Below are 116,544 nucleotides of genomic sequence, written 5' to 3'. Positions count from 1 at the left end.
CCGCCCCGCCCCGCCCCGCCCCGCCCCTCGGGTCGCAGCAAATGTCACTCTTCCGAAATCAGGGTTGAGGATCCTGCGGCCCGCCAGATGTGTTAGCCCAACAACAGCTCTCATCACCCCTGACCGTTGGCCAGTCTGGCTGGGAATGAGGACAGCTGAAGTTCAACATCGGAGGGGCCGGAAGACCACAGGTCGTCCCCCCACCCCGACCTAAATGGTTCCTTTACAGCTAAACTCCAGTAGAGGGGGAGGAGGGAATGGCTTCGGAAGGAACCCGCTGGTCTGCCTGCCTGTGTAACTCTATCAATTCGTGTCTCTACTCGCAAATAGGTCCGTTCCCTTCCCGGCCTCTGAAGCTCTCCTCCAAACTGCCTGCAAGATTTACGAAGTTTCCTTCACGCCCTTCACAGCCAGTTCTCGCTGCCCCTCCTTATACCGTCTTCCAAAGGAAGGGACTCGAACAGTCTGTGTGGAAGGGGGTCGGGTTCGAGGCGATGTGCTGTTCTTGAGAGACAGGCACACCACTGGGCATCGAAGTGGAAGGACCCACGTTCTGAGAGCTAAATGGGCTAGGCGGAAAACCACATGAGAATGAGAAGAGCGCAATGCTCTGCGCGTTTAGACAGAAAGAGGCGCTGCACCGCCCAGCCAGCGTGGTTGGCTGGGGAATGCTGGGAGTTATAGGACTTTTTCCCGTCTAAATGTGCATAGGACTGCACCTTTATTCTGGCATAAGCTTTTGTGGACAATAGCTCATATTGCATCTGATGAAGTCCACCGAAGCTTGCGTCAGAATAAATGTGTTAGTGTTTAAGGTGCCACAAGACTCTTCGTTATCAGCATATATATTTCTCTTATTTACCCCATTGTGTTTTTTCTCCACTTCAGGTGAATAGACTGCTTCTGTACTAGGCTCCAGCCTCACCAGAAACCACTGGCTCTGTGCCCAAAATGCTCCAGCTCAACTTAAGGCTCTGCCTCTCTCCGGTGCCTAAAGAGTGGGGAAACTGTCCTAGCTGATCCACAGGGGCATGTAAATTTAAAATCACAAAATTGTGCTAGAACATACACATACACACACACACACACACACCCCCTTGGATTGCCTCTTGGCCCTACTGCTAATGCTATCCAGGATCTTGGGTGTTTGTCTGGGTGTTCTTCAACGGTATTGCATTGGCTCAAGTTTATGTGTAATCCTGTAGTCTCCAGGCAGAAAAGGTGAAGAGTGAAAATTACATCATTTGGAGATGAGAGGTTGTGCAAGAAATTCCATGTTAGGTATAATTAGGAAAGGAATTGAAAATAAAACTCCAAGATTATGCTCCCCTTATACAAACCTACAGTGCAAACACACTTAGAATACTGTGTACAGTTCTAGTCACTGTGCCTAAAAAAGGATATTACAGAGCTGGAAAAGCGGAGCCAACAAAAATGATATAGGAGCTGGAAGAATTGCCCTATGAGTAAAGGTTACAACCTCTGGGATTGTTTAGTTTAGAAAAATGGCAAGTGCGGGGAGACATGATAGAGGTGTACAAAATTATGCATGGTGTGGAGAAAGTGCACAGGGATACATTTTTCTCCCTCATAATACTACAACACGGGGTCATCCGATGAAGCAGATTGGTGGCAAATTCAGGACAGATAAAAGGAAGCATTTCTTCACTCAGTGCACAGTTAAAACTATGGAACTCACTTCCACAAGATGTAGGGAGGCCACCAATTTGGACTGAACAAATTCAGGGAGGATAAGGCTATCTATGGCTACTAACTCTGATGGCTATGTGCTTCCTCCAGTACCAGACACAGTGAGCCTTTGTACACCTTTGTACAGTTGCTGGGGAACATGGGCTGGAGGGTGCTGTTGCACTAAGGTCCTGCTTGTGGGTTTCCCGTGGGCAGCTGGTTGGCCACTGTGTGAACAGAATGCTGGACTAGATGGATCCTTGTTCTGATCCAGCATGGCTCTCCTTATGTTCTTAAGAAGGAATTGGAAGCAACTAAAATATTGAGAAAGATGAGGATGGATATAAATCTGTTTCTTAATTTGGAAGAGTTTAATTATATTTAGACCATGAGCATGCAGATGTAAATATAGAGGCCCACTGAAATAATTCTAATAAATCACCTACTGATTTGACTGATCCTGTGATGTAACAGGAATTAATAAAGTCTATAATTTCTGCATTTTGAGGTCCCCATAGTGTTTGGGGGATGGAAAGACGACAGAGGGACCTGTTCCCCTTGGCAGAGGGGGCACACATTGTGACAGTCATATATAAACTCTGGGTGAAATCCAACATCACATGAGCAGACTTCTCCCTGCAGCCCCCCCCCCATGTCCCCCAAATCTGCTCCAGAGCAGATATTGAGGGCATGCAGGGGGAATTACCTCCCTGCCTGGTCTGCAGATGGAATTGGTTACCCTTCAATATGCATGTCTTACCCATTTCTCAAATATATGACAGGTAGAAACAGTTTTTAACATGCCCTTGTGTCTCTGCTAAAATGTTCTCGTGTAGGCACTAACTAAATAAGGGCGCAGTCCTATAGGGGTAGGCAGCCACCTATCCAATCCAGAGCAGGAGAAGCATGGAGGGGATCGTCCCCTCCGCACTTCAGCTGCCCTGCATTTGTGGCTAGACAGACGATTTCGGCTGTCTAGCCATGGGAAGGCAGCATGGGGGAAGCAGGTGCCAGACAACACATAGGATGTGTTGTACCAGCATTTCCACCTTCCCTGCCCCAGAAAGCCCCGTTTTCGCTGCTCTGCACTCCTCTTCCGAGCGCAGAGCACAGGACCATTCCGAGCTGCCTGTGAAGCAGCGCAGGAGGGGGGTAAGGTCGGTTCCCGGAAACCACGTATCCTATGGCCGTCTAGTCGCTGACTAGCAGCCATAGGATTGTTCCCTAAGTTATCTTGTAACCCATTCATCAACACTGAACCCGTCCATGTATATTTTATCAAGAGCAGTATAATTCCTATAAAATGAACAAATATTTAACTTGAGAAAAACATAAACATGCAATTTGCACGGACTAATGCCACATCCTCCAAAACTCTGTCAGCCATATTTGACATGAATATGGAAAGAGCGTCAAGAATGAATTTATTCTACATTGACTATCATAGCAGGAACAGATGACACAACTTTAGCTCATTTCAGTTCTTTTCCCCTCTCTCCAATTAGTGAGGAACAGAAAGAATAAATGACATTATATACATCTGTGTTACTTCGAATACTCTGTTCAGTTCTGGTTACCCCGTCTCAAATAGGATATTTGTTTCGATGGGACTTAATTTTTGGAGTACACATGCATACGATTGCAGCCTAACATGATCAAAGGCCTGGAGCACTTTTGTACAAGGAAAGGAAAGCATCTGAGGCCTTTTGGTTTAAAAGAAAAGATGACTGGGGTGGGCAGACATGATAAAGCTTTATAAAATTATCAAAATGGCTATGCAGCATAGTTATTTATTACATTTCTATACTGTCCAATGGCTGAATCTCTCTGGATGGTTCATTTTCCTCATTCATCATATTGAAACACCTACCAAAGTTGATTGGCAGTACATCCACACCTGACCAAAGAAATTACTTTTTTCACACTGTGCGTAATTAATTTATGGAACCCTGTGAAGATAGCCAGTACTTTAGATGACTTTTAAAAACAGGATTCAACATATTTATGGAGGATAGGGCTACCAGTGGCTATCAACCATGGAAGCTAAACGGAGCCTCCAAATTCAGATATAGTATACCTCTGGATACCAGAGGCTGGAGACAAGTTTCAGGTGATGTCTAGCACAGGGAATGTCTTGTTTGTGAGCTCCCAAAGGCATTTGACTTGCAGTTGATGAAAACAGAAAACTGAACTTGACACACTGTGGTCTTATCTAGCAATGCAGTTCTTAATTTTGTTACATTCACTTTTATTGAGTCGAGGCTCATTGATTAAAGAATCCAGGTACCAATTTTTTGTGGGATTTTCTTTGATCAAGTGTCTCTTGCTTCCCAAGGTCATTATCTGACTAAACAGACATTTCTCACTGAAAAATGAGTCACATTCCAGTCATAATCTGAAATACATCTCTAGAAATTTCAAGCAAGCCTACTGTTTAGTTCGATTAGCTTTTCCTTTGTCTTCAGCTGACAGAAGAAGTTTGTTCTTGGGGTCAAAGTAAAGGCAGGAGAAGTGCCAGTCCCCAAAACCTTTTCTTCTGCTCCTGTCAGTCTTTTTTTCTCCAGTGGTTATCTGGGAAATATAGTCTCTACTGCCTGCCCCTTTCAGTTGAAGAAAAGCAAGTGAATGAGGAAGAGGCCCTGTTTCACCACACTCGAAAGAACCTCCTGAGTGTCTTCTTATTAAACCACTTCTTTTAAACCAGTTATCCATTTTCTGCATTTAGGGGCCCAGTTCGGTTCAGGTTCAATGAAAAAAACAAACCCTCTAAATTGGTGCTTGATTTCAGGCTTGGTTTAACACACTGCTTCCAGAAAGCAAGTCCAGGTAAGCATTGGACCCCTGGAACCTTTCACCACTTCAACAAGTGGCAGTTGGGGGTGGGGAGGTGTAATACTGTTATCAGGAGATGGACGTGTGTTTCCTTGGAGAGGAACTGTCAGCTGGTGTGACTAAGCTGGAGCAGGAGGTGTAACAGCAATGCTTCTAGTCCAAATGATGTTCCAGTAGCAAAGGTAGGCCTTGTAGCAGGACAACCAGCAGTTTTATGAAGACTTAGAACAAAGGTGCAGAACCTCTGACCCACTGGGTTCCCCAGTCCAGCCTGCAGAGCCTCTGGAGGTTCCTCTAGGGGGTAGGGCCAAGCTCCACCCCCTAGAGAAATCCCCCACCCCTTCTGTTATCTATGCTGCTATCTCCAATCTGTTATCAGACATAACAGCACTGATGCAGGTGGCGAGGACTCTGCCTGTGCTGGGAAGAGTGGCCAGTCTTCCTGGCTTGGGCAGTGTGGCTTTGCATGGCACGGAGTGTCCACATGGGCCCTGGGTGCTGTGTGAAGCCAGGGACTCAGCTAATGCCGGGAGGAGCCTATGCTCCTCCTGATGCCAGCGAAGTCCCTTTCTCCATGCTGGGAGGAGGCACAGAACTCCGTGTCTCTCCCATCACAGAGAGAGAATGGTGGGGAGGCAGCTATGACATCAGTGAGAAGGGGAACCCCGCCCCCCCATGGACTTCTTTGCTCCATGGGTGCTACATAAAGACTGTAGTGGGTGGGATCAAGCCCCTGCGGTCCTCCAGAGGCAAGCCCCAGCAGTGGGACTAAGCTAAAGTTACTGGGGCAAAAGAGAGCTTCATGAAGCTCCTGGACAGAGAGAGCATGCCCCAAAATACGTGGTTTGTGGGTCGTACTTTTGGTATTGTAGGAATTATTATTTTTTTTAGAGTTGTTCTGGTAGCTTTTCATTATTAGGCATTTTGGGTGTTTAAGATGCACTAGAAATGTAACTTTACAAAGAACTGTAACTACTGAGGTTTTGTAGGTGCTTTGGGATGGCAAAGAAAAATGGCTTATGACTGATTGTGTTGCACTAACATAGGCAGTATAGTCAAAACAGGAATTCTGACAGTAATGGACCTTGTTTTTGTGCTGCTTATATGAAGGTTTTAATAGAACCCACAAGGGTTTCGTTTTTGACTTAGAGGAATTTCTCAGAGGAATTGGGGAACTAATTCCGTACCAGTAAAGGGAAATGTCTATGTGTGCTTTAATTTCACTAATCATATATTGGTTTTTAAAATGTCTTTATTAAGCTGTTCATTTATGTGTGTGTTTTTTACAGGGAAATCTGTTGTTATTCTCTTGAGACTGATCTTATGGAACAAACCATTTTTCTAAGGAGGGAATAGGGGTTGGACTAGATGACCTCCAAAGTTCCTTCCAACTCTACGATGCTAAGATTGGGGTCAGGACTAGTGTAAGAGGCTAAAGTGGTCAAACTGGCTGGCCAGGTCTAGTCTTGCATATTCCTTTATTAGGTAAATTCTGGGAGATATGTTGTCATGGGAACTAAATAGTTATCTGATTTCTCTCAATAGCTGGCCTTCTGAATGGACAGCAAATATCTGAAAGGGGGATGCCTCTTCTCCCCACTCCCTGCTGCAGATGATGTAATCAACTGCACTTTGGAGTGAGAGACAGCTGAATTTTGGATTTTGAAAAGGGAGGTTTGCTGCCTCTCTGGAGATCTGATGTGGAAGCAGTGGATTTTGGCTAACTGTTGGAGTGTTTAAGCAGTAACTCATCCTGTGTATTTGTAAATAAATCAAATATTACAAAACACCAATAAGCCTCCAATGACCTCCTTCCAAATAGCACCAACACAGATAAGCACTGCACTCCTGGAACTTCTCACCACTTGGAGGAAATTATTAGTACCTGCTATTTGGCAGGCACTATGAAGAAGTTACTCTTGGCTGATCATATGGATCAGAAAGGGGGAGTGACCCTAGATACATATTTTCAGAGACTCTTTCTTTCTCTAAGTCACATTTTATTTTTTTACCTTTCCTTACTGATTCTTATTGAAATTGAGGGCTTTTATGGCACCTGTTTAATAATAGATTTATGGTAGCTTGCTGAGCTGTTGTAGTGTATCAGGTAGTACTGTGAAGCTTATAAAATAGCTACTACTTCACTAGTGATTTCCAATTGGCTTTGGAGAGGTGAGGAACTGAGTGGTACCGGTGAGAGCAATATTGATCAGTAGTGCAGTACCAGTTTAGTGTAATTGATGAGGACACTGATGTATAAGAATGGGAGTAGAAGGTAATAGAAATGAGAATCAATATCAATACTAGTATCAGAATATTACTAAGATCTAAAAGGGAATGGGTTTCAGAGCAAAATCTATGCAGACCTAACATCAGAAAATTCCAAGTGGTGAATGTTTTGCTGGTGATTCTTGTCAAGGTTCCACTTATGACCTGGACCCCCTGAGCAACCCCTTAAGGATCTCTTGCCTCCTTAAGAGTCGCACCTTCCTTCTTTCAAATTTCCCCTTCCCAGTAACATGGGGTTTAAGTTGTAGATGTGGGGTGACTGACACTCTAGACATAGGGTTTAACCCCGACAGTTTACCAGTAGATTTCAAGCCAACAAATTACAACTAAAGGTATTTACACAACAGAGCTGAATGTTACAAAAGGCATTAAAAGAAAAGAAAATTTGCAAAACACAAGTTCCTTTGCCCTAGCTGTCCTTAGACTTTTCTAGGCTGCTTCTTGCAGCTCACCCTTCAGACTCTGCTCTCACTTCAAGCTCTGCTGTCTCTGCTCCCACTGGCTCTCTCATTCTCTTTATATTGTTGTTGTTGTTATTATTATTATTATTATTATATCCCACCTTTTCCCCAATACTGGGACTCAAGGCAGCTTTACAACATTAAAACTTATACAATTAAACCTATAAATAGAAATAGAAATACAAGAGTACAAAAGTTAAAAATATAATTAAATCATCAGTATTAAAACTGTAAAAAATATCAAAACATTAAAAGACAACAAGAAAAATAGTATCCATCTGTCATATTTTCACAGGTCCAGACTAGTTATCCCCAAAGCCCTGCTGGAACAAAAAAGTTTTTACACACCTACAGAAGCATATCAAGGAGAATGCCACTCTCGCCTCCCTGGGAAGGGAGTTCCAGAGCCTTGGGGCAGCCACCGAGAAGGCCCTCTCCCGCATTCCCACCAGGCGTGCCTGTGATGGTGGCGGGACGGCAAGAAGGGCTTCCCCTAAAGGTCTCAGGGCACGAGTAGGCTCATAGGGGACAATACGGTCTTTCAGATAACCTGGACCCAAGCTGTATAGGGCTTTATAGGACATGACCAGCACTTTGAATTGTGTCAGGAAACAGACTGGGAGCCAGGGAAGCTGTTTTAAACAGGGGAGTTATATGCTCCCTGTAACCAGCCCCAGTCAGCAGTCTGGCAGCAGCTCTTTGAACCAGCTGAAGTTTCCGAACACTCTTTTGAGGCAGCCCCACGTAGAGTGCGTTACAGTAATCCAAATGGGATGTAACTAAGGCATGTGTTACTGTGGCCAAGTCAGACATCTCAAGGAATGGATGCAGCTGGCGCACTAGCTTTAACTGTGCAAATGCACTCCTGGCCACTGCTGAAACCTGGGCATCCAGGCTCAGGGCTGAATCCAGAAGTACACCCAAGCTGCGAACCTGTGTCTTCAGGGGGAGTGTAACCCCATCTAGGACAAGCTGTATCCCTATTCCCTGATCTATCTTTTGACTGACCAGGAGCACCTCTGTCTTGTCTGAATTAAGCTTCAATTTGTTTGCCCCCATCCAGTCCATTACTGCGGACAGACACCAGTTCAGCACCCCAACAGCTTCCTTGGAAGTAGATGGAAAGGAAAAGTGGAGTTGGGTGTCATCAGCGTACTAGTGACACTGAACCCCAAAACTCCGGACAACCTCTCCCAGTGGTTTCATGTATATGTTAAATAGCACGGCAGACAAAACAGAACACTGACGGACTCCACAAGCCAATGGCCAGGGAGTCGAACAGAAGTCGCCCAGCACCACCTCCTGGGTCCGCCCCCCCAAGAAGGAATGGAGCCACTACAAAACAGTGCCTCCAAGTCCCATCCCAGTGAGGCAGCCCAGGAGGATATCATGGTCGATGGTATCGAAAGCCACTGAGAGGTCCAGAAGAACCAACAGGGACACACTCCCCCTGTCTAGTTCCTGGGGTAGGTCATCCACCAAGGCAACCAAAGCTGTTTCTGTCCCATAACCGGGTCTGAAGCCAGATTGAAATGGATCTAGGTAATCTGTCTCATCCAGGAATCCCTGGAGTTGGGAGGCCACCACACACTCCAATATCTTGCCCAGAAATAGAATATTGGAGACTAGCCGATAATTATCCAATATGGTGGGGTTCAGGGAGGGCTTTTTTAACAAAGGTCTCACCACCGCCTCCTTCAAGCAGGCTGGAACTCTGCCTTAACTAAGGGAGGCATTAACCACTCCCCTTACCCACTCAGCCAGTCTACCTCTGGCTGCTTTTATGAGCCAGGAAGGGCAAGGATCTAGAACACACGTGGTGGCTCTCACTTCTCCCAGGATCATGTCCACATCTTCAGGCTGTACATATTGAAAAGTATCCAACAACACTGGACAAGCAGGGGCCAAAGTTACATCCACTGGGTCTGTATCAACTATAGCATCCAAGTCAGAGCAGATCCGAGCAATTTTGTCTGTAATGTGCTGAGCAGATTGTTCACAGCGGGCTGTCCAGAGGTTTAAATTATTCTTTTGCGAGCTGGTGTGTAAAAGACTCCTGACCACTTGAAACAGCTCTGCTGGACGGCTCTTTGCAGATGCATAATGGCAGAAAAAAATATTTTCTTTGCTGCCCATATTGCCTCAGAGTAGGCCTTCAAATAGGCTCTAGCCCGTGTTCGGTCAGATTCACTCCAAGTTTTCTGCCAACATTCTCTAGTCATATTTATTTATTTATTTATTTATTTAATCAATCAATCAATCAATCAATCACCCATCTGGCTGGTCACCCAGCCACTCTGGGCGATGTACAATAATAGAAACAGTTTAAAACAATAACATTCTACATTAAAACATCGTATTTCTAAAAATACCCTAACCCACCCCAGATGCCTGCCTGAACAACCATGTTTTTAATGTGTGGCGGAAGCTCATTAAAGAGGGGGCACGGCGGTGTTCCCTAGGGAGGGAGTTCCACAGAGTGGGGGCCACCACAGAGAAGGCCCTCTCCCTCGTCCTCACCAGCCTAGCTGTCCTGGCTGATGGGACAGAGAGAAGGCCGTCCGAGGCTGATCTTGTTGAGCAGTCTGTCTGGTGTTGCTGGAGGCGCTCCTTAAGATAGGCCGGGCCGGAACCATATAGGGTTTTAAAGGTCAAAACCAACACTTTGAATTTGGCCCGGAAAACAACTGGTAGCCGGTGCAACTCCTTCAGCACTGCCGTGAGGTGATCTCGCTGGCGGCTGCCTTTAATCAGGCAAGCTGCCGCGTTCTGTACCAGCTGCAGCTTCCGAACTGTCTTCAAGGGTAACCCCACGTAGAGCGCATTACAGTAGTCTAGATGAGAGGAGACCAGGGCATGTACTACTGATGGGAGCAGATGGTCGGGAAGGTAGGGGCGCAGCCATCGTATCAGATGGAGTTGGTACCGTCAGTGCTCACAGCTGACATCTGAGCCTCCATGGACAGTTGGAGTCCAAAATGACCCCCAGGCTGCAGACCTGGTCTTTCAAGGGTAGCCATACCCCATTCAGCACCAGGTCAACATCCCCCAACCTACTCTTGTCTCCCACCAAAAGTACCTCGGTCTTGTCAGGGTTCAGCTTCAGCTTATTCCTCCCCATCCAGCCACTCACCATCTCCAGACATTTGGACAGGGATTCTACGGCCAATCTTGGTGAAGATTTGAATGAGAGGTAGAGCTGCGTGTCATCCGCATACTGATGACACCGCACCCCAAACCTCCCGATGATAGCCCCCAGCAGCTTCACATAGATGTTAAATAGCATCGGGGAGAGGACGGAACCCTGTGGCACCCCACACGTGAGCGGCCACGGGTCTGAAACCTCCTCTCCCAGTGCTACCCTCTGGTACCTGCCAGAGAGGAAGGACCAGAACCACCGTAATACGGTGTCTCCAATGCCCAACCCCTCCAGGCAGTCCAGGAGGATACTGTGGTCAACGGTATCCAAAGCCGCTGAGAGGTCGAGGAGAACAAGTAAGGAGTATTTGCCCCTATCCAGAGCCCTCCTCATATCATCGACCAAGGCCATTTCTGTCCCATGCCCAGGCCTGAAGCCCGACTGAAATGGATCTAGATAACTGGCTTCTTCCAAGTGTGCCTTCAATTGCATTGCCGCCACCCGCTCAATCACCTTGCCCCAAAATGGCAGATTCGAGACTGGGCGAAAGTTGTTCAGAACTTGGGGATCTAAGGAGGGCTTTTTAAGAGCGGTCCTATCACTGCCTCCTTGAGAGCTGATGGCATCACTCCCTCCTCAAGGGAGGCGTTTACCACCACCCTGATCCCCTCACCCAGCCTCTCTCTGCAGCTCAGAATGAGCCAGGAAGGGCAAGGATCAAGTAAGCAGGTGGTCGGCCTTACAGATGAAAGCACCTTGTCCACTTCATCAGAAGGAAGAAACTGTAACCAATCCCACAAAACCGGTTTGCCACAGGCCACCTCTCGCATGCTAACTGTATTCACAGCGCATGGAATAACACTCCTAATCTGATCAATTTTATCCTCAAAGTGCCTTGCCAAGGCCTCATAGGAGACCTTAGAATGCTCCAGCGGTTCCAGAGCAACTGGACCGACCAGGCTCTGGACCACTTGGAACAGCCTCCTGGGACAGCACTCTGCAGACGCGATAGAGGCAGCATAATATTCCTTTTTTGCTGCCTTCACCGCCACGTGATGGGCTGAAGATACAGCTCTAGCCTGTGTCTGATAGTCTTTGGAGTGAGACTTCCGCCACTGGTGCTCTAGCCGTTTCACCTCCTATTGCAGAGCTCGTAACTGCGGATTGAACCATGGTACAGTCTGAGCCCTGTTCAGGGGGAGAGGACGTTTCGGAGCCACCCAATCTAATGCCCCAGTGACTGCCGCATTCCAGACACCCACCAGGGTCTCGACCGAGTGGCCGTTGGCGTGCTCCAGAGAATCCCCAAGCGCATTCAGAAATCCATTCAGATCCATAAGACGCCTGGATCGGACCATTTTAATGGGTCCTCCACCCCTGCGGAGGGGTTGTGGAACCGAGAAGTCCAACGTCACCAGATAGTGATTTGACCATGACAAGGGGGTGGTGGATATACCCCTGACTTCCAGATCACTCCCCGCTTCTCTAGAAACAAACACAAGGTCTAGCGCATGGGTGGGCCCAGTTGGAATAGGGTGCTGCTCCCAGGAAGCCATGGTCTCCATGAAGTCCCGAGGTGCCCCCGTGAGGACGGTCTCTGAATGTACATTGAAGTCCCCCAACACCAATAAGTTAGGGGACTGCACACGCACATCAGAAACCATCTCAAGCACCTCGGCCAGGGAGTCAGTCATGCAGCGGGGTGGACGGTACACGAGCAGAATCCCCAGACTTCCCTTCGGGCACAACCTCCAGTACATGCACTCAGCAATCTTGGTCTCCCAGAGAGGGGGTCTGGAGAAGACCAAGGACTCCTGGTAGATAACAGCCACTCCCCCTCCCCGATCCCCAGCCCTCGGCTGCTGTGCATATGAAAACCCGGCTGGGCTCATGGCCGCCAGAGTTGGAGCAGCGGCCTCAGCCAGCCAGGTCTCCGTAATACATGCCAGGTCTGCACCCTCATCCAGGATCATGTCATGGATGAGGGATGTTTTCTGGGTAACAGACCTGGCATTGCAGAGCAGCAAACGAAGGCCAGAAGATGGAGTCACGCCTCCCCCACCCATCCTTTGGCTCTGGACAGGCCCAGAACAGGGGACAGATATTAGACTTCTCTCCCTTGTTCCCTTATGCAGCATGCCGCCCAGCCTCAGTATAGTCTGGCCCTCAACACTCCCCCCACTGCCTCCGTCAGGTGGGCACACGCCCCCTTGCTTCCGCCTATCAGGCAGGCTACCCACCCCTAAAAACACAACAGAATCCCCAAAAAACCCATCTCCCACCAACAATTAAAAATCAAAATAAAAAAAATACGTCCCCTTTAAAAATACTGCCAGGCAAGAGTCCACGGTGGTGGTGGTGGTGGTGGTGGTGGTGGCAGCAAGAAGCAGCAGCAGGCCCTCTTCCCCAGGTGGTGGTGGCAGCTTCTCCTGCAGGCCCTGGCTCTCCCAGGCCACCTCAGCCAGCCAGCTTATGTAGCCCCTCCAGGAAGGGGCAGGTGGAAGCAGTCAGCACAGCTGGCTCAGTACCTGGAGGCCTGGTCCTGCAGGGACTGGCAGTCTGCCAGGCAGAAGTCCACAGGGAAGCACTGGTGTTGGTGGTGGCAGCAGGCACAGCAGCACCGGGCATGCCCTCTTCCCCAGGTGGGGGTGGTGGCTTCTCCCGCAGATCCTGGCTCTTCTCACTCATTTCATCACTGCCAGCTCCCTAGAAAACCAGGGCACTGATGCTGCTCCACTTCGTGACAGAGGACGCTCAGGAGCGATTGTGTCCACGGCCCTGGTCATTTCTCCATTCCAGAGATCAGCCAGGGCTTCGACAGAATCGCCTGCCGAGGCAACGGGAAAATCCCCAAGAGCTGTCAGGAAACCATTCAGATCCATCGGCCTCCTGGGGCGGACCATCTTAATCGGCCCTCCACCCCTGCAGAGGTTCTGAGTGCCAGCAAGTCTAAACGCCACCAGGTAGTGATCTGTCCAAGGCAACAGAACTATAGAGAGTTCCTCCAGTCTCAGATCACCATCACCCCATCTAGCACAGAAAACAAGGTCCAGGGTGTGCCCTCCTCCCTCAAAACTGAAAGTACTGCTTCAAACCTGGGGAAATGAAACTTAAGAGGAGAAATGAAACTACTCCTCTTGGGATTACTCCCTCTGAACAGAAAACTCCAGGCCTCTAAGCCCAACCTTTTTCCCCTTTGCCTCTGTAGGCCTCAACCCTTCACAATTCTATTGCCTGGTACACATGTACACACCTTCATCATTTGATGACAACAGTGTGAACACTGCTATAAGGAGGCACAGCAGTATAGGCTCACTTTGTCACTTACAGTGGGGACGGGCTGGCTCAGTGATAGAGCACATGCATTCCCCGGCCTCTCTAGGAAAGAATCCTGCCTGAAACCTGAAGAGCCGCTGCCAGCCAGTGTTGACAATACTGGGCTAGATGAATCAGCGGTCTGACTCGGTGTAAGACCCGCTTCCTATGTTCCTATGAGTTGTAGTATTCACAGGTATTTAGCTAGCATCCTTCAATATATATACTGGCCATAACCAGATATTTAGTTCCTTTAGACACAGCTGCAATCTTACTAAAGTGCCATTTTTCTTGGTTGAAAGGGTGCAAATCAAAATCAATAAATACTAGGCTCATTAAACTGCGATCTCAATCCAAATATACAGAGGAAGTTGATTTCACTTTTGTTATTTTGGGAGAGCTCCAAAGTTTCATGTTAGCAAAAGGTAAAGCTACCCCCTCCTCGCATTAGTGGGTGATTTCATAAGGGAAAGGCCATAGCTCAGTGGCAGAGCACCTGCTTTGCATACAGAAAGTCCCAGATTCAGTCTCTGGCATCTCCAGCAGGGCTGGTTAAAACTCCTGCCTGAAACCCTGGGGAGCCATTGCTGCCAGCCAGTGTCAACAATACTGGGCTTGATGAGCCAACAGTCTGACTCAGTAGAAGGCCGCTTCTTATGTTCCTAAGCTGACATATAATGACAGTGGAAAAGATCTCACAAATTAACCCTTCATATTCCAATGTTTCTGGGGAAAATGACTTCAATCTTTGTAGACTACCAAAAACTGTAAAAACATTTGAGACTGAGCTATTTTTGCTTTGTATGGAATATTTATTAAGGAGTAAATCCAGACGGAAGGGGATAATATTCTTGGTGTCACTCTCATTGAATATGCTTCATTGTTATATGTGGCTCATTCACTAGCCTCTTCAAGTATTTCCTGTTTGTTTTTGGCCGTTCTTTTGTCCCATCCAGTAAACAAGAGACATTATTATTATTATTTTGTCATATTTTTTAAAAAAAACTCTGAAAAAATCCTATAAGGAAGAGTGTGGGTGCAGTCCTATGATTACACATATGCTGGATGAAGGGCTATAGGGTATGACTGAAGTCCCACTATGCTGGCATAACTTGAGATATGCCTCCTCCACCAGTGGGACACGCACAACTTTGCATCTGTGTATATATACCACTGGTGCAATTCCACCAGCATTGTGGCCAAAGCAGGGTGAGGACATCGGTGGGACTGGGAGGAGTAGACACATGCCAAATTCTATACCTCCTCAGACCTCAATCTTGCCGAGGTACCTTTGCACTGACTGCAGTAGTAACAGACGATTAGTTAAAGTCAGCCATTCAAGTCAATGGAGAACATCAAAACAGTGATCCTCCTGCTGCTGATGCCACCATGATGGAGCATAAGATTCAGATTAACTCTGCACCCAATCACAGCACACCGCAGCAATATATAAACCCCAGACAGGGAGACTATAACTCAGATGATAATTCTTACACACAAGAGAGACCTTTGCACAAATAGCCTGGCCTCAGAACAAATATAAGATAAACATATTGTGAATACTTCTCTTCCAAGAACTCTTCCTGGTACTCCATCTCAGGACTCCAGACTGATACCAAATGTGCTCCGTAGGCCATGTTTCCAGACCCATTTTTGTTAAGGGACCTTTTAACCTTTGCAATAGTGACCCTAAGACACACAGGCTTCTTTGAAAACTGGGGGTGGGTGGGATTTTATTAAACACAGAAGAATTTAAAATGTAAAATTACTTTGGGGACTTTAGCTGGTAAAAGGATAGTTACAAAATTCTAAAATATTGGTGATTAATTAACAGAACTACAAACAAAAACATAAAAACCATTGAGCACAGTTGCAAAATGGAGGGAATGATGTTCCATGCACTGGATTTAAATGATGGGGAAATTAGTTTAAGAATACTCTCAGCAGCTAAACTGAGGGTGCAGTACATGGAGGACTAGGCTATGAACATCCATGGATTGAACAGGGTGGGTTTATGGTTCAGAGGGGAATTGTAGAGGTCAGTGTTAGGCAAACTGGGGCCCTACTGCTACTGGGAGAGAGAATGAGAGGAGAAAGATTCAAGGATGAACTTGTGAGAGCAGGAAGAAGAGAAAGATCATATGGGGGCAGAGGGAGTTGGCTATGCGTCAAGACTAATGCTGGAACACAGTCACTGTGATGGAGGGGGAGCTCAGGACTGGAGTAGCCTATGGTAATTTCACACACTTGCTCCAATTTCCAACAACATTGTGCAGTCCCTTGTATCTCTTTATATTATTTAGAAAAGGCTGCATACCAAGGCAAACTATCATGAGTTTGGCTTGCCCACAAGTCAGCTGGACAACAAAGGGATAGGAAGGGTTCCCAAAGAAAGGTGGCCCAGCTGCAACCCACTAGTTGACCAGGGGAAGGCTGAACTCCTAACCAAATACTGTTTAAATTAAAATACTATTTAAAAGATAGGCCACATGGAAACATACCCACACAAGCACACAACAGGAGAGAGGGTACAGTGTAGGAGACTACAATTTCTTGGTGGAAACCCCTCAAAAAGATAGAATAAGGCTTTCCTGGAGTCATAATAGACTCTTTCCTAAAGCTGAAGATTGAAACTCGTTGAAACTTCTGAGATTTAGCAGGTCTCTGCTTTGGCAAGGCAGGCACCTAGGTGGCCAAACTCAGGGGGGCTGGGCAAAAGGGGTAGTGAAATGGAGCGGAGAACAATAGCGTTCCTTGGCTTAGTGATTTCATCTAGGCAAGTGAAGGCCAACAGAAGTAACCGGACTAACTGGGATATCAGGCCCTTGGGAAGCTGTGGAACTCCAGAGTTTTCCACGCACCAGGGAGCAAGTGTGGAATCCTGCCAAGAGTAGGGCAGTCAGGAAAACCAAGTGATTTCAGCAGTGTGGGATGACTAGGAACCAGGATGATTTTGGAAGCTTAGCACTGGCTGGATACACCATAACACTGAGGGGTTGGAGGCTGAGATTCTGATACCATTTTCACAAAGGCTTCAAAGAGACTAAAGGTGCCAAGTCTAAACCTGACAGTAACACAAAGGGCAAGAGGAAGACTCTACAGGAAGAGTCAATAAGTTTGGGCTGCCAGCAAAAGGTGGGGATGACTCATTGCAGGAGCCATCACAAATGTCAAAAGGGTGATTAAGGATGGGCAAAACTATTCAAGGAGTCTTGTGCCTAAAGTTAATCAAAGCTGTGATCTTTTCCAAAAAGTTGGGAAATTCCCAATCTGCAACTAGACCTGTGATTAGATCATACTTGGGAAAGATCACTCCAAGGCTGGAATATGCTCCGGTAATCCAATGTTTGCCCACTCAGTCTGCGGCTCTTAATTACATGCAGTTCTGATCTGAGTGGTTTTGCTAAATTTAACTTTGCATACTTGACCTTTTAGAAATGCTAGGTTTGGGGCAGAATTATTTGGCTAATTGCCCTGTCATGTTTTCCCACCCTTGCCTGGCTTGGTTCTGGCTGAGTTTCTTCAAGTGGCACATCAAAGGTTGCCAATAAGACACAAACACCTAACAGCGACCCCTGCTCCAACCCTATACTTGGGGATACAAGGACAGCACACCCTACACAAGTAAGCAGGGGGGGGGATCCAGATTATGAGGTATAACTTCTGTAAATGTCTCCCATGTTTCTCTCCTACCTCCTTGCTAAACTTGATAACTCTGTCTTGGCTAAAGTATCAATCTTTCCTCCTCAACACCTGGAAGCTGTTTCTCCCACATAGGAGACACAAGGGTAAGCATTCACCCTGCATGCATGTAAGCTCTCCATTAGTGAATACCAGGCACTCTAACTATTGCTACCACTGGTTAAACACTCATGAGCACTTTCGACTTGTAGGATCATACCCTGGACACATAAGCAGAACTTATGCACACACTGAGTTCCACAGCAACTGTCCTGTTGCTGTGGATCAGGTAGATATTGCACTCCTGGAATGGTAACAACCTTTTGACAAAGTCTCTCACCAAAGGCTCCTGAGTAAATTTAGCAGTCAAGGGTAAGGGTCCTCTTATGGATCAGTAATGGATTAAAGAACAGGAAGCAGAGAGCAGGAATAAATTAACAGTACCCACAATGGAAGGATGTAAGAAATGGGATCCCCCAAGGATATGTAGTGGGACTGGTGCTTTTTAACTTGTTAATAAATTATCTGGAGTTAGGGGTGAACAGTGAGGTGACCAAATTTGCTGGGGACACCAAATCATTCAGGATGGTAAAAACAAAAAGAGAATGCATAGAGTTCCAAAAAGATTTTTCCAAACTGCTGGAAGAGCAATAAAATGACAAATGTGGCTCAATGTAAGTAAGTGTGCATTGAGGTAAAAACAACAACTTCGTATATATATTGTTGCTCATGGTGGGGCATGAACCTACATCTCCTGTTTCTTAATCCCAAGTCCTTCACAGTGAGCTAATGGATATTGCTCCTGTGAGTGTGCAGTCGTGGCTTCCATTCAGAGCCAGCCCAAAACATTTTGCTACCTGAGGTGAAAGACAAGATGGCATTCCCCTATTCCACATACAAAGCCAACCAGGCTGACAGTTAAATCTTACCTCAACACAGTGAGGGGACAGCAGCCTCAACTGCACTGACAGTAGCAGGCTAGCCTAGGGGAAACATGGCACACCATGATGCACACACAGCTCTGGCCTCCAACACTCGCCACAATTTGCTGCCTAAAGCGGCCGCCTCAATCTCCCTAATGCTTTCCTTGTTCCTCTATTTCCATGCCTAACAAAAGGCTCCTCTCCTTCCTCCCCCGTTGTCTTAAACTCTTGTCCCTGGGAAGTCTGTTTTTTCAATATACAGGTTTCCACCCAAAGGAGCTATCTTTGTGCAGTCAAGAGTTCTTATGAACACTATGCGCATGTGAGCGGTGTAAGGGAATTCAAACCCGTGTGTGTGGAAATTCTTTGGGACTCCAAAGCACTGGCTATCTGTGACCTAGGTATGACTACCTGTGTCATAGTAGTTCAAGCAACAGAAGGTAGTGTGGTGCTATTGTTCCAGGCACCACACTATCTTGTTTTGTGTGTTGCATACCAGTTGCTGTGAGTGGATTGCCTCCTTCTGTGGCTGGTTTATATAGGGGAATTATGCTGGCTTATGATTGGTAGGAGTCAGCAATATTGCCATGGATCTGGGGCTGGAATTGTTACCATTAACTCATTTTGTGCTCCCACTCCACCCCACCCCTCCTGTGCTGTGCTGGGGTAGTGTAGGATATGAATGAAGTTACACCAACATTGCAGCACTGTAAGAGGCCTTTCAGTGTAGCTGGACTATAGGACTGCTAAAAAAAAATACAATAGATGGCCAGTCATTGTTTGTATCTTTATGCCTCTTCTCTGCCATTTTTATTTTGGCTAACACATGTTCCTGTGCTCACCTGGTGTAGCAAAACTAGGCATGGAACAATTAAATGGGAACAGTTAGGTGACAGCATTGTCTGTACTATTGAGGCTTGCAGTATCGTAGATGCTATGTGCCCCTGCAAACAGTATTGTGTATTCAGCACTATCCTATATATTCAGAATCAAAGTATATGCAAGCATAGATCCTCATAAATTAGATTTTTTAAATATATATATATATATATATATACACGTTCACATCACTCACACACATATTTGTAATATACCATTCATAATAACACTCATACACATACAATATTCTCAAGAGTTGTTCGATCAACACTAATAGGCTTCCCTCCTCTTTTTCTGTTGCATTCTTTTCCACTGAGCAGTCAGCCCCATCTACTCTCCCTGACAATTTTTATTGCCAAACATGGCCATCAAGGTTGTCTGGCCCACAGAGGGCCCGGTGGGAGGCATTTTGCCCCCCCCCCAATCGTCCAGCACCCTAGATGTGTTACAAATTTAGTGGGGTATAAAGAGACGCATTGGAGTTGGTGCAAGGAAACTTTAGGCTATGTAAATAAGTAACCCTAAATGCTACCTGGTAAAGTAGGAAGCCAAGTTCTGTGGTATCAGATGGGGATACATTAGTGAAAAAATGGTTATGTACAGAAATCCAACAAGAATAAACATGCCGAATCCATTAACCAACTCAACATGAAAAATTAAAAGGCAAAGAGATACACTGCGCAGTAAACCCATGTAATTTATACATTAACACTAGGTTATTTGAAAGGGCAAACTGGCTAGGTGGAGACCCCTGCAGTCTGAAAGGCCCGGCGGCCATTTTGAAAAGACAATACCCTCTTCACGAGCAAGAGCAAAGCTCGCTGCGCCCAGCGGGGTGCGCGCACGTTAGACAGGGACGCGGACGACGCCCCTGGGTGCGCGCACGCACGTATACTTTCCCCTCCTTCCGCCATTCTCCTCCGAGTTATGTAACGGCGCTGCGCGCTCTCGCAGGCTGAGGCCCAATGGGGATGCGACTGAGGGGGGAGGGGAAGGCAGTGCGTGCGCGCTCTCGTAAGCTGAGGCGCGGCCCCGCGGCAGTACGTGCGCGCTCACTCGCCCCCTCCCCCAGTCTTTCTGTCTCGGCCGTCGTGGTCGCTTTTTCATCTTTCCGTCCCCCCACTTGCTGTGAGGTGCTTGGAGCGGACCGGACCCCGCTGACTCGCCATGGCTGACGAGAAGCCCAAGGTGAGCGAGGGAAGGGCTGCGAACCGGCATGTAGGGGAGGAGGGAGCGCAGCGCTGGCTCCACCGCGCCGGTTCTTGCGCGCCATTTTCCTCCCCTCCCCCCAGGTCTTAGTCTGGTGTCTTTCCGGACGACGGGCGGGAACGAGGAATGGGGGTGCCCTATCGAGGAATTCATCCCCCCCCCCCCGCCCTTAACGCAGGGAGCTTTCCTTGCCTTTGCACGGGAGGATGTTGTTTCGCTTTCCGCGGGACAGGCTCTTTTTTCGCCGCCCCTCCCTCACCCGCCCCATGTTTAGAAAAAAGAAATAGGCGCTAGTCCCTCACGTGCTGGGCGCCCTCCGCGACCTTACTGACTGGGGATGTTAGAAAGGCCTCTTTGTGTTGCTTCCCTCCCGGCCGCCCTGCACGTTGGTGCTCCCTGAGTAGTCCAGCAGCAGGTAACCCCTTTTCTCTCTCCTCCCGAGGGGTTAACTGGCAGCTGGTGGTCTGGGTTTTCCTCTTCCTCCTCCGCCTCGCTTTAAATGTGACTTCGGAGGCGCCAAAATCTTAGCTGCTCCAAGGACCCGTCCCCCCCCCCCCTTGCAGGACTCCCCTGGATCTTGTGCCATGAAAGGGCTTGCCGCTTAAGCCGGCTGAATAGAGTAACGTTTTAAAGGGGGACGGGAATTTATGGAGTTTGCTTAGCATGTGGTGGTGTGCAGGGAAAAGATCGGTGCAGTGTATCTTGGAGATCTGGAAAGCGTTGTAGCGTGGGAGCTGTGGGTTGTATCCAGTGTCAGTGGAGTAGCCCCATTGAAATGAATGGGACTTCAGTTAGACTAACAGTGGATACAACGCTGTGTGTGCTGAACTTGTGTGTGTCGGGAGGATACTGGGTGCGCTGAAAGTAGGCATGGGAACATCCGTGCAGAGTTTTGCATACTAAGAATTTAATGGGGATAGTTATAGTCGTGGGTTCTGTGGAGGTGCAAGGTGTTTCATGAGGCTCTGAGCTGGTGGTTGTCTGAAATAAAGGATAGTCTTCTGTTAAACGATGCCCTTTAAACAGGCAGGACAGTCTCTTCTCTCTCCCTACCACCCTAACCTATCTATAGTTTACTGGAGTAGTTTTATCCAGACACAAACTCGTTGATGCTGCATACAATTTAAAGATGGCTTGTTGCATGCTTGTACACTTACTCAGGCTAGTCCAGTTCTTTGGAATTGTTTTTCTGTGTTTCCCACTACATTGTGTTATTAACAGTAAATGTTCAAAAGCATTTATGTCTTTTATGGACTTACTAGAATCTGCCATTTTAAAAAATCCTTTGAATTAAGATAAATAAGCAAACTCTAAATGTGCCTTTACTGAAGAGGAGATATTTAAAAACAAAAAAAAATTAGTTTTATGTGCTTATCATGTTAATGGAGCAGAATAAAACGAGTATAAAATGATGTGTTAAAGAGTTGTATACTTGAAAACAGTAACTTAATGCTGGCTTAGTTCAACTAAAGCAAGAGGGGGTGTTGGTAATTAGCATGTTAGAAGCTAAAGCTCCAAGAATAGATGTAGCTTTCCTAAGAAGGATGAAATTGACTACGGTGCTCTTTATAGCTGCATACTGCTACCTTAACTCTTTAAAAACTTTTTTCCCTGTAAAAAGTCAGAGGGACTTTGTCTTATAAATTATCATCATTATACTATGCTAGTCAATTTCACTGGGTGAGTCACAGTAAATCCCATGCATGTCTACTCAGAAGTAAGCCTCATTGAGTTCGGTGGGGCTTACTCTCAGGTAAGTGTGTGTAGGATTGCAACCATAATGAAGTTCATTAGTTTCAGTATTGCTGTGTGTTAAGAATATTGTACGGTAGGGAAATAATGAACTATTACTTTTAGTTAAAACATGAAGCATGGAAGCTTTTGCAATGCTCTAACTGACCTGGCTACCATGACCCAGTGTTAGTTGATAGCAGTTCATTAGAACTTCACTCTCATGACTAGCGAATGATACATCTGAAGCTAAAAGCTGTGGTGGCTAGTCCTTCAGGATTGGAAGCTGTGATCTGAACATTGAACCTGAAGATTTATTACTAAGTGGAATAACTTGCCTTTAAAAACATGCTGCTTTTTCCCCCCTTACAGGAAGGAGTGAAGACTGAAAATAATGACCACATTAATCTGAAAGTTGCAGGGCAAGATGGATCTGTGGTGCAATTTAAGATTAAAAGGCATACACCACTTAACAAACTAATGAAAGCTTATTGCGAACGACAGGTGAGACGGTTGTATGGATACTCGAAAGCATCTTAACTCTGTGATAATTTATATTTAATGAACGTCCATCCAGTTATAGCTTTTACTCTTGTCAAGATAAACTGGCAGGAAAACTGGAAAAATAAGGGCTGGTTATCTCTGTTCAGCCTGCTGTACAGCTCCCTCCTATTTAGAAGACAAATGCTGCATTCCTGTCTGAGAATTCCAACCTGGTGAATGAGGCAGAAGCCTTCATCAGGAAGTGTGTCTAGGCCCTTTGATGCTGATAATAGTTAACCTTAACTTTTCTGGTATTTGTTTTTGTGTTTCTAATTAACATAACTTTACTATTTTCACTCGAAATAGTGACAGTGAGCAGATAGCTGTTTCTGGAATTGAAAGCGAATTGGTTTTGGGACAGCAAAGCAACAAGTGTCATAATAATTCTTTTAGCGCTAGTCAAAATGAACTTATTGGCCTCAGTTAGGTTCAGAGATATATGTCCAAGTGTATCCTCCTGAAGGACCTGTACCTGTAACTTTAAGAAAATGTAAAGTATATTGTTACTATAGTAAAGAAAGTGTGATTACTCAAAATACCTTTCTCATAAATGTTTTCAGAACATGGACAGTAGTTTAGCAATTATGTAGTGGGATATATGAAACCTAAACCGTGACACCTTATTCAAATTCTGTGGTATTCTGTTATATCAAAGTTAACTGTTAATGATGTGCCTCTTTTCTACTTCTGATTTTGGATTGATCCTAAAACTTCTAGAGATCTGAGGATGATGCAAAGGGAAAGTTGTTACAGAATATTTGAATGTGTAAGTGGACTTAGTGAGTTAAGGCCTTCCTTGGAGATGGTTCCGTTTCAATAGATGCATACTTTCCCATTGGGCTATTAGAGCTCACAGTAAGTAACAATAGAAGTAACTTCCATTCCTAGGCAACTTGAGAATATTATCACTAACTCTTGAAGCATTTGGATACGTTGGGCTCATGTAAGTGTCAGGGTGATGTTTAGTGGGGTTCCAGACTTAGCTCTGTTCTTCCACTTACCATTACCTTGAGTAGAACATATCACTTACATTTACCAAATTTAAAATATAGCATTGCAAACAAGTTGTGAACTGTAGCTGTTTTAATAAGGTTACACTGAAGAGTTGTGGACAGGTTTCACCCTAAGGGTTTGTGTCAGGCAGAGCGTATACTTTGCGGTGCCTTCTGGCTCTTGTTTCCTATGCAGTGGCTGGGGCCATGCCACAGAATGGAAGAGGAGCCCTCTCCTTTCTATCCTAGTTATAATCTTCACAGTAGGTTGTGTTCTTAACTCAGGTTGAGGGTCAGACAGGATTACTGGATAAAAGAAAGAGTGAGTCTGGAGCTACTTTAATTGATGGGCATCTTAACCATAATGTAGTAGACTTTCATGGAATTGTTGGGGAATGTGGCAGTAATCCAAAATAACCCTTCCACTGAAGCAGGATATTCTTTATCCAAATATTCTTAGGCACAATTGGTATAATACAAGATAAATAAAGAAACTGGGACTAAGATGTAGCGTTCTACTAGGGCAAGAAATAAACTGGAAAACAACCCATTAGATCAAGTAGGTGTATAATAGTGCATGGTATAAGGCCATGCTCCACAAATGCTTGCTGTGGCAAGTCTGACTAGCCCCAACACCTCAGTAGCACAGTGAGATTGCAGGGACAATTCTCTGCCCCTCCATAGCTCCAAGCTTGGGAGGAGAGATGGGGCAAGTCCGTATTTTCCTGGGCTTTGGAAGTACTACACAACAAGAATGAATTCCGCAGCAGAGCATTGTCCCTGGCCTGTAATGAGCTTCACGATGTCTGAAACAAGGCTGCCCTTATCCTCTTGGAACATGGGTGTGGTCCTACTGACAGCAAACTTTAGCTGGACAAAATGGTGAACTCCAAGAAGTTTTTTAAAGCAAGTCTAAAATAGGTAGTCTTACTTATGGGCAGTATCCTATTCAATACTACCGCTAACATAAATCACGTTGCAGTGCTGTTATCTAGTACAGTGCCAATAGTATTTGATGGCGTGACGGTTTCCCCGGCAAACCCATCATGCAAGCAAATGATTTTGGCATTGCACTAGAGGTCGCTTACACTGGTGTGACATAATTTACATTCATGATAGTATTGAATAGGGTGCTACCCTATACTTTTATGTCCAACCTCAAATATGATGTTCGGTTAGACAATGAGCATGTGCGGGACTTGGCTGAACTTCAGCCAGATAATAGCCTGGTTCTGGAAGCAGTATAAACTGGCAAAAGTACAGGACTTACAAGTTAGAGATTTCTACTTGTGGCTAATCATGTGTGGTTAAGTGGCAGCCTTAGGAATATGGAATGAAGCAGAGTGTGGTAAGGAGGGCAGAGCAGTCAAGATTTAATGTAGGGCCAGTCATGGTAGTTTATTTTTTAGCTGGGAGTCAGGGCCAGTTCACACGCTTGAAGGCAGCAGTGCTTGCAGATAAGTTCACCATCTCATCTTCAGTTTGTGGAATGGCTTATAAATTGCAAAAAAACATTCAAAGAATGTGGCATTCTAAGAATCATGCATATTCTTCAGTGGGTACATTGTCTAAGAATTGCTGTTCCACAACTTTTCAAGAAAACTTTTGGGAGGTAAACATTGCCTTCTGCTTTGGTAATCAAAGCTCTGTAATGAAGTATTAGTGACCAAGATGAAACCCGCTCGTATATTTATGGTATGAACCTAGAAAATCAGAAAGCAAGTGCACTTAAGTGGAAAGAAGAAAGGTAAATTTAATATACAATCTTGAAACCTCGTAAATGCTTTTGTTGAGTTAGCAGAACTTATAAGCAGATGGCCAGTATTGCAGAAATAGCCGTTTCTGTCTGTTAAAAACTGAAAATATAGCGCAATCCTAATGGAGGCCTCCTGAATTTGGGAAAGCTTGCTTTGTAGTGACTTGTTTCTTGTAAGATGGTTGCCACGCTTCTGGGACTTGCCATCCCAAATTGTCGTTCAGGTTTACTTAAATTTATTGGTCCCAAATCACTGCTTCTGGATTTGAGGAGTTATCTGATGATCTAGCATCTCCTAAATGCAACCAATAGGGGCACTGCTGAGCACTTTTACTAGATAAATTTAACATGTAATCCATCCTTTGATTTTGGTACACTTATTGTAAATGCAAATGTAGTGTACAATGTTAGGAAAGTAAGAAGGGTGGTTTGTGTAGCTGTTTGAGTCAACTGAGCAGTATTTTAGCCTGTTGCTTATTTTTTCTTTTTATTCTTTATGTAGGGTTTGTCAATGAGGCAAATCAGATTCCGGTTCGATGGGCAGCCCATCAATGAAACAGATACACCTGCACAGGTAAAAAGAAAGCTACTAAAAGTTCCTGCTAGATAGAAAACTAAAAAGGATATAAATATTAACCAAAGAATGGTTTAATACTAGACCTTATTCATACTGCCATGTTTGTAGCTAGATCATGCTGATATATGGAAAAAATGTAACCCTCCTGTATGTAGAATATTCAGTTACTTGTCAAATGCAACAAGTTTAATTTTTAGGGCTGAGTCCCAGTTTTGAGAGTTGGGTCCTCAGTGGAGTTTACAATAACTTAAAATACAATTTGATCACCAAGTTCTTCCTCTGCCATCTTAATACCTTAGCTCACTGTGGGTTATGGGTCTTCTGAATATTATCCCTCCCTAACAATAACTGATGGTTGTAATGGATTCACAATCCTGACAAGTGAATAGCAGGGTTCTGTAATAACTACAAAGAATACACGATAGTGGATACAGATCCAGTGGCTGTAACATTGGCCCCTGTTTGTCCAGTTGCAATGATACTTTTCAATATGTACAGCCCCAGGATCTGGACAGGATCCTTAGAGAAGTGAGGCCTACCACTTGTGTGCTGGAACCTTGCTCATAAGGGCAGTGGTGAATGCCTCTTTATGGCAAGATGTGGTTCCAGCTGGCCTAAAGGAGGCGGTGATAAGACCTTAGTTTAAAAAAAACCAAAACCCTCCTTGAATCCTACTGTATTGGATAACTTCCAGGCGGTCTGTAATATTCCATTCTTGGGCAACATGCCGGAGCATGTGGTGGACGGGGAAGTGGAGGGGCAATCTCAGAAGGTGGTGCTGGGGGACTCCTGTTCAGTGCCGTGGCTGTTGGCCGGCGGTGTCCCTCAGGGTTCCATCTTATCCCCTATGCTGTTGAACTGAAACTGCTGGGAGAGACTGTCCGGAATTTTGGACTTTGGTGCCACCAGTATGCTGATGACACCCAGCTTCTTTCCATTCAAATCCAGGGAAGTTGTTCTAGATCTAAATTGGTGTCTGACGTTGGTAATGGACTGGATGAGGGCAAAGAAATTGAAGCTTAATCCAGACAAGACAGTGGTGCTCCTGGTTAGTCAAAAGGTAGATCAGAGAATAGGGATTCAGCCTTTGCTGGATAGGGTTATACTCCTTCTGAAGACCCAGACTTGCCATTTGGGTGTACTTTTGGACTTGGCTTTGAACCTGGATGCCAAGGTTTCGACAGTTGCCAGGAATGTGTTTGCACAGCTGAGGCTAGTGGGCTCACCCTTTCCTAGAGATGTCTGATCCAGCCATGGTCACACATTCCGTAGTTATATTCCATTTGAACTACTGTAACGTGCTGTATGTGGGGCTGCCTGCAAAAACTGTTCAGAAACTTTCAGCTTGTCCAGAACGCTGTAGCCAGACTGTTTACTGGGGCCAGTTACAGGGAACATGTGACTCCCTTGTTACATCAGCTTCGCTGGCTACCGGTGTCTTTCCGGGCAGAATTCAAAGGGCTGGTTTGACCTACAAAGCCCTGTATGGCTTGGGACCAAGCTACCTGAAAGACCACCTTCTCCCATACAAGCTTGCCTGGTTCTTAAGATCTTCAGGAGAGGCCCTTCTTTCGAGACTAATGCCTTCAGAGGTGCATTTGGTGGCAATGTGAGAGAGGGCCTTTGCAGTGGCCACTCCCTAGCTGTGGAGCTCCCTGCCAAGGTAAGCTAGGTTCATTCCTGCTCTACTGTCCTTCTACCAGCAGACAAAGACAGCCTTTGGAGTGTAAGCAGGCCTATTGAGCTGGATGCTGTTTTTACTCCATTATTGTTGTGTATTTAACTGTTGCTTACTGTTTTTATCAAGTTTTATTAGTGATTGTAATATGCCTTGAGTGTCATTTTTGGTTAAAAAAAAAACGGGGTACAAATCAAAATAATAACTGATAATAATAAACATGGTTTCCTAAAATTAATTCTGGGCAATCAAAACCTGTTCACTTGGATCCAAAGGTGTCTTACATGGGTAGATAGACATTTCCACTCACACAAGGCAGCCTCCCCAAATTCTGTCAGTTTCCCCATCTCTCTGCAGCCCCCTGGGCTCCATTCCCTGCTGTTTCAGAGGGTCCCCCCGACTCTCAGGGGCAGCTTTGGAGGGGCACAGGGAGCTGCAGTGGGGAGGAGGAGCCAGGAAGGCCCCACTGCATGAGCTGATCTTTAAGCTCCCCTTGTGTTGGCCTTGTTCTTTTTTGGGTCATAATGAAAATGCAAAGGATGTTTTGGATTGTATCATTTGTTATAATTTGAGTTTAATTTTTAACCTTTTCAATACAGTTGGAAATGGAGGATGAAGATACAATTGACGTGTTCCAGCAGCAGACAGGAGGAGTGTACTAAAAGAGAGAACCAAACTTCCTTTCCCACAGACAACACATTCACAATTAGAAAAACAAGACTCGGTTCAGCCACACTGACTACTGCAGTATAGCTTTCTCTCTCCTTTTATTTCTTTTCCTATTCCTTCTATTGTACATAAAGTAACTGGTGTATGTGCACAGACATGCATATTTTTTTTAACTAAATGGCCAATGGTATGTTTTGATCAACATCATTATGGAGATGGGGTGGTAAAAACAAACTGGTCTGTGAAAATACCCCATGTCTCCATTAGTGGCATGCTCCTCTAACTTTTATCTTTATATTCCAGTAAGTTATTTGCTCTCATTGTTGAAAAAAACAAAACTTTGCATACCTTATTTGATTGGATAATTTCAATGTTTTTCTTTTATCGTTGTACAACCAAGGACGATTTTATAACTTTTTTGTACGTAGCTGTTACATGTAGAGCAATCTGTCTTTAAGTAGGGGTAAATTACTCTAAACAAAAAAATGATCTTGGATAGTTTTCCCTTCCGTCTTGTTGTTTAAATAAACTTCTTGTTTAAAATAAACAGCTTATTTTTCTCTGCTGTGATAACGCTTAGCTTGGGACCAGTCACCTGTCGCAGACACAGAATCCAGGGGTTTCTTGCCATTTCATCAGATTGCATGCCCAGTTATTGTACTTCTTTCTGCTGTCTAGACAAGGAAAACATTACCAGAGGCAGGGAGTCTGATTGGTAGTTTGGGCGGTATTTTTTGCAAGGGTTTTGTGAATAGCCTTTTCTTCCACTGGAAATCCTGGCAAGAAAGGAGGTTTTTAATGTTAAGTAGCTAGATTGAAATGTTATATTTGGTTTAAAATCTCAAATATTTGCAGAATTAAAAAACTCAATTTGCGCGCACATTTATGTTGGCCTATAATTGGGCTGCTATTTTGGAAAACTAAAATCAAACTAGACACAATGCTGCTGATCTGTAATCAGGTTCTCCATTTTGTTTTAGTGATGAACAGACCCACATATTTGCTTTGACAATTGTAGAATTGGTGCCAAGGATTGGGGTGTTTGACTCTTTTCTCCTGTGCTATTTCCCTGTTCTAAATTGCAGCATGTACCCTGCCTGCCAGTCATTTTGTGGGGGGAAACAAAAGGTACATATTTTTCCCCTAGAGCCAACTACAGATTGCGGGGGCTGATTTAGACTGGGGAAATGGTATAGGAAAAAGGGTATTAAACACCATCTTCTGAAGTGCCACTTCCCCAGGCTTCAAAGCAGCTGAATGGGGCTGCTTAATCAATAAAAAAAACTCAGACCTTGAGAAATCCTGATCATGCCTTTCCTGTGTCACGTCTAGTTTGGCCAGGCTAAAATGTTTTACGATGTTATAATAGAATGTAATTTGTGAAATATAGTCTCGTTCCTTATAATAGAAACCCCTATTAAGTTATCTAAGGGCGCAAACCTCTCAGGATGGCCGTATACCTCCGAACTCATAGATGTATGGCCATCCAATGCAGAGCAGGAGGAGCAGCAGAGGTGATCGTCTCCCCTCTCCTCCCACTCTGTACTTTAGCTAGATGAGCTTGCTGGAGAGGCCTGGGGGTACAATGTGACCTGGCCTCTTCAGGCCTTGCCCTGCCCACTAGAACACCCCCTTCAACCCCTCTCTGAGGTCACTGATGTTCTTTCCGCATGGGTGGGGAGGAGGTGGGGAGTGCAGATTCCCGCTCTGCGGTTGGAGCACTGTTCCTGACCTTGGATCCAGGAATCCAAAAACCTTGTGGTCCCGCAAACGTTGTCTAGGGGCCATAGGATTGCTCTCTAAATGGGGTAACATTACAGTATTAATGATGGAAGGTAAAAAATAGTTTGTTGTTCAGTCGTTAAGTCGTGTCCGACTCTTCGGGACCCCATGGACCATAGCACGCCAGGCCTTCCTGTCCTCCGCTCTCTCCTGGAGTGTGCTCAAGTTGGGAATCCCCAAATCTGTCTTGCACATTACCTCTTTAGGGGCACAATCCTATGCTTGTTTAGACAGAAAAAAGTCCTGCAATTCCCAGCTGTAGGACCTTTTTTCCATCTTGTCAGGGTGGACACTGAGCCCATAGAATCTCAGAGTAGTTCTGATTCTGAGGAAGAGGAGTCGCTCTTGGGAGAGGAGCGCGCTCCTCTTTCCCAGGGCCAACAGCTGACGGAGATTCCTCCCACCAGCATTCCTAGCTTAGATAGCAGTCCTAGGAGTGACAAGAGCGCGGGAAGCAGACTTGATGGACGCGCGACGCTGACGCAGAGAGCGGCGCCAAATGGAGGGCGCAGAAAGGAGGCGTAGTGCCCAGCTGGTGCGCAAACAACGGCTGCGCCCAGAGGATCCAAGGGAAAAGGGGAGGGACTCTCCCTAGTCCTTAAATTCAGGGGTCTGCCAGTAATTCCCTTTCAAACGGGGACCAACTGTTCCAACGTAGGGCATAGGTACTCTACTGCTCATATCTAGTTGCCAACAGTAAGTAGAGTTGTTAAGTTGTAAAAGAGGAATAAAGCTTTGAAAAGAATCCATTTGTCTGTGTCTGGACTTGGCTACTGGATTAGACTGAGAGAGGCCTCCAAGGAGCCCTTGACACATCTAAACAAGCACAGGATTGCCCTCTAAAGCTGTGCTCTCATCAAGGACAACAGCCTACGTTGTCTTGGAATGAGGATGTATTTTAGAAATAATGTAGACATAGTGGTTGGCTCTAGTCAACCTCATGATCGGTTATGTGAACACAACAGCACTGGGGTTTCAACCTTAATGTGAAGGCCCAAACAGCTGTCATCACTGCAGAAATAGCCATATATGCAGCTACCTCTCTACTCTTTGTCCAACTCTGCTGCATCAGGGCATTAAAATTGCTCTTGTTCCCTTGTGGACTTTTGTATGGGCCTACAACAGCAGCCATGGAAGCTGGTGCAAAACTGTCACCCGGGGGTCACTGTAATGATAGAGGTGAGGCAACAAACGGATTGTTCAGAGTTGATGTTGGTGTTGCTTGTCAAAAATAGAGTAGTAGCAGATAGCATGTGTCCTGCTTCTGTTGAAGCCAGTGTATAGCACTGAGCTGCCTGAGATGAGCTCGAAGGAGAGGCAGAAGAGGGGCTTCTAGTAGTGTTAACCAGTACTAGGTGGATAATGCTGTTGTCTTATTTGGATCTCAAGATCTGCAAATGAACTATTCCTACCATTCCTCTGATAGAGCCTACATTTATTACGAAGTATTTCTGTGTAACAACCTTCACTTCCCTCAACATCAGTTGTCAAGAACTGACTGCATCATGTACTGTTGGGATCCATTTTTTTAAAGGAAGAGTTTCCATAAGAATGGGATTTTTTAGAATAATACATTTTCTGAATTTGACAGGGTAATGGAGTCACCTGTAGGGATGTCAAGAGACTTCTGCCATGGATCTCGGTAAGGCCGAATGCTAGTGCATTCAGTCCCCCGAAATCTGTGGCAGAAAAAAGCCCCTCACCCCCCCACCACACGAAAGGCGCACGAAATGGAGCACTTACCTGCTACCCTTTGTGCTGCTTTGCGAATGGCGGCCGCATCTGCGGCCGCCATTCGCTTCCTCATTATAGTCATGATAGGCTGCATAAATAATTACGTAGCCTATTATGGCTAATGTAGGGATGCCATTTGTGTCCCTGCAGAGGCCGTGATAGACTACGTCAGTATTTACATAGCCTATCAGCAAAAAAAAGAAAAAAACACGCAAATGGAGGCTGCTACGGTGGCCGCTATTTGCGTTCCCTTTTTTTTTGCCGTAATAGCCTACGTAAATATTTACGTAGGCTAAAACGGCAAAAAAAAGGGGGAACGCAAATGGCGGCCGCCGTAGCCGCAGCCATTTGTGTCCGCTGTTTTTTTCTTTTTTTTGCCGTGATAGGCTACGTAAATATTTATGTAGCCTATCATGGCAAAATACAGGGACGCAAATGGCAGTGGGTATGGCGGCCGCCATTTGCGTCCCTGCAGGCTGCCCAGCAGCTGGATGTCCGGCTGTGGGTGGCCCCGGCCGGTGGCTCTGCAGAATCTCCGCAGAGCGGAGCCGGCCGGAGAGAGTTTCAGGGGGAAGGACGGCGCGCCTCCCCCCCACTGCGAATGTCACCCTTCAAAAAGGTGACTTTCGTACATCCCTAGTCACCTGCAGGATGTAGGAATTTGTCAGAAATATATTTTAAGGGTGCAATCGTATGCATGTTTAGACAGAGAAAAGGCCTACAACTCCCAGCATTCCCCAGCCAGCTGGCTGGGGAATGCTGGGAGTTGTAGGCCTTTTCTCTGTCTAAACATGCATATGATTGCACCCTAAATGACTCAATCTCGAGTTTACTGGAATGTCTCAAAGAAGAAGTAACTGTATAAGAGGCTGTATGACAGCTTGAGATTTTATGCTTCCATTATTGGAAAGGAGTTAAGCACATCTGCATTCCAGAAATGGTGTACACCCTGTTTCCTGCGTGCACGCAGCCTGTATTTTCAGAGCTGGCTAGCAAATATCTGTTGTATTAGATAAGCAGGACTGTGGACATGCAAGCTGTAGGCATGCATTAAAAAAAACCCCATCTGATTCAAAGATCTAAATATCTGTTTGGGGGCCTGGACAGTTTCAGAAAGATGGTATTGCCACTTTGTGGCAACAGCAATGGAACATTTATTTTAGGTACATGCATGATAACTTCCATTTATTTTTCTGCTCCCATCTACAATGCTCAGTTTTTAGGTTTGTTTCCTTGGGCACAGGAGGGAAATGTGGGATTTAACTCCCTCTTTAAACATGAGATTTAACTCCCTCTCACCCAGCCTCTTAATTTTTCAAACTGAGCTGCTGTCAAAAGGTTGAGGGTGTTATCGTGCCTGTTATTTCGGGCTGCTTCTTGTGAATGTTAACCTCTCAGTTAACAAAAAATTAAATATGATATTTACAAATAACTGGAATGGTAGGTTGTATTGGTCTGTAGTACAAATAAGACAAATGTCTGAGACACCAGTAACTAACTTACAAAGCAGCTCCCTATTTAATTGATTTAATATGGGGTGGGTTATTCACAAAATGGGTGCTAGATGCTGAACAAGACCAGTGTGTGTAATGAAAGTGCTGGTGGAAGAGCATGAGATAGTGTGTGGATTGCATGTGTTGCTCTTTTCACCCTGTCTCAAGAGTATGAGGCTGCAGTGAATCACATGACAAGGCACAGGAGTAAAGGATGCCAAAGTGGGTAATTATCTCAAGACCAGGTACATGAAATAACAAGCTTTCAGAGAGTCCAGAGTGTGAGGTGTTTTGACAGGCAATTTCAATTCCTTTCCCCTTATTTACCTCAACTGACAACCATGATCCAGACCCAACCATTACTATATCTTCCCTTTTACACTGAATGGCATTTAACTTTAGAAAGTTTTTTCTCCTACCCTTCCTTGATTTGGGGAACTGAATAGAAAACATACACAGGAGAACAGTTTCTTCTAAAAGCGCAGCTGAGGAAGTAGTGTTGCCAAATGCCTCTGCTTAATGTTGTAATCTGTAATTTCACTGATAATAGCCATGCTGGATCAGACCAAGGGTCCATCTAGTCCAGCATTCTGTTCACACAGTGGCCAACCTGCTGTTGACCAGGGACCCACAAGAAGGGTATGAGCTCTCCCACCCATGTTCCGTAGCAACTGGTGTACATAGGCTCACTGCCTCTGGTACTGGAGGTAGCACATAGCTATCAAGGCTAGTAGCCATTGATAGCCTTTTCCTCCAGGAATTTGTCTGACCCCCCCTTTTAAAGCCATCCAAACTAGTGTCCATCACCACTTCCTGTGGCAGCGAATTCCATAGTCCAACTATAAGCTGTATTTTGAGAGGGAGAAAAATGTCTCCCTATCCACATTCTCCACATGATGCATAATTTTGTAGACCTCTATCATATCTCCCCTCACCCTCCTTTTTTCCAAGCTAAACAATCCTAGCTGTTGTAACCTTCTCTCATAGGGGAGATGCTCCAGCCCCTTGATCATTTTAGTTGCCCTTTGCTGCCCCTTTTCCAGCTCTACAATATCTTTTTTTAGGTGTGGTGACCAGAACTGTACACAGTATTCCAAGTGTGGTCACACCATAGATTTGTATAGGGGCAATATGATGGCAGTTTTATTCTCAATCCCTTTTCTAATTAAGCCTAACATGGAGTTTGCCTTTTTTTATAACGGCTGCACACTGGGTTGATATCTTCATCATAATCTTTGGTAGCACCATATTAGAGAACTATTAGGGTTGATACCAGCATCTTGTAACAGATTTGTCACCAGAAGAGTACAAGCTAATGTCCTATCTTTCACTTTTGTCAGATCATAAAATACTAGGACCTTGAGGCAGTACTGTAGAACTCTCTAGGTTTTGTTCTGTTTAACATACCTTTTATCTTGAGTGGCTGGAAAGCAGAGCTCTGGTTTCCAGCCACCCAGCCCTGTTCCCTCCAGCTTTTTTCCCCAGAAGGCCTCTGGACCCCACATGAGTCCAGAGGCATTTGTAAGAAAGGAAGTGAGTGGGCAACTGGGGCTCTGCTTTCTAGCATGTACAGACAGCTAAAAATAAATAAAGGACTCTCGTGTTGCCCCAGGTGGGGTGGGGATGTATGTGTTTTTTATATGTGTTTGTGGAGGGAGTTTTGCTCATTTTGCGTGTGTGTTTTGTGGGGATAGTTTGTGTACACATGTGTTTTTAGCGGGGAGGGATTCTCTCAGTATCACCAGTTTTTTTTTCTGTTAAATGGTATCTCTGCCTTTTACTCAGTTTCTTGGGCAAGTTACTTGTCTTTTGTGATTAAGCTTGCCCCCACAGCAGCCACTTCATGACTAGGCAGACTCCCATAGCCATATTATGATGGTGCCCATGACATTTTTCCAAGTTTCTAAAAGTGCCCACATGCCCCAAAAATTCTGGAGACTTCTGTCATATTGCTTCATGGCTTCAAATATCTGTGCACATGCAAACTCATAACTATATGGAATGAAAAATCTGTACAAAGGTGCGTTCACACGTACAACAGTTTGCTCCTGTTGTAATTAACATGCAACATTTCTGATTCTTCCAGTTGTTGGGGTGTTGCAGCTTAATGCAGTTTATGTGTTTTTGAAATGTTTATTTACATAACATGCTCACTTTCTCAAGCTTCTAAACACGCTAGATGTGAAAGGAAGGTAAATCAGGAAAACTGTAAAAATTAGAAATGTCTATTTCTATTACTATTAAAAGTAATAATATTAATAGTGGACATAAGAAAACACCCAGTATTCAGCTCCTTTCTGCCTTCCTTCCCTGAGACCATCAGCTTTGATCCCAGTTGAAATGGCCCCTATATTTCCCCTTTTGAAAAATTTAAGGAACATTTGGAGAGTCCTGCCAAGCTAAAACATCTAACAGTGAAAACTTGTACATATCTACTCAGAAGTAAGCTTCACTGGGCCCCTTCATGGGTCACTGCCTTGTGGCGAAGGGGCTTGCGTAACTCAGTGAAGCCATAAGCTATGCCATGCAGGGCCACCCAAGACGGACAGGTCATGGCAGAGAGTTCTGACAAAATGTGGTCCACTGGAGAAGGAAATGGCAACCCACTCCAGTATTCTTGCCAAGAAAACCCCATGGAACGTATCACAAGGCTAAAAGAGATGACGCCGGAAGATGAGCCCCTCAGGTCGGAAGGTGACCAATATACTAGAGAGCGCAGGACAGGAAGGCCTGGCGTGCTATGGTCCATGGGGTCACGAAGAGTCGGACACGACTGAACGACTGAACAACAACAACAACAAAGCTTCACTGGGACTGGGTAAGTATTGTAGCCTTCCCCAACTTGATGCCTTCCAGATGTGTTGGACTACAACTCCCAGCATCCCCCAGCACCAGGTTGGGTAAGGCTGATGTATAGGATTGCAGGCTTAGGATTTTGAAAAGCATATAAAGTGCTTTAAAGAGCAGGTGCTAGAACCTACATTTAGCAGATGGTCGAGTGCTGTGATGTTTCTCTCCCTGCCCTACACGCACAAGAAATTGCGCAATTATTTTCCTTCTACCCCTGCAGAGGGCTGTCTTTGTTTCATAGCCATTAGCCAATCATGTTGACTAGTTGCCTGGATGTTTTTCTTCCTTCATACACATCATGGTTGGTATTGCAGCAAAATAGGAATCACATGTGATACCCTTGTATTGCATCCTTGCATTTTGACTTCCATTCAGAAAGTGGTAATGTTACTGTCAGAGTTCAGTGTTGTTTTGCCGGGGCACCAGCGTGCTTCGGGGAGACAATGATCTGAAGTAGTGATCTGATGGTATTGTGTTCCGTGGTGTCATTTAAATGACACAATAGTACTTTTCATATAGGTGTTCAGTCTAGTTTGGCGTTGTGTAAGTGAAATGCCGGCAAGATTCCTGGGAAGGGCTGAAGACCGTTCAAGAGTAATGCAGTGGTGCCATGCCAGGCTATGCCACTCCCTGTGAAGGGATCCCCTTAAATTGTTACTTCATAAAGAAAGGCCAACTAAGTTGTTATTGCCTCATGTGTAGTCCAGCCAATCGCAGCCCACTTCGCTTGAGTGACAGTCTCGCTGTCAAATCATAAACAAAGGGGATGAGCGGCTAAGAACAACCAATAAGCGCTAAGTAAAAGTAGCTTCCGGCCAGTCTTCTTTCAGCAGCGGGGGAGCTGAGATGGCTCCAGCGCTTGGAGGAGGAACAATATCTGGAGTGGCGTGAGACTGACGAATGAGATTGGGAGAGTGGGTTTGAACTGTCCAATGAGATGAGTCAAGGCGCGATAGGTATAAAAGGAGCCGCCAGCGCCGGGCGGCTGCTGCAGTTGTCGCCGGCAGTGGCTGGGGGTGGAGGTGCGGGAATATCATCTTCCGCTAGCCTCTTACTCGGGCGGTTTCCTCGTTCCAGTTCTTCCCCGCCATGACCACCACGACCACCTACAAGGGGATGGACCCTAGCGGGCGCAGCAGTTCCAGGTTCGTGTGTGTTGTGGGAGGGGGGCGACGGGGGCCTGCTGAGCCCGATTTCCGTGAGGCGGCGGGCGTGGGGGAGGCGAGAGAGAACACTTGATTTCTTTTCTCAGTAGTCCCCGCTTCCCACTCCGTCCTCATCCCTCCCGGCTACGGGGTGGGGTCGGACGATGTCCCGTTTCTCCAGGCAGAGGCAGTGCTCCGTGGGTTTCGACCGGGGTGGGAGGCTGGCGGCTTCCAGGCTTCCGCTGGCCTGGTGCTGCCACGGGACACGTGAGCCCCCTCGGACCCTGGAGAGGGAAAGGGTGGGCTTTCCCTTTCTTGGCCTGGGTGGGCCGCCCTCCCTCATGCGGAGGGCCGCCGCTGCTTTCGTCGGGTGGCGGGATCTCTTCCCCGATTGCTGCGTAGTTAAGGGCGGGGGAGGGGGCGGGTCGGATCGGGGTTCCGCGCGCTACGTGTCCCGCGGGTCTGGCGGCATCATCACCATCACCACCACCCCCGTTTTCCGTGAGGCGAGCAGATGCCGTGGCCCATTGTCGCGCCGTGGCTCTGGGGCTTTCGCCTGGCGGTCCACACCCACGTCGCCTTGTATGCGTGACTCGGGCAGGCGGCCGAGTCAGCCGTTCTCCCGGGGTGGGGGATCGGAGAGATCCTCCTTTCTCTTTAGGCCTCGCTCTGTTTCCGGACCTGTGGCGTATATACTCCTGATCGCCTTTGGCCCCCTCCCCTTTGTACATTTCTGGAGCCCGGAGCCAGCCCAGCGGGTTCGCCGCTTCCTGGCCTTGGAGCTGCCTCTGGTGGGCGATGACGAAATCTCACGCCAGATTGTTTTACGGTGGAACCCTTGAACAAGCTGATAGGTTTTGTGGGGGGGGGGTGTTACGTGTATGTGGAGAAGATCCCCCTCCCCAGCCATGAGGCTCTAGCTTGGGCTCCACTTTCTGCCCCGCCCCCATTTGCGATCGGGGGCGGGAGGCCGCACCTGCTTGGAAATCTGCTTTGGGGCTTTTGAGTGTTGCCCCTCCCACAACCCCTTTCCGTTCCCCTTCCCCAAAGAAACAGGTGGCGGGGCGCGCTGCGACGGGAAGCAGCGTGGGGCTCGCGCGGCACAGACCGATCAGTGCGCCTCTGCCCTCAAGCCTAACAAAGGCGGCATCTGGCCCTCCCCGAGCGGCCTTGCAGCTGGATTAGGTGCTCTTCTGCGTCAGTCTCGGCACCGAGTGTTGGCCTCCGTTTTGTTTTGTCTTGTCTTGTCCATCTTGCCAGCGAATGTCTTAGTCTGGCACGGCTCCGCTTAGTGATCTTTCTCACTGGGTGGGGCTTGAGCACACTTCTATTGTCTCGCATCTGTGGCCACCTCTACCTGTTAAGTCAAGGCTTAGAGGCTCTGCCTATGTCAACAACTTCTCCGGACATCCTCTGCCAGGCTGTCCCCATCCGGTCCAACTTTTGTGTGCCGGCGGAACTTCGAGCCAGACTTGCTAGGAGTGAAGGTGTCTGAAGCTTATTTTGTACTGTTGCTTTAAATGGATTAGATCTTAAGTGTGCTCTGGCCATGGTGCTGCTGGTCAAACCCCTGCAGTTGTTGCATTGGTTGATCGTGGGTTTACGAACCCTCACGGAGGGTGGGAGGGGGGCAACAGCGGACCGTCCTCAAAAGGTAGTATTGAAGGAATGCCTTGTCTTGGAACAAAGAAACTTGGTAGGGGTTGCATTATTTCAGTTCCGTTGTGAAATTGTGGTAGTAAATTACAGAAGGACAAAAAAAAAAAGGCTATGGATATTGTGTGTTTTTGTTTTCAGATTTTTTTGGTTTTCTTTTGTTCTTAAATTTTTGTGTCTATTTTTGTTTTTGCTTTTTTGTTGTTGTGGAGTACAAAAATGAGCTTTTTCACGTAATAATCTTGAAATGTGCTTCTCAGACTGGAAGACTACAATTCTATGGGCAGGGGCCATCCCAGGGGCCTTAGGACTTAGCACAGGTGCCCTGGCCCTCCAGATGTTGTTGGACTCCAACTCCCATTAGCCCTGTCATGAAAGTTGTCCTGCACCATCTGGAAGGCCACAGGTTCCCCATCCCTGATTTAGTAGATCTTTCTCTCTCTGTGGGCAGAGAGGGAGGTCCGTCCTTGCAAGCTTTCTGATATGATGGCAGAAAAGTCTACCATCACTGGAACTCCAGAGATGGCCAAAAAAAAAAAAAAAAGAGGTACTGGAGGGGAGGGCTTTGGATCCACAGGATCCAAAATCTACCCATTCCCTTGACATTCCCAGAATGGGTGGGGCAGCGGGGAGAGACTATCCCAGCCCTGGAGCAACAGGAGAGGAAAAACTCAAAAAGGAAGAAACAGGCAAAAAATGCCACTGTCCCCACCTTCTGCTCTGCCAGCACAAGTTCAGCAGACTGTAGGAAGTGGCAGTTTGTCCGGTTTCTCCCTTACCTGCTGCCATTGGATTGTTCTGCCCGTCACTGTACAAAACGTCAGTGCAGCCACATGTCAGGAATAGAAGAGACTTGTGCGTGGTGTTGGGGAGGTTGTTTCAGTTCCTGATAGCTCAGGGGTGGGCAACCTGTGGCCCTCCAGATATGGTGATCCCCATCAGCCCCAGCCAGCATAGCCAAAGATGAGGGATGGTGGGAACTGCAATCCAGCAGCATCTGGAGGGCCACACATTCCCCATCTCTGCTCTAGCTGGAGAAAATTCTATGGTATATTGTAGAGAAGACCAACAAGGCTGTTTTTCTTGCATTGTGATTTCAAGCATCAGTGAGACCGCTACTCTTTTGTAGAAAGAAGGGTGTTGTGGGGGTGGGGAAAGTACACCCATGTATGAATGGTGCTAAGGAAATGGGTGCTGATGAGGTTGCACTGGCATGAATCGCTGGTAAATCGCAAGCAGTTTTTTCCCCTCGCAGATGGAAGCTTGTGAATTAAGGGGGAATGCTCAATTTCTGTTGGTCCTACTTGGCTTATGGGAAGCCCTGGCTTTTCTTGAAACCTTGACTCTGAAAGAATGATTGGCCTTGTATCTCTCATGCTAATGGTATGGTAGAGCTATCACTTATTTCAGAACTAACTGAAGCAGTAATGTGGAAAGGTAATGTACAAAAAGGCAGTCGTTAAACACGCCTGGTGAATAAGGATAGCCTCCAGGCAACAAGGCCAGGAAGTTTTATTATACTTGGTACACACACACACACACACACACTCACCCTACCTTTCCACCATGAATGACTAACATAGTGTAGGGAAGTAGGTACATGCTGTGTGAGTGTGTGTATAATCTAGTGGAACAGTAACATCTGTTGACTTATTTGCAAAGCAAAACTGAAGTTTGGTAAACCTCAGTCTGTTGATACTTAAAAAGTTTTTTCCCCCCTGTGTCTTATTATTAACCTACTTTTTAGCCAAGATAAAGCAGCTTACAATTAAATCTACAAGAAGGTATAATTAGGGATGTGTGGAGGTGTTTATAGTAGTCTCTTCTGGTCCCTTGCAGGTGATATCCAAGTTCTAGGCCCTCCAGAGGAACAGGGCATAAGGAGCTGTAAATGCACTTGGGAGCTTCCAGTTGGCAAAGACGCCAACACACACAAGCCATCTTTCTCTTCCTCTTTAGTTTTATCAGATTGCACTGCTTTAGTTTTATCAGATTTCATTCACTTCAGAATGAAAAGTCCTTGCATAAAGGACTTGCCTATAAGAACTGTACACTCCCATTGTTCACAACTGGGTTGCTACTGTGTGTATACTTATGACAATGGCACATATGTAAAGATCATGCATGCATACTCCAAGAAAATGGTGATAGACACCTGGGTTCATATGGAGAAACTGCTTCCTTTAGGAATTATGCCTGTAGGACTCCAGAGCTTCCTTTTACTTTTCTCTCTGTGCTCAAAATGGGGTTTCATCTGCCTGTCAGTTGTTAATCCTATGAAAGTAGATGGCCCTTAATTTTAATATGTAGTTCATCCCTTATTTTGGGTCAGGAATAGCCCATGTAATAAAAATGTAGATGACTTCCAAATTACCTGGGCTCTGATGGGATTTGTAATAATGCAGTTTATGTATGAGCCAAAAATTCTACTCTGTCATGTTGCTTGCTAATAAATTTACAAAGTGGCCATAATGAAACTGAATATTAATGATTGAGAGGTACAAGTCGCCTGTCTGGACTGAAGTTTGCTCTTGGCTCCATGCTTAGAGTACTCTTAAATGATCTTCTAAGCCACCCTTATGAGTAAGAAAGATGCACTGCACTTCCACAAAATGAGCTGATCAGGAATCGAGAAAAATCAGTTATCTTCATGCTGTCCTGATAAGATGCCATGGTTATACTCTTGAGTCTGGGTGGCAAAGAAACCCTTTGTAACATATGCACACCTTGACTGCTAGCCTTGCAGTGTGTAAAGTATATTAGAGAGTATAGCGTTGTTGTCCAAGGTCTTTTGGGTTAAACGTTAGCCATTATTTAGGCCGCAGTCCTATAGTCCCTGGAACAGAATCCTGAGGTCATAGGATTTAGGGGATCTCCCTCTCCAGCCAGGGAGAAGGAGATCCCTCCCGCAGACCTCCCCATTGCATGCACTGAAACCTCTTCCTTCCATTGCTGCTGGTGCTCTGATAGCCATACCAGCAAAAAGGGTGCATGCTGGGGCTAAAATGGAGGGATCCGCTGGATCCAAAGTCCTTCCATTCCCCCAATCTTTCCCCCACCCCGAATGGCAGAGAAACTATGCCAGCCTTGGGGCTGTTGTACTTATTTTCCATCCTCCCTGTTGGCTATGCAGGTCCAGGAAGGCTTTGGTGGTTGCTCCACCTTGGGTTCTCCTCTCCCCATCTCCCCTTGGCCACTTTTTAATTGCTCTGCCTGTCTACTTCAGATGTTAAGATTGGCAGATCATACCACTGATGCTCTTATAGCACAGTCACAGCCAGGCCACATTGCAAACAATCTACTTGCCTGCCTATTAAATTACAGAATAGGGATTATTCTGGAATGGTTTTTTGCTAGGGTCTTTTACCTTGATTTTGGCAAGCCACCACACCCACCCTGTGAAGCATTGTCAACACAGCTGGGGTCTGTTTCGTTCCTGTGTCAGTTGGACTTAACTGGTGCACACACATCTACCTAGGTGCTTCAGAAGAGCATTTTTTTCTCCAGTCTGAGTGTATCCGTCTGTGCTTCCTTCACATAAATACTGGCTGCCCTGCTTTAGGAAAAGCTTCCAGAAATTGCTTTCACATTACTCTGCAAACAGACTAACTTGACTCCTGCCCCTTTCCTTAAAAGGGTTATGAGCCCCAAGTTCTTGGTGTCACTCTGCGGCCATCTCTAATCATTCAATTGCAAATCAGTGCCTCGGTCATCTGGGTGGGACTAAAGAGAATTGGTGAGCTCCTGGCCATGTCTGTCTTTCATGTGTGATGGGAAATAAACTAATTTATTAAGGGCTAAAAGTGTACCGCACCTTCTAGGTCACAGGTGGACAGAAGGTAGCTCTCTGTTTTGGACTTCAGCTTCCAGAAGCCCCTGCCAGCATGGCTAATGGTCAGGAACGCTTAGAGTTCAAACATCTGGAGGTCTCCCTTCTGCCCACCTTGTAATCTTGCTGCAACTAAAATGTTTTAAACTTAACTCCTGCGTCTCTTTGTAGGGTTCTTCGCCCGCCAGGTGGTGGTTCCAATTTCAACTTGGGGTTTGACTTGCCAAAAGAGCAGCAAGGAACAAGAAGAAACATGATGGCATCCAGTATCTTTGGGACTCCAGAAGAGAATCCACCCTCCTGGGCTAGGTCAACAGGTGAAGCTTCCTTTCTTAAGGGGATGCCCATGCTTAAATATCTAAATTAAGATTATTCTTCTCCACCTTGCTCTAGATTTGTAAAATAGTTTTTTTCCCAACCAATTAAAGAATAACTGGAGAGGGGATAACGTATAGTTTAGAGTTCATTCATACTAGAATAGGCACAGATTGGTGGAGAACATGAACTACTCTTCCTCTCTTTGTTGGGGTGGAGCACTGAAATTACTGAGTGTTGCTCCAACATGTGGTAGCTGTAATAGATATTGAGCAATTGTCTGCTTCAGCTTATCTCATTCACGATCACCGCATTACATCCCTTGGCACAGGGGCAAGTTCTGACCTGAATACATGCAACCTACTGATGGCCCAGTCCTAAGCCTTGGTGTACAAGCACATGAGCTGCAGAACTAACTGCAAAATACTCTGCAGGAACTGGAGAAATGTTCCAGCTCTGCAGGAACTGGAGAAATGTTCCAGTGCTACAGTGGCAAATGTAATGAATAAATATTTGTTGGCATGTAAGCTGTTTCTAGGGCCACTACTGGGTCACTTGATCTCCATGGTCTCTCGCTAGAAATCGGGTGGGGAACATGTGGCCCTCTAGATGTTGTTGGACTGCAGCTCCCATCATAAGAAGGGATGCCATGCTGGATCAAACCAAGGGTCCATCTAGTCCAGCATTCTGTTCATACAGTGGCCAACCAGCCCTAGCCAGTGTTGAGGACCAATGGGAATTGCAGTCCAACAACATATGGAAGGTCACACATTTCCCATTCCGAGTAGATAGCATGCAGTTCTGAGACAGAGTAGGTCAAGATGACAATTATTGCTGGATCAACTCATTAAAATGTATAAGAACACACTTAGGCTATGCTAGAACCTAGCAGATTTACAACCATTCCAAAACCTTTCATGTAGGGAGAGTGTGGACTGTGCTAGGTATGGTGTTCATTATCCCATCAGGTACAAATTATCTGAGGGCAGGTCAGATCCACAGGCTAGTGCTTGGAAATATGATGCATCATGCTTTTGTTAGGCTTGATCTGCTTTATGTGCATGCTAAGTGACAAATGTATTTGCAGCACCCAAGTCCAGTGATGTCAGTGAAAGTTCTGAAGCACTTGGGTCGCAAAGGACAGACTCTTCTGATGCAAATTCTGGAGACTATGTAGATCCAAAGGTAAGAGCTGCTTTCTTTTTAATTGTGGCTATTAAGATGGTAGGAGAGAACTACAAAGCTTTAAGGAAGATAGTTTTGCTGGGTTAAATCCACCGTAGCACTAGCAGAGGTTTGCTAGCGTGATGGGGATTTCTCCCTCTCTCTCCTCCCCGCTGCAGCCCTCCAGTCTATCTTGAAATCTTCTCTGGGTTTCCCAGCCCTCTAGAGCAATTTTTGCGGGGGGAACTGACTCCATCAGCAGAATGACACTGTTGGGTATAACTCCGTTTTATTCTGTTCCCTTGAAATCACCCTTTAAGTGATTTCACTAAGATTCCTCTGCGCTTTTGATAGAGGATTCATTCTCAAGCAAATGGTTGCTCTGAGAAGATTCATTTTGTTTTGTCATCTGATGGTGGTCTCAGGTGGTATAAGTAGCCCTTCCTGACCCAGCGCCGTCCAGATGTTTTTACTACAGTTCCCATCAGCCCCAGATAATACATAGGAATGCTGGGAAATGTAGTCAAAATATCATGGGGGGTGCAGGTTGGAGAAGGCAGGTAGCTTGCATCTTTGGTATGAGAGTGCCAGGTCATCTTGCTGCCCGCTGGTAGATACTGTGCGTGTTTCTTAACATGTGAACTGCTTGTTGTGATTTCACTCAACATGTGTGTGTTATGTCTGAACTTGAAAGCCCTTTGTCATAAAAGATCTTTCATATCTTATTAGGTGGAAGGTGATGGAAGAGAATGCGGAATGTAGCAGTGCAATATAACTATTTTGATGCTTTGTTCTCTAATAACTGTGAGAATACCAATTGTTGTAGCCTAGGGTCCCTCTAGTTTTAATAGATGTGGGCCATTTGCATAGTGGCGCCTTTAGAAGCTGTTAACGGTGCAACCCTATGCATGTTTAGACAGGAAAAAAGTCCCAGTATTCCCTAGCCAGCATGGCTGCGTAGGTCACGCTGGGAACTGTAGGAGTTTTCTCTGTCTAAACATGCGTAGGGTTGCACCTTAAGTTACTCAGGTTGACCTACATCCAAAGTTTGGCTTGTATGCTAGATCATTAGCAATCAAAGGTTGGCCTGTGCCAGAGATGCTGTGTTAACTACTGGCACATTTTTATCTTGTTTCTCAAGTAGAAGCAAGCTGATAAAATGTCGTAGGCCTATATGCTTCCTTCAGTAAGATGGTGCCAATTTAATTTCTCTACTAATCTTACAGTAGTAGAATTCTGTATTTTACTTTATGTGAATAGGTTGCTGTCACTAAGGTGGCAGTGGATTTCACAGGATTTCACTAAGCTTATGCTCAGTTTTTCCTCTCTCTGAGGTTGTGTGGCATAGCTGTTCTGTTCTTGCCATAGCCCAGGGATCAGTAACTAGCAGCCGCCAACAGGAAAAGTCCCTGGCGGGTACAATCTGGCCCTCAGTGGCCAACCCACTGGCAAGAGTGGTGTATGGACAGAGTAGTGGCTGCGGCCAGGGTCTTACCAAGAGTCTGCTTTGCGGGATGGAAATGGAAGCTGGCCTGTTGCCCTCCAGGAAGACATGTGGCTGATCACAGCTATGCACAGCAGGACTGGTTGTCACGCGCTCTGCCGGGACCACTAAACACTGTAAATTCTCGTCTTGGTCATTGCACTTCATGTTCCTACAATACATATTCAGCAACTTGGACCTCTCAGATTGGAACACTTGAATGGCACAAAGATCTATTACCTCTTCCTCAAGTGTGAGGGGGTTACCCTTTATGGTTAAGAGTGAATGTAGCTGCCTATTGGCCTAAGCTGGATGTGAAACCCAGATGGAATGTAACTGTTTCTATCCTACAAATGTACCTGGCTTTGGTTAGTGTATCTTCTTCCTAAAGCTTTTTTTACATTAGTCTTGTGCTTCTGAGAACCCTCAAGTTGTAGGCTTGCTACTGGTCCACAGTACCAGAGTTTATTTGAGGACAATACTGATGTAGGATGTACTTGTGGCCTTGGAGTAGTGGAGCAGTGATGGATTGCGAGAGGCTAAGGGCACATCCCCTATGCATGTTTGGACAGGAAAAGGTCCTACAACTCCCAGTATTCCTTAGGATGTTTTTCTGTCTAAACCTGCATAGGACTGTGCCCTAAATGCAAGAATGGCTAGGGTGGGGGCAAGAATACAGCACTGCAGCTCTGAGCCTTGGAAACCCCATTCAGCTCCTAGACGTTTGGAGTGTACATGTGGGGAATTGGGATCATGCTGATCCTGCCCCATTCTCTCTTCTCCCTGCCTCCTTCTCCCCACCCCCTGGAGGAGCCATCCTGGCCTTGCTTGACACTTGATTTCAAGCTTGGATAGATGCCTGCGCCTTTGTGTGTGAATCTGTACACCACGACAGTCGGGTGAGCCCGGCTCAGCGCATGTATGGAGCCCGATGCAAACATGCCGTTTTTGTTGGCCAGGCCCTTCCCAATAGCTTGTACATCCTGAACATCTGCATTGGCTGTTCAGGATGGAGAAACAAACATCAATGGAACGAGCATTCCCGCTCGCCTCTCTCCCCCCACCCTGGAGCCTGCGTGAGCCTGCTGCCTCGAAGACTGTGTTCAAAGGGTGCCAGCTGGTGAGAGACTGAGTAATATCAAAAGTGGATTGGTGGGGGGCTTGAAGGAGTGGCAGTCCTTACCTCCCCAGGTGAGAGATGGAGAAGGGCTTGAGAGGAGATGCAGGTGAGAACCGGAAGGCTGCCGCAAGTGACAGCCAACGAATGTGTGTCGGCTAATGGTGGAGAGCCCCAGTTTGCTGCTGTGGAATTGAACTCTTATTTGGCTTTGTATGTGGCGTATTCTTATTTATACATTAGGCCTTACTGTCTCCCATTTCATTTTAAACTGTTGGATTAGGTCAGTTCATGTTTTCTCCAAAGTTTGCTTTCTCCAAAGTTTGCTTTCTCCAAAGTTTGCTTTCTCCAAAGTTGTACAGATTTATTTTTATTATGTGTGTACTTTGATACTGTGCTTATTTGTAATACCTATTCTTTTAAATGTTTTGCTGTTCATTTGGTATGTTGTGAGCCAATTTGGGCCCTGGCTTCTGGGAAAGTGGCATACAGATAAACTGATGATGATGAGGCTCTGGTTTCTGACGTATCGCTGCAACCATAAGTGTCAAAACATCATCTTTAAGTGATGTTTTAGATCTCCAGGATTCAGAGATTCCTTAATTAACAGCTTGAATATGGCCATGTAGTTTCTAGACCTCATGTGGGCAGCCAGCGGGCTACTTGCAGCCCTCTGGAGTCTTCCCTGCCTGCCACTCAGATGGCCCCTATCACTCCCCTCTCTACCTGTACCTTTGTCCCCCGGCAGCAATGGGATAGATTGCCTCGGAGCTGGTGGGTTCTCCTTCACTGGAGGTATTTACGCAGAGGCTGGATGGCCATCTTCAGCAGTGCTGTAGCTGCACCTTGCAGTGCAGAGCCAGCATTGAGCAGGGGCTCGGACTAGATGGTCTCCAGTGCCCCTTCCAACTCCATGATTGTAAGGTTTGTTCATGAGTGCATAAGAATAATAACATCCTGCTCTCAAGAAACTGCTGTCTGTGCATGTTTGGACTATGATGGGCCTGTGACTGACTCGGGGTGACTGAATAATCTAGTCGCTCCGGATACAGCAGAATTATCAGCCCCCAGTAGCATCTGACTGGAAGAAGGCAGGGTCAGAGCATTGGATCACACAGAGGCACAGTGGGCAGACGTGAGTCTGTGATCTGCAAATATTCACTTAATTTTTTTTCAATTGGTTTATTTGTTGGAGAGCAGTTCTCTCATGGCCCAGTAGTTTGCCCCAACATGCAGTGTGGGAATTAATGGTCTAGCAAATTGGAAGATGCATGTCCATCTGGATGCTAAAACCCCAAACTGTTCACTATGTCAGAATGTAGGTGATTCTGCTGTAGACAATTCTGCCTACTTAATAAGTTGGCTTGGCTACAGAAGTAATAGACTGTAGTTGGTGTTACAAAATACAGGAAATAACATCTTTCTTTCTTTTTAATTGCAGGGCAGGGAAGGTGAGGCTCCTGGTAAGTACCTTTCCCCCCCTTATCTCTAAAGAAGACTTAAGCTAAAAAAAATCCTCTCCAGCTTGAGAGGAGTTGCACTGACTGAATGCAAGAGCTACATTCAGGGCCAGGAATATTGGAACAAGGATAATTGTTTTGGCCTCTGTACACCACCACATTGAAGTTGAAAGGAAACACACCCAGATGGGAGCGAAGTCAGGACTTCCAGCTGTAATTCAAGGGGTTTGACAAAAGTGGGGCACTAACCATTCAGCAAGGACAGCCAGTGGCATACACACACACCCATCATTGGTGGCTCAGAAGTAGTGGAACAAACCAACATTTCAAACTTAAGGATCGCCTTTAATACCTGGATGAAAATCCTTTGCAGTCAATGACTGCCTGAAGTCTGGAACCCATGGACATGACCAAATGCTGAGTTTCCTCCCTCAAGATGCTTTGCCAGGCCTTTACTGCAGCTGCCTTCAGCTGCTGCTTGTTTGTGAGTCTTTCTGCCTTCAGTCTTGTCTTCAGTAAGTGAAAAGCATGCTCTGTTGGGTTGAGATCAGGTGACTGACTTGGCCATTGAAGAATATCCCACTTCTTTGCCTTCAGAAACTCTTGGGTAGCTTTTGCTGTATGTTTTGGGTCATTATCCATCTGCAATATGAAGCAGCATCCTATCAGTTTGGCAGCATTTGGTTGAATCTAAGCAGAAAGTATAGCCCTATACACTTCAGAATTCATCCTGCTGCTTTTATCAGCAGTCGGGTCATCAGTAAATACCAGTGACCCGGCTCCATTGGTAGCCATACATGCCTATGCCATAACACTGCCTCCACCATGTTTGACAGATGATGTGGTATGCTTTGGATCATGAGCTGTTCCTTTCTTTCTCCATACTTTTCTCTTCCCATCATTCTAGTACAAGTTAATCTTGGTCTCATCAGCCCAAAGAATCTTATTCCAGAACTGGGCAGGCTTTTTTAGGTGTTCGCTGGCAAAGGCTAATCTGGCCTTTCTGTTCTTGAGTGTTACCAGTGGTTTGCACCTTGTTGTCAAGCCTCTGTATTTACATTCATAAAGCCATCCCTTGACTGTAGATGTAGACAATGACATGCCTGCCTCCTCAAGAGCGTTCTTGACCTGGCTAGATGTTGCGAAAGGGTTCCTCTTCACCATGAGCAGCATTCTGCGGTCATCCACTTTAGTTGTCTTCTGTGGTCTTCCAGGCCTTTTGCTGTTGCTGAGCTTGCCAGTTAAGTCCTTCTTTTTCAAGATGTTCCAAACTCTTGTGTTGGCCACTCCCAATGTTTTTGCTATCTCTCTGATGGGTTTATTTTGTTTCCTCAGCCTAATGATGGCCTCCTTCACTCGCATGGACACCTCTTTGGGCCTCATGTTGGGAGTTCCAGTGAACAGCTACCAAATGCAAATGTAACACTCAGAACCACCTCCAGGCCTTTTCTCTGCTTGATTGGTCATGGGGTACCCAGGAAACAGGCCACACCTGGCCATGCAGCTGCTTGTCAGCCATTTGTTCCATTACTTATGATCCACCAACTATGGGGGAGGGGGTGTATGCCACTGGCTGTCCTTCCTGAATGGTTAGTGCCCCACTTTTGTCACGCCCCTTGAATCACAGCTGGAAGTCCTGACTTCGCTCCCATCTGGGTGTGTTTCCTTTCAACTTCAATGTGGTGTACAGAGGCCAACTGCCAAAACAGTTATCCTTGTTCCAATATTTCTGGCCCTGGCTGTATATTTGAAGGATAAAATGTGGGTTTTAAGAGGATCAGGATGGGATTTGAAGATGTGTTTTCATATTACAGCTTGTCCGTTCTGTGGGTCTTACATTAGGCAGCATCTGAGGAGCAGTTTGCACATTCATAAATGTGGAAGACTTACATTTTCCTACAGTGGAGGAAGGTAGCCTTGCATGGGGTGTTTTTCCCACTTGCTGCATGTCAACATTCCGACCACCACACCACACTAGGCGGGACTACATTAAAAAGGCACAATACTTCCTGTGAGGGAGAGCCCCACCCAGTTCTGGTCCTGCCTAGCCCGGCAGGGTATTTCTGGAGCTCTTCTGATCCTTCACCTATTCCCTCAAAACCTCTCCTTTTCATCCATCCCATCACTCCTCCTCATCATCATCATTTCCTCCCACCCACCCATAACACTTATAGCATCAGGGAGGCCTACGCAGAACATAGAGCAGTTTATAAGGGCCTCGAGAATGTAGGACATCTGTGCCTTAATGAACTGGGGGTCCCCTCCGTAATACTGTAGTACTCGTCTTGCTGGTGCTTTGTTATGTGTCAGAATCCTTCATGTAATAAGCAGCACATTTTGGAAGCTAAGAGTGTTACAGTGCTTTTAACTGTTGACTAAATAAAGGCTGAATGTATGCCCATCCTACAATGAGATGGGATTCCTGGGCTATACTAAAGCAATCCAAGATTGGCATGCTTATTTGTAAGAGAAGCAGCGTGGGTGGAATGGCATTAGTCCAGTTCTCTGTCAAGCAGAACACCTACTCATGCTGCTTAACGCCTTATGCACATGCGTTGCTTTATCAGGTGTGAAATAGCACACCTTTCTTCTGGCAGGCAGTTGTCATCATTCACTAAATCTCTGCAGACCTTCTCTTAGTTGGCTTCACATGCATGGGACAGCGTTCTAAGGTGAATGATCTTCAAAAATCCAGCAAATAACCTTAGCTGGTCGCTCTTGTCTAGTGCACACCACACATAGCTGATCTCAGTCCCCTGTATTCAGTCAAAATGCGTCTTACTGAGCTGGATCCAGGGCTTTTTAAACGTGTGGTTAACCATCCAGAAATCTGCCACTTAAGGTAGATCTTGAAATCAAGGTCAAAAAGACAACACGACCTGGAAGGGTCATGAGAGAAACTTCTCCCTGCATATGTTAAACCCCAACTCTCTATTCCCACATCAAGCTCATGCTTCCACTATATAGCTACAGTCCAGGAATGGGATTATAAAATGCTACGGGAAGGGCAGACCTGTGCCACTAGTAATTAGTTAGACAAGCTTTCCCCAGCCCTGGTGCCTTCCAGATGGTTTGGGCATCAACTCCCACAAGCCCCTAGCTAGCATGGCCAATCATGCTGGGAGTTGTAGTCCAAAACATCTGGAGGGCAGCAGGTTGGGGAAGGCTGAGTTAGAGGATTTCATTTCAGGGTGAGGTTGGCCTCTCAAAGGCTGCTGGATAGAATGGAGAGGAACATCTATTCCAGTCAAGAGGCGCCCAAGGAGGAACCTGGGAGATGTGCTGCCAAGCTCCCGCAACCTTCGTGCTGACCAGTGGGGTGTGCCATACCTCTTCTCCCTCCCCCAGACTTTGCCCTATGCCGTGGGTCCCAGAACAGGTTGCTTCTTGTTTGATCTTTCTGCCTCGGGCTAAAGATGGAATGAGCGGTGCCAGAAGCTATGTTGCCCCCATAGTTGGGGAGTTTCAAATACTTCCCATATTTTGGGAGGGCTTCCTGAGATAAAAATGAAAAAAAAATGAGAGCCTGATCTTTGCCAGCACACTTGAGTATGAAAAACTACACAGACTGCTTCCTCCATGGGAAGAAGTAAAGTTGTCTCTTCTGTGACATTTACAGTTGCCATATGGGAAGGGGAGAACTTGAATGATTTGTTATCCATGGTGTGGAGAAAGTGGAGAGGGAGACATTTTTCTCCCTCTCTCATAATACTAGAACCCTGGGTCATCCTGTGAAGCTGATTGGTGGGAGATTTAGGACAGATAAAAGGAAGTAGTTCACACAGCACATACTTAAGCAAGGAATTCAATTCCGCGAGATGTAGTGATGGCCACCAATTTGGATGGCTTTAAAAGGGGTTTGGACAAATTCATGAAGGACAAGGCTATCAGCGGCTACCAGTCCTGATGGCCATATGCTATCTCCAGGATCAGAGGCAGTATGCCTATGTAAGCCAGTTGCTGGGGAACATAAGTGGGAGGGCGCTATTGTACTCGTGCCCCGCTTGTGGGTTTCCCGTAGAGAACTGGTTGGCCACTCTGAACATAAAGCTGGACCGTTGGTCTGATCCAGCATGGCGCTTCTTATGTTCTTTTGTAATGATGATGCAGGCAACTTTCAAAGCCAGTTGAATTTGTTTCTTCCTATGAATATAGGTTTTCTTTATAGTAACTGGGATATCTCCCAAAATAGTGTGTTCCCAAGGTCTGGGGTTAGAAATATCTTGCCTGCATTTCACCTAGCCTCCTTCCTCTGCAGAAAACAGCTCCTTAACTTCCATCCCCTTCTTTGTGTGTTGTTTCTGTACTTTTCTGATCCCTTCTGAGCAAGGCTTCACAAACAGAAGGGCTTACTAGCCAAGCCTCCATTTCTACTATATCAGTTCCTTGAGCCCTGGGAATGGTTAATATCAATTCCTTGTTCCCAGGGACAAAGGCCAAGTTTGGAATTATGCAACCCACTTCATAGGATTAACTGCTCACACTGAGTATGGACAATAGAGCATTCAAGGAATATGAATCACTGGCCTCAGCCACAGCAATATTCAGTCGTATGAAGTTGGTAGTATACATGTTAAATTGGTCACCTAAAACTGTCACAGGGCATCAAATGCAGTGTGAATGAAGCTGAATCACAGGTGCTATAGGGGAGCTTGAGCGATGGGAGAAGCACAGCCTATTTAACTTTGTGCCCAAAATGCCAGTATACCTGATTGGAAGCTGAGGGGATTCTGGACTGCAGTTCTAGATTGATCTGTTGTCTGCAGTGGTGCTCTGAAAGCTCTCTAGCTGCAGCAAGCAATGAGATTCAATGCTGTCTAAAGTTATCTGCAGACCAGGGCTTCTACACTGACATACCAGATTTTAAGACTTAAATATTCCCCTCAAGCAAAGAGACTTCATCCCACTCCTTCCAAACTGCCTTCTGGCCCTTTTTTTCAATCCTAGCTGTAGGATTAAGAGCAGCCATGGTAGAAACAAGCAGCAAAGGTGGTCAGGAATATTTCCAGCAGAAAGGCTATGGGAAAGTGTTTGCTAATGCAAGCAGCTGTCCTGTGTGAACCTAGTCTACATTATCTAAAAAATGAGGTCTGATCTGAATACGGTGGTATTGGAAAACATGTCTTGTACACAGACAGGTGGGAGTTACCGAGTAAAGTATTCTCATTCTAGTCCTGCTTTAAGGCTGAACAAGAATAGTCTGATTATATGCACATGCAGGAATTCTACCCATGCAAACAGTCATTAGTGTGTTGGTTAGCTTGTAATGACTAGGCTTGGCAGACTGTCTGCAAGGCTTTGGAACATATTTGAGAAAGCTGCATCCCAAGGAGTTTCAAAACAGTCTGGCTGGGATGTTTGAGGTTCTATGGCCAAAATAGTACATTAAGAGCACAATCTTGTGGTCCCTGGGGAGCATCGTGGGGTGGTAAGATTTTGCAGAGCTCCCTCTCTGCTTTCAGAGAGGGAGGCCTACCCTCAGAAGCTTCCTCCCTGCTCCCATGAAAATATCTACTGCCATTGCTTCTCCACTGTTGGCAGAGAAGGCAAAAAGGGCTACCAAGGGGGCTTTGGATCCACCAGACCCAAAGCCCTCCTGTTCCCCTGCCACATCCTTGGATCAGGGGGAAAATTACGCTGGCCCTGAGGCTGGCATACTTAATTTCAGGTGGAGGGGGAAATCGTAAGGGGAAAAACATGTCGGAGAGAAAAAGCCCACAGCTTTCACCCTGCCTGCCTGAGCCCAGCAGGGCTTTGGCTTGAGCCAGTTCATCCACCACTGCTTTTCCCACTCCCTTCGGATTGCTCCACCTACATTTAATTTCACGCCACAATGTCAATCCTAGCTCTGCTGCATAGGGTATTCTGCTGAATAATGGATAGGCTGTGCCCAACCACCTTCTTGATTTAAGCAAATGCTGGTCTCCCCTTCTCGTGTGGTAATGGGGCTTCTTGAACATTAATTGCACCTCAGCATATTCAATAAAAGTACATATGTATAATACAGATTGACCTTGATGCTTTTCCCTTGTTAAATGGGCTGGCTTAGATAAGAGTTCTGACTGGTCAAAACCAGCCAGCCGTTGGCTATTTGGGAAATCTTGAAAATGTAAATCAGCAAGAATGAAAAGGTTCTGGGTTGGGTCCTGACTTTGAAATTAGTCAGGAGAATAGGAAGCTGCCTTGTACTGAGTCAGGCTGTTGGTCCATCTAGCCCAATGTTGTTGACACTGACTGGTACCGGCTCTCCAGGGTCTCGGGCAGGAGTCTTTCCTAGTGCTCCCTGGAGATGCCAAGGATTGAACCTGGGACCTTCTACATACAAAGCAGGTGCTCTACCACTGAGCCATATCCCGTCCCCTTCTAACCCTTAGAACTACAGTGTTAGAAATTCAAGTCCCCTTTCCTTGAAAGGTGTTCTGTACAAAGCAAGCCCAGAAATGATGTAAATCAGGCCGGTGTACCTGCAAGACAGAGTAGCCTTTCCCCTCCTGTTGTTCAAAGACTTCCCATGGAGCCAGTGTTTGTCCAGAGTAGCGTTGATACTTTGCAGTAAGAAGAGGGGAGCGTGTGAGGACACAGGACTGCTGGGTGAAGTGATCCCCATTTGGCTACAGCAGCACAAGCTTTAGGAGTTCTTGAAGCATCAATCTTCTAAGTGCCTTGCCAGCACTGGCAGATGCTCAGCTAAGGGAGAATAATTTGATTTCCACCTAATGACTATTCTTTTTCCAGAAAACACAGAGGTCGAAATAGAAGCTGCTTCAGGCCCGAGAGAAGAGAAACCCCTTCCAGCGGCACCTGTTCCTAGCCCAGTAGCACCAGCACCTGTGCCATCCAGGAGAAATCCACCTGGCGGAAAGTCCAGCCTAGTCCTTGGTTAAACTTGATCCTCCTTTGCTCCTTCTCACTACTTGGAACTCATGTCTGTCATCTTTGTTTTTCTTCCATGCTTGTGAACTGCACAACTTGAGCCTGACTGTACTTCTCAAACTGTCATTAAAGAAGCACTTTATGTACTTCATCCTTTTTTTAAAGATGGTCTTTTTTTCTTCTCTTCAACTTCTGTCTTGTCTCCCTTGGGTCTAATGGAAGTGGCATGCGTGATTTCTTTTCCTCATGGTAGACGTAGAGCAGTGGTATTCACTATGCAGCCCATGGCTGACCAAAAGTTTTCTAAGGTGTATAGTTGTGTGTATCCTAAACTAGGCTGGTTGGTTCTGAGTGTGCTAGGTGGCATTTTTTGTCCTGAAGCATGTAGAAACCCCTTAGTTGGCTTAGAAGGGTTGAAAGTTGGGGTTGTACAGAACAGAAGATGGGTGACAAAATGTGTGTTCTTTCTCTCTCCCCTCCCCTATCCATCTCTGCAACACAAACTGATTGGTTATCCAAGGTATCATTCAATAACTGGTAAATGTCTGAAGCCCTGTTGTACATTACAGAACAGTAGAGTTGTGGTGCTAGTAATTAACCACGCTGCCTTCAACCAGAGGAATCTTGGTTCAGCCATGACAAGATGCGGCCAGTGCCATATAGAGGGCTGGTGATGTGAGCCTGCTGTTCTGTTCCCTGAGTATCGGGCTCCACCTTAAGTGGTGACAGTGGATTGGATCTTACAAAAGTAAGTATTTGGTGGAGAACAATCTTTTAAGACACATTCTAGTCCAAATGACTCCAGTACTATGCTTGATCATGCTGGTGCTTGACCAAGACGTGAAAATCTCATCCTTCTAAATGTGTGTTGTATCTTGATAAAGCTGGATTGTTGCTTACAAATAAAAAGGATATAGAAATTTTGAGGCGGTGTCAGAGCTTTATTTTTTGAGGCTGTTTGGTATGCGGCCTGCTCATCACTTGACTAATTCCCAAGTCAAATCCAAAACAGAAACTGTCTGGATTCTCAAATCATTTCCCATGTACCCTCTTCAACAAGCAGGCATTAAAATAACAACATGTTGATTGGCAGTTAGATAGAGCCTTTATGCTAGAAGAGTAATCAAAGTCATGTCACCCCTGTGCTTTTTGTACTACGGAGCTTTATATCTGCTTAAGAGATGGGGAAAGAAGGCAGTGTTAAGAATTGTAACATAACTGACTTTTTTAATGTTTTGTTTTTTCATATACATTGAGGGACACTGAACAATCCCTGCCCAGAGATACCTGGGATTGAATCTGAGATCTTTTGCCTGTCAAGCATGTGCTCTACTACTGAGTTGTGGCCCTTCACACAGTGAAAGAAGGCTGGGGGGACGGGGACATGGGCCTCCCTAGGGCGGGAGCTCCACAGTTTAGAGGTGGCCACAGAGAAGCCTGTATTCCTGTATTTCAAGAAACCACAACTGGTGGAATGCGAAAGAGCCTCTCCAGGAGATCTTGAGGAGCAAATGCTTATATGGGAAAAGACTGTCCTTTTAAGTATTGCAGTCCCAAACCATTTAGGGCTTTAAAGGTCATAACATAGCTGAAGTTTCTGGACATTCCAAAGCAGCATAGGGTGTGTTGAGTAGGCCAGACATGATGAAACTAAGGCATATGTCACCATGGCCAGATCTGTCTTCTGTAGGAACAGGTGCAGCTGGCATGCCAGCCTGAGGGCATTGGCACTCCTAGATATCCCAGGTGCAAGACTGGATCCAGGAGCACCCCTAGACTGTAAACCTGAATTTGGGGGCAGGGGAGTGCTACCCAACCTGAACTATTCCCACATCGGCAGCTCTGCTAATCGAATGGGGGAAATTCTGTTTTGTCTGGATTAAGCTTCAAATTATTCATCCTCATCCAGTCCATTACAGACTTTCAGGTACCGATTCAGTACCGTAATAGCCTCCCTGGAATGTGATGGAGAGAGCTGAGTATTGAACACATCTTGGTAATAGTGCTCCAAATCCCTGGAAGACCTCTCCCAGTGGTTTCATATAGGTGTTAAACAGCACAGAGGACAAGATGGAGCCCTATGGCATGTGGTTGTCTTTTAATGTTTCAATATTTTTACAATTTTGATATTGATGATTTAATTATATTTTTAACTTTTGTACACTTGTATTTATATTTCTATGTATAGGCTTTAATTGTGTAAGTTTTAATGTTGTAAAGCTGCCTTGAGTCCCAGTATTGGGGAAAAGGCAGGATATAAATATAATAATAATAATAATAGCAGCAGGCAAGAAGTTAAACAGGAAGCGCTGGAAGCAGAGCAAAATAGTTCTCTGCCCTGCATATGAGTTCTTTCTAGGTGCCTCTTCAGTGCTCCACCTCCCAGATCTTTATTGATGAGGTAAGCCATAGTTGGCCCATTGTCCTCTTAAGATCTTGGGAAGGACTAGAAACCTGATACCGATAGAAGAAAGTCTTTTACGGGTTTACATATATCGCTAATCCATGGTTTACTCAAGGCATGGCAGGGGGCTGGGAGATGCTGGAGCGGGGTAGAACTGGCAGGAGCTTGGGGTGGAGGGGGTGACAATGGGGGGGGGGAAGAGCTTGTGCTGGCCCTGTAATAAACTGCTGGTTAACAAAGGGTTGAATTATTTATTTATTTCATTTCTATACTTCCCAATAGCTGAAGCTGTCTGGGTGGTTCACAAAAAACCAAAAAGCGCAAGGTAAAACAATATAAAATATAAAAGCATCAAAACCACAATATAACAATACAACCAGAATAAAACCTAGCAGCAATGCAGAGAGTTAAAATACAGATTTAAAACACCAAAGCTAAAAGACTAGAAAGCTAAAATGTCTGGGAGAATAAAAAGGTCTTCACCTGGTGCTAGATGGAATACAACATAGGTGCCAGGCGAATCTCGCTAGGGAGCTCATGCCACAGCTGGGGCGCCACAGCAGAAATGGCCCTCTTCCTAGTAGCCACCTGCTTCACCTCCATTGGCAGGGACCCACAGAGGAGGACCGCTGAGGATGATCTTAAGGTCCAGGCAGGCACATAGGGAGGAGGCGATCCTTCAGATAACCTGCCCTCAAGCCGTTAAGGGCTTTGAATGTACCAGCACTTTGAATTGGGCCCGGAAATGGACTGGCAGCCTGTGCAGCTGGAAAAGTACTGGCATAATATGAGCTTGTTGGCCAGACCCTGTTAACAATCTTGCTGCCCTATTTTGGACTAGCTGAAGTTTCCGGATTGTTTTCAAAGGCAGCCCCACATATAAAGCATTGCAGTAATCCAGACAAGAAGTTATCAGCACATGGATAACTGTAGCTAGGCTATCTCTGTCCAGATAAGGGTGCAGTTGGTATATCAGCCTAAGCTGATAAGTGCTCCATGCCACTGAGTTCACCTGTGCCTCAAGTGACAATTCTGGGTCCAAGAGCACCCTCAAACTGAACCTGATCCTTTAGGGGGAGTGCAACCCCCTCCAGAACAGGTTGAATGTCACCTAGCGGGGCAGACAAACCACCCACTAACAGCACCTCTGTCTTGGCTGGACTGAGTTTCAGTTTATTGGCCCTCATCCGGTCCATTACTGTGCCCAGGCCCTGATTCAGAACAGCCACTGCCTCACCAGTTTTGATGAGAAAGAGGAAGAGCTGGGTGTCATCCTCATATTGATGGCACCTCAGCCGGCACCTCAGCCCACACCTCCGGATAACCTCCCCCAGCAGTTTCATGTAGATGTTAAACAACATAGGGGATAAAATAGAGCCCTGTGGAACCCCTGGCACAATTGCCATGGCACAGAGCAGTAATCCCCCAGCACCACCTGGAGTCAGCCATCCAAGTAGGAGCAGAACCACTGCAGTGCAGTGCCTCCAACTCCCAACCCAGAAAACCTATCCAGAAGGATACCATGGCCGATGGTATCAAAAGCTGAGAGTTCCAGGAGAATCAACAGGGTTGCACTCCCCCTGTCCCTCTCCCATAAATAAACCATGCGCTAGCGTTCTGCATGAACCAGGTCACCAGCTGAATGGAAACAGATGGCAATTTGCGGCAAATTAGTCTACAGTGCAATATGGTCTAGAGATGATGTTGTACCATCATCTACCTATCCAATATTGCAAAGGAAAAGTGTAGTGTTCTCTCAAAGCTGCTGTGTTCTGACTGAACTTTGGTGTCTGAGGGTTAATTCTGCACTGTAGTCTCCACCATTCTGCACTTGCATGTCTGCCTTTGACCTCATTCAAACGCTGTTTTGGTGTAGAAAAATCCTGCTAAGTGTAAGAAGGATGTTAGATGACCAAGCTCCTGGACTGAGCTCTGACTTTGAAGGACTGGAGGCATTTCTGTGGGGGCTGTCGTGTTTTCTCCTAGTTGCTGACCCCATTGCAATGTTACAATGTGGCTCTTGAAGAACTAGAGCTTTTTGGCACTGAGTGAAGTTCATAACATACTGCCTAAAGAATGTTTGTTATGCAGTTTGGATTTCTTTGGCATGGTCTTTGGTAAGATATTAAAGGTAGCCCAAATAAAGTTTCTTAAACATGCATCCAGAGTAGAACAAGTCTGGCTAATAATTACGAAGCATGCCTGATTCAATCATAAAGTATAGTTTGCTCTGGAGTGTCCTGTTTTGAGAATATCCAGTGGCTGCCTCTTTCTTCATGAACTAATTTATCTTCTCAATGATCTTAACTCAGCTTCCATGGGGGGGGGGGGATTAAATGCAAACTGAATGTGGGGTAAGCCCAGCTCTACCTATGGATTCATTTGGTGGGAAGTCAATCTTTCTCCCTTGGCTGAAACTAACTCACAAATGGACAGAACTGTAAATATGGGACAGGTGGGTTTTAAGCAGAACAAAATGGCTTTGTAGCTTCACTAATAACTTTGACAATAGTTCTCTCATTTCTCCTCTCCCAATAAATCTGTTTTCCTTTTTATGTGCGCCATCTGCCAAGCTCAGGTAGCACATTAAAAGTCATATACAACTACGTACAAATGTTAAAAGCTTCGCAAGTTGTCTGAAATGCCATGACTATATGGAGGGGGACTCTGTCGATAAACTGTCACAGCAATCCAGCTGTAAGTTAAGTAAAACGGGGCCTGCTCAAATGTTACGATGCAAGAGGTGGTACAGATCCCATATAGCGCTATACCATCGTATGTTTTGTATTAAAATAGTATTGCTGAATACTAAAAGGGATGAATTAAGCTTATTCGTTTCTGTATTTATTACTCTGATGCACGTGAAGTCTTCCAGTTTACTGTGGGAATGTAGTTGATGTGCCTTCTCAGACCTGACGGGACGCATAATTAATTCTTATGCAGAATTGTTTGGCGGTTGATAGTCACATTTAACGCAAGGAAAAAAAATAATTTGCCAAATGTACCATCTTTTGCCATTTGATGCCGATTGTCATCAACATCAACTTTGTCATCAACAAAGCTGATCAGGGGACTGGAAACAAAGCCCTATGAAGAGAGACTGAAAGAACTGGGCATGTTTAGCCTTGAGAAGAGAAGACTGAGGGGAGATAGGATAGCACTCTTCAAGTACTTGAAAGGTTGTCACAGAGAAGAAGGCCAGGATCTCTTCTCGATCATCCCAGGGTGCAGGACACGGAATAATGGGCTCAAGTGACAGGAAGCCAGACTCCGGCTGAACATCAGGAAAAACCTCCTGACTGTTAGAGCAATACGACGATGGAACCAATTACCTGGGGAGGTGGTGGGCTCTCCCACACTGGAGGCCTTCAAGACGAGGCTGGGCAGCCATCTGTCAGGGATGGTCTGACTTGGATTCCTGCATTGAGCAGGGGGTTGGACTCGATGGCCTTGTAGGCCCCTTCCAACCCTACTATTCTATGAATCTATGTCCAAAGCGACCTTGCGATAACTTTAAACGCACACTCCAAAGTAAGTCTCTCTTTAAAGATGCTGTTTAATGGCTCATTAACATAAAATGGGAAGCGTGGTTTACTTGCCGCTCCTTCTCCCGTAAACCCATGAACGGGAAAACTCCGATCACCCAACCCCTCCCCACGATACTCCCGGCGGGCAGCTTCTTCCGCGTGCTTTCGCTCCCAACTCCGGCTTCTGATCATGCGCTTGAAACGATCCGCCCTCCTCCTCTGCCCTTTCGGCGTGATTCCTTCTCTGGAACCGGATCACGCGTCGTCGGGGCCAAAACCCATCCCCAGCGTCTCCCAACGCTTCGACTCCACCCACCACGTGGGCATACCAAGCCTGCTCGATGGGCCCGCGCCTGCTCCGCTTGCCGCCGGGGAAGCATGGCTTCGCTTCGCGTGCTGGTGGACGTGGACGGGGTCCTGGCCGATTTCGAAGGCGGGACGTTGCGGGGCTTTCTCGCGGCCTACCCTGGCGAGAATTGGCGGAGCGAAGGGGCTTTTCAGCGCGGGAGCAATACCGCTGCTTGCGGGAGGATCTGGGGGTGAGCCCCTCTGGCCGGCGGTAGCGGGATCGTGGGGCAGGGGCGCTTCTGGGCGTCTGTCAGTCCCGCAATGATGGCGAGGTAAAAGCCACGTCTCGAAGCACCCCCTCCGTCGGCACAGCTCGGGAGGCCCTGGCGTGCGCTGCAGTAGAAAGGGGAAGCGAGAAAAGCCTGCTCGCTGACGGAGAGCTCGATTGCCAAGACTTGTCGGCGTAGAGGGGCGCCACGGTGGGGAAACGGTTACGGTGCCGTAACAGTTATATGATGGACAAAAAATCAACACGTGTAGCTAGCAGAAGAGGAAGAGCTTGATCTGTTGGAGTTTTGTCAGCTCGAGGCCCTTGACCGAAAGAGTAACTAGTGCACCATTCATTCGGCAGTATTGATACGGATCACTTTTAATGCTAGGGTTTGTAATCAAGATTTCAGCTGAGATGCCCTAGTGCCTCCCCCCCCCGCAGGGTTTTTGGGTCTTTAATAGTGTGGGGTAGACAAATTCAGCTGGTGCTTGTTCAGTCGTGTCCGACTCTTCGTGACCCCATGGACCACAGCACGCCAGGCCTTCCTGTCCTCCGCTCTCTCCCGGAGCGTGCTCAAGTCCCTATTCATTGCATCGGTGATGCTATCTAGCCATCTCATCCTCTGCCCCCCCCCCCTCCCGTCTCCTTTTGCCTTCAGTCTTTCCCAGCATCAGGGTCTTTTCCAGGGAGTTTTCTCTTCGCATCAGCTGGTGCAGCAGTCAGAAAACAATAGTGCAGTGTTGGGTAGAGCTGCACCAGAGATGTAATAATTGCTTGTTTACTGTGAAAATATTTCCACATGTATAAAATGCCTGCCTTTTCCATAACGCCAGAGGGCAGATTGAGATATGCAAGACAAAGCCTGAGAATGAATACCTGTTGAGTGCAACTCCTTACATATGGAGAGCTAGCATGTCAAGAAAGTTAGGCTAAAACATTTCTCCTAGGCATGCTAGCTTTTCATTTACAGAGTGTTTCAAAACAAACATGAGAGAAGCATTCAGGCATGGGCTTTCCCCATACCTCTTCTGAAGTGGTGTAATCCAGGAAGGATTCTGCATATTGCACTCAGCAGTAACAATTAAAGCAAACCAGTTGGATCTTCAATTCAAGGCTATAATTGGAGCCTTAGGGGCTAGAAATTTGGTTTTAAAACTGTTGTGGAGGCTCTCAGGGTGTGGAATTTTGCCCACTTTTGTACTTTTGTGGTAGAATCATGTTATCATCAAATACTTGAGAAAAGCCCAAGAAACTGAGAAATTTATCTACAGAAAACAGCATTTCAAAATACCTGTTAAGCCTGCTCTTTCACCCACATTTACCATAGGAAAGTTATCAAAAAGTGCCCAGTGCAATTTCGGTTAACACTAAGATACTTTTCTGCAGGGGCCAGTAAGTACACTTCCCCCTTCACTGTCAAACAGGCTTGGAAAGAGAGTGCGAGAGAGGCTTTTCCCCAAAGTTATGTGAAACCAGATCTCTCAAGATCGCATCCAATATGGATGTGACTTCACTGGATCACTCAAGTGCCAATCTTGAATGTACTTGTATCCCTTTGAAATCAGCAGGAATGACAACCACACAGTTGATTAGGAATGGGGTCTAAAATTGCAGCTAGGTGGGTACACCTAGAATTAGAACTCACATGGGCGCAGCTTTTTGGTAGTACCAATAACCCCCACGCTTAAATGCTGACTGAAATGTTTGAACAAATAAGCCCATGTTTGCTTTTAGCAATGGGACAGTGAGGCTTGGGAGAGCATTGCCACAGTCAAAGGTGTACACGTGCCTTCTGTAAGCAGTGTCAATTGTATGTGAAGTGTGAATCTTTACATGTACATGTTTATTTCAATATTTCATAACAATATTAACATAGTGAAATAAGGTGTTTAAGTGTTATGTATCTTCCACATATGATTTTTTAAAAGATTGGGGCTCTATTGTCACCAAATAACATGCTAACTATAATTGTAAGAAAAACGTCTGGCAAAACTCCTTCCACCCTTTTCATGAAGAGATTAATTAAAACCTCAGGTGTCAGTGTGATGCAACTGCCAAACATATTGCAGAATTTGTATTTCTTTTCCAACTTAGAACTCAAGATAATGTCCAGGTGGTCCCGCATCCAGGCACTGACCATACTCAGCCCTGCTTCACTTCAGCAAAGTCACTGCATCATGCACCCTCAGACCATACCATGAACAATATCAACAAATGACAGACCAGACTTATAGGGAACTCCCTCCCTGAAAAAAAAAAAAAAGCCCTCAAAACTACAGATTAAAGAAACAGTTTGTATTTCTCATATGAAGACCTTTGAATTGTGAACGGAGATACATATGCCACTGGTGGAAAGTGAAAGAGTGCCATATATTAACTACTAGGTCTGAATGACCACTGGTGATTCACTCTCATAACTACAGATTACGTATTGGCATCTACATAAGCAAAAAAAACCCCAACCTCTTTGCAAGTCAGGTAAATCAAACTGTTTGCGGGGGGGGGGGGGCAGATGACCCCAGAATGAGCCCTCTGTGGGCCATGCCCCCTGACATCATCCAATCCCTGGCCAAAGTGCCCCCTGGAGCTCCTTCAACCAGCACTTGAGCTGGGGACCTACCTAGCTTTGCTGCATGAGAGTTCTCCCCTGCCAGGAAACTTTACATGATCAACAATGAAAAAAAAACCCGTGCAGTACCAGTCTTAAATTATGTATTAGGTCAATTTAATTTGCTTTGCAACTAATATTCTTAAAGTGGGAGTAGAGGGAAAAAATACATTATAAAATCAGTTTTAAGAATGTAAGAACAGCCTAGATGAATCTGACCAAAGGCCTATCAAATCCAGTGTCCTGTTCACAGAGTGGCCAACCAGCTGCCTGTGGGAAGCCCACAAGCAGGACATGAGTGCAACAGCACCTTCCCTTTCGTGTTCCCCAGCACCTCGCGTACATACAGAGGCATACCGTTTTTGAATCTGGAGGCAATATCTAGCCATCATGATTAGTATTCACTGACAGCCTTCTCTTCCATGAATTTGTCTGATTCCCTTTTTATTTAAAGCCACCCAAGTTGGCAGCCGTTGCTACATCTTGTGGTAGTGAATTCCATAATGTAATGATCTGCTGTGTGAAGAAGTATTTCCTTTGGACTGTCCTGAATATTCCACCGTTCAACTTCAATGGATGACCCTAGGTTCTCGTATTTTGAGAGAACAAAACAAACATAAGAATAAGTTCTAACTGTAAGAGCAAACACTAAAAAAAAAGCCTGGATGTATAAATAAAACATTCTTAACTTCCTGCTTTTAAAGGCAGCTTTACCTCTCATACTGCTTGACAGTATACATGGTTTGGTTCTTCAGCCCTTTCAGTGGGCAGGCTGTCTCTTCTGGTCCCTCCATTTGTTCTCCAAAGCTATTTGAATTTTAAGCCATGAGTAAACCCTGTTCAGAACATTACAGTAAAAAATAAATTTCTCTGTGTGTGATTTGTTTTAGATTAAGTTAGCCAGTGTGTATGAGTCACCAGGCTTCTTTCTGGGTTTGGATCCCATTCCTGGAGCTATTGAAGCAATGCAAGAAATGATCCAAATGCCCAAGTAAGGACCATTTGAAATACATAACATTTTGATATTAACACATATGTTCTCCTATAGTGACTAATAGTGCCATATCTTTTCAGCACTGAGGTCTTTATTTGCACAAGCCCTCTACGGAAATATGAATACTGCATCCCAGAGAAGGTTGGCAACTGTTAGCCTTCCCCCCTTTCTTTTTGGCTTACTTTTCTCCAACTCCAACCTTATGTAATGCAAAGCATCCATTGGTATAATGAATTATGAGTGCTACTGAAACACATTCCTTTCTCTTTCTTCTCCCTGCCTCATCTCTGATGCCAGTGTTTGATCTACTTTGTCATGGCGAGAGGGAGGCGGGTTGGTTCCCCAGCCAGGCTATTTGCTTAGCCGCCCTGTCGTCACAGAGGGGCTGGCCTGCCTTGGCCCAGGAAGCTGAGTTCTTAGGTGGTGATGGTAGACCAGAATCTGAACCCCAAGGTTTATGACTGTCCAGTATAACATGAAACCCCCTCACCGACGGCAGCATTCCATGGCTTTTGAATAACTTGGTACAAATCAGCTGAATGGTTTATAAGCCTTTTGACAGAAAGCAATTATATTTGCTGCGTATACAGTAGGATACCCTGATACGCATCTTAATATTTATATCACACACTCCCGCTCCCAGAAGTTGCTCTTTTCTTTCGTACGCCCTGTCAACTGTAAAGGCTATTCCTGTCTTGTTCTAAAAGGAGCTTCTTGGACATGATCTGCTCACTGCTCCTGATATTTTAAAGAGACACAAGCCTAATTGTGATTACAGCCATTCACATTTGATGAGGCATACGTAGCATAAGCTTCCGTAGGCCCACAGCCCACTTTGTCGCATGCATGAAGGTTATGCTCTCCCATCGGTAGCCAGTAAACATAACTGAGAAAAGTCACTTTTTTTCTTTTCAAATTCACAGTGTTTATTACAGTTATTTTGTCCCACTCTTTGATCAAAATCATCAAGGCAGCAATAGGACAATAGAATAGTATCAGCTTAACTATGCAGGAATTGTTAAGAGTTACTAGAAGTGAACATAAAGAAAGGCCTTTAGGCCTTTGTTCCACGACCAGGACACCACCCTCCAAATCTGCTCCAGAAAGTCTCCCAACCCCCCCAAACAGATGTGGAGAGGGGGAGGGGGATGCTTCAGAGGGAAGGAGAGGATGCAGAAGTTCCGTTCCATAAGCAATGTTCTGCTGGTAAAAACGAAGGATCTGGATCCAACCCAATGCAGTCAGAAGGCCAAAACAACGCAAGAGGTAGCAATAGGTGTGTCATGATTCTATGAAGATTATAAATGAACAGTATTCCTTTGTGTAATCACATATGATTGAGGCTGTAATCCTAAAACACACACAACTAGGGAGAAAGCCCCATTCTTTGCAATCAGACTTTCTTCTGAGTACATATGCATAGGATTGTGCTGTGAATCTTGTATGTAAACAAATCCAAGCAAACCTATTCCTACAACTTCTTTTATTCTTGGCCTTTTGGCCCCATTTATTTAAAGACTTACTCTGTTCTATGAACAACACTGTGAGACTCCTGGATACGGGAGAGAGAGTTAAGTTAACTAAAGAACTTCACCCCCAAAGGTCTCCAGATTCTGAAGGAAGCCATCCAGGTCTAGTCTAGGAGCCAGATTAACAGCACGGTCCTATGCATATTTACTCAGAAGTAAGGACCACTGCTTTTAGTGGGGTTTAATCCCAAGTTCATGTGTTAAAGATTGCAGCCTAAGTGATTTGCAAAATGAGAAAATGTCTTTCAAGGCTTGTAGAATATATTTCGGATGAGCTTTGTAATCAGTCCCAGGTCTACTCTGACAGATCTCTAAATTCCATGTCATGATACCCTACAGTGAATAAGTCTTTTTTTTTTAAAGCTCTCATTAGAATTATTCTAATACTGCTCCCTCCTCACCTGATAGTACAGCTGGGTTGCAAAACACTTGGGTCCCAAGTTTGTGGAGCGACTAATTCTGACCAGAGATAAGACAGTCGTGTCAGCTGATGTGCTTTTTGATGACAAGAACGTTGTTAAAGGTATGAGGATTTCAGATGTGGCTTTCACATCAAAGTGCTTTACCATTACCTCAGGTGATGATGAAATTTTTGATCTTTCAACTTTTCCTTCTCAGGGGTGGAGCCTAATCCGAGCTGGGAGCACATCTTGTTCTCTTGCTGCCATAACAAGCATCTAAAGTTGCAGCCCCCACGAAGGAGACTGGAGTCTTGGACTGATGACTGGAGGGCAATAATGGAGACCAAACGCGCCAAGAATGCCTAAAGAGAGGGGCATGTACTGTCACACTGCCAGTTGAAATGCATGAGGCACCAGCTGATAAGGAAACCCCACTGCAAGGAAGAACACACCCAGTCAGCTGCCCTAGATGAGAAAAGATGTCCCATTTATCCCCCTCAAATACACAACAGAATAGTATCTCATCCTAATTATGCTTGCATTATTTGACTTATTAAAATGTGAAATCCCTGCATGGAGTCTTTGTCATATTTACAGGTAAATAAAACTACAAAATATCAGTAGCTGATGTGTGCAGAGCCAGAAGAGGATTGGTAGAGGCCTAGAGCACTAAGAATTCAGTTATGTCCCTTAGGGTACAATAATCTGCCATGTTACTCTGCTTCTTAATGACAAATCTGCTCCAGTTAAAGCATCATCCCATCATTCTTCATTGGCTATGCTGGCTAGGGCTGATGGAAGTAACAGGCGAAAACATCTGCAGGGCCACAAGTTGCCCATCTCTGAGTTAAAGGAACTGCATCCTACCCTCCCATTTCCCTTCCACAACGCCAGTATAAAGCTATTAAGGCTTCACAGATCACCGCCTTGTTGTGTCGAAGGGGCTTGCGTAACTCAGTGAAGCCATAAGCTATGCTGTGCAGGGCCACCCAAGACGGACAGGTCATGGCGGAGAGTTCTGACAAAATGTGGTCCACTGGAGAAGGAAATGGCAACCCACTCCAGTATTCTTGCCAAGAAAACCCCATGGAACGTATCACAAGGCTAAAAGAGATGACGCCGAAAGATGAGCCCCTCAGGTCGGAAGGTGTCCAATATACTACTGGGGAAGAGCAGAGGGAATTTCCAAGTAGTGCCAGAAAGAGTGAAGCGGCTGGGCCAAAGCGGAAAGGACACTCAGCTGTGGATGTGTCTGGTGGTGAAAAGAAAATCCGATGCTGTAAAGAACAATATTGTTTAGGAACCTGGAATATAAGATCAATGAATCAAGGTAAGCTGGAGGTGGTCAAATGTGAGATGGCAAGATGGAACATCGACATCTTGGGAATCAGACTAAATGAACTAAAATGGACAAGCATGGGCAAATTTAATTCAAGTGACCATTATATCTACTACTGTGGGCAAGAATCCCTTAGAAGAAATGGAGTAGCACTCATAGTCAACAAAAGGGTGGGAAAAGCAATACTGGGGTACAATCTCAAAAACGATAGAATGATCTCAGTATGAATCCAAGGCAAACCATTCAACATCACAGTAATTCAAGTCCATGCCCCAACCACTGAGGCCGAAGAAGCTGAGGTTGATCGGTTCTATGAAGACCTACAACACCTTCTAGAACTAACACACAAAAAATATGTCCTCTTCATCATAGGGGTTTGGAACGCTAAAGTAGGAAGTCAAGAAATCACCGGGATAACAGGCAAGCATGGCCTTGGTGTACAAAATGAAGCAGGACAAAGGCTAATAGAGTTTTGCCAAGAGAACACGCTGATCAGAGCAAACACTCTTTTCCAGCAGCACAAGAGGCAACTCTACACATGGACATCACCAGATAATATCGAAATCAGATTGATTATGTCCTTTGCAGCCAAAGATGGAGAAGCTCTATACAGTCAGTAAAAACAAGACCTGGAGCTGACTGTGGCTCAGATCATGAGCTGCTTCTTGCAAAATTTCGGCTTAAATTGAAGAACGTAGGGAAAACCACTAAACCATTCAGGTATGACCTAAATCATATCCCTTATGAATATACAATAGAGGTGATGAATAGATTTAAGGGATTAGACCTGATAGACAGAGTGCCTGAGGAACTATGGTCGGAGGTCCGTAACATTGTTCAGGAGGCAGCAACTCAATCCATCCCAAAGAAAAAGAAATGCAAGAAAGCAAAGTGGCTGTCTGATGAGGCTTTACAAGTAGCTCACGAAAGAAGGGAAGCGAAAAGCAAGGGAGAAAGGGGAAGATATATCCAACTGAATGCAGAGTTCCAGAGAATAGCAAGGAGACACAAGAAGGCCTTCTTAAATGAACAATGCAAAGAAATCGAGGAAAACAACAGAATGGGAAAGACTAGAGATCTTTTCAAGAAAATCAGAGATATCAAGGGAACGTTTTGTGCAAAGACGGGCATGATAAAGGACAAAGAAGGCAGGGACCAAACAGAAGCAGATGAGATTAAGAAGAGGTGGAAAGAATACACAGAAGAACTATACAGGAAAGATCTTCATGTCCCTGATAGCCATGATAGTGCGGTCACTGAACTGCAGCCGGACATCCTAGAGAGTGAAGTCGAGTGGGCCTTAGGAAGCATTAGTAACAACAAAGCTAGCGGAGATGACAGTATTCCAGCTGAGCTATTTAAGATCCTAAAAGATGATGCTGTTAAAGTGCTGCACTCAATATGCCAACACATTTGGAACACTCAACAGTGGTTACATTCCAATTCCAAAAAAGGGCAATGCCAAAGAGTGCTCAACCTACCGTATAATTGCGCTCATTTCACATGCCAGCAAGGTTATGCTTAAAATCCTACAAGCTAGGCTTCAGCAGTATGCGAACCGAGAACTACCAGAAATACAAGCTGGGTTTCGAAGAGGCAGAGGAACTAGAGATCAAATCGCCAACATTCGCTGCATCATGGAGAAAGCAAGAGAATTCCAGAAAAACGTCTATTTCTGCTTCATTGACTATGCTAAAGCCTTTGATTGTGTGGATCACAACAAACTGTGGCAAATTCTGAAAGAGATGGGAGTACCAGGCCACCTTACCTGTCTCCTGAGAAACCTGTATGAGGGTCAAGAAGCAATAGTAAGAACCGGACATGGAACAACCGATTGGTTCAAAATTGGGAAAGGAGTACGACAAGGCTGCATATTGTCGCCCTGCTTATTTAACTTATATGCAAAGTACATCATGAGAAACGCCGGGTTGGATGAATCACAGGTCAGAATTAAGATTGCTGGGAGAATTATCAACAACCTCAGATACGCAGATGATACCACCCTAATGGCAGAAAGCAAAGAGCATCTAAAGAGCCTCTTGTTGAGGGTGAAAGTGGAGAGTGCAAAAGCTGGTTTGAAACTCAACATTAAAAAAACGAAGATCATGGCATCTGGCCCTATCACTTCCTGGCATATAGAAGGGGAAGAAATGGAAGCAGTGACAGATTTTATTTTCTTGGGCTCCAAGATCACCGCAGACAGTGACTGTAGCCATGAAATTAAAAGACGCTTGCTCCTTGGGAGGAAAGCTATGGCTAACCTAGACAGCATAGTAAGAAGCAGAGACATCACCTTGCCGACAAAGGTCCGTATAATCAAAGCTATGGTTTTCCCACTAGTAATGTATGGCTGTGAGAGCTGGACTATAAGGAAGGCTGAGCGCCGAAGAATTGATGCTTTTGAACTGTGGTGCTGGAGAAGACTCTTACGAGTCCCCTGGACTGCAAGGAGGTCAGATCAGTCAATCCTAAAAGAAATCAACCCTGAGTGCTCATTGGAAGGACAGATACTGAAGCTGAAGCTCAAATATTTTGGCCACCTAATCTGAAGAGAAAACTCCCTGGAAAATACCCTGATGCTGGGAAAGATTGAAGACAAAAGGAGAAGGGGATGGCAGAGGATGAGATGGCTAGATAGCATCACCGATGCAATGAATATGAACTTGAGCACACGCCGGGAGAGAGCGGAGGACAAGTAGGCCTGGCGTACTATGGTCCATGGGGTCAGGAAGAGTCGGACACAACGACTGAACAACAAAGCAACTATTTATAACACGACATGACAGAACCAATTGAAAAGCACCAAAAAATATCTAAAGAGCCCCCCAAATGACACAGTCTCGAGCATATGCGAAATCATTAATTCCCTAATCATCACTTCTAAAGTGAGATTTCTGGAATGGCTTCCTCACCTTAAAACTGGCTTTTCCAATATGCTGTTTCCCATTCAAGAAAAATCTCTCTGGCGGCCTACTCTGCTGCATTAATCCTTTGGTAGCGGGATTCCTAAAGCTGTGTGCTTGGTCAGGTTCCTGGCCTCCTCTACCTGAAGAGGGGTGCAGTAATCTTCAAGGAAGACAGTTGCCAGGTTTCGTAGCCTCCTGTTAGCTGATAGGGAAAAGCGCAGCATGCACTCTACCACGGGAAGAGCAGTGATCTGTTGGCGCGACTGGGGTGTGGTCAAGTACATTAGAGTAGTAACTGCAGACAACACAGTCTCCTCGTTGGAACTCGACAGGCAGTTGACTACAGCAGCTACCCCATCTGCTGCCAAGATATAGTCTTTGTTGATTTTATCCAGGCAGAGGTTACAAAGGCCACCTGAAACAGGAGAGAAAGAATGCAATAACAAGGATAGTAACAGGATTTTTGCTTGCCTGATATTAACAACTTCTTTTTGTTTCAAGCAGTTTTGAGCCAACTAGGTTGCTTCGTGTGTCCCTCCCTGCCCCCGTCCTCCACTATGCATTTTGGGTTCCTACTTCTGCAGCCTGCAAGTACTAAATGTAGCCAGAACTGGCTTTGGAATACCTCTCCACTCTGTTTCCACCTAGAAATATTGCTGCTTCCTCTTTGCATTCAATTACTTATAGGACGTAATTCCCATTGAATTCAGAGGAGACATCCATTGGATTAAGTTATTAATAATAATGCTCACCATAAAGAGCATCCCTCAGGAGGTGCAAGACAAACCTCTCTTAGTCCTGACAGTGGCATGCTGGAATAAGTATACTGTTGGGTGAATAAAAGACAACTATTAACTGAGTGGTAACTTACCACAGTGTGGATATAGCCACTAGGAAAGCCAGTCATCTGTACTGTCTTTCCAAATGGTAAGATCTTATAACACTTCCACACCTGATCAGAAATTGAAGAAGTAGCCAAGAGGGAACAGTCTCCTTGCTACTTGGCAGTACAAACCATTCTGATTACAGAATTTGAATTTTTAATAAAACTATATAATTCAGAAAACTATACTCCTGGAGTTGGATCCATATCCATCGTTCCATCAGTGGCAGAATACCATTGGTGACTCCCATGTCCTCTCCGCCCGCTGCAGCCCCCCACCATATGCCCTCCAAATCTGCTCCTGACGGTTGGAGCTACCAGAACAACAGATCTGGATCCAACCCATGTTTTTTCCTAGCTTTTGCATGGATTTCATGATTTTTGTGAAATCTGACCAAAAAAGGGAGAATGCAGGTGCCAAGAGGTAACTTATTACAATGTGCGTGTAACCTCTTAGTAAGGCGGTCATCTGTTTTATAAACATCGCAAAACTTTGCACGCTACTTGCAAAATGGGCTTTATAAGAACTTGGAATCTGTTGGCAAAGGGCAGGTAAAGGGAAGGGCAAGCAAGAGGCACACTGCATTACAGGCTGGGAACTGAGTTTCTGGTTCTCGCAGTGTGGCAATACTAATTGATGTTTAACCATTTTGACACTGTGCCATGTCTCTTGATTAAAAATGTAGTTTAGCACATGGTTTTCTGCTGAAAAATAAAAAAGTATAACTATTTTATGTAGGACACTTGTAAGAAGCCAGTGTTGTTATAAAATAAGCTATCTAGAATATTCATGATTGCAATAACCTCGCTTGCTTTCATTCTGAAAAACCCTTCCTCTGCCTTTTGACCAAAGCATTCGTGCTAATCTCCCCACATGACTCTAGAAGGCACTGTGCCACTGCAACTGCAGTAGTCTCTGCAAAAGAGTATTCCACTTTGTCCTGCTGCCCTCAGTTGTACTCTGGGCTTGTGGGATCTACTTGTACCCTCCAAGTCTTCTTTTGGTCTTTATTTTAAACCTGTCCTTCTTGCTCTCCTTGGCTCTGCAGCATCCTTCCTGCTCATTCAGCTCAAGCAGCCCTTCCAGGATGTGGAGTGCCCTGCACATGACAGGATTCTGGAAAGGTATGGGGCCCAACCATACTGGATGTGGCTTCCAGAAATAAAATTAGCCCTTTGCTAAACTATTCTGGATCCTGGATTATTCATATGCTGTCATCAAATAGCATGACGATAATGAAGCGAACAATGATTCCCACATTGTGTGGGTCACTGTGTTTATTCCAGGGTATTTTCTCAACATATACTACTGTAGTACCTGTTCCTCTCCTAAGATTATCAGTTTGGCTGCCCTGACTAGATTTTTTTTCCCAATTATGAAGACGTTACCTCGCCCTAATCAAGGTTGCAGATTTTAATTATGATGATACTTAGTACAGTGCTTCCAAGTTCAGAGTTTCATTATCTCAGTAATCCTTACACACAAAAACACACCCATCCTGGATTAGGTGGAAGACTGAGGCTGAGAGAGATGGAGACTGACCTAAGGCAACTTGCTGAGTTCACTGCTGAGGCAAGATCTGTACTGAGGAGTTCCCTCCCTATAGTCTTAACCACTGCACTATATTGGCACTATAGTAGGGGAAAATGGGTAAAATTGCTTTGAGCTACAATAGTTAACCCTCTTCAACCTCACTCTTTCACACTGAACAACTTTCTGACATCCCAAGGATGTCCCTAAACCAGGGGTAGGCAACCTTTTTGGGCGGTGGGCACAACTGGCGATTTGATAAACTGTCCTGGGCACCACAACAAAATGGCTGCCATGGGAGCCATGGCAAAAGACAAGTAATCTGCCTAAAAGTCTAAGTACAAGGCAGAAGTGGGGGCTGAGCCCCAGCACACTAAGCAACTCCTTTGAATGCACAGCTTTCAGCATTAAGAGAAACCTATTTCACAGTTATCCCATCTGCTGGTAAGAAAATGTGCTAAAAAAAAGTAAGTGGGACACGTAGGGCACTTTGGTGGACACCACGAAAGGTGTCTGGAAGCACACTGGTGCCCGTGGTTACCACATTTACCCCTGCCTTAAACTAGGAAACATAGGAAGCTGCTTTATACTGGGTCAGACCCCTGGTCCATCTAGCTCAGTATTGTCAACTCTGACTGGCAGCAGCTCTCCAGGGTTTCAGGCAGGAATTTTACCAGACCAACCTGGAGATGTCGGGGATTGACCTTGGGACTTTCTGCATGCAAAGCAGGCGCTCCACCACTGAGCCGCAGCCCCTCAAACTGGTGGCAATCTAATTCCAAGTGCAGAAGCTGGCATCCTACAGTCACTGATGGGCCATGAGCTTTTTGAAATTGTTCTAATTCATGGCAAATATTCAGTTTAAATCCAGGCTTTACCAAGTGCAAATTCCACGAGGGTTCCATTGTCTTCAGTGAGCATATCTAGGAACAGGTCCAAGACCTTGAGTTGCCGGAGGAATTCGTAGTTCTTGGGGTCATAAGCAAAGTTAGCTAGATTGGCCAGCACCTGCTCCTTGGCTTCTGCAATATAATAAAAACAATCCTTGAGGTTAGGAAAGAAGCAACTGAGATGGACAAGGCATCCATGAACCAGAACAAAAGTAGCCAGTGGCCAATAAATTATACTCACCAGAGCTCTCTGTCACCTGGAATTCAGTGACTAGGGCTTGCAGGTACTCAAGTCGACCCAGACTTAGCAGGTCCTTCTGGTTTTGGGACATGGTGCTAGATAAAAAGACAACTGAAATAACATTCTGAACTACATACTACTGATCCCAGATACGTTGGACCTGATCTTACCTGCATATGGGTGCAGCACCTGCCCAACCCATGCACACCTCCCAGGCCCCCTTTCCCCATAACAACCTGGCACATGGAGTTTCTGAGCGTGTGTGCCAATGGGAGAGGGAGTAAAACAAAGCTCTGTTATGTTCTATGGAAATCCTATGGCGTTGCCTCACGCGGGGAAGGATGCCCATTATGTGGAACTTGAAACAGTGGGACTTACTTCCTAGTAATGTCTAAGGGGTGATGATATTACTGAATGATCTGGAGTTAGGGATGAGCAGTGAGGTGGCCATGTTTGCTGACAACAAATTATTTAGGGTGCTTTTTAAAAAGGCATAGCGAAGAACTCCAAAAAGATCTCTGCAAACTTAGAGAATAGACATTAAAATGGCAAATGCTACACATTGTAAGTAAGTGTAAAGTGATGCACACTGGGATAAAAAAAAATCATAACCTCATATATACACAAATGAGGACTGAGCGGGCAGCGACTAACCAGATAAGTGATCTTGGGGTTAAGATGGACAGTTCAGTGAAATCTTCCACGCAGTGTGTGGCTGCTGTAAAAAGGCAAATTCCATATTGGAGATCATTCGGAAAAGAATCAATAATAAAACTGCCAATATCATAATGCCTTCATAATAAATCTATGGTGCAATCACGCTTGGATGCACTGTACATTTCTGGTCACAACTTAAAAATGGATATTGTAGAGCTGAAAAAGGTGCAGGAAAGGGCAACCAAAATGATCAAGGGGCTGGAGCAAGTCCCCTATGAGGAAAAGGTACAAAGTTTGGGGATTTATAGCTTAGAAAAATGGTGAATAAGGGGGTGGGGGGGTGGAGACATGATAGAGGTACATAAACTCATGCATGGTGAGGAAAAAATGGATAGGGAAACATTTTTCTCCCTCTCTCATAATACTAGAATCCGGGGTCATTCAATGACACTGAACAGCGGGAGATTCAAGACAGATAAAAGGGAGCACTTCTTCACACAGCACATTGTTAAGGTATGGAATTTACTACCGCGAGGTGTAGTGATGGCCACCGACTTGGGCAGCTTTAAAAGTGGATTAGACAAATTCATGTCTAATAAGGCTATCAATGGCTGCTAGTCATGATGGCTATATATTACCTCCAGTATCCGAGGCGGTATGTCTTTGAATACCAGTTGTTGGGGAATATGACTAGGAGGGGACTATTGCGCTCATGCCCCATTTGTGGGCTTCTGATAGGCATCTGGTTGACCAGCACTGTGTGAACAGAATGCTAGGCTAGAGAGGCCTTTGGTCTGATCCAGCATGTTCTTAGGAGTGCTGAAAAGCCCTAGTGGGCGTCAACATTTATGTATTAAAAATTTATTTATTAAATATTTCTAAACCATTTTTCATCCTTACAGATACCAGACTGGCGTACAAAAATCATAACTGATTAGCCATGAGCAATGAAAACAACAACAATAACCAAAATCAGTCACACAAAACAACACACACACAATAAAATGATCATCGCACAACTGATAACACACATTTTCTGTCCCTATTTTCTTTTGTTTCATTTTTAGCCTCTTAACTGAAATATTTAGTAAATATGTTTGTAACTTGCTATGGCAAGGCAGTCCTTTTCTGATGGAAGAGACCCCAAAAGCACCTCTTTCCCAGAATTTCTCACATTCAATGCACAATTTAATTTTCCTCCCACAACTGTCTCCACCCTCCTAGGGTGATCCCATCATGGGGAAACCCCTCCTCTATCTATTCTGACAAGGTTTCTGTGCCTTTTGTCCCATCACTGTGCCATCACAAGCAGAAGCTAAGTACGCAAAGTTGTTATTGATATGTAAATACAGTATTGAGCAAAAGTTCATCCGCTAAATTTTTCCTTGTTATACAGCTATTAAAGGAACAAACATATGAACTGGCTTATCTAATCAGCGTAGTCTTTAGTCTGGCATTCTTCCAACGTTGTCCAGCCAGATGTCCCTGGGCACTCTTAAACTGGCCATGAAGGGGATGGTGTTCCCTTGTAGTTTGTCCGTACATGTAGAATACAGAGGAATATACTGTCTCTGAACATGGAGGTTCCATTTACCTATCCGAGCTAATAGCCATCCATACATAATGTCCCCATCTTTAAACATGCCAACTAAAATACTGGCCATTGCCACATGCTGTGGCAATGAATTCTATAAATTAAGCGCATGCATTGTGTGTGAGGGGAAGGTGCTTCCTTTATCATTCCTGGACTTCCTGTCCATCAATTTAACTCGCGTTATGAGAGATATATTCTTTTTCGCTCTCCACTCCCTACAGCAGCCTTCCCCCCAACCTGCTGCACTTCAGATGTGTTGGACTACAACTCCCATCACCCAGCCAGCACTGGAGGGCACCAGGTTGGAGAAGGGGGCTTTAGGAGCCGTGCTACAGCAAACGTTAGCAAGCCAAATGGCAGCGAACTTCCTCGACAAAGCCGCCGAGGAACTCTACCGGAACGGGAGGAAAGCGTCCCCATTCGTTTCCCCACCCACTCTACTACCTGCTCTCCTGGGGTCCTTTGCAGCCCCTCGCTTTATACCCCAACCCGCATCAAGCTTCTGAGCCACGCAAGAGCAATGCTAAGGGAGACCAGCAAAGCACAGGGAGCCGGAACTTACGTATATGAATGGGCGGAAGAGCCCCTGTAAGGGCAACACCATAGACCACAATTCCCAGCCAGCAGAAAACCGGAGGGGGCGCGCTGGGGGCGGGGCTCCTGCCGCCAAGATCCTCCCAACCACAGCGGGTCTGAGTGCGAGGAGGCGGCTGCCGAAGCCCCTGCTATTTGGAAGCATCTTATGCGCTCTGGCGACCGCCCTCGTGTACAGGTGGCGAACAGGGACGGGCGAAGAGGAGTCCGAGCTCGGAGGGAGGAGGAGGAGTGGCGCTGTTGCGGGTGAAGCAGTTAAGGCCGGAAGGAAAGCGCGTGTGTGCCTCTCGAGCGCCCTGGCTTTTAAGTGGTTATTTAAGCCTGTGGTCCTGGGCACACTTACCTGGAAGTAATCCCCGTTGAACGCAGTGAGCCTTATTTCTGAGTAAATATGCATAGGGTTCCGCGGTAAAGTGTTCCCGTGCCCTGTCGATGCAAGATCCGTATTCTGAGGCCCCCCGAAAGACATTACTTTAAACGTGTGCTTAGCAGCTATCTTCCCCCCGCCCTTTCATTTTACTCTGGAGTAGGTGCAGGGCCCCCGATCTGGATTGGGCCCTTAGCGTAGGGGGTAGGTGGGCTTTTTAAGATCTAGATCGGGGCCCTGCACCTACTCTAGAATAAAAATTAAAAAGAGACGGAGCTGATAGAAACACATTTGAAGTAATGTCTGTTTTGCCTGTGTGCTCCACGAAATGGAGCACCCACCCACGCACCACTCATGCGCAGTTTTTGCTGTCAGGCCCAGGCTACAATCCTATGCACACTGACCTGGAAGTGAGCCCCGCTGAGGGCATCTATCTCTACACCCACCTGGAATCCTGCATTTAAAAGGGGGCTTTCTGCTTCCGTTTTAAATGCAAGATCACGACGACTCCCTTTTTCACCCGCTTCCTTCCCCTCACCCCCTTCTCCCCGTATCTGAGTCTTCCCTTATCTTTCATGGATCTCTTCTTGCCGCTTTTCCTCTTTTGACAGAGGAAACTGAAGCGCAACACAACGGGGTAATTTGATAGCTCATTATCCGCGATCTATTTACAAATGGAACAAAGGGCATCTAGTGCAGGAGACGCCTTGGATGATTGCTGCGTCAGGTAAAGAGCCCGCAACATTCCCTGAAGGAGCGATCTCAATCGCGGGATAAAAGCTCAGTGTGAAGGAGCCCCGAGTCGCTTATTTCTTTGTGTGCCGCTGTTTACTGCAGACGGCGTGTTTTCCCCGAGACAGAGGAGCTGCGTGCCCGGCAATACCAGCACTACCAAGAGAAACGGGAGGAGGTGCTGCAGAGACGCGGTCAACAACTGGCCGAGCTGCGGCGGAAAAGCACTGCCTCCTAGGTGGCCTTGGGGAGAACGGGCTATGCGGACCAGGCGGCAGTTCTCACACACCCTGGCTACTTCGCACTGCTCAGGGCAGTTGAGCGATTCACATCCTAAGGAACTTGATTTGTCTCGCGGTCTCGACTGTCATTTGTCCAGAACATTAGGGATTTAGGAATGAGGGGACCTGAGATCAGTTACTGGTTCCTTCAGTGATTTCTTATGTGACTTTTAGCATCCTGCTTCACACAAGTAATATTGCCAAGACTCAAAATGGCCAGTCTCAGCTACCCCTAAATGTTTCACATAAAGGACTGTGTGTTTTTTTCTTTGTAACTGCTGTCTAAATATTATACACCTACCTGCCTTCCAAAGAATAGTAATAATCCAGAAGTATTGCATTGCCTGTGCAAAAGCTGCTAGGTTGCTCAGGTACATGAAATTATTTCTGGCACATTTCTTTTTAGTCGCTATTGGAAATGCAACTGCTAACATAAATAAATCTGGTATTTCAATTACAAATATGAAAAGGGATCATGAAAAAAAGACAGCTTGATTGTAAATCGAATACATTAAACAACTGCCTTGTAATTGTTTAGTGTGAAATTCTGAATTGCTTATCTTTCCTCATTACGTTTTAATACAGAAGAAAATGACAGCCAGTGACTACTTATCAGTGTTAATAAAATAGTTAAATAAATTCAATATGTACAGTGCGCTCCCCTTTACAATTCCAAATGGTGTGCTTCAAACAAAAATTATGCAAGAGGCATATTCAATCATAATTATGCAAGAGGTATATTTAATCATAGGCATAGTTGGTCACAATTCTGCTTCCAGGAGTCACATTTTCAAGAACTTCGACCAGGAGTGGGTGATGGCAGAATTGAGGCTGCAGATGGAATTAAAAAAGAGGAATTGAGCAGGGGAGGCAAAAGCCAATGTGCATGGAAGTACCTCATGGTAGCCACAGAGATTCCTATGAATTTTAGCTGTTCTTGGTTTGTGTGCAAACGATATGTATGGTTTAAAGTATGCAATAGGGAGGGGCATGAATATTGGTTTGAGGGAAGTCTGTATAGTTATGTTTTGTCACAATCAAAGGAATTCTTAAATGTTCACAAGTCTCACCCCACCCCACCCCACCCCAGGTTCAACACCGTTTAAATATTATATTTAGGAGCTATGGAAACAGTGAGACAGCATCTGTTTAAGAAATTGATTTTAGAGTTAAAACAGCGTGGGTCAGGGGTACTCCCACTGCACAGAAACAGCGTCTATGCCAGGGGAAAAGGGTGAAGGAGGGAGAGAGCCAACTCAGGTGAGGTCAACCCCAAACTGGGTGGCCCAACTGTGGAGGCAGTGGGCAGGTATGTCTTTCAGGCAGCTGACACAAGGATGAGAGCAGCAGGAGGATATGGGCACCAGGGCCCGAAGCATTCCGCCAGCCAAGAAAAGACTCTGCTTAGGAGCAAGTCTAGAAGTCTATAGAATCCACTTCCGCAAGATGTAGGAATGACCACTAATTTGGATGGCTTTAAAAGACAAACCCCTGGAGGAGAAGGCTATCAATGGCTACTAAGTCCTGATGGCTACATGCTACCTCCAGTATCAGAGGCAGTATGCCCATGGGCAGGAGAGTGATGTTGCACTCATTCAACAGAATGCTGGACTAGATGGACCCTTGGTCTGCTCCAGCAGGGCTCTCCTTACTCATGAGCAAGCACCTACTAATGAATAGGAAAGTGATGAGAGAGGAAATAGCCAAGGTAGGAGGAATCTGCCATTTGGGGGCAAGATAATTGAGTGGGTAGCAGAGATGCAGTTGAAGGCACACTTGGAAGAAGGCGATTATCTAGATCCATTTCAATCGGCTTCAGGCCTGGGCATGAGACAGAAACGGCCTTGGTGGATGATATGAGGAGGGCTTTGGAAGGGCTCCTTCCTTGTTCTCCTCAACCTCTCAGTAGCTTTTGTTACCGTTGACCACAGTATCCTCCTGGACCGCCTGGAGGGGTTGGGCATTGGAGACATCGTATTACAGTGGGTCTGGTCCTTCCTCTCTGGCAGGTACCAGAGGGTAGCACTGGGAGAGGAGGTTTCGGACTCGTGCCGCTCACTTGTGGGGTGCCACAGGGTTCCATCCTCTCCTCGATGCTATTTAGCATCTATGTGAAGCCGCTGGGGGCTATCATTAGGTCTGGGGTGCGGTGTCATCAATATGCGGATGACATGCAGCTCTACCTCTCGTTCAAATCTTCACCAGGGTTGGCCGTAGAATCCCTGTCCAAATGTCTGGAGACGGTGAGTGGCTGGATGGGGAGGAATAAGCTGAAGCTGAACCCTGACAAGACCGAGGTACTTCTGGTGGGAGACAAGAGGAGGTGGGGGGATGTTGACCTGGTGTTGAATGAGGTATGGCTACTCTTGGAAGACCAGGTCCCAGCTGTTCATGGAGGCTCAGGTGTCAGCTGTGAGCCGGACTGTACCAACTCCATCTGATACAGCGGCTGTGCCCCTACCTTCCCGACCATCTGCTCCCATCGGTAGTACATGCCCTGGTCTCCTCTTGTCTAGACTACTGTAATGTGCTGTACGTGGGGTTACCCTTGAAGACAGTTCGGAAGCTGCAGCTGATACAGAAGACGGCGGCTCGCCTGATTAAAGGCAGCTGCTGGCGTGATCACATCACTCCGGTGCTGAAGGAGTTGCACTGGCTACCAGTTGTTTTCCGGGCCAAATTCAAGGTGTTGGTTTTGAAAAACCCTATATGGTTCTGGCCCAGCCTATCTCAAGGAGCGCCTCCAGCAACACCAGACAGGCCACTCATCAAGATTAGCCTTGGATGGCCTTCTCTCTGTCCCATCAACCAGGACAGCTAGGCTGGTGAGGACGAGGGAGAGGGCTTTCTCTGTGGTGGCCCTCACTCTGTGGAACTCCCTCCTTAGGGAACTCCGCCGTGCCCCCTCTTTAATGCGCTTCCATCACACATTGAAAACTTGGTTGTTCAGGCAGGCATTTGGGGTGGATTAGGGTATTTTTAGAAAAACAATGTTTTAATGTGTAATTGTACTGTTTAAACTGTGTGTACTGTTGTACATCGCCCAGAGAGGCTGGGTGACCAGCCAGACGGGCAATTTAATAAATAAATAAATAAAATAAGAGCAAAGCGAGGACGATCTCATATGCTGCTCTCAGGGCAAGCCAGGTGATGAGAAGGAGTGCAGGAGTGAATCAACCCCTTTTCCTCCTTGGGCAACCCATTGGGTTGAATCAGGGGGAGGGTCCCACTAGGTTTGTGTGAGGCACCCAACGTTTTCTGTACAGGGTGACTCATAAGGTTTGCTTTTTATTTTATAGTTTCCAGGAGTGTAATGTGTATTGCTTAACAAATATTGAAACAGTTACATTTACCTTAATCCTTAAGCAATCTAAAATTGTACCTTCTTGGAACATAAAAACATTAGAAACTGCCTTATACCGAGTCAGATCGTAGGTCCATCTAGTCCAGCATTGTTGATCCTGACTGGCAGCAGCGACTCTCCAGGGTTTCAGGCAGAAGTTTTTCCTGCCCTACCTGAAGATGTTGGAGATTGAACCTGGTACCGTCTGCGTGCAAAGCAGGTGCTCTAGTGCTCTACCCCTGAGCTGTGTCTCCTCCCCTCAGCATTTGGTCTCTGCTTTATGTCATTTGATCCACTGTCTTCTCTTAAGAGCACTCCACATATACTGATTTTGAAAAAAACTGTGTAGTGACAATGAAAGTCAGGCAGAGCGGGAGTGACTTCTTATTAACTTGTTTGCCAGCTTTGGCAGGTTTCAGTGTTGTATAATAAAACTCATCGTGTTTGTGTTACCTGGCTTTTAAATGTAATTAAAGTTGAATTCCCCAGCCTTCCTATCTAGAAAGTCTGAAGAAACCAATTCTGCTTCAGGGCGTGGTGTTCAAGTAGAACCTGCATTTCATAATACAATGGCGTTAAACCCTACTAAACCTTTATGACTTATTACAGTGCCAGACATTTAAAAATCTGAACTACTCTTTCAGCAGTGCCCTATCCTGGTGTTAATGCAGGATAATGCACTAGCAGCATAATATCCTGTTATCACATGATGGTTTTAAGCCATCAGTGGAAGCGTAGCTGCACTCCAGGTTCTTGCTTAGGGGAACAAAATTGGGGAGATGCGCAACCAGGCTTAGAGGCAGAAATAATGTAGTGGTGGTGACAGAGATGAGGTGGGGGAGCGAGGCTAGGTAGAAATAGGGAATCTTAAGTCAATGTGAAACAGTTAAAAAAAAAAAGCTAAATAGAACTCGTTTAAGCTGCAATCCTATGATCGCGGTGGGGCCGCGGTCATCCCAGGGCAATTGGATAATTTGGATACCCACCTCCAAGGCAAAGAAGGAAAGAGGGGTCCTCTCTAGAGGGGGATATCTGATCTCGGATGCACCCTCCCAGCCTCCATAGCCTTGTCCCTTTTTGCCTCTTCCAATGTCGAAACAGAGGTTTCCATAGGGCCATGGAGGTGGCATCTCTCCCTCACCCTCGGAGAGTGGGGGATGCACACTATCCTATGATCCCTGGGACACCTCCCCAGGACCACAGGATTGCAGCCTTAATTTTCTGAATAATAAATAGCATTAAAAATAAATGCCATGTACCCAATAATTCATTCTGAAGCCAGAAAAGTTAATACTGATCTTGCCAGCTAGGAACTAGTACAGCCATTGGCAAATGGAGCGAAATGACAACTATAATTGGCAAAGAGGGAAGCTATAAAAGCCCTATAAACTATAAAAGCCCTCTACTAGAAACAGTTTTAAAATTGGTTTGACAGGTTCCAGAAAAAGCCATATCCCTGCCTTCCTTTGCCAAAGTTATCAATTACTATGTGAAACCTTATTTATGAAGAAATACTTCTGCTAGATCCAGAGGAGAAGAGTATCAAGAAATGACAGAATGACAGGAAATCTAAAATACGACATTAAATTTACATTGTGCAAAAACAAATACCTCAAACAAAGCACATTTTACTAGTTAGCTTCTTTATTCAGAAAAGGGTAGACAAAAATGCTAAGATTTGGTCCCTTCTCAGAAATAGTGTTTTCTGAAAGAGAAAAAAAATAATACATTCCTTAAACCTGAAAGAAGCACAAAGGCTGGTGTGCATTACAATTCAAAAGCCTTAAGTCTGCCAAGTTGCTTTAGTGCTTTCAGCATTACAAAAGTTACTAAGTGTATTTGACTTTAATTTTTTCAATAGACCACACATATGTTTTCCAGCAATTAATGCAGCAATCGTATAACAAACTGGCCACAATCCTGAAACCAAGACAGTGCAAATTGCTTTAGGGTAGCGGCCTACATCAATGCCAATTTTCTGGTGCTCTGTTAAATTTTTTGTGACTTACTTCTTAAAGAGAAGGCCCCCATTCAATGTCCATTATATGAACACCATTGCAGTGTGTGTGTGTGTGTATGTTACAGTGCAGTTACTAGCAATTTGCACCTTTAATAAAATGAATGTGATCTCCTGTGCTGAATACCTTGCATATCTGGTTGCATGTAATCCATTTCTGGATCTGTTTTCACTGAAGTACAGAGGAGGAGCAGTGAGAAAATTCTGCATGTGTGTGTTTGGCTTGCTGTGCTTTACCTGTGAAAGAAGCAGAGTCTGTTTAGAAATGTTTGGTGAATGCTATTGACCCACAAGAGATAGATAATAGAGGGGAAGGTAAACCACTGTCACTAACAATGCTTACCATTGTAATTTTATGCACACGTGCAGGAAAGTAGGTCTCATTGAACTCAGTGGGATGTACTTTCAAGTAAGGGAAGAAGAGAGCTGGGAGTTTATACCAAGGTCCATCTGGTTTCTAACACAGGCGTCAGCCAGATGCCTCTGGGACAATAAAAAGTTAGACACGAAGGCAGTATTCCCAGCATCTGCTAATTAGAGATATGCTGCTTCTAGACTTTCTTTATCCACTTAATTGTCAAGGATAATAGGTGTTATTGTCAGAAGTATTTGTGAAAGTTCCTAGCCCCTTGAAAAAGCCATCTAAGCTCACAGCGGAAACTTACATAGGACTGGGCTGCAAATCCATTTTGCATGCCCCATGTCAATCCTAAACATCCTACGGCGCACTTTCTACCCTGTGTATTGACAGCATTCACAAATACTTGCATATGAATAACATGAGAGTGGCTCAAAGGCATATCAAGAGTGCCATGTGCAAAAACATGCAGAGTCTTGTCAAGCTTGGAGGCTTGGCTTTGTAAAACAAGACATTTCTGAACGATGTTTGTGTGCATGTGCACTGTGCAGGGCGAATGACTTTGGTCATTCTCCAGACATGGCAAATCCCTTTGCTCCTGCCCCCCACCCCTGCCCCCCAAAGACTGGAGGAACATATTAAACCTGATGGTTCTGCTTTGTAAGCTGCTGCTAGGAATCAGTGGAGCACTGTGGATTCATCGCTTAGTTGTATACAAACACCACTCAAAGCCCATCTGCAAGCATTATATATCTCCACATTGCTTCCAGGGGTATAGAACCTCAGGCCCAGGGGCCAAATCTAAGCCTCTGAGGTTCCCCAGAGAGCAATACCCCTCCCCTTCCCTCCCCTCACTACTGTTTGGTGGTTTTCCAACTTCTGTGCAGTTTTTCCCTATTCCAAAAGGCTGAAATGCCCCTCCTAGGGCTTAGCTACTGGCAGAAAGAGCTTTACGCTAAAATAGGGTGGCATTTTTGGCCCCACCTCTCTTGCCTTTGGGCCCAATCCACCACTGGAATGGGTCCCTCCCCCAAGAGCTCCTCTGAAATGAAATTTAGCCCTCAAGCTGAAAGAGCTTCAGTACCCCTGCCCTAAGTCATCAGGGGGAAAGGAAGTCTGCTTTCACCCTCCTGTAGCAGCTTCTATATGAACTTGAGCACACTCCGGGAGAGAGCGCAGGACAGGAAGGCCTGGCGTGCTATGGTCCATGGGGTCACGAAGAGTCGGACATGACTTAACAACTGAACAACAAAGCAGCTTCTATGCCTGCCTGCTCAATCACTGTAGTTGATTATCATGGCTCTGTCTAAGGAGAATCCTGTCTAAAGAGAATCTCCTCTTTAAGGAGAAGAGTGCGAGGAACTGATCTACTCATCCATCTGTCCTGCTAATTGTCGCTCCTCCACATATACATGGCAGCCTAACCATGGGGGTAAGGTGAAGTGGCTACCTCAAGAGACAGATTCTGGCACTGTTAATGGTAGCAGAACAGCAGACATATCTGACACATGGCATATGATCCACTGGGGAAGTCTCCTCCTGAAGTGAAACGTGGGGCTAGTGTGTTCTTGTGCAGCTCTCACTCATGTCAGTGAGGTTTATGCAGGAGACATAGATCATTCCCCAAGTTAATTAGTTGGGGAGGGAGCACCACTTGTTTTTTCTGTTGCAAGACAGCAAAATGTTTTGGGCCAGTCTTGTGTGCACATTCCCTCAATTTGGCCCTTGTCATTCACATGGATTAATGTAGATTTGGCAGGTCAGAATCCTTACATTGTGACAGTCTTCTTGCTCATGCCTAATCCTACTGACTTCTCAAAGTTTTCTGTTTCTGAAAGGGCTAGATTGCATAGCCATCCTTTCCTGCCATTCAAAACCATTTCAGACTTGTCTCACTCAGAACACTTGAGGTTAATGTTTACAGAGATACAAGAACTGGAAGAACAGAATGTGAGATGAAGGGTTGGAACTGTGAAAAGCAAACAAATACATCTGTATTAAAGCATAGTTGTGTTCCAGTTCAAACACTATTTTAACATGCCTAGATCTAGTGGATCAAATACAGAGGATCTAGCAAAACTAGCTGCATTTTTTCCAGCCAACTCAGTAAGCATCCTGGGTCATCTCCAGGGCTAGTCTTACCATGAAGCAACGTGAAGCAATCACTTTAGGAAGAATATTCCAGAGGGAGTGCTATTTCCCTAACTATATATTTCTGTATGTAATCAAAAATTGTCTTGATTTTGACCAGCAGAGATGGCTTTGATTGTAATCTGTTGCTTCAGGTGTGCAGATAAGGACAACCACTTCTCATCCTTAATGTTTCTTTAAACTAATGTATGTCTACGTTGATGTCAGTTTACCCACATGTAACTTATTATGCTTACATAGTTTATACATTCCAACTGAGTTGACTGTATAGAGATTATGGAAGCTTACAATGGCAAAGATGCTCCACTGGATGAGATGAAACATGCCTCTGTGTTTCCATTTGTACTATTACTGTGGTCTAGTCAGTGCTCCAAGAATTGTTCCCGGAAAAAACAAAATGGCAATTTCTTTTGATCAGCTATGACCCTTTCTTTACTGCAGCATGTATTTCAAATGGGAACAAATGGGATTTAAGACACTATTGGCCAAAATATATAGGCACTTTGGAGCTATCCAGCTTTTTGGTGAACTGTAGCTTTAGATTTGAGCCTTCATTATCCCTGCAACTACCCCTGAAATGCAGAAATGGCTCACTTTGGTTAGTAGTGCCTACAACCGTACCCATCCCTGATCTGACTAAAATAAGTGATATATTCCTATAAGAACGGGCTTGGGACTATACAGCAGGAATGAAAAATCTATGTAACATTCAAGGAGCCCAGCAGGAAAGCTCCATAAAGATGAGCTCTGCCTTTGTGCTTGGAGAGTAGTCAGGCAACGGACTTCACACTGAGTTCTGTTATGGCAAATCAGCCTGTCCAGAAACATTTTTAACTCCTATGTAACTGTCCCTCGCTGGACTTGCCTCTCTGTCGGCGGGAGCCGGGGGGGGGGGTAGTGTAATTCATAGCCCAATGGGTGAACAAGGCCTTCCATTCTTATACACTGGAATATATAATGAAAATCTGATGATGATGATGATAAAAATGTTTTAAGTTTCAAGTAATACAGATGTTGTCACGGAGCCATGTCCTTCTTTGCTCCTGTGGCTTGCATCATGTATATTTTGTTTAAAGTGCTCTTTGGATTTCTGAATAGCTTTGAGCTCACATCTTCAGATCTGGAACCTTCATCTAGAACTCTGAGCCCAACACAGCTGCATAGAAAGTCGCAACAGAGAGGAGGCGGGCACCAGAAAAAGCAGGCACTTGTTCTTCTGCTTCCAGATCTCTTGCATTTGTGAGGAATGCAACATTCTTCCAGCTCCTCTAGATTCAGATGCTGGTTACGTAGATGACTGCAAGAGGGCCATTTTTGTCAGGTCTTGATTCAGTTGGCACTTCTGTGTATTTGCCCTTGGAGGGGTTCTCAGGGGGTGGCTTATGAGTTTCAATCAATTTGTTCTTTGCCTCCATGGTGCAGAAGCTAAGACCCATGAAGAGAGCAGCAGATACCATGAAGAAGCTGGAAGCATAGAAGACGTAACTAAAGTGACCTGTAACATCCACAAGAAGACCTGAAACGTAAAGGATTCAAAGCTCAGGCAAAGGCATGCTGAAGTACAGAGTTCAGTTTTTTTTAATAGGATTCCTATCTTCTCCAAAATGCCAAGTAACATGCACAGATGACCTCATCAAGCACTGAACTCAGCTGCCTCTGCAATCTTCCTTTCCCTCCTCGCTCCAGTCAAAGGACATATCTTTACTACAGACGTATACCAATTTAACAATCATGGCTTCCCCTCTTCACCCCCAAAATAAATTATGGGAATTGTGGTTTGGTGACAGTGCTGAGAATTCTCTGTCATTGGAGATCTTTAAAACACACACACAGAGAACTACAGTCTCCAGGATCCCTGGGAAAAGGAATGATTGGCTGTGTTTGAACAATCATGGGGGTAAAAGAAGCCATTGTGGCTTCTCCCTCCACCCCCATGCATGTGACCACAATTTGCATAATTACCAACGATGCAGCACAGGTTGCCATGTCATCCAAACCCAGCACGGTGCCCAGCGGGGGTGATTTCTTACCCATGCCACAACTCCTGCTACAAGCCATGAGTTGTGGTGTGGGTAAGAAGCCATCCCATCGCATACCGTGCCAGGTTTGAACAACACGGCAACCCATGCTGCATCATGGGTAATTATGCAAATCGCGGTCCAAACCAGAGGCAGGGGCAGGGGGAGATGCCACAATAGCTTCTTTTACCTCCGTGATTTTCCAAACCCAGTCACTATTAAACTAGTTTTAACTCTGTGATATAGATTCGATTAAACTCTCTTATCCCAATGTAATTGTTCTTTGCCACCACAAAGAACCGTCTCATTGTGACTAATGCTAATTTAACCACATAGCATGGAGCTTTGTTTTGAAAGGATGTGGTCAGGTGGATCAGGAGGTGGATCCCCAAATACTAGCTCAGCCATGGAATTACCATGCAGGCTCAAGCAAATTCCTCTCTCTCCATCCGCAGTTCCCCAAATGTAAATTAGAACAATAGTAGTGATTTATCTCAGGAGTGGGCAGAAGGTAGATCGGGTCCTACTAGTAGAGCTCTGGGTGATCACCAAGGGTTTCTGACTCCCAACTGTTTAACAACAGCAAGAAGAAAAAGCCCCTTCTAAATTAGGCTGCAGAGATGGAAGAAAGCTTTGGGGGAAAGCCAGGGACACTTCCAGACAAGGCTTTTATGGAGCCATTGCCTGCCTCATTCATGGAATTTTTCAGGAGATCTATAAGACGAGGTCTTGTACCCATAACCCTCCCGTGTTTTCCCACTGCTTCGTCCACCTCTGTTCTTATCAGAAAAAAATCCATTACGAAGGAAAGATGGAATAGCTAGCTGCATAATGCCTTTTGTTAGCACCAGCAGCCATCTGTCTGGAAGCGCCCCAGGAGTGGATTTTTATGCGACAAGACTGAGAGCTCAGTTCCAGTACTGAAAACAAATTCCTGGGCTGAGCATGTGTTCAAAGGCACCATGTTCCTCAATTCTATGTCAGCCTTCCGAAGCCACTATTTTACACCTCGCTCCAACAGGTGGGTCTTGAAATTCTAGTAAAAACAAAGTAGACCCCGCAAGCCTGGCATTTGCCCACCCATGATCTATCTCACAGGGCAATTGTGAAGGCAGCCATGATAAGGACATGTTGCTATATGTCTGAAACCTTAGGATATGGTGGGCTGATCATCTGTATCTGTTGTTCTCACCTTCTTTGGTATGCAGGGACTGACAACTTGAGAGCACCATGCATCATGTCCCAGCAATGTTAGAAGCTCTCAGGCAGGCATGTTGGATCAGCAGCACTGGGGTGCAACCTTGCCTCCTTTCATTTTTCCTTCTCATCAGCCCTCCCTCTTTCCTTCCTCACCTTTATTTTTCTCTCTTCAGTAATTCCCCCTTTGTTCCTGCATCCCTTCATCACACTTTCCCCTTGGTCCTTTCACTTTCTCCCTTGCTCTTTTATCTTCTTGCACTCTCCTTTCTGCCTGTCCCTTATCCAGGTCCTTTCCTTATCTGGAGGTTTGTTTTTGACACAGTGTGACATCCCATGGGACCTGTCCTCTGAAAGGAAACTTACATCCAGACAGCTGTAAGTTTGGGGATCAGGAGCAGTTTCACCACTTGGAATCCCCATGGTCCAGATGTGCAAGGTGATTCAGCCAGTACTGGTTCAACAGTTTACGTGGCCTATGGCATCCTTCCCCTTGCAAGACTGTCATTCTCATCAGCCACCCTAAGAGTAGCTAATCAAAGCCTCCCACGTTCTCCTCAGCTATTCAATACAATCATAAATTAGCCTTGCAGGACTCAAGTTCAGCCTTCTGCAGCTTGGGGCCCTCCCAATGTGTTGGACTACAACACCCACCATCCCCACCCAGAATGTGCCATGGTTGTTGCTTAGGTGTGATGGGAAATGTAGTCTGACACATCTGGAGGGCGCTGGGTTGGGGAAGATTGGGGCCATGAAGTCCAATCTAGGGCTTGCACAAGCTGTGTAATTTGAAGGAATAAGGCCCAAACTGTCACAACAGCTCCAGGCTCAGAATCCTTATGCTCCAACTTCCTTTGCATCCTGTACTTCCAAATTCTTTCCCCCATTCCTAGCTCTTTTACAATCAATGTCAGAACTGCTATAAGAGCTGTACTGAAGCCGCTAGTTTTATCCTAGGCTACTCAAGTCATCTGGGCCCCATTTTATCCAGTCAGATTTCCCCCGTCCAATTATCAGGTTCCGTGTAAATATAGTTTTGCGTCGGTGTCCTACAGAAATCCACCACTCGGGATCTATTCTAGCTGACATTTTGGTCTGCTTCTTGTTTGAAGCAGATCCCAGCCCCCTTCAGATGCTAACATCTGTGTTTCTTGCACGCAGAAATGTGATATTTCCTTCCTGTGGCCTCTAATATTTTTTGTTTTGTCTTAATAAAGTCTGACTTTTATTTGCTGCATCATGATTTGCTCAAAAGCTTGACTCTAGTTGTTCTTCCCCGAAAAGAAAAACATTTGTGTGTGGAATTTGTTGATTCTGCTTGCTCCAGAGGGCCCTGCATCTCTAGCTCCCAAAAGTCTCCAGATACGGCAAACCTACCTATGGAAGCCCCAGGAGATCAGTCAAGACTGAGCATCTGAAGACCAAGTCACACTTTATGAGGCAGTCATGTTTGCTGTGTGTATCCCAACCGTTGATGCGGTGAATATCGCAAGTGTGAAGAGAGGATGCGTGTCAGTAAACAGGCAGAAAACAGAAGCAAGAGAGCTGCACCAGTCCACAATAACAACAAGAGGGAAATATCCACAGGGGAGCCTTTTTGGGGAGCCCTGTGGAGATCTGGAATTTCAGGAGAGCGTTGTGGCTGTTCTCATTAAATGGTCGCCTGGGACGGAGGTGGAGGCTTGCCCATTCATAAATGGCTGCTTTGGTGGGCATGGCCAGTCACAAAATGCTCATTTCCCAGAAGGCAAACTGGTGAGGCTAAAAGAAAAGAAACTTGCTCAAGAACCTATGTACTGGGCAGAAAACACTCCTTTGAACCAAAATAAAGATGGTGCTGGAAGCCAGCCTTTAGCTTTGTAGCATGCCAGCCTCCCAGTTAAAAAAAATTCCATTAGAAAATCTTAAGCTATAATGTAAAAATGAGGTGGGGCAGGGAGCCTGGCAGGTGCCAAAAGAGGGGCATATTGGTCCCCATGGGCACCGTCTTGGAGGTCCTAGCTCTAACATACTGTTTTTATTCTCAGAGTTGACCTGACAGTGTATTGAGTTCATTCAGCTCTTTCTCAAGGGCACTAAAATACAAAAGTAAACATAAAGGGTAGGATCCAACGTCACCAGCAGAGTCCTAATCATGGAACGAGGGAGTCCACTCATGGAAGGAGGGGGTAGGTGATTTTTGCTTCTTTTTGATTTTTGATTCTTTCTCCCTGCAACCCCTCAAAATCTGCTGTAGAGGGTTCACGTAGCCTCTGGGCAAGCATGGGAGGTAACGCAGTGGGCAGAGGGAATTGGCAAAACGTTCCTCCCCCACCTTCAATTAGCAGAGCCTCCACTGGATCAAAGGCTTTTGTGCCTCTGAATCAACCCATTGATTATAATGCAGCAGGTCATATCTACTACCGTTTTGCACAACACAAGTCTTTAAAGACAGTATCAAAACAAATATTTCTTCACCTCTTCTTAAAAAAGCAGTCTTTTATAACACCCAAGAATATTATCCTTTTATTTGTTGAAAGAGTGGAAATGCACCAGAAAACCATGGTTAATTGTGGCTCCCCAGTATGTGTCTATGATGGAGCCCAATGGTGTTTGAAGACATGTCAGATTCTACATGTTCACCATAGCAAACATCCATGTATATGTGTCAAACATGAGTGCCACATAAAATGAGGGGATAACTACATATACATATACTATAGCCATGACACCCCACTTAAAAAAAAGAAGAAGACAGCTTTGGGAGGGGCATTGGAGCCAAGGGAACAGGCAAGGAGAGCACTTAACCCTTTTTCCGCCCACTATTTCCAAAGAAGCCCAAGCCTTCCCTTCCCCATATCCCTTCCCCATATCCGCCAACAGAATCTGAATTACCCTGTGGGGTTGGGATTCTTTGGCAAAGCCTGAGGACACATGGGTGCAGTGATTACTGGAGTGGAAGTAGGATAGGCGAGGCTTTAAGGAAAAGGTAGAAGTCAGGGCCTACAGCAAGAGGGAAGGGTGGGGGATAAATAGGATATCTGTAAACTGCTGGATGGCTCCTCCTTCCTAGACCCTTGTCATCCATGCTGAATGCTGGAAACTTTAAGGCCCTAGTGCCTGTCATTTTGAGGCTAAAGTAGTTTTCCTGCAGGGAATTCTGTGACAGCTGCCAAATTCAGCTAAAACATCCTTAATTGCAGAACCCAGGGGCCCAGGTTCTATTAACCTCTCACCTGCAAGAGGGGGTCCAATGAGAATGGTGATACTCTCCAAGATGGTGAAGAGACCCAAGGCACTGGAGAACCTGTCCATTTCTACCACATCCATTAATACCTGGAAGATAAGTGCACCAATGACACTCATGGAAACACTATAGACCAAGCAGTAGAGAACAAGAATACTGTAGTCAGCTGAGATCGCACAGATGAGGTTGCTCAGGCCATTGAGCATGACAGCCATGCTAAAGAGGTAGATCCGCCGGCCAGTGAAGACATTGAGGCCCGAGAGCAGGCCTGCCATGGGGCGCATGAATATGTTGATGAACCCAATGACAGAGATTAGGAGAGCTGCCTTGCGTTCCTCTACTCCATTCAAAATGGCATAGGGCACCAGGTAGATGAGGGGAAGCACAAAACCCATCACCATCCAGGTCACGCCAATGGTGTAGATCTGGTAGCCTTTGTTCTTGAAGAAGATGTCAAACGCCAGGTACTTCTGCAGCATCTGGAAGCAAGCAGCAAACTTGGGCTGGTGCAGATGTTCCTCATGATGCATGGTGTTGCCGTTGGAAAAATGTATCCCTTCAGCTGACTGCCCATGACAGGACTTCAACGATGGGGCAGGCGGCTTGACAGGGACTGGTCTCATCACAGCCCCACACACACAGCAGTTCAGCAGCATTCCCCCAAAGATGAAGAAAGTGTTTCTCCAGCCCATCTCATCAAGCAAGTATTGGGAGATCAGTGGCCACAAGGTGAGGCCAATGGAGGCTCCCGTGGAAGACAGAGCATTGGCCAGGGCTCGCCGGCGTGTAAAGTAATAGCCAAGCACAGTGACGCCTGCCTGGAAGCTAAAACATGATCCCAAGCCTTTAAGGAAAGAAGAAGGAAAAGAATATGACCATAGTATGCTGGGGATAGGTGATAGATGGTATATAGATACAGATGTTTAATTATTAATACTTAGTATTTGCCTGGTACCTTTAAAGGATTCAATACAGTTAGTGGCCCTGTAAGGACTGGGGCACTACTTAAGGAGGACAGAGGTGGGACATTCTCTCCCCCTCCTTCCCCCATCCCCCCACAGCCCAATTTCAGACAGCATGAAATTATTCTTCAGGAGCATCTATATTTTACACCAGCTCACAGTTGCACACAATTAAAAACTATTATTATAAACAATTAAATAGCCCACTAACCTATCCATGCCATTCCTTTGCTTGAACAAGTGTGTCTCTGTGTGTGTGCATGTGCGTGCGTGCGTGCAAGACAGACAAAGACACAGAGACAGAGAAAAAGACTAACCAGAGTTGATTACATTGCAATAGATACGAGACATTAAAAACATAACCTCAACAAATGCTCTTTAAACCACGTTGCTTGATGCTAATTCAGTTGTGAACATATCCAAGAGCTGACACCACTCCCTACTAACAGTGCTTTGCCCCTCCTGCTGAAATCTGAACTAGGGCTTACACTATACCATCTTACATCATTTGCTGCTTCAATTCCCAATATATATGTGGAGAAACTGTGTGATAGGAAACCAGGATCAAGATCATATATACCAACCCAACGAACTGACTATACTCACCAGTGATGAATCCAGCTGTTATGTAAAGCTGGCTAATAGACTTGGAGAAAGCACTGGCAACCATGCCCACCCCACTGAGAAGACCTCCCAGCATGACAGTGATCCTGCAACCAAATCGCTCCACCAAAATGCTGCAAAGAGGTCCTGAAAAATAAACATCAGAGCAGAAGCATCAGATCCATAAGTACTACTGCGAGTGGCATGGTCATTCTGCGGCAAACGTAATGTTGCCAGGCAGCGGTGTGTAAGCGGGTGGCATCACCCTTTGGAACACTCTCCCACATGTGGTTCAAGAGGCAGAAACAGCGACAAGTTTTAAATGCCTCTTGAAAACACACCTATTCACACAGCTTTCCCTGACCTATACTCTATTGCTACCTGCTGTAATAATTATAGTATTATAATGTTTTTAAAGGTGCAATCCTATGCATATTTAGCCAGAAAAAAATCCTACAATGTCCAGTATTCCCCAGCCATTTATTATTTTATCTAGGCTGTTATATTGTTACACTGTATTTTAACGTAAACCACTTAGGGGTTTTAATATATTACGCAGTACAGAAGTATCTAAATAAAATAAAATACTATGATATGTATCCCTCCCATGTAACGGTAGTTATCACCCACATAACTCAAGGCTATGTTATGAAAAAACAAAATTTTAAAGGACAGGAAGATAATTCTGTGCCATTTTTTAAAAACTTCCTGCTCAGGAGTATCAGCATGAAAGTTCCCAAGAAAATACTTGTACCTGCATATTAAGAACATGCAGGAGGCGTAATCCAAGGTTGAAACATGTGGAGGGGGAATGGGAATGGGAGGAAATAATGTGGATGCCATTTTGTGTATAAACAATTCAAAAGACCAGCAAATACCATGGAGTAAAAATCAGCAGCATTTATAATTTGGGCAAGAGAAGACATGCGAACACAACCTCAGGATGTAGGTTTTCCGCTAAGGAGAAAGGGATTGATGTTCATAAGCTAGTCAGAGCTCTTGGGATGGAGCTGGAAAGTAATCTGAATTTTTTCCCCCCAAGAGCATAAAACTAAGGCAACAAGCTCCTTAGATACTGAGAAATTCAGCTGTTGCCTGTGAATTGTCCTAGAAATAAATTATTATTAATGACAAGCAAGCTGTGAACCACCTGGCCACATCATACTTACACTAGCCATATTTATTACTATTTATTTAATTTCTACATTGCCCAATAGCCTAGGCTCTCTGGGCGGTTCACAACAATAGCACGTTAAGTAGCATATTAAGGTATCATAGCTTCTTCGTTCAACAGGTGCCCCTCTGGTAAGAATTTCTTCATAGGGAAGTGGTTTAACTGCATTCAGTTTCCCCTCAGGACATGACTTTCTCAGCAAGTTGCAACAAGTAAGCAGGTGCGAACTGGAAGTGGAGTTTGTCCTTTTCCCAATTGACTTAGACGTCCTATTTTCGTGTGACCTTGTTCTGTGTTCCTGGTTTCTGTGAAGAAGGTGACTTTTGGGGAGGAAACAAGCTGTGGCTGCTTCCAGACCACCGGCTCCTAGGGCTACTAATTAGAAGGCACTGTGCAGCTCTTCATCCTTTTCTTCCATAATGGATTTTCCACAGAAGAAAAAAGATGGAAGCAGCATTGAGAAAACACAGGAACAGTATGAGGGGAAGATGACAACGTCTGGACCCCCCGTAAAATTATGTGAACGAGGCAGGGTGATTGCAAAATAAAGGCCTCTCCTGGAAGCACCCAAACAAATTCTGTCAAAAACCATATACCCCTGACATTCTTTTGGAAAGCTTCTCGTTACTTTTATTTCTTGCCAACGTGATTTTCTGAAGCCAATAAGCTTCATTTTATGCTGGCTGTGAGAATAGGGGGGTTTAGGCAAGCCCCCTCACACATTAAAAAACACAGGAGAAGATCACAGGCTAGCGCCCCCCCGCCCCCGCCCCAGATGCACCCAGCAGCCACACAATCTGCCAGCTGCACATCTGTCGAGTGGGAGTGAGGGCCCTTTGAGAGTCCCAACATACCCATGTCTAGTTCCTCTGCATGCATCACCAGCAAGGAGGATGTGGCTGGGGTGCACACCCCTGCTTCTCCACTCAGCAGCATGTCAGATGAATGTGCCTAATATCCAGCCACCTTGGACTCCCCTCAGTTTGACCGGACGAGGCTGCATTTGGGGATGCAGTTTTGTGGTTGAAGATATAATTTCGCATGCATGGGGAGGGGTCATGGCCGAGTGGGAGAGCACCTACTCTGCAAGCAGAAGGTCCCTGCTTTAGTCCTTGGCTTCTCCGGGTAGGCGAGGAGTGATTCCTGCCTGGAACCTGGAGAGCGATTGCTGCCACTCAGTGTCAACAACACTGGGCTAGCTGGACCGATGGTCTGACTTAGTGTAAGGCAACTTATTTTATTTACTTGTTTCATTTCTATACCGCCCAATAGCCAAACTTTCTACATTAATGAGCTTTACAGCTTTTACCTCTGCTTTAAGGTCTCGACTTTTTGCAGGCGTACAAACTCATGGACTGGCTATCCATTGACCCTGCTCTCAGGTTGCTAAATTTTGGTTTAGAAACTTCTGGTACTGGGTGGGGCCAGGGCAACTTAACACTGCTCTGATGCACAATCGATCCTTGAGATCCAAACGTCGGAACACAGGGATCATGGTTGAATCAGTCCCTCAAGATCTTCAAAGGCTGTGAAGTGGTGGCAGTGCTGAGGTACAATATATGTTGAGACCCCCTCTTGTGACCATTCTGTCAGGAAGTGGAGGCTGGAGGTGGGGTGGGGAATCCGTTCCAGGTTTCAGTCAGAACTCTAAAGGAGCTCTGCACCTTGGATAGCTCCTGTAGAGTTCTGACTAAAACACGGAGTGGATTCACCGCCACATTGACATCAGAACCACCAGCTTCAACTGTGGCTAAGGAAGGAGGTGGAAACATGGCCAGTGACTGGAAAGATCTTAGGATTGTCAGGGATCTCCCCCCACCCTTCTCAGGGCTCCCGTATCATTAACATCAGCCCCTCATGAAGCTGTTAAAGGCACACAAGCTTGGCCAGACAGAAGATGGCAACCTTAAAAGACTCAATAAAGATCTCAGATTTGCTGCTTTATAATACTGGGGTAGATGGACCATTACTCCACTTCCTCAAAAAGCTGATTTTAACATTAATTCTTACATAATGCCTCAGTGAAGCAAGAACAGAAAGTTGGCACAAGGCCTAAGGGTTGCTAACTGGATTGCTCCTGCACCTCGAGATTTGATATGGGGAAATTACCAGATAGGATGAATTGGCAAAATATAAGAAATGCATCACAAAAACTTGGACAAAAGAGGACAGTAATTTGCATACAAATTACTAGTGCTAATTTGTATGTATAGATGCAAATTTAGAAATAGTTTCTATACTTTCAGTAGAACTAAGTCCATCTCACTCATGCACACGCCTGTTCAAACTGCTGTGTAGGTGCTAACTGTGGATGGGCAACAGTTCTTAGCATTCTTTATTTTTAAAACAAAATTGGACATGACTGCCCTTCAGAGAACCCCCTCAAATAGAGGGTGGTTCTCTGTCAAAGAGGATACATGGCCACCCTCGATGTTTTCCAGGACAAAGAGGTAAACATGGTCACCTGCATGTTAAACCTGTGTTAAAGGCACAGGAGCAGAATATCTACCCCAGGCCTGCCAAGGCTATACAGACATTCCGATACCAATGGGCAGTTCCTCCTCCTTCATGGGCCTCAGCTGGGACAAAGCAAACACCTTGGGTGGCCTTGGAATCAGCATGACAGTGAATTTCCTAACCGCTCACATTTCCCCAGCACTGGCATGCATGAAACTGAAGGTTCAGCCCAAAGTGGCACCCTGCTCTTTCCCCTAGTCCCAGGCTGTTTACAGAAGAAGTACAAGGGCAGAAACAACAACAAAGAATAGAAATTGGTCAGTACAAGGAAGGGTGGATGTTCTCGGGATGGGTGGACTTTTTTCACTCTTGCTCAGAGGTAGCCTGAGTCCAGTGTTTTAAAGTATTGGGACAGATTAAAGAATAATAAAACTGCATTTATTTATTATACTTCTGTCATACTCTTCCTCCAGGGAACTCAGGGTGGCATCCATGATGCTTCCCCTTTCCCATTATCTTTACAACAACGTAGTGTGATAGGTTAGGCTGAGAGATGGTGACTGGCCCAAGGTTGCCCAGTGAGCTTCATGGCTGAGTAGAGAACTGGATCTCATATTTCTGGCCCCAGGAGCGGAAAGGTATACCATCAGCAAGTCTAGCTTCCCTACATGGAGGCACAGACTGGAGCCAAACAAGTTTTTTTTCCCAGGGGGAGAGGTTTTCGAGCAGGGCTCTTGCATCTTTAACAGCTGATGGCAGGAGGAAATCCATCAGGTTAAGCACGTCACATAACTGCTTCTGCATGTCAGAGAATGCATATTTCACCTACTGACACTCTGCCCCACAGCTGTTAAATGCCACAGGAGCAAAAACAACAACCCAAAAGACACACTGGCAACCCTAGGCAACCTTTGGCTTATATCCAAGTATAAGGCAAGGCAGCATTGCTTGGAACAAAGACCTGGAATGAAGTTTCTAGTGAGTTATAAACTCACAGAGTGATTTAAAGGTATTTCCCAGATACAAGTCCACTTTTGCAAACTGGAAATAGCAGTAAATTGCTCTTGAGTTTTGTTCCAAAGTTAAATGAGAGAATGATTATAAAGCGCTTGACACTTGCTATGGATATGCTCATGTAGTAGATTAACACAGGGCTGCCAAATGGCCAGGACAAAACTGGCTGAACCTGTTCCTGGGCCTTCAACAGAAGTTTAATATGCAGAAAGTACCAGGCGCTTTTTGTGGCACTGAACAGAACATGGTTACCTGCTGATTTCTACATGTTGTTGTTTCTACATGGCAAGCCTCTATTAAAGGCACAAGAGCAAGCCCATTTCTGGCCAGTTGGCAACCTTAAAACAACACAGAGTCAGTATATGCTTTCTTCTTCTTATACAACATTAAATTTCACTCTGGCTTGTACATAACTCTTTCTCTCTGAAAACAAATTGAGTAAAGGGTTGCCAACTTTTTTTTCTGGCAAGGCTCTATGCCTTTAACTACTAGATGCTAAAGGTAGAGGAGCCTTGCCAGAAAAAAAGCCTAATCAGATGGTTGTTTGGAGGCGTTTGAGGTACATGTCTCCCTCCTCCCCCTGTTCAGCTCAGCATTATCCTGTTATATGATCAATCACTGTGACTGTTTAAATCTCTCTTCTCCTTATCACTAGTTTATGTAACCCTCCTAGCCATGTGGGCCAGGAGGGTACATATATATAGAACAGGCTGAATTTATGTTGAGTGCAACTACTACAGATCAACACCACAGGCAGCACTGGTCCACTGTGGTTCTGTAGCTTGAAAGGTCAAATCGTTCTAGGCTTTTTTTTCCTTACTGGATAGGGTTGCTCTGTTTCCAGCAGGAGTGACTCATGTCCAGCTCCTGTTTCACTGTGATATAATTTCACTGCTTATTTGTGGTCCTTGCACATAGAAAATTTCCTTCCTTTGTTTGAGATGTAAAATAGATAGTAGCCAGGTGCACATAGTAGCACCTGACCTGAGGGAACACTGGGCTAATGGTATCCTCAGGTGTACAAGACATGTTGCTGCAGTTATCAGAAGGCAATCAGAATCCTTTGAAAGCAGAGGTTGTAAATAGATAAAACTGTGTAAGCTAGTGTAATTCATGCACCTAATCTGTTATCTCTAATATTTCATTTCTCCTATTGTGGAAATAAAATAAAAACACTGTATCAACCAGGAGTGCTTTTTACATGGGAGTAGCAAAACTATATGTGACCTGCCATCCATGTAGCGACATGGGTGAAGAAGGCCAAAACAGTCAAGCCCATGAAAAGCAGAGGAAGCTACATTTTCCCACTTGCAACTCCTTTGTACTCATTCTTAATGAGCTTCGTAATTTCATTTCATTTTCATGTATTACATTTCTATAGTGTCCAATAGCTAAAGCTCTCTGGGCAGTTTTCAAAGATTAAAAACCTTAAAAAGACAAAACTATACACTGTAATGTGCTTCTCTGATGCAATTACAGCTAGGTAACGGACACATTCAAGCAATCCAATGAGATTTTTGCCTTATTGTTGTTTTATGTGCTTATTCAACAATTTGTCAGTTCTACCCAGCCAGTGGTTCCTGTCAATTTCCCAAGCTTTTGTTTGATGTTCTTTCACACGTTCAGAGGAATTATTAGTTGGTAGGGCAAGGTACCCACCGGCCAGACCATAATACAATGATTTGCCACTACATAAGTCATGTAAAGTATATGGGCTTCTGCCCAGCTGGTTTCAAACCTGTACTTCTCAGTCTCGTGGCTGATCCTAACTCCAGAAAAGCAGCAATTTATGGAGGGTCAGTAAGGGTGCCCCAGTGCATTCTGGAAACCTTCCTGATAAGTCACCAGATTGCAGGTGTTAGACTGAGGCGAGGTGGCACTGGAGGTTGAGAAAGAATTACTGTCTGGGCCAGGATGTTCAATCACAAGGTGGGGCCTGAACAGGATAAAACTCCATGGGTAGATTCCTTGATAGAATATTACTTGCTCATTGATCACCCACCTTTCCCTGCATCTTTTGATGAGGAGGTTAAAAGGAGTCAAGTGATATCTTATAGCTGGTTTCATTCTTCGATGGCTTTGATGAGTCAATACATCACCTTAGGTGCCTTTCGGGAAGAAAGTTTATAAATAAAAATAAACACTCACCACCTGCATGTAGCACAGCTGTCATGATGGAGGGGAACCACGATGTCTCGCTGTTGCTAGCTTGGAAATCATACTGCAGATCCTTGAAGAAGACACCAATGCAGGAAGGAAAGCCCAGTGTTAGGGCTTGAACCAGCACTGTGGCTATTAAGACCATCCATGCCCATCCTCCATCCTGGACTTTGGAGACTACAGGGGCTGCCTTTCCCTCTCGGGGCATTTTCCCTTGGAGCTTTTTCTTAGCAAGCCTAATTAGAGGAAAACAAAGAAATGGGAGCAGAGCAGCCGGTTCAATGGAAATGACAATGAAGGAGCTGCTGAAGAACAGTCCATGTCAGAAGAAGGAGCATTTCCTGTGCTTCTCTAGAGAGCTTCTCGGTCCTTTTCACAAGCTCCTGGATTAATCAGTCTGCTTGGCAACGGGCTTTCTTCCCTTTTATTTCACATGGCTCTCAGCGCTTCTGGGTATAGTATTAGATACACCTCCAGTGAGGAATGAGTTAGCATTACTCAGCGCAGTCTCCTGGCTTGTTTTCCCTTTCACCTGCTTTGTCTATAGAGTCCCCTTGCTGCCTCGGACTGAACGTCATAAAATCCTTGTGCCAAGAGGACAAAGCATGCAAATGTCAATGACAGTGCATAATATATATAGTTCTGCTGAACATTCTGAGTTGTAATTAGTGCTCTTGCACAAGCTCCTGGGAATAATTTCAGGTGCTGGATAGTTGTCTTTAAGTTTCAAAATCCCATCCACAAAGAAATGCTCCGGGATATTGTGCACTCTAATGGCATTTGGGTCTATGTTTCTTTGTTTTAATTTCCTTCAGCTCAAACTCTAGTGTAATATGTACATTGGCTAGAAGGTACACTTGACATACAAGTAGCTTTCTTCCCCTTTCTATCCCACACAAAAAGCATTTCCACCCACACACAACTAGCACAAGAGACACGTACACACACCGTAAATATGCCTTTAATGTCACGCACACAAATGTCTTAAGGAGAGGCTGTCCCCTGAATTGGCTTCCAGAACAAGACACGGGCAATCCTGGCAACTACAGAGGCTCAGAAATGCAAAAGAGACCACTAGTTGTTTCCCTGGGAATGCCGCAACCATGTCACGCCAGAGTGGAAACAGAGAAACAACTTACGGCATATTTGTTCCATAAGGTTCTCATTTCTCTGGCCCACAAATGGCCAGCAGAAACAGGTACAAAAGAACGCATGCACATCTTGGCAGTTTCAGGGCCAGGATTAACCTGGCCCATTTGAAAAATGACTGATGCGGTCAGAAACACTGCCACATCTGAGTGGACCTTTTGCCGTGTCTGAAGGAGAACAGGGTAGTGTTCTCCTTTCTCTGGAGGGAGGAGGTGTTTGGGAAGTCACAAAGTTGCCAGGCAAACGCAATATGCCTTCCTTTGTATGTTTCTCCCCGCTGAACCATACAAACCAGCCAGCGTGGCTGTCTCACAGGCATTTTGGGGGAAACATGTGCTGCAGTCTGATTTCTAACCCCCAAATCACATCAGAAGCAGTAGCAGTGTGAAGATTTGTAGCTGAATGTCTGGATCCAGAAGAGATTCCCATGAGTAAAGACTGTGCTGTCCTTAGGCATTTTCACACACTGGAAGTAAAAAAAAAAGTTAAAATGATCCCACGCCCAGCCTCTGGAGACTTAATTTTAATGAAATATAAAAATACACTGAAGGCAGGAAAATTGCACCCTCGGTGGATCCCACTGCTTGAAATGTCCGTTGTATGTTGCTTTGTAGTAAGGCTGGTGCTGAATAAAGAGCATGGTGACCTCTCTGGAGCTGCAGTCCATGTACATCCTCCAGGAAGATCCCAAAGCAGGGGCAGAAAGCAGCTCAGGGTAGAAAGGCTCTTTTGAGCCTGCACAGTGTATACCAAATTGCTTTCCTCCATAGCTTTGCTGCTGGAGACGGGTTGGAGCACTCATGCTCTTGGGTCTACCAAGAAAGATATGTGTACCCCCTGCAATTGGCTCCTTGCCCAATCACATCACCATTCCGTCGACAGGAACACATCACAGTGGGAACAAAGCAATCCATTTCTCTAATGTAACTACACTGGTTGGACTACTGATCCTGTATATTGCTCCAGTTACTTTTTAAATGCCACAGAGCGCGAGAGCAAGATGCATCTTACAGTGTGTGCAGATATAGCACAAGAAGTGTAATGCATGCATCTCTTTCCCAGGGAAGACATGCCCTCCAGACAAACCCTGAGGGTTATTGAATTAGGTCATTTTCCTGGGATGTACCATCAGTGAGCCACAGCCTTTCCTAGACAATGACACTTCCCTCTTGGTTGGTTTGTACTTGCTTACAGGCAGCCCCCTCCTAAAGCAGCTAGTAATCACTAGCAACGACAGGCCACATAGCAAAGATACAGACACAAGGACCAGAGGCTGCAACAAACCCAGATGCCAACTCTGCCCCCAGATCTACTCGGGCAACACTATTACTGGACCTAATAATGCCATCCGGTTTTCCCAGTAGTAATGTATGGCTGTGAGAGCTGGACTATAAGGAAGGCTGAGCGCCGAAGAATCGATGCTTTCGAACTGTGGTGCTGGAGAAGACTCTTACGAGTGCCTTGGACTGCAAGGAGGTCAAATCAGTCCATCCTAAAGGAAATCAACCCTGAGTGCTCATTGGAGGGACAGATAATGAAGCTGAAGCTCCAATATTTTGGCCACCTAATGCGAAGAGAAAACTCCCTGGAAAAGACCCTGATGCTGGGAAAGACTGAAGGCAAAAGGAGAAGGGGACGGCAGAGGATGAGATGGTTAGATAGCATCACAGATGCAATGAATATGAACTTGAGCACGCTCCGGGAGAGAGCGCAGGACAGGAAGGCCTGGCGTGCTATGGTCCATGGGGTCACGAAGAGTCGGACACGACTGAACGACTGAACAACAACAACAAATAATGCCATCCACAACATCGGGAGTTCATTCACCTCCTCGTCCTGCAGTGTGATATATGCCATCTTCTACCAGGAATGCCCTCCTGCATTGTACATAGGACAAACGTTCTCCACATACAAGAAACAAATGGGTACACATCTGACATCAGAAATGGCAATATTTCTGTGACCCACCCAGAGAGCTTCGGCTATTGAGCGGTACAGAAATGAAATAAATAAAATAAACAATATTCAAAAGCCCATGGGCAGGACAGGTCAGCCTCCCAGGACACTCTGCGACTTACCTTAAAGTGATCATTCTTGAACAAAGGAACTCCAAAGGGAGACTAACCACTGCATTAATATTTATCAAAAGGTTCCATTCTATCTCCTTTAGCCTGAATTGTGATTTTAAAAAAACCTTTCCCCACTTCATGTGTTAATTAGCTCTCCCAATGCCAGGATGCTTGCGATATCAGCAACAACTGCTTTGTTCTATGGGCTGAACTGAGACACACACACACACACCCCGCCCCGTAAAAACAAAATCTCACCCCGCGTGTGGACTGGGGAGAGATGGTTTCGGTTTCAGGCCAGGTGCCAGCCTACCTCTCCCAGTGCAGCGGGGTGGGGTAGGGGGTCGTTTCTTTTTCTTTTGACAACAGGAAACCACGATCAAGCCCCAGCCGTCCAATGGCCTTTGGGGGCTAAGGGAACACTTGCGTGCCACACGCATTGGTGAACGCCCCTCTACCCACCCTGATCTCACCCCCCCCCCCGCCCGGCCCCAAGCACCGGGGATCGTGAAGGATCCCCACAGAGGAAGTAAAAGGCACCGGATGGGCTCCCAGTTTAAGACGCACGCAGACCGGCCTTTCTCGAAGTGCGGCTGATCCAGCCTCCCAGCCGGTCGCCCTCCTCTTACCTGTTCACACCGGCCGGGGGGGGGGGGCTGCGCGGGGCTGCGGGTTCCCGCCCTCCGAGGGGGCCCCGTGGCGCCTTCCCTGTCGCTCTCCCTCTCCTCTTCCTAGAAGGGCCGTCGGAGCTCTTCACTCCATCCGCCGTGGCTGCCGACGGAGGAAGAGGAGGAGGAGGAGACTTGCTGGCGAGAGCGCGGGTTATCGCTCGCGGCAAGCGCCGTCCGGGCTACCTGGCAGAGAGCGAGCGCGGAGGCAGGGCAGGCACCGGAGGGAGGGGAGGGGAGGGAGGGGAGGGGAGGCGGGCGGCCTGGCGGGCAAGAGCAGTCCCGTCCGGGATCATGCAGCCGGGAGCAGGGGCAGTGTGTGGACTGGAACTGTCTGGGGATTGAATCTGGCCTGACTCGTTCTATAAAATACAAACAAACAGATCTGTTTTAGGGTTATTTACAGCGTCCCCACTGAAGTGGTAAATCTGTCTGGACTTCTCACTAAAGGCTGCAAGTGGGGCCATCTCTATCTATCTGTCTATCTATCTAATATTATACGAGAGAGAGAGAGAGAAACTAATTTATATGAGAGACCTATATATATATATATATATATGTTACATTTTTATCCCACTCTTTTCCCAATGAGCTCAGGATTGCAATGGCATACACTGTTAAACCCCCCCCCCCGCGTTTCTTCACAACGAGGTTGGTTAGAGGCCTGGAGAGACAACCACTGGCCCAAGGTCACCAACTGACCTGCATGGCTGAGCGGAGATTAGAACCCGTGGCTCTCCAGCCCTTGTCCAACACTAACCACTAGGCAACACTGGCTGATGGAATGCTCCTCCATTCCAAAACCAAGCTGTCCCCGTACATAGAAAACTAGCAGGTCAAGAAGAAGGGTTTTAATCTCCCCTTCTTTGTGGCATCAACTTTTCTAGTGTGTGTGGGGTGGGGGGGAGGTGCAGAGAAGCATTCAGTCATACCAACCCTGGCTGATTCCAGACATGGGATGCTTGGAGACAAGGCTTTTATGGTACCACTGCCCTGCCTTATTCACAGAAGTTTGTGTGGGGAGGAGTCCAGATGTTGTCTTTTACTTGTAACCATCCCATGCTTGCTTTCTGCTTTTTCTGCCTTTTTCTATAATGCAGAAAATCCATCAAGGAGAAAAACAGCTGCACAATGCCTTCTAACCATTTCTACTAGGAGCCCTCCATCTGGAAGCACCCATAGAATTCCCAGTAGTTCTAAGAACTACACACAGAGGGAGCCATCCTATCAGGAACGACAGTCGCCTGCTCCGACCCGGGGGCAACCGCCTATCCAGTGCAGGGTGGGAGGAGTGGTGAGGAGCGGATCTCCTCCTCGCTCCCCTCGCCCTGCTTTTGTGGCTGGACGGCTGATTTCAGCTGTCTAGCTACAGTGCCTTGGAGTGTGGGACACGGCGGCGGGACAACACATAGGATATGTTTTATCGGATTTCCGACTTCCCTGCTCTGGGCCGCCCCTAGGAACGCCCCATTTTCACTGCTCCACATTGCTGTTACGAGCGTGGGGCTGATCCGCACTGCCTATGAGGTGGCATGGGAGGGGGTGGGGGTCAGTTCTCCAGGAACTGACCTCGGAGCGTGGGCTCAGAGGTTGGTCCCCAGGAACTGACCTATCCTATGGCCGTCTAGCCGCTGACTAGCGGCCATAGGATTGTGCCCTTAGTGTCTTTGATGTAACCTTTTCCAGTTTGTAATGTATGCACACATAGCCCTTATTGTATGCAAAAAGTAGAGGGTGATAAACAGCAAGGCAAAACCAATCAGTTGGAGGTCAGACAGGCCCTTGAAATGAAACCAACGTCCTACCTATTGGAAGACCTTGGTTAGCAACTAGTTTTCAGGAGGACCAATCTGAGGAGAAGAGGGGAGGAAGGAGTCAGGACAGATCCCTGTAGTCTCACAAAAAGGACTGCCAACAAACTCATTTCCACACATCCACCACTCTCTTTATGCATTCCTTTGATGCAGAGTTGGTAGCTTGGGGAAACAGCTGGTGCTGGGGGTGGGGATGGAAACATTTGGCCTGGGACCTCCAGTTGCTGATTCTTGGAAATACTTTGCACTCACTTATAAACCATCACATCTGATGATCACGTATATGTATGTTGCTGTGTGTGCACAAATTTGAGAAGCCTCGGCCCAGCAGTCATGTCTACTTCCCATCCCAGTGCATGTACATAAGAGTCACACACGCTGTGTGATGTGATTATCAGTAGTTTTGAGCCTCTCATATCCATCACTTAGCCTGCAACCAATAGGGCTACAACAACACTGTAAGCCTAGATCAGGAGTGGGCAACTTGTGGCCCTCCAGATATTTTGGCCTGCAAAATTGGCTATGCTGGCTAGGGCTGATGGGTGCTGTAGGCCAAAACATCAGGACAGCCACAAAATGCCCACCCCTGGCATAGATCAACAAGAGCTATAGTTGCTTGGGGAGAGTTTATTGGATTCAAATAGTGTAGCAATCCTGTGAAGAGGGACATGGTAAGTTTGTGATGTAATCTCTTTTAACAGTGGCTGTGAAATCCATAGAGATCTGGACAACTCCCATTTGTCTTCGGTCTCCATTATCCTACTCCCCACTGGATCCTGTGAAATCATTGCTTGGATCAGGCTGTGTGTGTGTTTTAATGATGGGGTGTAGCACCAAGGAATATGTATACAATGAAGCTGATCTGTAGCTACTAATTAATTTGCTTTATTTCTCCTGGTGCCTGCGGCTACTACTACCTATGGTTCAAGATTGGCCACCTTCTGTGAAATGCAGGGGGGCACTTTGGTATCCTGGTGGAGGCGGTCAGCAAAGAGCCTGTAGGATCAGAGATGCTAGGTTTTTTTTCTGATCGAGAAGATATGTTTTGCTCTAAAGGCTGGCTAATGATGCTAATGCACAATCAACCCTGGGATCAGCATGTTAACAATTAACCAGGCCAGAACAATAACTGGATATGGAACCCAATAGAGGCACTGACTGCATCTGGGCTATAGCAACTAGAGATGCCACATCTCAGCTGTCTTTCTCACATAACAAAAACCTGCTGAGGTCCCACCCCATTTCCAAACTGGCTGCTCCAGTCCTAAGCCTCACCCTAGCGGAGTTTCTACAGAGAGTAGCATAAGTAAGACTCGGAGGACGTTTGTTGGGGATTGGTCACTGGGATGTTGTAACCTGCAGGGAAAGAGACACGGGGCTGATTCACACAAGTGAAGTTGAACCCTAACTGCACAGTCAGTTCAGTACCATCAGGGGTGCCGTTTCAGGTTTTGAGGTGAGATTTAGAGCATTTCTACACCAGCCTAAAATCCTGCATTTAAAACGGGGCTTTCTGCTTCCGTTTTAAATGCAGGAGCACAACTGACTCCCTTTACACACGCTTCCTTTCCCCCCTCCCCTTCCCTTCCCCCCTCCTCCTCCCCCGTAGCTGAGTCTTTGGGCTTCATCACAGGGAGCTTTTATTCTGCAATTGAGATTGCTCCTTCAGGGAAGTTTGCAGGCTCTTTACATGACGCTGTGACCCTCCTGCAGTAGATGCCCTTTGTTCCGTTTTTAAATAGATCGCAGATAATGAGCTATCAAATTACCCCATTGTGTTCTGTCCGCTTCAGTTTCCTCTGTGAAAAGAGTCAAAGCAGCAAGAAGAGGCGTGAGATTAATGACAGATAATGGAAGACTCAGATAAAGGGGGAGGGGGAAAAGGGAAGGGAAAAAGGAAGCAGGTAAAGGGAGTCAGTTGTGATCCTGCATTTAAAACAGAAGCAGAAAGCCCTGTTTTAAATGCAGGATTTTAGGCTGGTGTAGAAATGCCCTTATTCTCTGCGATCTATTTAAAAATGGAACAAAGGGCATTTAGTGCAGGAGACGCCTTGGATGATCACGGTGTCATGTAAAGAGCCCGCAAACTTCCGTGAAGGAGCAATCTCAATCACAGGATAAAAGCTCCATGTGAAGGAGCCCGTAAAGGAGCATTCTTGATATAGCTATATATTCAAGATTAAATAGTACAAAAAGCAATGTATTTTAAGAGAATTTGTTCTGGTTACTTTTTATGCCCTCATAATAACTATAGCAATGTTATCAGCACAAGTCAATCACTTGTTTTAAAGCAGAGGGGGTTTTTTTTGTGGTTTTGGCATGCATATCTAATTATTTAGAACAGTAGCCCGTAGCGTGTAGAACTAATGAGCTGGCCAGAAATGTAGATGCTTTTGCGGAATAATCACAAGTGCTCCAAAGAGAGAGCAAGTGAGTGAGTGACTGTGCTTCCCAATGAATCTGGACCACACTGGAACCTGGTTGGTGAATTACCAGGTTGATAATAAACCTGATATAGCTATACTGCATTCACAATTGATATTCCAAAGGACTTCAGTAGTAATATAGTTGTTATTCATCACATTTATATTCCATCCTTCCTCCAAGGAGCTTCAGGCAACATACCCAGGTTGCCCTATTCTGTTTTCACAACAAACAACACTGTGATGTAGGCTAGGCTAAGAGAAAGTGACTGGCCCAAGATCAACCAGTGGCTGAACGGTGATTTGAACCCAGCTCTCCCCAATCCAAGTCCAACATTCTAACCCATCCTTCCCCAACCTGGTGCCCTCCAGATGCATTAGACTGCAACTGGCTGGTTGGGAATGATGGGAGTTGCAGTCCAACACATCTGGAGGGCACCAGGTTGGGGAAGGCTGCCCTAACCACTACAGTGCACTAGGAATGTTCGTTGCTGGGAACTCCGGCCCTTTGGGGGCTTGCCAGACTTCCGTAGCGTGCCCAACTCCATTTGCTTTCGTGAGCCGAGCTGCCCAGTTTCGCTGAATTCTGGGGAATTTTAATGTAATTATTTTTGGTCTCGGCTGCAATTTGCACAAAGAGAGCGTTGTGCAAATAATTAGTGCAAATTACAGCTGCAGTTTACACAAATTGTGCAAATGTGAACAAATTGCAGCCATAATTTATGTAAATCCCCAAACTGAAAATCCACTAGCTGGCCGGACTCGCTGCAGGCCAAGTTGGGCCAGCTAGTGGAAGATGGAACAGAGTCTGGAGACTAAGCCCATGAAAGCTCATCGTGCTCCACCCCCCGCTGGATTCCTCCAACATCCCTACAGTGCACTAGCTCCCATCCCGTTATTACGGAATGAGAAGACAGATACGCATTATTTACCCCTGGGTAACTGTGACTCTGATGGCTCTGACCAAGCCAGTGTAATGCTGTTGAAATTCTGCAGTGCTGCCATCAAGTCCAAACTTTCATCTCCTCTCAGTAAGATGATGTACTTAGGGTTAGAGAAGGCATGCATCATGGTTAGAAGTGACCAAGGGGAATACAGTAAATTGGGTTAGGGAATAAGAGGCTAAATTCTAGGGCAGGGGTGGGCAGACTTCAGGCTTGTGGGATCTGCTTTGTTGTCTACCAGAACCCTGAGATCCACTAATCACAGGCAGGTGCCACATAATGAGGGAGGCAGTGGAGTCAATTACCTGCTGCACCCCATGACCCATACGCTGCATGTTGTTGTTCAGTCATGTCCGACTCTTCGTGACCCCATGGACCATAGCACGCCAGGCCTTCCTGTCCTGCGCTCTCTCCCGGAGTGTGCTCAAGTTCATATTCATTGCATCGGTGATGCTATCTAGCCATCTCATCCTCTGCCGTCCCCTTCTCCTTTTGCCTTCAGTCTTTCCCAGCATCAGGGTCTTTTCCAGAGAGTTTTCTCTTCGCGTTAGGTGGCCAAAATATTGGAGCTTCAGCTTCAGTATCTGTCCTTCCAATGAGCACTCAGGGTTGATTTCCTTTAGGATGGACTGATTTGACCTCCTTGCAGTCCAGGGGACTCGTAAGAGTCTTCTCCAGCACCACAGTTCGAAAGCATCGATTCTTCGGCGCTCAGCCTTCCTTATAGTCCAGCTCTCACAGCCATACATTACTACTGGGAAAACCATAGCTTTGATAAGACAGACCTTTGTCGGCAAGGTGATGTCTCTGCTTCTTACTATGCTGTCTAGGTTGGCCATAGCTTTCCTCCCAAGGAGCAAGCGTCTTTTAATTTCATGGCTACAGTCACCATCTGCGGTGATCTTGGAGCCCAAGAAAGTAAAATCTGTCACTGCTTCCATTTCTTCCCCTTCTATATGCCAGGAAGTGATGGGGCCAGATGCCATGATCTTAGTTTTTTTAATGTTGAGTTTCAAACCAGCTTTTGCACTCTCCTCTTTCACCCTCAACAAGAGGCTCTTTAGATCCTCTTCACTTTCTGCCATTAGGGTGGTATCGTCTGCATATCGGAGGTTGTTGATAATTCTCCCAGCAATCTTAATTCTGACCTCTGATTCATCCAACCCGGCGTTTCTCATGATGTACTCTGCATATAAGTTAAATAAGCAGGGTGACAATATGCAGCCTTGTCGTACTCCTTTCCCAATTTTGAACCAATCGGTTGTTCCATGTCTGGTTCTTACTGTTGCTTCTTGACCCTCGTACAGGTTTCTCAGGAGACAGGTAAGGTGGTCTGGTACTCCCATCACTATACGCTGCATATTCAAATACAAACCTATATCTGTGTTTCTATAGATCAGGGATTCTAACAACAACAACAATCAGAGCGCCAGTAGGGCTGCATAAAGGCCATGTCAAAGGCAACAATTGAGGTGATGTAGTGAGTGACGAGCACAAGGCACAAGGCCTGCCGCCATGGTTAAACTGTTGGAAGTCACTAACCCGTGCTGATCTACTGCAAATCACCCAGAGATCTACCGGTATGTCCCTATATATCTTCTGCCTGCCCCTGTTTTAGGGTACTGGATAACACTGTAGGTGGCTAAAGACTTCTGTGGTTGGGCAGGAGAAAACATGCTTTTCAGAGTTAGATCTGTCAAGAGGATGTAAAAAAGGCAGCTGACACACACACACAATATCCCTTATTGATGAGAGAGGACAAACATCACTTGCCAAGTCTTTACAATCACAAGGTCAAATTTTAAAATGTTGGACTTTATTATAAATGTCAGGGTTTCTTGGAGCTTGCTGGAGCTATGCAGTAGTCAAGAGTTGTTTATATGAATGCTGAGAATGATTAAGGGTGCAATCCTATGGCCACTAGTCAGGGTCTAGATGGCCATAGGATTTTTCATTTCTGGGGAACTGAGCTCGGAGCCAGCACTTGGAGCTCAGTTTCCAGAAATCCGACTCCCCTCTCCTGCCTCCTCATAGGAGGCATGGGTCGTCCCTGGCTCTGTGCTCAGAAGAGCAGTGTGGAGTGACCAAAAAGGCGGAATTCCTGGGGGCAGGAGGGGATTGCAGAAGTGCTGTTATGACGCTTCCTATGTGCCATTTGGCCTCCACCCCACTCCAAGGTGCCCCACTTAGAGAGCCGAAATCGGCTATCTCACTGCAAATGCAGGGCAGCCAGAGCACGGAGGAGAGGATCCCCCCTATGCTCTGCCTGCCCCTGCATTGGATAGTTGGCCGCCTCCGCGTTTGGAGGCAGCCAACTATCCCCATAGGATTGCGCTCTCCGTGGCTGTATGAGCCAGCTCTGGTTATGTGCAGCCTCACGGCACAAGTGTCCCATTGCATACATAAGCTGTACACGTATGCATTCAACAGTAGCGCATAAAGGTGAAAATACTAATAGCATAATTGTGCCGTGAAGCATGCAGGAGTCCAGTCCGAGAGCAGACCCCAAAACCTCACTCTGCTTGGCTGCTTGGAAAACAGACCGAGAAAGAGAGAAACACTGTGGACACCGACTGAAGTGAACAAATGTTTTTCAAATGCCAGATGACTACACCCTTGATAATGAGGCTGGGAACTGGAGGCTGCTTTGCAGCACAGAGAGTGCCTTGGGAGTGCCTTGGGACGCAGCCATGGAGACACTGGGATGCAGCCAGGGTTGTCATCCGAGGCGAATGGCTGGCAATCACTGCCATCAAGGGATAATTAACAATCAAAGGATCTGACATTTTAACTTGAAAGAGCATGTCAGGAGGTTGTAATGACTTGTAACACTAATCCAGCTACTCTGGGGATCCACTGGACACAAGGCCTGTGCCTGTTCAGAATAACAGTTTGCTGAATATTATACTGAAAAGGCAAACAGGGTCTTTCAAACTAGCTGCAAACTCTTGGGAGATGGCTGTCTGTAAATGATCAAACTAGCTCGTGGAAATGAGATCACATGAGTATAACAGTAAAATTATTGAGTTGGGGCTTGGGGTTTGTTTTTTTGCTGCACTGGGTGGGAGAAGCTGGAAAGGAAGTAAGACGTATATTGTCTAACACTGGTGTGGTGAACATGAATGGAGCTTTCCTGGTGATTTTTAACATGTCGGACTAAACTTGTGTCCCAATTGGGAGAGCACATCCCGAAAAAAAATTGATAAGGAGGGGCTGTCTTAAAACAATTCTAGGAAGTCATGAGTCACCCTGGAGCAATCACAAGACTGGTTCAACTACATCACAATCTGCTGAAGAAGTCCACTAGTGTTGTTGGTTTTACCACATAAAAGATTGTGAGGATCAGCTCTCAGGTGTGAGGCAAAGATGTAATAGGAAGAACCCCAAGAAAATCATGTCTTCTTCTCAGGCATGGAGCAAGCCAAGTAGCTATGGCTCGTGTGATGTGTTTAAGAATGGAGGATGTTAAGGCCACTATAGATGCAGCGCAGGGCAGAGAGTGCTATTGTGGTGAGAGATTACAACATCGGTTAAAGGGAAGGGGATTGCGACAACCCTTCCGGTCCACCTTCCAGCCTCAGATGTTTTCTTGGCTAGCCTGCAGTCCCTTCCAGCCCGAAGATGCTGTCGAGAAATACCAACTCGGCTAAGTTTGCCTATCCCAAAAGAATGTGTCATCTCCGATCTAACAGCTGAAGAGCATGCTGCCCTGGTTTGTGTCACTGAAACCTGGCTGGATGAATGGGGAGGGGTTAGCTGCTCCCAAATATGCTCACCAGGGTTTTTTTGTGCAGCACCAAGCTCAACTGGAGAGCTGGAGAGGGGGGTGAGCCTTAGTCTGAAGGGACCCCATCCCCTTGGTCAGATACCCTCCCCAACAGTCAGCTAGTTTTGAGTGTCTGTACCTGGTATTGGGCACATGAGACAGAATTGGGATTCTGGTGGTGTACCACCCACCCCACTGCCTAACAGTTTCCCTGCCTGAGCTGACTAGGGTTGTGTTGAGGGTAGTACTGAGGAACCCAAGGCTTGTGATCTTGGGGGACTTTAATATTCATGCTGAGACTACCCTGTCAGGAGCAGCTCAGGATTTCATGGCCACCACCTCAACCACGGGTCTGTCTCAGATAATATCTGGCCCGACACATGTGGCAGGGCACACTTTGGACCTGGTTTTCTGTGCTAGATTGGGGGAGCCAGTGGTGATTCCATTGACATGGACAGATCATTTTCTAATCTGTTTTTACCTTCAGGCTTCCTGTACGCTCTATAGGGGCGGGGGACCAAGTCTGAAGGTCCGCTCCCAGAGGCTGATAGAGCCAGATGGATTTCTAAGGTCTCTTGAGAATTATCCTGGAGGCTTAGCTGGTGATCCTACTGAGGTCCTGGTCTCCAACTGGAATGAGGAGATTACCGGGGCTATCGATATGGCCACTCCCAAATGTCCTTGACCCCATTGTAGAACCATGTCAGCTCCTTGGTATTCTGAGGATCTGAGGGTGATGAAACAACCGCGTTGACAACTAGAGTGCAAATGGCGGAAGACTCATTACAAATACAGCTGAACACAGGTAAGAATCTATTTGTGATCTTATTCTGTGGGGGTTATGGCGGCGAAGAAATCATACTTCTCTGCCACCATAGCATCTGCTCTGTGTTGTGCGGCGGAGCTTTTTCAGGTAGTGAAAGTCCTCTTTTTTGTAGGCTCTAGAATAGCAAATGTAACTCTCAAAGGCCTGCTGTGAGCAATTTGCTGGACATTTTGCAGATAAGGTATCTATGCCAACTTGGATGCCATTGTTTTGACAGAGCCTGGGATAAATGGGGCTAATGTGCCATCTAGTCATGTTATGGATACCTTTCAGCTTGTACAAGGATGTGGATATGCTGCTTGGAGGACTGAGGTCTACTACTTGCTCTTTAGATCCTTGTTCATCCTGCCTTGTGAAACCTGTCAGAGCTGGGCAGGCTATCTGGACCTCTGAGGTAGTCAGTGCCTTCTTGGGGGATAGTGAGATCCCCTGGAGCTTTGAAGGAAGCAGTGGTGAGGCCCTTGTTGATGAGACCAAATTTAGATCCTATGGTTTTGGCAAGGACGGTCTGCCGGTGGGGGCAAATGGGGCAGAGCCCTGCCTAACCTGAGCCCTGCCTAACTCACTTCCCAAAACTCATCTCCTCCACCCAGACAGACCTTAATCACATTCATGCGGTGCAATGTGATTCAAAGCAGAAGTGGCAGTGCAACATGCTGGGTCTGCCCTTCATTGTTTGTTTCCTGTTTCAGTTAGGGGAACATTGGGCATGTGTGATAATAATGCTCAGAACATTCCCCCAGGAACTACTGGGTTTTTCCCCCTTTAGGCAGAAGAACGGCATTCAGGGAGGGGCCTGGGTGACCTGCTCATGATCAGGTCGAAAGTCAGGCCTGCTCAACTGCACTCTCTGGCTATGATCCAGACAGTGAAAAAGGATTGGTTGTTCCCTTCCTTTATCTTG

General features: G+C 45.8%; 5 protein-coding genes and 1 long non-coding RNA gene across 21 annotated transcripts; 4 read left to right on the top strand and 2 right to left on the bottom strand.

Moving 5' to 3' along the window:
• Positions 1–20,247: 20,247 nt before the first annotated feature.
• Positions 20,248–28,910, top strand: SUMO2 (small ubiquitin like modifier 2). The gene is made up of 4 exons (XM_084838031.1): positions 20,248–20,396; positions 22,521–22,652; positions 25,942–26,013; positions 28,294–28,910. Exons 1-4 carry the CDS (start codon positions 20,376–20,378, stop codon positions 28,354–28,356), a joined length of 288 nt encoding a protein of 95 aa, XP_084694157.1. The 5' UTR covers positions 20,248–20,375; the 3' UTR covers positions 28,357–28,910.
• An 8,299-nt stretch (positions 28,911–37,209) lies between these two features.
• On the top strand, positions 37,210–56,188 carry JPT1 (Jupiter microtubule associated homolog 1). Its single transcript, XM_084838055.1, has 5 exons — positions 37,210–37,367; positions 43,024–43,169; positions 44,255–44,352; positions 48,373–48,394; positions 55,127–56,188. The coding sequence occupies exons 1-5, from the start codon at positions 37,312–37,314 to the stop codon at positions 55,273–55,275; spliced, it is 471 nt and encodes a 156-aa protein (XP_084694181.1). The 5' UTR covers positions 37,210–37,311; the 3' UTR covers positions 55,276–56,188.
• A 5,385-nt stretch (positions 56,189–61,573) lies between these two features.
• Positions 61,574–67,858, top strand: NT5C (5', 3'-nucleotidase, cytosolic). The gene is given in 6 exon segments (XM_084838054.1): positions 61,574–61,667; positions 61,670–61,734; positions 65,253–65,353; positions 65,437–65,497; positions 67,294–67,408; positions 67,504–67,858. Coding segments are annotated over 6 exon segments (585 nt in total). The 3' UTR covers positions 67,653–67,858.
• On the bottom strand, positions 66,269–77,880 carry ARMC7 (armadillo repeat containing 7). 9 transcript variants are annotated; one of them, XR_014788284.1, is made up of 7 exons: positions 77,163–77,420; positions 75,731–75,796; positions 75,077–75,171; positions 74,824–74,967; positions 72,284–72,357; positions 71,538–71,946; positions 66,270–67,648 (listed from the first exon to the last, which is right to left on the bottom strand). XR_014788284.1 is itself a non-coding variant. In XM_084838052.1 (6 exons), exons 1-5 carry the CDS (start codon positions 77,321–77,323, stop codon positions 72,299–72,301), a joined length of 525 nt encoding a protein of 174 aa, XP_084694178.1. In that variant the 5' UTR covers positions 77,324–77,420; the 3' UTR covers positions 71,375–71,946; positions 72,284–72,298. The 9 variants fall into 9 exon arrangements, 3 of the variants coding, with proteins under 3 accessions (XP_084694177.1, XP_084694176.1, XP_084694178.1); XR_014788281.1 differs by lacking the exons at positions 72,284–72,357; positions 77,163–77,420 and adding an exon at positions 77,772–77,880 and having other exon boundaries at positions 66,269–67,648; positions 75,731–75,794; XR_014788279.1 differs by lacking the exon at positions 72,284–72,357 and having other exon boundaries at positions 66,269–67,720.
• A 109-nt stretch (positions 77,881–77,989) lies between these two features.
• On the top strand, positions 77,990–82,380 carry LOC146354054 (uncharacterized). Of its 7 annotated transcripts, none has more exons than XR_014788286.1 (3): positions 77,990–78,289; positions 78,900–79,015; positions 79,126–79,956. It is a non-coding gene; the product is annotated as an uncharacterized LOC146354054 (long non-coding RNA). The 7 variants fall into 7 exon arrangements; XR_014788287.1 differs by having other exon boundaries at positions 77,990–78,306; positions 79,126–79,943; XR_014788288.1 differs by lacking the exon at positions 78,900–79,015 and having other exon boundaries at positions 79,126–82,380.
• Positions 82,381–84,274: 1,894 nt separating this feature from the next.
• SLC16A5 (solute carrier family 16 member 5) lies at positions 84,275–106,065 on the bottom strand. Of its 2 annotated transcripts, XM_084838048.1 has the most exons (5): positions 105,829–106,045; positions 101,970–102,217; positions 95,180–95,323; positions 93,601–94,455; positions 84,275–88,686 (listed from the first exon to the last, which is right to left on the bottom strand). In XM_084838048.1, the coding sequence occupies exons 2-5, from the start codon at positions 102,187–102,189 to the stop codon at positions 88,445–88,447; spliced, it is 1,461 nt and encodes a 486-aa protein (XP_084694174.1). In that variant the 5' UTR covers positions 102,190–102,217; positions 105,829–106,045; the 3' UTR covers positions 84,275–88,444. The 2 variants fall into 2 exon arrangements, with proteins under 2 accessions (XP_084694174.1, XP_084694175.1); XM_084838049.1 differs by lacking the exon at positions 101,970–102,217 and having other exon boundaries at positions 105,829–106,065.
• Positions 106,066–116,544: the final 10,479 nt, after the last annotated feature.

This window comes from Heloderma suspectum, chromosome 2 (assembly GCF_057233095.1).
Source record: "Heloderma suspectum isolate Gila_16-S chromosome 2, 16-S_ref, whole genome shotgun sequence".
Classification (NCBI taxonomy): domain Eukaryota; kingdom Metazoa; phylum Chordata; class Lepidosauria; order Squamata; family Helodermatidae; genus Heloderma; species Heloderma suspectum.
The sequence above is the reverse complement of the archived record's forward strand: the minus strand, read 5'-3'. Positions and strand labels throughout refer to the sequence as shown.

What these genes read in the sequence shown, in the direction of transcription:
- SUMO2 (XM_084838031.1), top strand. Translation starts at nt 20,376, where the DNA reads ATGGCTGACGAGAAGCCCAAG. An exon ending in AAGCTTATTGCGAACGACAG is followed by an intron (nt 22,653 to 25,941) that starts GTGAGACGGTTG and finishes TTCTTTATGTAG; the next exon opens with GGTTTGTCAATGAGGCAAAT. An exon ending in AAACAGATACACCTGCACAG is followed by an intron (nt 26,014 to 28,293) that starts GTAAAAAGAAAG and finishes TTTTCAATACAG; the next exon opens with TTGGAAATGGAGGATGAAGA.
- ARMC7 (XM_084838050.1), bottom strand. Translation starts at nt 77,323, where the DNA reads ATGGAACCTCCATGTTCAGAGACAGTATATTCCTCTGTATTCTACATG. An exon ending in CTAAAGACTACGCTGATTAG is followed by an intron (nt 75,797 to 77,162) that starts ATAAGCCAGTTC and finishes TTGCCTTTTTAC; the next exon opens with AGCAGCCACACACTGCGTGG. An exon ending in CCTCGTGGAATTTGCACTTG is followed by an intron (nt 71,947 to 74,823) that starts GTAAAGCCTGGA and finishes CTCCTGTTTCAG; the next exon opens with GTGGCCTTTGTAACCTCTGC.
- SLC16A5 (XM_084838048.1), bottom strand. Translation starts at nt 102,189, where the DNA reads ATGCCCCGAGAGGGAAAGGCAGCCCCTGTAGTCTCCAAAGTCCAGGAT. An exon ending in AGCTGTGCTACATGCAGGTG is followed by an intron (nt 95,324 to 101,969) that starts GTGAGTGTTTAT and finishes TTTATTTTTCAG; the next exon opens with GACCTCTTTGCAGCATTTTG. An exon ending in CATTGGACCCCCTCTTGCAG is followed by an intron (nt 88,687 to 93,600) that starts GTGAGAGGTTAA and finishes TTTACGTTTCAG; the next exon opens with GTCTTCTTGTGGATGTTACA.
- JPT1 (XM_084838055.1), top strand. Translation starts at nt 37,312, where the DNA reads ATGACCACCACGACCACCTACAAGGGGATGGACCCTAGCGGGCGCAGC. An exon ending in CTCCTGGGCTAGGTCAACAG is followed by an intron (nt 43,170 to 44,254) that starts GTGAAGCTTCCT and finishes ATGTATTTGCAG; the next exon opens with CACCCAAGTCCAGTGATGTC. An exon ending in CAGGGAAGGTGAGGCTCCTG is followed by an intron (nt 48,395 to 55,126) that starts GTAAGTACCTTT and finishes TTCTTTTTCCAG; the next exon opens with AAAACACAGAGGTCGAAATA.